Source organism: Populus alba, chromosome 7, assembly GCF_005239225.2.
Source record: "Populus alba chromosome 7, ASM523922v2, whole genome shotgun sequence".
NCBI lineage: Eukaryota > Viridiplantae > Streptophyta > Magnoliopsida > Malpighiales > Salicaceae > Populus > Populus alba.
The window spans coordinates 1,835,748-1,948,885 of record NC_133290.1 but is presented as its reverse complement, the minus strand read 5'-3'; the positions used below and the strand labels follow the sequence as shown (position 1 = coordinate 1,948,885).

Genomic DNA, 113,138 nt, shown 5'->3' with positions numbered 1-113,138 from the left:
AAAATATAAAGAAAAAATAAAAACAATTACAAAATAATAAAGATAAGAGCAAAAAAAAAAGGGTATAAATAAGCCAAGTGTAGAGTGATTAATATTTAAAGAGTAAAAAATAAAAAATAATATTTTTTCACAAAAAAAAAGTTTAAGAAAAAAAAACTAAAAAATTATTATAAAAAAATAAAGATAAGAAAAAAAAATGGCGATAAATAGGGAAGTGTAAAATAATAAAAATGCCAAGAGAAAGAAAAAAAAAACTTGTTTTTTTAAAATAAAAAAAACCTTGAAATTATAATTTTGCCACAGCTACAATATCATTATAGTAAAAATTTGGTAAAATTTACAACTGTGTCATTTCTACAAGAAAACACTATTTCCTTTTTAATACATGTACTAGTTATTTGACCCATATTTTGTCACATAGATTGAATAATTGTTTTTGGAAAAAAATAAATATATAAGCTTTTCAAATGTTTTTTTTCTTAAAAAAATTCTAATTATAAATCAAAAGACCTATATATGCATTTAATTAAATACATCAAGAACTATTTATGCTAATAAATGCAAAAAATAAAGTATTAACGTATCTATTTAACTCACCTCATTCCGGGTTGAATAAGTTTTTTTTCTAACATAAAAGAATTAATGTATAGGTGTTATCAATTCAATTTTTTTATTTCAAGTAAAAAATATAATTGTGAATCAAAAAGTTGATTCTTATATATAATAAAATATAATAAAGATCATATATCTTAATAAAAATATATAAAATCTCAAATTAATTTTTAATATAGCAAAAAATAAAACAATATTGCAATTTCTATTGTGAAATACCATTTGCTTAGTCTTTGTATAATATATATTTTTTTTCAAATAAAGGTGTAAAGGAAAAAATAAAACAATAAAGATAAGAAAAAAAAACCTATAAATGAGTGATAAATATTCAATGTATAAAAAATAAAAAAAATATTAAAAAAATAAAGATAATAAAAAATAGTGATAAATATCTCAAATTTAAAATAATAAAAATACCAAATATAATATATATATATATAAAAAAAAACTTATTTTCTAAAAAAAAAAACTTTATAATTTATAATTTTGTCACCCGGTGTTGTTACCGTAGTTAAAATTTATAATTATATCATTTTTAAATATTTTTTTTATGTATAATAATAATTCAAGAAAAAAAAAATCAACGAAAAAGCTAGACACAAAAATATATATGAACACTCACTCGTGCCTGCCTGTCTCCCTGAAATAACCGCAACAAGTGACAGAGGAAGAGAAAATGGAGAATAGAGAAGATTTGAAGTCGATGCTACCGTTTCTGCCTTTATTACTTCGCTCATCAAATCTGTTTTGGCCATCACAAGTTGTTGAATCACTCAAAACACTCTCCAAAGGACCTTTTTACAGCAAAGTTGAATCTGGTGAGCTGCTTTTCAATGCTATTTCCAATATCAGAGATTCTCTTGCTCTCCCTTCTATGCATCGTCTCTCTCCTTTTTCCCATGAAGGTTATGCTCTCTTCTTTGATGAGGTAGCCTCTCGAACTCAACTGGGTTTTCTCTTTTGTTTTCTGGGTTCTCCCATTTTTATTGCATCTTTCAAAGCTCGGTGGTTAAAGATGTTCAAACTTTTCTACAAGGAGAGTGATTTGAAAAAGATCCATCATGTATTTTGCTCCTATATATGATTCATTGATTACAAAGTTCTAAACTTTGACAGAAAAGTTGTCATATTGGTGAACTACGAAGGAAATGTTGCCAGTTTCAGGCTAGGAGTGTAATTTGAGGAAAACCCATTATTTCTCACTTCTTCTTAGTTGGTCTTATATAGCGTGATGCTTTTTTAATAAAGTTTTGAGCTTTCAGTACATGTTTTTAGTAACTTCATATGCATGAACTGATGTCTATTAGATTGTTTTAGCTTGGTTGAGATTATGTTATAGCAATAAAGAGGATGTTTTATATATTGTACTGATGAGGAGTTTAATGCAGCTGATTTCCCGGGAAGAGGCTGCAAAATGGTTTGCTGACGTTGTCCCAACATTGGCTAAATTGCTCTTGAGATTGCCATCTCTTTTGGAGTCTCACTATCAAAATGCTGATAACTTGCTTAATGGTGTCAAAACTGGTTTTCGCCTGTTGGGTCCGCAAGAAGCTGGCGTGGTGTTCCTCGGTCAGGTATCCCCGAGTGTTTAGTTGTTCTTTTCTCAAGTACCATTTTTTTTTATTGGATTCGAATTCTGCTTCAAATGCGTTATGGGAGAAGTGAATTACAGTTTAATAATGTACTTAGAAAAAACATTTCTTCAATTTTTAATATTATACACTGATAATTTTACTCAAATGCTACTTTTCAGGAATTGATTGGTGCTCTCCTTGTATGCGCTTTCTTTTGTTTGTTTCCAGTCTCTGATAGAGATGAAAAACGTCTTCCAACAATCAATTTTGATCATTTGTTCGAGTATGTGACCTTCAGCTTTCTTTTGTGAAGATCTTGAACTTATGCATATGTAGTAACTACGAGCTGTGGGTATTAGACCTGAAAATTTCACTACCTCGGCTAGCTATTATCCCACTGGTATTTTCATATGGCTCCATTCATCCTTTGTTTTCTCATGGGGACAATTTTTTGCATGAACATCAAATAACCAATATTGTGTTCAAAAGGAAACTAATTCAGACATATAATTACTTCATGCTAGAGGTTTAGGTGTATCTTTGTAGGCTACTGTGTCACATATAAAATGCTTATTTGTTCTGGAACTGGAACTGGAACCATATTATATAAGAAAAACTTTTAGTTGAACAGTTCCAAGATACAGGAATTATTGTTAACATCTTCTCATGTCTTCTTCTCAATATTTTATTACATCAGAGATTGCTGAACGCAGTTGTTTTAGGATCTCCAAAATCCATATTCTTAAGAAAAAGACCTGGCAGCTCACTAACAGTATAGTGTGACATAAACAGTCTCTGCTGGATATTTTTATGCCACATTTCATTGTTGAGTTAAATGAAAGTTTTAGTGATATATGCTATTTACTAATTTGTTTTGCCTCTTCCATTTGGTTTACCTTGTTTCTGTTTTATTGAACTCTTTTTAAACTGTTTTTCTTGACCTGGAAAATAGATCCATCTGACACGTCATCACATCTCAGGGATATATATTCGAGTTACAGTGAAAAGCAGGAGAACAAAATAAAGTGTATCATACATTATTTTGAAAGGATATGTTTATCTATGCCTGAGGGCTCTGTCTCCTTTGAGAGGAAGGTTCTTCCTTTAGAACAACTTCCTCTGTGTGTTTTTTATCCCAAGGCAGATTTTTGGATCAAATCTGTTGTTTCTCTCTGCACTTTGGAGGTAAGGTGATAAATGGATTGGTGCATAGCTAGTGAAAGTTCAAATTTTAACAATGTGTAAAATTATCAACCTAATTCAGTAATTTGTTTAATTTCATTTCTTGAGTTGTAGACAATTAATTCTTAGCTGGTCATTACATCTTGCTAGGTCCATAGTTCAGGCTTCATCGAAGACCAATCCAGTGGAGCTCTTGAAGTTGATTTTGCTAACAAGTATCTTGGAGGTGGTGCTCTTCATAGGGGCTGCGTGCAGGTATAGACTTTTTTATGGACAGTTAATGTCATTGTTTATGGTTCATACTCAAATTAGTCCATTTATTCATTCAACCCTTCTTTTCTTTTATTGTTTCTTGCATATTTTTCCTCATTGTCATGTTACAATTGCTGTTAACTTCTTGCAATATTACTTAAATGATACCCTCAACATTGTTGCGTTATTATCTTTTCTAGGAAGAAATCCGGTTCATGATCAATCCTGAATTAATTGCTGGAATGCTTTTCTTACCTTGCATGGAAGACAACGAGGCTATTGAAATTGTTGGTGCTGAAAGATTCTCAAATTACACAGGGTGAGCATAACTTGGTGGGTGAAATCCGAAACTTGATTTTGGATATATCATTAAGCAATATATCTGTTTTGTGTTCCTTGAATCACATGAATTTCAATGGTATGCATGTGATAATTGATGAATTAGTTTCTCAGGTTATATGAATTGGTGTGTTATAAACTGGTGTCTAGGTATAGTGCACAGATCAGAGTATATACAATTGGAAATTAATCATGCCTTTGATGAGATTCCAGCTGGTGGGCTAACAGCCTTGTTACTCTCAATGTGTAGATCTATCCAATGTCACGATAATAGACCAAACTGTATGTGTTTCTATGGTGTGCTGTTTTTTATGTGTCTTGGCACGCACCAAAACACTTTTTTGGAACTGAAATTATATTTTCTAAAATGGACAATCCATTCCATTTCTGATGGCTTTTTAATGAGAAATTAGATAGCAAGCACACACTTTCTTTACGTTGTGGAAATTCTACGTGTTGATGCATGCCATAAACCAGAAATGTGAAGAAATGAAAATGACTTGGTTCCATATGCATTATGACGTACTTGTGCAATATGTCATCTTCTGTAGGTGCCGAAGTCATACTCTCCAAAATGTCAATCTACAGTTTTTTGATGATTTATTATGAGTATTATTAATGAATTAATGGCTTTTGCGGAAGATTTATCTTTCAATCTGTTTTTTCCTCCTATTGGTTCAAATATAACTACTTTACTTAATTGAAAAGACTTCTCATCCATGATTGACTTGTTTACATCTAGCCTGCCTTTGTTTGCTGTCCTTCCTTTATTAATGTTGAAATATATAAATTTTATTATATCTGCCAAATTTAAAATAACAAGCATTCCCATATAAGCGGAATACTGATTTAAGTTAACTAATGTTGCAGTCAATTTCTTATCATAGTCTGCTCTTACACTGGTGCAGGTATGCCTCTTCATTTCGTTTTTCAGGTGACCATGTGGACAAAAGGGATGTTGATAGTTTCAGAAGACGTAGAACCAGGATTGTTGCCATAGATGCATTGTGCAATGCAGGGATGGAACAATATAAACTTGAATACCTCCTTCGGTATGTTAAATTTGGTTTTCGAGTGTCACACCCTTGCATATGAATTGGAAGGGAGATTTTTCTATGAGAGAATTTATAGAAGAGTGTAAAAAGTTCCATTTGTGAGTTGCCGATATGAAAAATTGTATTCAAGGAAGAATCACCTCTGTGTAAATAAAGAAAGAGAAATGTCCCCAAAAACAATGCCGCATTGTTTCAAAGATGTGACAAGCGGTCTATGCTCAAGAACAATATGACTTTCTCCATCTTTCTCAAAAGGAACGGTCTCCCTTTTAGTTTCATCAGCTCCATTTAGGCTCTTCCATGCAGACCAAAAGGTTGTGCATGTTGAGTGGACCTTCATGAAAAATTGATGCCATTTTCTTTTGAGGAAAAAAAGAAACAGAACTTTCAAGTTAGAACATGCCCTGGTAGTGTTTATTTAATATGACTCTTTTAATTGAGAACTAAGGAAGCTCTAAAATCTGAAGGCTGAGTCTGGTTGGGTCAGAAAATAGTATGTTCTTGTTTCCCCTTCCTCCTCCTTCCAGTGTAGGGTTTTTGACAATGTTTTGTGAAAACACTTACTAGATTGGCTTGATTTGGGATAGATGAGTTTGCCCTTTGTGACAGTGGTTGAAATTCGTTATTCATACTCATAACCAATAATTTAGCATGACGGTCTGAATAGCATTTTGGAGTTTGCTATGTGAAGCTGTTAAATTATGTAGAACAATGAAGAGAACCACACTGTTGGTTTATCTTTCGACATGGCTTTATTGCCTATATATGTAGACTGTTAAACTGTTGGTTCACTAAATTTTTTTAACCAGCCTCGAGGGAAATTTTGTTCATTGCTCTGAATCCTGCTTGTTTGGTTTTCACAGGGAGACCAACAAGGCATTCTGTGGCTTTTTGGATCAATCTAAATGTGACCATAAAAGACTGTTTCGAGATGGTGGTTTGAAAGGTTCTCAGTGTATTCAAGCTGGTAAAGATGATGATGTTATGGTGAAGGACTTCCCGGTGCGAGCTCTCCCATGTTTTTCCGGGTGTTTTGGTTTTTATTTCCTTTTTATTTGTTATACTCAGAATGATATGAACCTGCTTTGAAATAGATGGATGAAGCCCCCTCGACTTCCATTGAAGTTGCATTGAATGGAGAAGAATCTGTAAAGCAAGTGATCAGATATTCTAACAAGAAGGGTAGTTGGTGTGAAGACCCTGAAGCTAAAATTGGTATTGCCACGGGGAATTGGGGATGCGGAGCTTTTGGTGGAGATCCTGAACTGAAGTCCATAATTCAGTGGCTTGCAGCTTCTCAGGTAATCTTTTGTTGAGCTTGACTTGCAATAGCTATCAAAAGATATGTAGGGGAGTTGAAGTGTTTAAGAGTTTTTAGTAGCAGCTTTTACATCTTGGCCTTCTGTGGGAGGTATTGTTTACCAATCAACTGCAGGATTACCATCACAAACATGTAGAGTACATAATTTATGTATCTCATAAACCATTGTGAAATAATTTTTGAAATTAGTAGTAGTGTGGTGCCTCATCTAGTAGTGAAACTTTTATTCAACTAGCTTGCCTTTTTTCTGCTTGATACCAACATTTCCTTTAACCAATGTGCATTTCTTTCAGGCATTAAGACCTTCCGTTTCATACTACACATTTGGCTTAAAATCATTGCAGAATCTGAATCAGGTACTTGTAGTAATCTCGGCACTAGTGAACACTTCTTTATGGAAGTGTGGAAATGATCTACTCCAAGAAATTAATTAAGCTGATCAGAATAAACTACAATCTTTGTCGTTTTCATATTCTATGTTCTAAGCCATGCTAATATATGCTCCATGGCTACATTGTTCTGCAGTTAAGTCGATGGATTCTGTTGCATGGATGGACGGTCGGAGACCTTTGGAATATGTTGGTGGAGTACTCTTCTCAGAGATTCAACAAGGAAACCAACTTGGGATTCTTTGCATGGCTGCTCCCTTCGCTATTTGCCCACGAGGCCCCTTAACTTTTTTGTTGTTTATTTATTTTTTTAACAATGTAATTAACTTTGTAGCTTCACTTTTATAATCTATCATATTCCAATAGTTCTCTCCATATAAGAAATGCAACTTTGCTCTAGTTGTTGAGTATCTTAAAATGCTTGCCCGACCTTGTAAATTCAAACTAAGACATTGATATTCTTCATAACAAATCCATGATAGGCATTAAAAAATGTTATGATCCGCTCTTTATTATAAAGTTAATCATCAGTTTTTGTTAGCGGGATTCTTAAAGATTATTATTTGATCAGGATGTATTTTTATTTTTATTTTTATTTTTTCTGTAATGTTGGTGCAAGATAAATGTTATTTAGGCATGGAAGAATCTCGGCAACAAGAATGCAAGTTGCCATTTTCGTTATTGGTGTTTCATTTCCAATAACCAAACTATGGATTAAGTATATGCATGGGAGGGATCTGTGTGTTGTAATTGTGTAGACAGCGACATTATTGACATTGAGAAATTCATCTGAAGTGGACAATTCATCAATGCAAGAAACTATTCTCTTCAACATGCCTTTTCTTTTAAGTTTGTTTGAAAAATTAACAAAGTGAAAAGGGCCAGAGGCCCACCTGGCCTGATAATAAAACCTTGACAAGATAAAACAGCAGTGAGGCTTATCCTTCCCTTCTCCATGAGTCTCTCGCTCTCTCTCAACTGGAAGTCTGGAAGTAAGAAAGAGCCTCTGCTGCTCCTGCTCTAACTCTCGAGGTTTTACCTTATCTATAAGAACAAGAAGGAGGAGGAGGAGGATAAAAAGGCACATCAAGAAGAATAACCAGTGAATAAGGTAAGCACCAACCCGCTACCAAGTTTTGCAATAAATGGCAGTATGCTAAGCCTTTTGAGCTTCCATATACATCAATCATGGTGACGCCTTAATCTCAATATTAGTCGAGTGTTCTTTTTTTCTCTTATGAATTATTTTCTTGATATTCTCAAAACCCATTATATAAAAACATAAAAACATTCAATTTGTGCAATCATTTGAACTGGATATGGTTCTTTGAACTGGAATTTTAGATTTTCCTTTCTTATTTTTTGTTGAAATAATGTGCAGGAATGGCAGTACAGCTCCACCATTTGCTTTCACCCATTAGATATAATAAATTCAAAGACTTTCCTTCATTTCCTTTTATCACTGCTCATTCCGAATCCAAACCAACCACCTACACTGAGGTTTCTTCCACTTGTTCTTGTCTCTCATCCAAGTTTTTAAAGTACCCTTCTCAGGTATGTTGCTTCTCATTTGACAATTTATGCTACTCATGTTCAAAGTTCTCAAATTTTCTTGTCAAAACTTTTGTTTCTTATAGAGATACTGAACGCTTTTGTTTAATAGCTACATGGTGGTGGTTTTCAAAGTAGTATTAGTAGAGCTTCCCGAAGAGATGAAAGAGTCTTGTCTGATGATGGGAAGAAAAAACGACGAGAAGAATTTAGTGACAGCGATGATGATGATGATTACTCGTCGAGAAAAGGTAAGGTGAATGACCCCTATCTTATGGATGCTGAAGAGAGACGGGAGTGGAGAATGAAAATTAGAGAAGTGATGAAAAAGTATCCTGATGTGGATGAGGATGAGGAGCTTGATTCTGAAGAAAAGAGGATGAGAATGGAAAAGCTTTTGGCTGATTACCCCCTTATTGTGGATGAGGATGATCCTGATTGGCCTGAAGATGCTGATGGGCGGGGCTTCGGTTTGGATCAATTCTTCAACAAGATTACTATCAAGAATAAGAAGAAGGATGATGATGATGAGAATTATGATAGTGATAAAGAGATTGTGTGGCAAGATGATGATTACATCCGTCCAATAAAAGACATTACCACTGCAGGATGGGAGGAGGCTGTATTCAAAGACATCAGTCCTTTGATTGTCTTAGTACATAATCGCTATAAAAGGTTGGCTTTGGTTTTATTCAAGTTGTTTGATGCTTTACTAAAGCTATTTTGCCTTATTCAAGTTGAAATTCTTAGATTGTTTTTCAGTTTTCTATGAAGGTACACCATTTTCATGATTGTTTTGTGCATCATGACTTCATTTATTAAAAACAAAGGGCTTGTTTTTCATTAATCTATGAAGGTGCACCATTCTCATGATTGGTTTCTGCATCATGGCTTCATTTATTTAAAAAAAGGTCCCTTTTTATTCACTTATTTCCTTGCCTTGTTTAGGAGTGATGCTTTAGATTTCCCTGTGGTCAGGTAGTGTCATTACAATTAAGTATTGTAGGAGTCATTTACTGCTAGTTTTTTCAGTATGACTTCATATATCTCTGGTCTCTTTTGGTAAACACTGAATTTTTCAGGTGCTTTCTTTGAAATTCCACATGATTTCTTGGCCTCTAAAATCCACAAAATGGTATTATATCAAAGCACAGTAAATTTCCAGGTTTGGGGAATGCCTTAGTGTCAAGATTTTATTGTTGGCTTTGCTGGGAAGGAAATGCTAGAAATGATAATGGCTTGAACTATTTGTATACTATAGATATTTTTTCCTAGTCCTGTGAAATCCTTCATGATACTAGAGTTTGCACTTTCAATCTGCACATTAATGGCTGGATCTATGACACATATAAAATAAATTGCTGTTAATTTCACTTAAATTTATGTTTTCCCCAGACCAAAGGAAAATGAAAAAATTCGAGATGCACTGGAGAAGGCTGTGCACATCATTTGGAATTGCAGACTACCTTCACCAAGAGTAAGTAGAGCCTTTAATTATGCACCCTTTACCTTTCCTCTCTCCCTAGAGATCCTTATTTCAAAATTTTAATCTTATATTTGCATATGACAGTGTGTTGCGATTGATGCTGTTGTTGAGACTGATTTGGTCTCTGCTCTAAAAGTTTCTGTCTTCCCAGAAATTATTTTTACTAAAGCAGGAAAGATCTTGTACCGTGAGAAAGGTAATTCCTTAATCCCAAGAAATTGTCAGTTCAATTTCTTATCTCATTTTCAATATATGACTTGAGAACTTTAATATTCTTCTTCTTGTTCTTTAATTGGTGGTGCAGCCATTCGAACTGCAGATGAATTTTCAAAAATAATGGCGTACTTCTATTATGGAGCTGGCAAGCCACCTTGTTTGAATGACATTGGAGATAGCCAGGAATTGATCCCATCTGTTCATGTAAGCAGCCAATCATTCTAAAATTGTAGCTGTACTGTAAATATTGTAGAGGTGAAAGTTTTCAATAGTTAGTGATGGTAAGATAGGGTCTCTGAGTTTTCTTTTTCACAAGAACTGTAAGGGATGTGTGAGCAGATGGTGGTAAAACTAGTGCTTTGTTTGTAAGTAAAGTGTAGGTGGGTGGAGTGCAAAGTTAATTAAGCCAACTGAAAAACAGTCCTTGAGCACTACCTCAAAGCTCTTGTCCTTTATTCCACACATGCAAATGAAGGTACATCACGATCATGAAAGCAAGATAAATTTTAAGTGAGATTTAACGCATACATGCATAATGCTGCATGTAGTCTAGAAGTGCTATTGTGACTGCTATTAGTCTTCTGGACATCGCTCGTTGTGAACACCACAAGAGCAGAAGGCTTTGTGATAGTGGAAGCGAAAGGCAAAGAGCTGGTAAGTATTGGAGCCATCTAACTTGCACTCAGATACACCCACAGTTCTCTTATCTGTCTTCTCTTCAAAAACTGTAAGGCATTTTCCTGTACTACGATTCACCCAAAATCTGAATTCTCGTTGGTTTAGTCTCTTTGGTGGATTGATGGATTTCCAATCAGCCTCTCCTAAGCTTTGCAGTGCCTTCAATGAACGAAGGCTCACCTTGCCCTTCTTGTCTACAGTTAGATAGCTTTGTCCACCTGAGCATCTGTCCATGTAGTTTCTAAACCTGTGTTCCATTGTCACATTGAAGAGTCTTGTATTAGGCTATAGGCACTATGTTTTCTAGCAAAAGCTATATGCTTGGGTAGTTTCCAATCTAGCAAGTTTCTAACATTTTGAGGCAGCAATTGAGCAATGGCTTTGTTTTAAGAAAAGTTTGAACATTTACAGTTACCTATGAAAGCCAGAACCTGAACCAGAAGTAGATTCCCAGCCAAATAAGCATTGTATTTTGAAGAAGTTCCACCATTAATGTCTGGTACTGAGTAAACACCTCTGTCATTTGCATCCACATAATCAGACTGCAAGGCTCCTGCGATAAGGGTGTCATCAAATGCTGTCATACGGGGGTAGGCTTCACTTGCCGGACATTTATTTGTGTCTCTCTTTGAACACTGACGGCAAAGGTTATCACTCTTCAATCCATCTACATTAGAACGAGTCAAAGCCAGGACAAGCAGGAAGACAGATAAGCAGCATCTATCCATGCATACAATCTTCGCAATTGCCTAGTATTTCCCTCGCTTTAAATTTCCCTAGCTTGTTGGCGATTCCATTTATGAATTACATGGTGACTTGTATAATCCCCCAGGTTCTTGGTTTAATCAACTTCCCTCTGTTTTACCATTTGGCTTGTCTATCTTGTGTGGCTGACAACCAGAATACATGACGTAATACGTAGTTGGTTTATTTCCTTGTGAATAATTTATTAATGTGCGCTTTGATGATAACAACATGGAGTTCCGTTAATTTTGGTCTTGTTAGAACGTTTGCTGTTATTCATTTTATTATTGGAGATTCATGCTGTTTTGTCTTGAAGGTGAGCCAACCCTTTGGCCAATTGGGATTATTCTAGCATATTTCTAGCAGAGAATTTAGGTTAAAGGGTCAACTAGGTGAATCAACTGCATGTAACCAACAAAGATTTCAGAATTTCAGAGTATTATGAGATTCACGACAGATAAATCCTTCTGGTAGATGAGCTGTTAAGTGGTGTCCTTCGAGAATGGAAAGTATTCAGATAAAGCCTGCAAGTAACCTTTCTGTGTCTTCAACAGATAAATCTGTTGACATGGTTGGGTTACGAGAAGCTAAGTTTAGGCTGGATGTTTTGTCTACTAAACTTGGTTTGGGCATTTGACGTAGTGAGTTTTGTTGGAGATGGGAAATAACGTCTTAGCTGATCATGACGTTATTAGGCCTGCAAACTAAACAAAGATTTGGATCTCCAATTCCCCGTTGTCGGACCGACCATACAACACACTTGTACATTTTGTTAAAGTGAAGACAAACACATGAGAATGAATTAAGGCTCTCGCACGTGCGATGTCGTGATTATCATTCTCTTGGATCGAGAAAGGTTGTAGGTGAAAAGAACTAGGAATGTATTTTATCACTGAAAAAAAAATAAGACTTCCATCTAATATTTTGATCATTAAAAGTCTAATTTCAGAAATAGAACATTAAAATTAGTTGCGTAAAAAAAAGTATTAACACTTTTAATATGCTTTATCTAAGATAAATCATATTGTTTAATTGTCTAATATAAACTAAAATATTGTCATATTTTCTAATTATTGGTCTGTTTAAAGTTTACAAAAAATCTCCTTAGTAAAGAGATCCTTATGTTATCAGGTTAAAAAAAAACCTAACTGCTCTAATGTCAAAATAAAAGGAAATGTATTTTTATTTAATATCAGGAGTACATCTTATAAGTTCATAATCCTAAATACTAAAAAAAAAAACAAAATAATTTTTTTGTATTTTTGAAATATAAGTCTAATTCTCGTAGCTTTAATAAATTGATTATTATAACCAAAAGTTCATGCAAATATATATATATATATATATAGATTATATAGTGACTGTTTCTTCAATCAGCCTTTCCCAATCTCATATTTATATATATTTCACATTTAAGATATTTATACTATATATGATTTAAGAATATGAAATTATGTAATAAATTATTAGTAATTAATATGGTTTGTATATAAAAATCATTCATTAATTAATGTTATTTAATTTTCCATACATTATATATTTTTAAAACATAAAAAACCGACGAAATTACAAGATAGAAAGAGAGTCATGCAAGTTTCTCTGTTTTTTCCCACCATAAACAGTACTATAAATGAAGTAGATGAGGTTGCCTAACTTGACTTTTTAATCGCATGCATTGCCTTTTTTCACCCAAAAATCTGTGTGCTATACACTTTGTAATTTGCAATGCTATTTTATATATATTGTCCACAGTCACCAATTAAAGCAAATGATCCTCACAACTCATCGTTCGCCCCCAAGAATTTTACTCAATGCTTGCTGTCATATGTGCTGATACGTGCTCTCTCTCTCTCTCTAACATAATTTGTGCCAAAGCAACTAGTTAGGGTTGGCAGCATGAAATTCAACAAAAATCTATTCTTAAAAAGGATAATTGCCTTAAAAACCGCAACGAAAATTGAAGAGAGGAAACGGGAAAAATATTGTACTAGTAGTGAGATGTATATTTACTACCACCTTCTTTCCAATGGAAGAAAGACCAAATCCTTACCGGCAAGCATGCAGCATGCCCTCAAGAACCCTTACAAATCATTGAGCTAGTGCACAACCTTATTTTTATACAGTTGACCTCATCAAATTTGGACGAGAAACATCACTAGAAAAAAAAAAAAAAAATGAAGGGGGCAATTTTCAGACAACAGTTATTGAGCAAGACTACATCGATCAAAGATTAATTATAGGAAAAAAAAAAAAAAAAGGGATCAAGATCTTTTGACATTTGATACCAGAAGAAGTTTCATTTCTAGGAATCTGTTATATACCCAATAAGGCTACACTCTTTGGCTCCGGAACCTCACAAGTCTCTTTGTTTGAGGAGAAGCAGCAGCTGTTGAGCGATCTGCCAGCGACGAAAATCCACCTGAGAAATCTCCATGAACAGAAAAATATCTCTGATGACCTTTTTTCTGATAAGTTTTCTTCTCCATGGATGGTTCCAAATGCAGCTCACTTTTAGGTGCTTCATGAATGTAGAAATCCGAGATGTTGTAACCTCGTGCAGCACCGGATGAAAGGCACTCATACTGGCTGCGAGTTTTTTTCTTCATGAAAGCTTTGTAAATCCAAGGAATTAGGCCCTCCATCAAACCACACCTTCAACTTCCAGTTCTGTGTTTGGTTCTTCCCTTTCCCTATGAATGCAACTACAAATCAATTGTTTGAATAAGGTTTGGAGTTATAGACTTTAGAGCTTGGTGGGTTTAGTGGTGGCCCTGGTGGGGGCGTGAGAGTGATATACACGTCTAATTGTATCTGATGTGGAGATTAAAAGTCCAACACGTCTATTTGTATCTCAAGACTTTCACAAAGAAACTAAACAAAACTTCCCGTATTCTATAATCTTTCCATGACATCATCATTATCATTACAACAAAATAGAGCCAAATCATGTATAGAGACTGAATTATATCATATTATAAAAATAAAAATAAAAATCCAAGTTCAAAATCAAACGATGGTGATATGGCATGGTATTGAACAAGCAAAACGAAGAAATCTGTCTATTAGAATGCATCAACTTGAGTGAGTCCACGCATAAACCATCCAGTGAGGTTTGAATTGCCAAACTCATCTCCCATGACAAAATACAAGTTAAAAACAAACACTCAGGCAGAAGAAAGCAGGGACATTTTACTGTAATAAAGAATTTGAGCACGCCTATTACAACCACCCGATGAGTAAAAATATCTCACCATTTAAGGTTTATTTGAAATTATAGTTATGATTGAAAGTATTTTTTATTTAAAATATATTAAAATAATATTTTTATTTTTAATTTTTTTTTAAATTAATATATTAAAACTAAAAAACAAAATATAATTATATATATTATTATTTTTGTTTTAACCCAATTACTAGATAAAATATTATATGTGGCTGCTAAAACTATGTTTCGTCAATTACTTTTAGTTATTACAATAAATGATTAGATTGTGCTATGATAATCCAAGTTGATTTGGTTGATGTCACATCAAAAAAGCTGTCATCTATTGACCATTGGCGGCACAAATGAAGCTTTTACTATCCATTGATTCTGTTAAGCAGAGTGGCCTTAGGTCCTTGATGCATAACTTTCTTCACCACAATCCGTAGATGATCATAGCCGGCATTGATGGGTGGAATAACAAAACAAAATGTTTTATATGCCTTGGTTCTTGTTTACCTAATCATCATAGGAGATTTGGTGATGGTGACTTAGAATAATAGGAGCATATATGAGAGTACTCTGGGTTTTTGTTTTTGTTCTTTTTTTTTTTATTTTTATCTTAAAAACAACATAAATGATTACTAAATACTCCGTTTGGATTTTGTCAAATTAAGAGGCATGTATGACCTGCACAAGTGTGATATCTAGAAACCAACCAAATCAGGGACTGTTTCTTGGAAGATTTAACCTGTGATGTCTACCTGACATGGCAACTAACTCTGGATAAGTTTAATCAAATTACTTGCGTCGACAAGCGATGCATATGCACACTTGTATGCCTATCTATATGATCTTTCTTGTAGGATCAACGTCTTGAATCTTAGATCAAGACGCGATCTGATTATCCCAGGGGCCAAAGAAAAGGGTAATAATGATAAAGAGCCTCCAAGAGATCATTTTGAGTTTACTCGGATTCAGTCTACTAGAATGTCAAAGTCCATGTTCTTTATTTAGTTCAAGAAACAAAATTTAGGTGCTCTTTAGACATTATCAAGGGTTTCTTCAGGTACAAATTTCCACAGATATCCTTTTTCATAGAAGTGATAAATAATTGGTTGTAAGATGCTTACTTCAAGATTATTGAAACAAATCCCAGATGCATCGTGACATTGTCATTAACTCAACAAGCCTACCCTGCCTATGACATCTCCAGCAATTTGACTGAACAAAGCTGATTACAAAGGATAACATTCACGTTTTCATCTCCTGTGAAGCCGAAAATCCTTTTCCCCCCCTAATTGTCATGACCTTTCTTGTCCATACTGTCCCTCTACTTCAGCAAGTCATACTCCTAAACCTGCAAGATTATTTCCGCTACAATACCCAAAGATGAATAAATTCCCACAATCCATGAGATACAGCTCTAGAATGCAACATGTCACGAGAGACTTTCTTTGCTGAGTCACTTTCTTGTTTTGGAACTAGCTTGTTCAATTAGGCAATGGAATTTATATCTAAAAGCTTGCTTCTACTTGTATCCACACTTTGAAAATTTAATATGAGAGCCGTGAAATGGTTACCTCAAATACAAGACTGCCAGAGAGGGTTAATCCAATATTAGTAGATACGCATCTGGTATCATCAACTTTATCGTGGAGTTGTGACTTCGTACCAGGACCACAGCCCGGCAAATCAATGTACTCGGTCACTGCAAGACAAAGCTTATCATTGCCAACCTATTTGTACAATTGGCCAAGAAAAAAAAAAAAGATGAGAGATGACAATGAAGGGTTTTTAATCTCAGACCTGCTCAAATGACAATGGCTTGCAGAAAAAGCTCCTCTGTTTGCTATTCCTTGAAAATGCCACTACATGCTCTTTTCTTCTAATACAATTGCTCCTATTTACTACCGCATCATTACTCCACAGCACATCCAGAGATCATAAATTGGTTGTGTTTTAAACCTCATTGTCAGACACCTTCTAACAATTACTCTTCTCCTTTGATTAGGATCGACCTCCAGGCCCAGGCAACTCGCTCTGTAATTTGAACTTTAGAAATATTTTTCTGTCCAATTGCTATATTTAGTAATAGCTATATCCAGCATATGTAGGATTCGTTTTTATAGACCTTTTGCCTATTTTGAGAGGGCACATCCTGGTATTTTCAAACTGAAAGGGCTGGGCATCATGGACCGTTCATTCATCTTTCTGGCCAGCCAGTAACACTGCACAATCATCGTCAGTTAAAACAGATCTCTCAACCTATGTTTACCACCCTTTTTTTTCCCTTTGCTATGCTGCTATGTCCCCTAACACCTTCTTTTACCCGTCTTTTAAACTCAGTAGGAAAATAAAAGCTATGAACAAGCAGAAAAACATATATTTCTGAGGTCCCCAAGACATCAAATGAGATGTAAACAATTTAGCAATGGAATAAAGAGTGTTAATGGATTTCATATAACAATGAATATCAATATTTAAACCAAGTAAAATCAAGAGAAATACAACTGAAATACAAATTGTGTAACTAGTACAATCTCCATCCTTAAGAACCACCTTTGAGCTAAAGCTTGCCAGAGTTTCTCTGATTGAATTAAAAAACAAAGGAGAGGAATTATACTTGAAACAAATGGTTCTTGTAGCATAGGGTCCAATCTGAATCATCTGAACAAGCAAGACCACCACCATCAGTGCTTATGGACTCTGCACATGAACTTGGTGGCTGAGAAGGGAGGCTATCCTTGGCTTTGTCACCTGTTCCCTGATCCTCCATTACATATTCAGTAGATCCAAAACCGTTAATTGAAATGCGATCAGTTGCTGCATCAACATTGAGCTCAGGACTCTTATGAGATTTTGAGCAATCAATTTTGCAGGCACTGCCATCGTGCTCTTCATCAGACAAGTATCTACAACAATCAAATTCATCCATCTCAAAAATACGACTTACCAATCCTTCCCTCCAAGATATTCTCATCTGAGATTGTGATACATTCTCGATTGTAGAATTAGAAAACCAAGAAGCCCGATCGTCCAAAATTTTGTGAAACTTAGAAAGATCGACTGAATTGGAAGGCATGGTCAGAGAATCAAATCGAAAACTTGAATTGGTTGGATCCCATAATGATGCATGGCTCTTGGGAGATAAACTAGTCATCTGAAGATGCTCAGCCACTGAATTGAGTTCAGAATCAAAGCTACATTTCTTTCTATTACCATCTACTTGTAACCAAGATGCGCCTACTCGTCTATCTGAGCTAGAATCAGATTGGGGAGTCTGGATTACATTCCCACTACCCAACGAGCCTATGGAGAATGGAGAGTTCTCTCCATCTAGGCCACGGAGATTATTCGTCTCTTCTTCTAAAGGTGAAACAGCGAAGTCGTCACATAAAGCAGTTGCCAGAAATCCTTGAAACTCGGGAAGAGGGAGCTCAATGGGAGAAAGCAAAGAAGCACTCCTCCTCCTCCCAGCACTAACAGTAGAGATACTTCTGTCAGCACTTGTACTGCACAAATTCGGTGAAAAGCCACCATAGCCAGATGGAATTGAAGCAGGAGAATTGTGCATGGCACGCACCTCCAATCTCTGAAAACCGCATAACCTGTTTCGAGGATTCTCCTTCTGGTCCTCATCCTCCTCATCGCAGGGTGATAAAAGCCAATGCATTGAAGCTTCAATAGGCAAAGGCAACACAGAAACAGCAGAATTCTCAACAAGCGCTATATCATTCTCATGTTCAATATCCTCATCACTATCAAAACTACCAAGTGCTTTAGCTTCTCCACAAGCGAGTATCCCTCTAGGCCTACACTTCCTCTTGTCAGTGACCCCAGACACAACATGACCAGCACCATAACAAGTAGCAGGCGTAATCGGTTTCCCTGTCATTAGCTTCATAGATGATCCACATTGTATCTCTGGTGATACTGAGGGCTGAACTGGAGGTGTCTTGGTATTGCTACTTGTTGATTTTGAGTCAGTATTACAATTTGATGATTTCTCATAAAAATCATCATTCATAACCTTACCATCAACTCCAAGATTCAAACCAGATCCACTGGCCACTTTACACAAAGGAGTCAAATTTGCTTCACTACCCTCATATACTCCATCAATTATCACCTTTCTCAACTCTCCAAACCCAGATTTCAGCTTATTATTCACAAGACTGCCACTTGATTCCGAAAAGGACGAAACTTTAGCATTAGCAATCTCATTTCTAGAACAAGTGCGTTTCTTACCAGATTGCCATTGGTACAGACATGGAGGATGGTTTCTCTTCACCTTCTCCACCTTTTTTGAAAGGGGTCTCTCAAAAAGGTTCTGCCGTGAGGAGTTCTCCTTTGCGGGTCTCATCATATCAGGAGCTGACATGGGGGTTTTTGAGGAGAAGGGCTTTACTTTTGTCAGTCTCTGAATATTACTACTATTATTGAAAGGAGTTTTTGCAGTCCTGGAAGAAGAAGAGTGAGAGAGGAAGAACCTGAGACAGCCCTTAGGAGCTTCAATGGAGGATAAAGAAGAAGCATTGCTGGTGTTATCAATGCTGGTGCTATCAATGCCACCATTATTGAGATCTTGAAGTGGGTTTCTTCTAAAGCTTGGCTGATGCTGAGGCTGAGGCTGTTTCTTTCTCCTTTGGGTCTTGGTGGGTTGTTCTGGTAATCCAGTTTGGCGTTTTTGCTTGTGGGTTTTTGATGATTGGTTCATTTGGCGAGAGAATTGAACAGAGAGAGTTGCAGTTTGAGATCTAACCCTAAAAAAAAAGTGAATGGATGAGTTTTTTTTGGCAGGGAGTTGACTGATTTGATTTGAATTTGAGAGGTGGGGGGGAGTTTTGCCTTTTTCTGAGTTTAGCCCCTTCTTTTGTTGTTTTCTACTGAAATACCGTTGGACTACTGGCAGGTTAATTGGACCCTGCTTTGTTTAATTTTTAATTACAATTACGTTGGCTTAATCTCAGGTCAGGGGGCCGTTTGTTTTGCCCGATAAATTATTTGACTTTGCAGGCTAAGGTTCCGTTTGATTATGTGGTACAGTTTATATTTTGTTATGATCATAAATTTAAAAATTTAATACTCAACTGGAGTTTCCAGCACCGACAGTACGATAAAAACAGGAGATGATATGCTCTATCCATAGGTCCTGGCTCTAAGAATTTGTGGATCCATGGCATTGCTTGCGGCCCTGGACATGCATGAATTGGGTCCGTTCTCACGACTTCTTTCTCCTACTAGTTTCTTATAATTAAACACAGTTAATTCAAAATGATCAAAACATAGGTATTGCGAAACAAAATGCTTGTTTCTTGATCTCTTGCAGCATCGGTTAAAGGTGTTGTCTTCAAGATGGGGTTGGAAAAAAATCAAGGGGCAGACATTGTTTTCAAAATATGATGATGAAATGAGCCTTTGATCCTATCACCATCGATCACAGCCACTGCCCCAGATTGACATACAGCAACACAATTAGCAATGAATTTTATTTTTAGCTCGATTCAGTGCGTGTAAGAGACTCAGATTGGAATGAAGGCACAAGGTTAACATATTACCACAGATCAGCTGCAGCAACATCGTCTTGAAAGAATGCAGGTGGGAGCAACAAAGGATTAGTCATTCCGAGAGAGGTAATGAAGAAGAAGAAGACAAGAGTGGGCTGGGTTTTTCGGGCCGTGTAGATTTGTCTTCGAGGGCCCCTTCTAGTTTTTCAAGCACTGTTCATTCTCAGCCTGTCTCTATTACTTGGCTTCGGCCCAAGTTCATGAAATTGGAATTGAAAAACAACAATCCTGAATGTAGTCGATGCATGTCCTGCTCAAACTGTTTCGTGGACATGGTTGCTTGAAAGGGTTGCTTTTCGTGGTCATTAAATAAATGCTATCAAATCATTGTCAATAGGTCTTGAGTTAATGGGCTCTACAATAATGATCTGATAAATACACATACTCTTTTATTATTATTATTATTATTATTATTAACATGAATAATAAGATCACCTTACGTGACCGTTTGGCACTGTGGTTCAATCTGTTTTTTGAAATATTTTATTTTATTTTTGCTAAACTTAAATGCAGTTTGTACTTTCTGGATCGTTTTGATGTGCTGATATCAAAAATAATTTTTTAAAAAATAAAAAAACATTATTGGCATGCTTTTCGACATGAAAAGCTATTTGAAAAGTAACAGCTACCACACTCTCAAACACCTTCCACGTACATCTTTACTAATTTCACATGCTTTAAAATTAATGATCATATAAATATTTAATAATTATTATATTAATAATCACATGACTTAAACGTAAAATTATAAAAAAAAACAAAATTTTTAATCCTAAATTTTTACTACCGAAACACCTACAAGCTACAAGGTTATAAATATACACACTTAATTGTATTTCAAGGCATTTAATTATCTGGTACGTCCGTACGTACACGGGAATGGATGCTAGCTGGGTGCGTGCGTACCACACCTCCTACCATCTTATCTCTCTAAAAAGCTCCAACTTGAAGCCTTACTTAAGCAACTCCCCCATGTTAATTATATTGTTAATTACTCAACTATAACTACTATCCTTTCAACTGCCCTCCATCGACGTTCTCCTAGATTAAAAAAAACCCTCACGAGGTGCGGCACGGCTGTACGCCTCTAATTTAAAATTGTTTTCGTAATAACGACCATGCTTTAGTTGTTGATTACTAAACCAATAAGGAAAAAAAGACACCTATTTCTAAGCAATTTGGTCCTCGAACAAGAAAAAATCAACCGCCCCCCCGCCCCATCTAGTGGATATATATTGATGTTATCTAATTAAGCCTTAAATATTCAACATTCTTTTCCTTTAAAACCACCCACACACACGTATTGATTAATTAGTAGTGGAAAAGAGAGTACTAGTCAAGAAAAAAACAAAAAAAACCCATCAAAAGGAAGGAAAGAGAATATGACTACTTGACTAGTACTCGTCCAAAATTGAAAGCAAATTATAATGGATCGAGGACTTAATTTCCTTTTTTTTTTAACAATAACGTGATTTTAAGTTGAAATCACATACAAACAAATCCTTATTCTCAGGCTATCACCAATGTAATTCCATCCTCTTTTAAATTAATGATTGGTAGCTATATAGGATATTGAGCTTCAAGATCGGCAACATTCACGGCAGCAGGTCCGTACTCCCTCCGGGTCAATTTCCTCCCCTCCACGCATCACAAAGAAAAAGAGACGGCGGCTATTCCCGTACGACTCTTACACGCAAGGCAACATTATTAACTTATTAAATGTCTCGTCATGTCCTGCCACCACCGTAAGTACCAATCTTGGATCAGAACTTGGAGAGGAAGAACATGGATCTACGCTAATATTAACCAAGCATGGCCGCTCATGCCACAACTAGTTGCCTGTAGAACATCATAATTTACAGTGTGCGCTCAACAAGTTATCACATGGCCAATGTTCATACTTCTTCCCAAGGTGAAGAGTCGTCATAACTTGTAAAAATGCATGTGCCCGTACATATCATCACTACAAGTACATCCGGGGACGTGCGTCTAATGAAAGTTAACGTTTCGTTATTTGATCAAGAGCTGGCGGATGTAAAGCAACCTCAAACGCCTCCCTAGCTATAAATATGTGATCTACCTGCCATTTGTGTATCAACCAACAGGACTGCCTAGCTAGCTAGCTAGATCATAATTAATTCTCCCCTTGAATATTCTTAATAGCGCGCTATACAGCAGAAATCCCTTCGTGATGGCCAAGATTGTTGTTTATTATGTACTACTCTCCTTCTTCTACTCCTTTCAACTGTCAAACGCAGCTTCTACAACCCATAATGTGATCAAGTTTGGTGCAAAACCAGATGGCAAGACTGACGCCACCCAACCCTTTCTGAAGGCATGGTCAGCTGCATGCAGATCCGCTACTCCGTCCACAATTTACGTGCCTAAAGGAAGGTACTTGCTAAAGGCAATAGTGTTTGGGGGTCCGTGCAAGAATAAAATTACGGTTCTGATAGGTGGAACCCTTGTAGCTCCTCCAGATTATCGTGCCCTAGGCAACTCAGGGTACTGGATTTTGTTCATCAAGGTTAATCGAGTGTCTGTCTTTGGAGGCACCCTTGATGCTAAAGGTGCTGGCTTCTGGGCTTGCAGGAAATCTCGACAGAATTGTCCTGTTGGAGCTAGGGTAAGTAAATCTACAAATTAATACAATACTATCTATATATATACACATCCTTCATGCCCAACACAGTGCTTTCATGTGACCAGTCCACCCTTAATATTACGGCCCTTCGTCCATCAATTTTTTCCTGTCTTTCAGCTTAACAAACCTTAACTAAATCAACTATATGCATAAACGTTTTTGTGAAAAATAAAAAGAAAACCAATCCCATAATTCAGTGGTTTATCTCTTAGCATCAAATGACTCTCTTTGCAATGCAGTCGATAACATTCAACTGGGCAAATGACATCCTGATTAGCGGCTTGACGTCTATCAACAGTCAATCAGCTCACCTTGTTATCAACAGCTGCAAGAAAGTTGTGGTCCGAAATGTAAGGACAATTGCACCAGACCAAAGCCCCAACACTGATGGCATTCACGTGCAAGGATCGAACGGAGTTTCAATCACAGGCAGCACACTTCAGACGGGAGATGACTGCATATCAATTGGTCCGGGCACTAGGAACATGCTGATGAGCGGCATTAAGTGTGGCCCTGGACATGGTATCAGGTATATATTATTAATTAACCTCCATGTGTATTGTCTATATACATTATTGATCATCATGGATTGATTGTAGTTTAATTATAATTGCAAGGAGTCCTAGGACGTAAGTAACTGAAGTGGTTCTGATAGATTTGCTGTACCTCTTACAGCATTGGAAGTCTAGGCAAGGAATTCAACGAGGATGGAGTGGAAAACATAATGGTAACAAATTCAGTCTTCAGTGGCTCAGACAATGGTGTAAGGATAAAATCATGGGCCAGACCCAGCAAAGGGTTTGTGAGGAAGGTTGTCTATCAAAACCTGATTATGAAGAATGTTCAGAACCCAATCATCGTCGACCAAAATTATTGCCCTGACAACAAAGGTTGTCCTCGTCAGGTGATTAGTTGCTACAGCATTTTGAATAAGCTAATTAATTATTATCTGATCTTTAGTAAAACCGTGCACGACGAAATCTAATTATTACCGCGTTCCATGTTTAATCTGTAATAGACTTCTGGGGTGAAGATTAGTCAGGTGACATACAAAAACATACAAGGAACATCAGCAACAGCAGAGGCAGTAACATTTGACTGCAGCCCTAGTAATCCATGCAGACGAATCAGATTACAAGACATAAGACTTGCTTACAATAATAAAGCAGCCACATCATCATGCAAGAACGTACGTGGAACAAGCGCTGGAGTGCTCATGCCTGAGAGTTGTGTGTAACAGTTAATAATTGGAATATATAATTAAGATTGATGACCAGTCGGTCCGTATATGCTCAATAAAGCTGATTGTTTCATTTTTAGAAAAAGGAAAATAAAAAGGGTGGTGTTGGTTTAATAACTTGGATTAATTAATTAATGGGTGAAACACACACCATGTGTAAGCTGCTATTAAAGCTAACATGATTGAGTGTGGCAATCATGTTAAAAAAGCAAACCTAATTAAGCCACCTCCTAGGGTTCGAACTCCAATTAATCCATGTATGGTAATTAATCAACTAGGAGCTTTTCGTGAATGAGGTCACTATATATTATATAATATATATTCTGTAAAATCAATGAGAGGGTGCCTAATTAATTAGGAGTGACGTCATCAGGCAGATAGATAGTCTTGGTCAAATGGAAAGTTCTTTCAATCCCTATCCCCTCCAAGTTAGACAGACAGACAGCAGATCGGGGCGGGGGGCGATAGAAGTTTCCTTGGACCATCTTTCTCTTCTAGAAACAGTTTTATGAGCAGACTGAAAACGAAAAAAAAAAAGAAAAGAAAAGCAAAGCAGTCAATGGATCTTGATGTTTCTCTTCTATAATTAATTAGTTGTTTGATACATACATGGCCATGCAAGGGAGACAGACGGCTACAATTAATTTATCTTCATCTCCCAGAATACTAGCTTGCTAGCTAGCTACTGACAATTTCTTCTTGGTCAAATCTTGAATATCTTTGCGATTAATTTGCTCTCAGTACCTTTGATCAAGTTAGTTTTGCTAAGGCAGTATATATGTGTATTATATATATCATCAGATGCTCTAATCCAGGAAGGACCATATGATGCTATAAGTTCTTCTGTTTTCACTAGTTAATTAGATAACAAGCAAGCAGCAGTAAATGTTGACATTAATATATATATGAGAGCTGGTTTTGTGCATCTGGTATATATATATATTGTCTACATCTAGCTAACAGTTGATTTCAGAGGTGAAATGGCTTACCCATCGGTCAAATTGTGTGTGTGTGTGTGTGTGTATGTGCGCTCTACAACTAAATCCTAATTACTGATAAGGTCTTTTTTACAAGTCACCGTCTCTGAACAAACTTTAAAAATGGGTATTTGTGATATAAACGAGTTTTCTGTAAACTGTGTTGTTCAGGCATGCAAATTCTATCTTTTTTGGACGCGGTCAACAAAGAAAGAAACAAGATAAGATCTGCTCATCGTTTGATCTTTCTATAAATAACACGAGCCAAATCGGTCGGTGAAGGGGCTAGATCGGGCCATCAACGTACAGAAGAATCACGCGTGTTTTTGTTTTTCGGTCAACGCTAGTGTGGCTAGTGGGTGCCGCCCACCCCTGCCGTCCAAAAAATTTCTACAAGTTTATTTCATAGTATAGTTATTTTTTAAATAATATTTTATATTAAAATATATATTAATAATATTTTTTTATTTTTAAAAAATATTTTTAATATTAACACATCAAAATAATTTAAAAACATTAAAAAAAATTAATAAAAAAATAAAAAAAAAATTAATTTTTTTTAAATATTTTTAAAATAGAGAAAAAAACAATCCAAGTGTTTTTGTATGTTTATGGTGTTGAAAATTAGGGCGTCCTAATAATTGTTTGAATGCCCGCCCCCCTTGTTTTGGTTCCCCACGCAAGATATTTAACGGCCATGAAAATCTTTTATGGCTGGAAAAACAAATATTTTACATGTAAATATCTTACGATAAAAAATATATTTTAAAAAATAAATATAAAAAAACTTGAAAAATATTTTTCTATAAAATATCTTCACACACTCCTGCAAACGAGAAGATTTACTGGGTAGATGCAGCAGAGCCATAGAATTGCTTTCCCTTCCTAAGGTGGTAAAAAAATGGAACTCAATCTTATTTTTTTTTTTTAAACCATGAGGGTAAATATCACCAAAATATTAAGTTTATAGATGAAAGATCATTAAGTGCCTCTGACTAGGAGAATCTTAGACTTGAATTTGTAACATTATTTAAAATTGTAAAAAAAAATACACATCATTTCAAATAATATATCTATATGGTTATTAATAATTAATGATATCTTGTAAAAATCATCAAGAGGTATTATAGTGTAAAATATTTTTTACTTTATAAATATATTAAAAAAATTCTTTTTAGATTTTTTTATTTTTAATATCTACATATTAAAATTATATAAAAAAAAAACTAAGAAAAGATATCTTTTTAAAATAAAATTATTTTTAAAATGCATCTAAACCCATATAAAAATGTAATACCAATTAAAAATTAATGTAGTGTTTAATAGTCTGGTAATAATTATTTTTTAAAATATTTTTAAATTAAAAATATATTAAAATATTTTTTTTATTTTTAAAAATTTATTTTTAATATCTACATATCAAAATAATTTAAAATATAATTAAATTATAAAAACAAATCCTATCTCATCCCCAAATAAAATAAAATAATTAATTCATTCAAGTTTAGTACAAGAAAAATACTTTTCTCTCTCTGTATTGAATACAGTTTGAGCTTTTAGGCTTTCTTTCATTATCGCAAGTATAAATAAAGCAGCCACTAGTAAATCAACAAAAAGATTCCATTTTTCAGCTGTTCACTTAAAATAAAAGCATCCTTGGAGAGAGAACATGAAAAAAGCAGCTGGTTGCTGATGATATTTTGTCCCTTCCAGCTTCTAGTTGTCAAAACAAGTTAGATTTTGTCGAGCTTCTTGGAAATCACTTGCTGGGGTTTTGATATTTTATATTGTGGTGGAAGTTGAAAGTTTCAGTTTTTGGGATTTCATTTCTCACGTCAGGTATTGAATTTTAACTCTCTGGGTTTTCTGTATTTGATTGATTGATTGATTATCATCTTGACAAGTAAGAAAGAAAGTGTTGAAAATGTACAGTGGATGGATGCTGTTCAGTTTGGCTTATCAAAGTTCGAGACTTTATCACCCCCAAGAAGTTGGTGACCGTTTCTTGTAAGTTTGGGGACTGGGTTTTCAAGTATATACAGTAACTGTTATTATTCTCAAGGATAAGATAAGACTGAGATTTGTGTGAAATTCATGCTTGATCGTGGTGAAATGGAATTGAGTTCTTGGCTTTAGAATCATAGAATCGAGATTTAGAGTATGCTAAAGGAAGTGTTTTTTGTTTGAGAGTTGCTTATTACTGGGGATTTTTGTGCATGACCATTTTGAAAGGAAAGTAATTTCTGGGTTTCAAAATTAAAGAATCAAGGTTTCAGTTAGAAGCAAGGGATTAAAAATTTTGAAGTTGATTGATAAGTCTGTGAGATACCGTGTGTGATCACCATGAAGAAACAAAGCAGCTTCAATGGAAGAATTATGGAAAGGCAGCGGAGTTTCAGCGGAGTAACTGACAAAAAGAAAGTGTTTGAAAAGCAAGTGAGTTTTCAAGGAATACCAGATAAACAGAAAGTGATGGAAAAACACCCCAGTTTTCTAGGTGTAGCAGAAAATGGGTCAGCTTCTCATAGAGTGATGGAAAAACACCCCAGTTTTCTAGGTGTAGCAGAAAATGGGGCAGCTTCTCTTAGAGTGATGGAAAAACACCCCAGTTTTCGTGGAGTGGAGAAGGGTTTTCGTGGATTTCTGGATAAACAGAAGAGTTTTCGTGTAGTGATGGAGAGACAACTTAGTTTTATTGGTGGTGGTGAGAGGAAAAAGACTAAAGATTCACCTGGAAAGCGAGGTGACTCACAGATTCATTTGGCAGCACGTACTGGGAATTTGAGTAGAGTTAGAGAGATCCTTCAGAATTCTGATGGTAATGATTTGAAGGTTCTGTTGGCAATGCAGAATCATGAAGGAGAAACTCCTCTTTATGCAGCTGCAGAGAATGGGCATGCTGAGGTTGTTGCTGAAATGCTCGAATCCATGGACCTGGAGACTGCATCTATTGCAGCTAGGAATGGGTATGATCCATTCCATGTGGCTGCAAAGCAGGGTCATCTTGGTAAGAAATCATTAACATCTTGATGGTATGTTTTTTATTAACAGTTGTTAACTCACTTGAACTGACGAAACGGCTCCATTCTTTCCATGTATCATTTTTCCTATGATTTAATCTCATTCTTTGCATGTTATCAAATACTTTCATGTATTGACAAGAGAAAAAGTCCTCAATTAAGTACTATGCATATCATGTCCAGAAGATACTAGAATCCCCCAATTTCATGAGATATGTCAAGTGTTTTTCATGAGCTGCATAGATTTTGGTTCGGGGGGTGTTTGAAAGTATAGTAGCAGTTGCTTTTCAAAGTGTTTTTCATTTACAAATGCATTAAAATAATGTTTTTTTTTAAATTTTTTTTGACATTGGCAAATCAAAATGATCAGAAAACATAAAAAAAAAAAATTTAAGAAAAAATTGAATTTTGGCCATCCTCCATTTGGGCCACAATCCAAAATGGGGGCTTAGTATGTCACAGGGTTAATTTCTCATTGAAACTTTTCAGCTTCTATGCAGCAGCCTAGTCCTCTACTAGACTCAGCCTTTTCTCTTTCTATAAACTCATATTTGTCTAGCAACTACGTGTTTCCACTCTCCTAGAGGTTTCCCCACACTCTCTCCTGTTATGAGGCAAGCGTAACACATTAGTAGAAAGGATGCAATGTATACAAAGCACACAAATTATTATAGGAAACAATTACAACCTTTATTAATCTCAACAACAAGGGAAATACACAAATCTATATGTGTGTGCGCGATGCACAAAACTTGCATGCTATACTCCCAAGTTAGCATCCCACACTTCTCTTTTTTCTTAGGAATCTTTCTAACATTGTTTCTTTTCCATCAGAAACTTAACTTGAGCATTAGGGTCAAACTCATTGGGGACAGTAACATGAATCCTTTTCCTCCATGCTGCAGATCTCAGCTGATTTGTTTTTTGTATGATGTTGCTAGAGTTTTGCATTGACTATGAACCTACTGCATATCTTTTTTTTATCTGATATTGAGACCAGAGGCTGTGTTGAGATGTAAAACAAGACAAACAAATTTTTTGCATTGGCTATCTGCAATGCAAGATAAAATGTTCTGCTTAAAAAAATTTTGGTTGTCACTTCTAATTTTCTTGAACTTTGCAGATGTCTTGAGGAAGCTTTTGGGTGTATTCCCCAACTTGGCCATGACAACTGATTCATCATGTACAACTGCTCTACACACTGCTGCAACTCAAGGGCACATTGATGTGGTCAATCTTCTTTTAGAAACAGATGCAAATCTTGTTAAGATTGCACGGAATAATGGTAAGACTGTCCTCCATTCAGCTGCAAGGATGGGGCACTTGGAAGTTGTGAGGTCTCTCCTAATCAAGGATTCAAGCACTGCTTTTAGGATCGATAAAAAAGGACAAACTGCATTGCACATGGCTGTGAAAGGGCAAAATGAGGAAATTGTGCTGGAATTGCTAAAACCTGACCCCTCTGTTATGCATGTGGAAGACAATAAGGGAAACACAGCATTGCATGTTGCAATAAAGAAAGGGCGTGCTCAGGTACTTCCTCATTTCTTTATCTCTCACCCTTTCTTATTGAGTTAGTTACATGTCTCAGAGACTATAGCGATGCAGGATGTGTTCCTTGATGAAGTCTGTTTCATCATAAGCATCCTGTAGTGAGACATATATTGTTGATGCATGAACTCTGGTGATCATTACAACTTAGGGTCTCTATAGACAACACAAAAACTTTTGGTGGATTCGTTATGATTATGGCTCTAGTTGCACAGTAACTGTTGACCATCATATCCTTGATAAGGTTTATCCTCTCATTTTATGTTAAATCCAAACAACTTTCAGAAACGATGAAATGCATTATATGTGACTTTTATTTTTTTATGTTCAACACTCCATTTCTCAAACAGTGTTGGAAATGATTTGCATAAATGATGTCAAAAATTGATCGTTTGGAAAAATGTTATGGAGTTGGCTATTAATTGCATTTTCTGTTTTTGAAATATGGATTTTCAATGAAAACCTCAGGTATTTATTGTATGATGCACAGAACGGATTTTAAGGAGAAACCTTGTAATATCTTATATCCCTGTTGAAAGAAGTGATTTCTTCTGCTTGAGACATTTTGGAAAGTTGACTGATTGAGGAATGAAAACAATGTCAAAGGAGACTCTTACTGTAAATAACTTCAACAGATAATTGTGGGTGGAGTATCTTGGGGCTATGATTTGACAAAAATTAAACTATTTATAATGGCATTATTGGATCTTATGTTGTAACCAGATAACATCATGTTTTCTTCACTTGCCTCTTAGTTCTTGTTTTTTCTTTTTCATCTAGTCTAAAGAATTTATATTTGTTTGGCAACATTCATTGAGATTCATCATTTAATTGCAGAATGTACGTTGTCTGTTATCAGTCGAGGGTGTTAACATCAATGCTATTAACAAAGCTGGAGAGACCCCACTAGACATTGCCGAAAAACTTGGGGTTCAAGACCTTGTATACATTTTGAAGGAAGCAGGGGCTAACAATTCCAAAGACTGTGGAAAGCCACCGAGTTCAGCAAAGCAACTAAAGCAGACTGTCAGTGCCATAAAACATGATGTCCAGTCCCAGCTCCAACAGACCCGTCAAACTGGCTTCAAGGTGCAGAAAATTGCCAAGAAGCTGAAGAAGCTACACATTAGTGGCCTCAACAATGCTATAAATAATGCAACAATTGTTGCGGTTCTCATTGCTACAGTTGCTTTTGCAGCCATTTTCACTGTGCCTGGCCAGTATGTTGAGGAGAAAACTGATGGGGCAGCAATTGGGCAAGCCAATGTAGCAAGAAATCCTGCTTTCTTAGTCTTCATCATATTTGACAGCCTGGCATTATTCATCTCACTGGCTGTCGTCGTGGTCCAAACATCTGTTGTTGTGATTGAACAAAAGGGAAAGAAGCAGCTTGTGTTTATTATTAACAAACTCATGTGGCTCGCTTGCCTCTTCATTTCAGCAGCCTTTATTTCTCTTACTTATGTGGTGGTGGGTAAGAAATTCAGGTGGCTTGCTATCTATGCAACAGTCCTTGGTGGCATAATCATGCTCGCTACAATTGGCTCCATGTGCTATTTTGTCATTTTACATAGGATGGAGGAGTCATCTTTAAGGAATATAAGGAGAGAAAGTCGGTCCCGTTCTTATTCTTTGTCCGCGGCATCAGATCAAGAGATTTTGAACAGTGAATGTAAGAGGATGTATGCACTCTAAAGACATTAGAATATGGAGAGCTGAAACCAGGACTCTATGACTATTATCTCACTCTATATATGAAATTGCTACGCTCACTCTCTGGTGGTTATAGAATTTGATGTCAGAAGTGGAGCTAAGGTGGTGTTGATTTACTAAATAATGCTTTGAGATGAACATAACACTCAGCAATCGAGAGGAAGCCACTCTTCTTCTCATTCTGGCTGTACATGGACCTCTGAGAAAGCTTCCTCAACACGATTTTGGTTTCCTTCTGCAGGTTTCTTTGTGGTTCCCTATTGGATGAGCTCAGATCTGGTGTGAATCTGAGTTTGATGGTTTCTTACAGATTCGATTGAAGCTCAAAGCAGGTATGAAGATGCCAATGACTGATGCTGTACAAGGGTCTGCTTGAATTTTATGCGTAGTATGTAGAAAATGTAGTAATAACAGGATCCATCTAATTAATGGAGAAAAGCTTTACATCCCTGTTTTGATTGTATTCAGTTTAGATGGAAAATTTCTTTTGCGTAAATTTAGTCTACCAAGTAAACTGAAAAGGTTGTTCTACAATGGAAGGATTTACAAACTCCAGCTATTAAATGCTAGAGCATTCATGCTCATTTAGCTCCTAGCTCTTAATCTGCTACTACAGGTGAAAACAAAACTCCAAATAGTTCCAAGCTTACAAAACGAGAACTGGCATTTGGAAAATTGCAACATTGTTACTGCAATCTTCAGAAAAACTATTGAGTACAATATGCTTTGATTTGATTACAGTGCTCGAGTTTTTTCTTTTCTTAGGAAAAGAATGAGATAAAGGATTCTCACCAGAGATCAACATATGCAAGCCATCATAAACAAAAGGAACCTGTTCTCAACATGATGAAATGGAAACCATTCTCCATGAGTGTATACATTGAAGACTTAATGACTTGGTATCGGATCAAGCATCCTCAATGCTGCTTCCAGGTGATGTCAACAAGTCCTGCCCGTTTCTACAAGACCTCACTATAGCTTCAAAAGTTTCGGAAATCATCAACCATATCAGAGGAACCGCTTAGTTGCCTAAGGTCAGACCGGTGAACTGAGCCTCCTTTTCCTCTCCAAGAATTGTTTGATTTGGAGTCGATGCGCACTGTCTTGGCTGAGTAGCAGTGTCGAACAACGATTTGGTGACTTTGTGTCTCCGTTCTATTACTGCCTTGGATATTCACAGACAATGTAGCTTCCTTGTCTCGTGTGTCTTCGGACCACCAGTTTTGTGGGATTCCATCAACTAACTCTTCTAAGGAACGGAAATCTTCATGATGTACTGCGATCTCCACGAAGTGGTCTTGTTTAATTATGCCTGCTGCTGGTGTTACCTGAAACCAGACACAGGAAAGAAGCTACTTCAGAATGAAACGAAAAGTTTCATTTGAATCAGATAGTATGAAGGTAAACTCTTCAAGATTAATAGTTACAGTAGATCATTCTGGATGAAATGTCCTTGTTACGTTGCCATCCAGCTTGCTGGCCGTGCATGGAGTGAATACTGCTGTGTGGCTTGGGTTCAGGGCAGTTAATTTTACAACCTGATTCTATCAACTTGTATCAAGTTTAAAAAATAGTAAATTACCTCGAGCCATCTTGGAAAGCCAAACAAACCCCGTGAATGGTAAGTGTTTTCCTCTCTGTCGTCGCTGACAGTGCACACACCTTCGCAGGTAATTCTGAATATGGCTTTTTCCTTAACATCCTTGTTGGTGATTCGAAAGACGACTGTGTCCTGGCTTTGAAGGCGAATGTTGTTGGTGCTTATAGCGGTTTCTGGCACATGAGGTAATTGTTCGAGGATAGACCTTACTTTCTCATTAGACCTGATCACTTCTCCAAATTCTTGTCTCCTCACTGATCTATCAACATGGGCAACTTGAACATGGAACTTGCAGCGGACAGGTTTGTGATCACTCTCTATGACATCCATGCAAGCTTCATACCTTTTGAACATGAAGATCAAATATCAGAGCTATGCAGAATTGCTTGTAAGGGGGAAGGGAAGCATCAAAATTATCCTACTGTGAAACCTACTGTATAATTGATGAGACTACAGGGCAGTCTAAACTGCAATCAGACACTGGAGCTGATCGATTGTCACGGTATATTATCCTGTCACACCAAGCTGGAATGCGTTTTTTCTCCCCGGAATCGTATCCTGTGGATAATACACATGATAAAAGTTGAATGATATATCAGAATATTTTGCTTGATAAAAAGGAATAGAATTCAGAGGCAAACTCAATCAAGGTAATCTGTTTAAGATTTTCAAACAAGCCTAAGCTCATTTCCAGTACTGTGAACCGTCTTAACTAAGGGAAGCCAAAACTTCTACCATTTCTTCGAAATTATACCTGCTAAACCTGGTTGGTGTCTCGCAAACTTGTAAGTAGGAGGGAATGCAATGATTGCCTCACGCATTCCTTGAAAAACTTTCCCTGCCTGCATCTCTGCTCTGAGCTGATCCTTTTCTCTAAGCCAATCAAAGCTTCTTTGTGAAACAAAATCTCTTGCTTCATCATATGATATACCAAAAAGCCGATAATTAAAATCACCAAGAAACACCACCATATCTGCTTCAGCTAAATCAAGCCTTGATTCTTCATGGGTTGTACTTGCAGCCTGTGAAGCCCCAACACCTTGTAACTCATAGGTCATACCCAATAAAGATTATCCTAGAAACTATAAAAGGGTCATTAGAACGTACATGAGTACCCTTAACCGTGTGACTGGCAGTTGAGACACCAGCTGCAATAGATAGGACCAGTGGGAAGCCAGAAACATAAAGCATCCAAAATAAAAATGTGGAGAAGGCAAGAACGCAACACAAAAACAGGAATCGCACCATACCAGCTGCCGTAACATTTGATGACCGACCAAAGGCCATGTTTCGAAAAATATGATCAAAATCAGCATTGCGCCTATTGACTGCTTCCAAATGTGCAGCCAAGTGACAGTTAACAAAGCACATTATCCTGTCAAGAACTCTAATTCTCAAACCTACACCTCCCTGCGAGGACAGATTAGTCAGCAATGCCAAAAAAATGGCGCACAGCAAATGAAATGGTTTTATATTGGCGATAAAGCACTAAGAAGATAGACATGCGAACCTTATTACCAATTGCACGTCCAAAGCCACAAGGAACTGCTGCAGCATCAACATCACCAACATGTTTTCTGAGATTCTTTCTTACCCTAATTGAGAACTCAAAATATCAGATGTAATAAACTATAAAAGTGATGATCCCTTAGGGCACGAAGACAGGATTAAGATGACACTTCAAAGGAAGGAAAGACTAACTGGGAGCTTTCTCGTGAAAATAAGAGGTTAAATATGAAACACAAATTAAAGTTAAATTTCTTACCAAAGAGATATGAGCAAGCCTGCAAGCTGCCTGGAACCCATACGTTCAAAAGTCTTTCCTTCATCTAAGGCTTTTCCTATATTGTCCAGCCACCAGTGCCCAATGGCACTCCCTTCAAGTCCTACCTACAAACAAGCAGCAAACAAAATAATGTGCAGAACAACATAGACAAAATCCAGAGTGTTGATTTTTCTGAACTCTAGGATGTTTATCTGGAATCAATATTTGTGATTAAACAACTAAGAATTCACTCAAGCATCTCTCTCTGCGTGTATTCATTGTACACTAACTTTTCATGATCCATTCCAATGAAAGTAAACCAACTTGATCTTACAGTTTCTTTTGCTGCAGACATGGCAAGAAAACCCGCACCCATCTCTACTTCTTGTAATCCAACAACAATAATGCCGACGTCTGATGCAGCAGAACCTAACCATGCTTTAAGGGCGTCCTGGGATGCTCTTCCTTGACCGACATTCCATGTACCGACTAAAATTCTGAAACTGTTCCGTCTTGTATACTCTAGTTCTCTCGATGCCACTTCTGATCGTATTATGCTGTCAATAGGTCCTGGGGATGCAATACTCCATCCACGTATGCCACCATGATTTGCCAGGCTAAAAACATATCCATTTCCGACTGCCATTTTTAGCACAGGATTACTGTGAGCAACCCATGCAGAAATCATTTTCCCCTCCAGGTCCAATACTTGGATCATACCGCTCACATAGCCAACATATATCAGTGTTCCGAAAGTGCAAAAACATTGCACAGCAGAAGAATGATGACTGAATTCTTGTAAACGATTTCCATTCTCATCCCACTGCACAAGAAGGCCATCGGAACATCCAGTCCAGATCATTCCATCAATAGTCAGCACAAGTGCTTCTGTTCTCTTGGTATCGTCTACAAATGCTCCTGCTCCCCTGGTTGCAACTCGGCGAACAGCGTCTGCTGCTCCCATTATAGCATTACGTGAACGTTGCAGAAAGCCCCCGGATTTCTCCTTTTTTGATGGGTGTACAAATTTTACCTTCATCTCATTTTCTACTGGCTGATCTTGCTGTTGCACTGACGGCAGTTCAGCTCGATTCTCAATTTGGCCCTCGGTATTGAATACCTTCACGAGCTCCTTTGTACGAGCATCCCTGCAGAAATGTAATGCTTATAAAGCTTCACGAGTAAAATTTAAGAAACTTGTGGCCGAGGCATAGCCTAATGGCATCCTCAATCCCCCAAAACTGAACAGTTATCGAAATTTTTTAAAGAACGCATGACATTCTAGGAAGTTCAGAGAGAAAACAATACCAAATAGAGAAGGAAAGAGGCTGAGCACACCAAATTTTAGCTCTAACATTGTCAGCTAACAAGCACTTTACATCTGAAGAAGATATGCTACAGGCACCATTTACAGTGACTTGGCTCCTGAGGTCAATGCAAGCCCTCTCCACCAACAAAGCAGCCATGTGCTTTTCCTCTGATGAAAGAGAGAGAGATTTCTCAATGACATCCCATTGCCAAATCCTAATAACACCATTCTCAGAACCTGACCACAGATCACCTACATGTGTCAAAGCACAACAAATTTGAAGTTAGAGCCATGAAAAGCAAAAACATGCCAAATTTATCAAAAGTTTTGGCAAGTATAACGGATAAGAAATGAGTACCAAGATACTGTAAGTACTCAACAACATTAATTGACGACAGTGATTAATCAAAGATCATGAAATGAGATTAATTGACAATAACTCGTGTCTTTCCCTAGAATTTTTTAATCATATTTCAGATGCCATGTCTTAGCCCTACATAACCCCCAAGAACATAATTTAATATTAGACTGAAATCTAATTACCATTTTCCAAAAGCAATATAATAAAATTAAGAAAGCTGGCTTACCATAAGAACTCATAACTATAGAAAGAACAGGACCCTTATGAGCCTGCCATGATAATCCTTCCTTAAAATGAGAATTAGCATCGTCCAAATGTTGATCCATTTTCCAAGATCTAATCTTCCCATCTTTATGCCCACTCCAAACCAATCTATTAGCACTGTCAGCCATTAAACACAATGTAGGAGAGGTATTCGCCGACTCATAAAATGGTGCAGCATCTTCATCACCTCGTCTCACTCTCCCACCTAAACCCCAACCAGCCTCGTATGCATTCTCAAAACTCCAAAACCTTACCCCACACTCCTGACCAGCCCATAACTGTTTGTCGGTACAAGCAATGTTTCTCAAAAACTTCCCCACTTGAGTTTCTCTTAAAGGATGTGGCCTAAGTTCTAGACAAGGTGGCCGTCCACCGTGCATGGCTGAACGTGCGGGATACTTAAAGATTCCGGTCCCACTTCCATTTCCAATGAACTCAGGCAATGGTTGGAATTGCTTGAGTTGATCATCGTGAGCACCAACAAAGAAATCTTCACCGCTGGCACCGCGAGAACGAGTGGTGTTAGAAGGAGAAGAGGAATGAGGGAAGAATTCATCGTCAGAGGAAGAGACGTCAAAGAAACTTTCAGAAACCACAGGCATAGGGATGTCATCAAGGCTGTGTTTTCTACCTTTGTGGTGTCTTTTAGCAGTAGGTCCTGAAGAGGTGGCACGGAGCTGCTGGCTATAAGAATGGATATTTCGCGGGGGTGGAGGGACAGGAGATAGGCCTTGTAAAGCTTTTTTATCTTCATCTTCAAAAATGTCATTGTTTCTATCATGATCCATTGATGACCATGAAGATGGTGGTGTACATATATATATATATATATATATATATATATATATATATATATATATATATATATATATTTTGATGAGATCAGATATAAGTAAATATTCAAAAGAAAAGTTGAAAAGGTTGAAAGGAGAAGGAGGAGGAGGAGGGAGGAGGAAGGAGGAGGAGGAGGAGGAGAAGGAAGAAGAAGAAGAAGAATGAGTCTAAAGGAAAGGATCCGAAGGAGAAGGAAAGAGGAGAGCACGTTGGGGTGTTGTTCAAGAGGAAGAGGCAGGTAGACAGAAAATAGAGAGAGCGAAGAGTTAGGCATATTATGCTGGTCAGCGTAACGACAGGAATGCTGGCATTGCTTTCCAGGGCCTCTTACAGATATACAATTAGATGTGAAATTAAATTAAGGTTGTTTAATTATTTGTTTATTTCTTACACTGACTTATCCTCTCTCCCAACTTGGTGATCATAAGAATGATCGCACAGGAGGGTGTGATTAAAAAACAAATTATAAATTTAGCATTACATTACATCACATCAAAATATTTGTTTTGCAGGTCAGCACTAGATAATTTGGAAGATGGTAATGAATTTTATGGCATGGCATTTGTATTAAGAAGGAGCAAAACCATTAGCCATTGGGGATGATAAGGATGTAGAATTTGTTCTATCAGCAAGAGCATCATATATTTTAAGCTAGATAATTCTTTTGGAACCATAATAAGCATAACCAGGATAATCCATATCCTATCCAACGATGTAAGAACCCTTAGGATTTCCCAATTTATTCTCAAGAACATGTGATTTTGAAATTTAGTGTGTATTTGGGATTGAGATGGCTGTATGATTGAAACTATATTTTACCTCAATCATATTTTTTAAAATATTTGATCAATTAACATATTGTATGGATTATATTGAAGATTCTCTTGAAATCTTGGTTATAAAAAAACTTAAATTTATAGTTTTTTTAAAAAATTTATTTTCTCAAGTCGTAAAAGCTACTGCAATGCAGAACACAATAATAGGTAGAGAATTTGAAGGGCATAGTCGTGGTAGTCATGCTAAATTTGTTTATCTCATCTCCTAGTTATGATTTACCATATCGTTGGGACAGGACAGAAGAGGTAGAGATTGTTATCATTAATAAATGAACTGTAACAGGACAATCATTCACACATAAATACATTCCCAGAGGTAGGAGGTTTGAACTATGGCAATAATCTTGCATCAAGAGAGGCTTGACCGTGTTAGTCTTCTGAAGCCAAACAGTTGTATTGCAGCTCTGTTAGCAAAGCCTTGAATTGAAGTGGTCGTGACTTACTGAAACTCACCTGTAACTACACTACATATGGATCTTATGAGAAACAATAGTTAAGTTGCTCACCTACAAACGGCAATTTCTTCTGTATTTGTAAGTTGGCATCCAATTTTTATAGTTCATTGACCCAATTATTGGTCATAGAAAACTTAATAGAGTTGAAAAGTTGTCTCAAGGATTTGAATTTCTCATGTAAGAGGACATCTTTCATGTCCGAAAATTCTAGACAATTGACATTTGCTTCACTTGGTATATATGAATCTAGGATGAGAATAGTGGAGAATTTTGCATTTTCACTTATTTTCAGGTGATTAGTAATTCCATAACCAAGGTAGCTGCCACCACATTTGAGGGGCTTGGCTGTGGTTGTGGTGAGGGTTTACTTTCAAGTTGCAAACTTTCTAAATTGTAAATTTCGAGCAGTTAGCGTTCAGGTCTGCTAACCAGTTGGATGCTCCCAATTCAGATCCGAAGACACGAGGATCTGTTCAATTGAAATGCTTTCAGTAACACATTCTAGGCTCGGATCAATTTGAGACAATTGATCAACTCAACTTTGGCCTGTTCACGTCTAGACAAATCAAGTTAATTAGCTTCGGCCGTTTAAATGGAGACCAATTCGGACAGACGCTTATGTAAAGAGAGTAGCTTGTCTCCACAAGAACCTTCTCTTCTGCACTAGCAGTTTTCCTGCCATTTATAGCCGGTTTGATTTAGCAGCAACTACCATAGTTCATTTTATTTTTATTCAACAATTTGTTAGATCTACTAAAATTTGGCAAAGGGATCATCGAATAACAGATTTTCCTGCATTATAATAATGCCAACTTCAACAACACGCCATGGGAAAAATCTCAGCAGGAGCTTCCTTTCACTAGATATCCACTTTAAGCTCCCACACTAAGAGAGAAGAGATTTCTTGCAAGGAGAAACTATTAACCAACTGACGTTCTTATGTAGCAATATCACAGATGGGCAAGACCCGAACTACTCAAGTGGAACCCGCATTTAACAGAAAGGCAGTCCCATCAACAGACAGTACTGTTATATGTCCCATCTCTTTTTAACACGGAACATTAGTGCTGAAGTTTTGATGTCATCTTGTGGCACTTGCAGCATAAATTGGACCTTCATCTTCATCGGGGCGGTCTTTGCATTGCCACCTTCATCTCCAACCTACAGCATTGAGATTGTGCATTACAAGGTCATATATTAACGCCTCTTGAATTCCGTTACCAAATAAGAAACGTGACTACTTTACATATACTAAGCTGCGAAAAGGGTTATGATCCTCAGTTATTGAATTTCTATTTCCTTCTTCCAAGTATATCATGGCATCCTAATTCCTAAAAAGTAACTGACTTTTGAGATGCAATCTTACCATACTTGGCAATGCGACGGTAACATATTATGCTAGTTGTTCATATTCATACTTCAATGTAATTAGTCTTTTTTGGGGGCTAAAGAGCCCAAACTATTGAAAAATGGACTAAATCTGTAGATCATAAAGGCAAAACTTCAAAAATGCTATGTCAAAACATCAAAGGCACTACCCTCTCTGCTTTAGCACGTATAACAAGGAGTGGTTATGTAACTACAAATCTTTATAACATCGGGGAAAAATGACAAAACAGTTTTATCACGAATCAGTACAAGCTTGCAATGAGTTTAAATTATCATTAAGAGATAGAAGACCCATCATAAACATTGACTCTGTCACTGTACGAGTGCAAAAATTGTGACCCTTGCCCAATAGGTTGAGATATAATTACAATTGAAGACAAATAATGATGATACCCATTATTAAATTTCATCATTTGAAAAGCAACAGTTGAAAATCTTAGTAAATAGGAATACTTACCCAAAGCGATGCCCAGCCAAGACGCACCTCTGAATCATAACCAGCTTTAAACTTGAAATCCTTCCCATAGGTGTGCTTGTACACAGTACTCCAGTTGTTAGTATCAAAATTGTACCAGTAGCTGCATCACACATTAATACATAACAACCCACTTAAGAATCTACATTAACATAGATGAATGTCCAAATAAAATGATAATATTAAAATCTGATAAGGAACTTGCACCCTCTCTTCAATTCCCTGAAAAACAGTCAATCAAGCTACATCGCAAGTCTACAGATTGGGATAAGTTACTAGGGTGTGTTCTCCCCTTCTCCACTAACTGGAAAGACAGACATTTATCCCTCTTAAAAACAAGAAACTATTGAGGATGACTAAGGTTATGCATTCATTTATAGAAGCGATACAAATCTTGGACATGCATCATCCAAGTTAACACATTTGTCCAAAGGACATATATGGATACAAATTGATAATTCTAATTTCCATTCCCAACCATACCTAAGAAATCAAAAGTACACATCACGAGACCTGAAACAAGGAGTTCAGAGTATGGAGAGAGTGAGAGAAAGAGAGGATACTCCTCCCCTGGATTTGGATAAAAAGTGTAGAGATTGTACCTCAACTTATTTGAAGGAGTGAACCGACGCTTGAATGCAAATGATAAAGCATTTGAAGGCAGTGAAATGCTAGGGATAATGGAAAGCGCCTCATCCTGCAATGAATTCAAAACTCTTCAGCATATCCTATATAAAGGCACTATAAAGACACCGAAACACCACATAAAGCATGTAATCAATCCAGAAGGAGCCATGAGACCACCTGGGCAAAAATTACTCATTTGCATAATCCAAAATCCATTCAAAAATTATATTCATTGTACAAGTATAGATATCAAGGACCAGTACGAGAGGACGCCCGGGCAATTAATCGGACAACACATGCAAAAACGATCTTAGTGAAATATTAAGCCTTACCTTGTAGCAGTATCTCAGTTTCAAATCTTCATCACTAAATTGAGCAGTGCAGAGGCCATTCATTAACTGACTTTTGACAACACCACTAACTGACAATGTTCTCCTTAATTCCTCTTCTTCTTTCTCCTCCAATGAAACTTCACCAAGCGGGAATTTTAGGGTTGCCCTCGGCTGCAACAATAGGAAGACCATATATGTGAACAAAAGGAGGGGGGGAAATACAAAAAGAGACCATCTTTTATTTTCTCCTCCAACCCCAATCAATATCCCAAAGCCACAAGCCAAAATTCCCCAGTGAGTCGCCAGAAAACAAGTAAGAACAAAACTTTTGAATCCCCTAAAAGTTCCCAACTTTGAAAATGTTACACTGTTTAACAATAACATGAACGAAAAAAGGTGGAGCTTAGTGCTTACCACTCCAACAGTTGGAACAGGAGAGGAAATTTCAAGTGCATAACCAGGATCACCCAAGTCAGCAACCATAGCCACCTCTCCTTGCTGTGCCTACAAACAACAACAACCCATGTCAAAAAATAAAAAGAGAGGAACCGCCATGGAAGAAACAAAGTTGAAGTGAAAATTGGACCTTGACATCATGGGCAGCCTTAAAATGCAAATTAGGACCAAGATCAAAAGAACCCTTAACAAGGGCATTATGTTCTTCAAGGTCATAATGAATGGAGAGTAGTTTGGAAGTGAAAGCAAACTGGGGTTGAGAGAGTTCACCCTTGTTGTTGTTTTGAAAAGAAAGTTTGAACTTTGCAAAGCTATCAAGGAGCTTACAGGAAACTTTGTGGAAGAACAAAGAAGTGTCACTGTCAAACTCAGAGGTCACTCTAAGTTTTGGTCTTTTTGAAAGTAAACAAGTTTTACATGATCGTGGAGGAGGAGGTGGAGGTGGAGGTGGGTCTGTATGTGGTATCGGTGGGACCATGTGGTTAGGGCTTGGTGGAAGAGGAGGGGGAGGAGAAGATTCAGCCATTGTGGTGGTGGTGGTTGTTAGGGTGATTGATATTTGATTCTCTCCCACTTTTAATTTTTTTATTTTAGAGAGAGAGAGAGAGAGAGAGAGAGAGAGAGAACAGGAAATCCCTGTGCGAATTTTTGGATTTTTAAGGCGGAAATTTAGATGGGGGAGCTTGTGGATTTTGATTTGATTTTGGGAGATCAATAAAAAATTGAAATTTACTATGCTTTTAAAATGAAAGTCAAAATATCATGTCTGCCAATGCATTATTATTATTATTATTGCTTCAAATGGTATATAATCATTTTATTATATATAAATTTGCCACAGTGAAATCACTACCCAATGGCTCTTACTTTCTTTTAATTGATTAATGTTATTAGTCCTAAACTCTTTGAAAACTTAAACAATGGTGTTGGAAAAATTAAAAACGTAAGAGCCGAAGAAGTAGAAGATTTCTGAAACTATTAAGGGATAAAAATAAAATGTAGTTTAGATTACCCAAAAAGCTATCGATAAAATTTAACTTGATGGCCCATGCAGGTTTCGAACCTGCGACCTTCGCGTTATTAGCACGACGCTCTAACCAACTGAGCTAATAGGCCGTCACAGTACCTTTCGGTAACAAAATAATTTGTATTATAAAAGCAAAGCTAACTGCCATCTTTCATGCTTTTCTTGAAGCAAATGCAATGGTCATTTTGTTGGGTGTTCATGAAGAAGTGGGTATTCTTGCTGTCTTCAACTACTGTGTCATCTACTCTTTATCAGATTCCTGCAATCACGCACGTGATTGCTTTGGATTTTCGAAGCTTACCCTCGACATGCTTTAGTTTTGGTTTCGGAGTTCGGTTCTGACAGCCTTTCCGGTCTCCTTCCTCGCAAGGAAAACAGCAGGGTAAAATACTGCCCCACTAATAAGCCTCCTCCAGGCTAGCTCGTGCAAAACACAGTTCAGTTCCTGGTTCCAATAATTTGCCTAGAATCACAGAAAAGAGATGGAAGGAAGAGGGAGAAGAGGTATTGATAGCACAATTTTTTTTGAAATTTTGAGTTTATCTACAAGAATTAGTTACTCCCCCCAACAAGGGTTTTGTTCCTTTTCACTTCGACATCATGCAAAGCTAAAATTTAACGAAAGGAGAAAAAGAAAAAGTGTTTTTCGAGCATCCATGCCCATATGCAAGATACCAACATGAAAGAAATACCCTTGATCCTGAACAAGCTACTACTACAGATGGACAGCCCTTTCTAAAACCCCTGCCATCTACACCATATATAGAAGACCACTCACTTCCCCCCACCCCCAACATAAACTTACAAGCACATCTCACATCTATTAGAACCAAAACTGAACCCTGTAGAAATACCAAGTCATGCAATATTAACAGCAGCCGGCTTCCCTCGACCCATTGCAAATCCTCTAGTGCCGTCTGGCATCCGTGGCCCTGGAGGTTGCTTGGCCATTGCTGGATGCTCACCAATAACCGGATTATTTGAAGGGGAAGTTCCCAGATGATTTCCACGGTTATTGTGATGGCTGTTATGATGGTATTGACCTCGCCCACGTCCCTTGCCCCTCCCCCGGTTACGCCCTTTTCTCTGCGCACCTTCCTTCTCATTGGCATGATCCTCTCCCTGCTAAAGTACAAGGATGTCAGTTCACCAAGTGCTGAAAATGTCATTTTGTGAGACAATAAAATAAGGATGCTTTCAAAGACTTGAAAATGAAAGCAATTGTTTTTCATGTATTTTTTCGTCAGCAGAAAAATTACAAAATCTAGGATGCTGGCAGTTCTGTTGGATAATGCATGTATCATCATAACATAACATTCCTTTGTTATCCCAAAGACTGCTAGCTTTTTCCTGTCAAATCAGCCTTCTCCCCTCTTTTTGACCTCATGGGATGACACGAGAAAAACCAATTCAGCCCCACTAATTCTTTTCCTAATCATAAATTTTATTGCCACTATTAATCAAGCTTCCTACTCTATCTGGTACATATAGTGAAGCAGAAAACAAAATCAAACAAGTCCAGATTCTAATTGTCCAATAACACAAAGCCTATACCATGTCAGTCCCAACTGGCCAAGCAAAATGATATTTCTGTAGAAAATGATTTTCAAAATCATATCTGTTCACATTCAATGGAATTTTGCTAACACTCACAGAATGCTCATGTGAATGGGCATCATGCTGCTGGGACAGATCTTCTGTCTGTTTGTCATTCGGCATTTGCTCAGTTGCAGAAATCTCATCTTCCTCTGAATGCCCTTGACCATCATGCCCCTTCTTGCCTCGTGCCTGAGTGGATTTTGACTAATGATGGAAGAAACAAGCACAAATCAAGGGAATAAGCTAACTCCAAAAATATAATTAAAAACTTGCAAATCATTAACTGAAATTGGCAGAACTTTATCGTCGCATCCAAAAGTGCACATCATGACTCATGAAACCATTTCATCCTACAGTGTGTAGGCATTGGTTGACAGGGCTGGAGGAAACAAGAGTGAATTTAAAACCTTTACCACACAGGATATTTGAACTGCCAATACCATTAAATGGAGACTCAAGGGTTTTAACACCCACCAAGGTAGCGTACAGAGTATTACATATATGACACCCATTCCTATTTTCACCGCACTCTTTTAGAATACTTAGCTATTCCAGTAATTATTCTCCCACTCTCAATCTATTTAATATGAATCATAAACCTTTCATCATACTTTCATTGACTTTAATGGTTCAGAACCAAATTTGCATAGGTTAGAATTCACAAGCATGCAATACTCCATTTAAGAACTATTTTATTAGCACTTGCTTCCTAACTGATTTAGTATTATCATATATGAAGATTTATCAAATCAAGGTGAGATGAAACTTATAAGTTGGTATCTCTGGCATTATTCTTTAGAAATACAGAGCAGGAAGAAAAAAAAGACATGAAAGGAAGAAAGATGAAGACAATGTTTTCGTATATACCCCACGCTTGAGCATTAACCGAACCCTAAGACCACTCCTCCAGTTTCCCTCATCGTTTAGCTCACCAACCTACATAATAGCATGTTCACTTGATTAGTGCAGTGAGAAATTGATGTTGGGAAAGCACTCCTAAACAAATCATGAAAAAAGCAAACTACTTACTGCTTTCTCAGCAATCTCAATGGTCTCATATTCCACAAATGCATGCAACTGCAACCGATACAAGGAGTTTAAATTTTATGATTTTCATGTTTAGATGACAAAAATAATCAAGAAAAGGTTAAGAGAATTGATGAATGGAAAACAAAAAAAGAAAGCATTAACAGTCAGAGCAAAGCATAAGTATCTTCCTTTGGCAGGTAGGCCATACTGTAATACATCTCTTGAGAAAACTACAAACTTATAGGTTAATTCTTAATAGTTATACTAACCATAACCTTGTGCTGGCAAAAACAGATAAGAGAACATGCAAGACCAGATACCAGGTGGCTATTCCTCAAGGTCTTATTTTTTTCTAGGTTATTTTAATAGCTTTTATTTATAATGTTTTGAAATCATGTTCCATTTCGCATCTTTTTTTAATGTAAATCTTTTTCTAACCTTTTCTGTTTATTGTCTTGCAACTCAAATAATAAATTGTTTATCTCACCAAGAGATAGAAACGCATTATGATGTTGATAAGGATTACAGGTATGCAAAACATAATTGATGCCTAGGCATGCATGCATATGTACCTTGTTACTGAAATGCATCCCATCAGCTTTTGCAGATCTAGATGCTGAAGAAGCACCACCACCAGAAGTTTGAGGTGGACAGGTACGAATTGTCTTCACACTGAAAAAGGAAAGGTTAACATTATGAAATGTCTAATATTAATATATTATATCTGGCATGCTTTAAGTAAAAGGCTAAACCATCCAATTAAATATCATTATGAACAGAAATGATCTCGGCACCTCCCAACAGCAGAAAATATCTTCATGAGGTTTTGGTGGCAATGATCCTCGGGTAAATTTTCAGCAACAACTATACGAGACTAGAGATCAAGGAAAATGTTAGAAACAAAACCACAACTTTTCTCTCTTTAAACTATGAATAAAGAACAAAATACAAACTTTCATGCATTCTGCCAAAGACAAAAGGAATTGCCAAAAAATGATGCTACCACCTAACAAAAGATAGTGGGTAAGAGAAAACACACTTGCAACTCCTCAACATCTGAATCAGTTAGGGGATGCTGGCGCCTTACTTTCTTTCCATCGTCACTAACTACCTGGAGGATGTACTTACAATGAGGTCAACAAAAACAACTGGAAGAAGTTGTACTAACAAATAGGATTAAGGATGATAAAGCAATCACGAGAATTGTCTATGGAAGAGCTTACAAGCTTTGTTGAGTTCCGCAGAATGTTAGCAAGTTGAGAATTACTGTTTATGGCAGCTTTAACCTTCTTAAAGGAAGCAACAACAGATATGGGCACTGTATTAAAGCAAACAAGGACTTAAAATGGATATGAGATAATTGATATAACAACAATTCAGACAAAAATTCTGAAATAACAGTTGGGTAAACAATGTAGCTTCTAATAGTATAAGACCCTTGCTTAATTTTATGTTTCTATGAGTTACTTAGAAAAAAGAGGGAAAAAAACTACTTTGGAGATGCATGGACAAACTGCATTGATACAATTCACAAAGAACTTCAACAAAACCACAATTTCATTATTTCTTGATTCAAACTTCAATAAATAGCTACATTTACAACTTATCATAGCTGGTTATCAAAGGGTTGTTTCCAATAGTCATCACAGCTACATTTTCAAAAACAGGACGTGCTCTCCAAATCATTATAAAGAGATCAAAATCAAAAGAAAGTAGTATAAGGCGCAGCTTTAAAAAATAATTGAGTGAGAAGTAGATAATGATAACATTGCACTGAAACTATACCATATAGAAGCACTAAACAACAGAACTTAAAAAAACCTTACCATATCCTTCAGGATCTTTGGTAATAAACCTCATAAGATGATCAGTAGTGGCCAGGTTCAAATCACTGAAATAGTACTCCACCTGCAAATAGTTATGAGTGAATGCCAAACCAAAAAGAAAGACAATTATTTACAGTACTCAACATGAAACCATAGGTTTCTTAAATCATGTTTCTAACACTTCAATTCATCCTATTGTCTGCCCACTACCTCTCTCATTATTCCTTCCTGGTACAACAATTTACCCCATGTATCTATAAGTGACTATCAAACAAACCCAATCATCAACAATCTAACTAGATTATTTGGCAGCACTTAGTGTGTGTTTGGTAATGTGGGTCAGGTGCTTTTGCAAGAATGTATCAATCTGATGCTTTTTTGGGTGCTTTTCACATATCAAAACCATCCAAAAGCATTCAATTTGAAGCTTTTACAACCCAAATGAACTTCGAAAAACACCATCAAAAGCAGCCCAAATGCAATACCGAATAGAGCTTTACTTCAGTACATTGTAAACTAGGTTCGTGATGATTCTGTTTTTCACGTTCACAATAAGCACAATATTCAAGACTTCTACCATATCCAGTAGCATTGTAATTACATCTTAAGTCCCCATTATTTGCAAAAATCAATAAGAATAACTTTAAATTTCTTTTCATATAATCTAAGCTCAACTTAATTAAATCAGCGAACTTAAGTACTAACCCTAAATTTGAAGAAAGAAAAACAAATTCGACACCTTGAAAACTACCTGATTTAAGAGTTTATTCATAGCTTCATCACTTTTACTGTCACTCTTTGAGGCATGATCCGAAGAAGCAGCTGCATCCTTATTCCCAATAACCTCGACCTCCTCGTCAGAGTGCTGCTGCACCTTTTTAGAATTATGCTGGTTATGATTCCGAACAGGAACATACTGTTGGTGCTGATTATGATGCTGCTGGTGGTTGTGAAGGTGGTTATGGTGGTGGTGGTGGTTTTGGACGGGGATGACGTGAGGCAAATGTACAGGGCTATGAATCGGAACATGAAACGGGGAAGGTGGTGGATACATATGCATCATAGCAGCGGGAGGAGGCGGAGGAGGAGGGATCACGGTCATTCGTGGTGGAGGTTGAGGCTGAGATTGGGGGCGCGTGGGGACAAAGGCTGGAGCTTGCGCGTTGAGTTTACTGAAGGACACGTTACGCGAAAGCGAAGGACCAGAAGAAGAAGAGGATTGATCTAGGGATTCAGGTACAGATTCTACTATCGCTACTAATTCTTCTTCTTCTTCTTGATTTTGTTTTGCCATTTCTATTTGATTTGGGGTTTTTTTCAATTTTTTATTTTAGGGATTGGATGGATCTAGTGCTTTTAATTTTATATTTTTCAGGGGAGGTGGGGCCCTGGGGAGTGGGGAGGGGGGGCGGAGGAGGTAGCACCGGGGAGGGAAGACAATGGAGAGGTTTTCTCGGCTTCATTGCTTCATCTCCTTCCCTTTTTATACAGCCCGCTCACTCACTTTTTTTATGCCGAAACTTTACTTTAGTCCCTATATTATTATATTATTTAATTTAAGCCTTAAATCTATTTTATTATTATTCTTATCTATTTTGACGAAAATGTAATATACATTGGACAATGTCACCCCGTTATCTGTCCAGTGTTAATAGTAATAAAAACATTCTCAAGTTGTCTAGATTAAGTTTAGGGCAAAATTGATAAAATCAATAGGGTCAGGACTTAATTGACAATAAAGTAACACATAAGGATTAAAGTTTTGAGGTTTTATATAAAATATCCATCAAATGGGCCCCTATTTGTGTTATTTATTTTTTCTTTCATATTATATTATATTTTATTTGTTAATATTTTCAAGTTAGCTTATTATATTTTAAATTGTATTTTAAAAATATATTTATCTTGAAGAAGCATTAAATTAATAATTTTTAATTTTTTTTAAGTATTAAAAATAAATAAAGATTTGAAAAAAAATTATTTTAATTTATTTTTAAATAAAAAAAAATACTTGGTTATGCACCATAACATCAAACACACGATTATTACTTTTAATAATAATAATAGAATTAAACCCATTTGAAATCATCTTTTCTCTCACGTTAATTAATCTATTCATAAGCCAAAAAATGTGGGAATCAAACACTTATCCCCTGAGTCAAGCCAAGGTTGCTCCATGTCCATGAAGTGGCCATTGTCCTTTTGTTTTCATCTTGTGTGGGAAGGTCCCTAAAATGGATGAAGGGTGGGTGTCTGAACTTTGTATTTAGCCTAATCTTTATAAAATGATAATCATGACCATGATCATCATTATTCCTTTCTTGATAATGATAATTAGTGGTGGGCTGGTCCATCCATGTCTTGTGGGGTCCATGCATGCGTGGTATGGATGGCTATCAGGGTTCTGAACTTGAGTACTGCACGGTTTTAAAAAGCCAGTGACCAAGACGACTTTACATGGATTTAGATGTTTTTCTCCATCAACTACAAGTTCAAAAATATACTAAACTCGACTCAGCTGCAAAGATGATGGAGCAGTTGAAGTTGCTGCTAAATTACACAGATGTATATACAAGTTATATATCGCACTGAAAGGGTCGGGGTCGCGGTCTGTAATAGATTGATTGTAACTTACATTCCAGAATGCAGTTGGCTTCTCATGATGCAGCCCGGAAAAAGATGTAACCGAAGAAAATAGACTCGAGAGACCAACCAACAGGAACATCAAGAACAAGGACACCTAGCAAAATTGGATCCATTAGGAATGGTGGATGCCAATCCACTACAAGAACAGAGAAGCATTTCTCAGTGATACTTTCTCATTAAGCATCTTGGGTTTCTACCATGAGAAACCACTCATCAAATGAACAAGATGGATCATCAAAAGATTAATCAGGCCTTTGACCGGTAAAAGATGGAGACTGCAAAAGATATGTAGACAAGAAAACATTACTTGCAACCGCATCGAAGCCAAAGATGGTAAGATCAAGTTTTCTTGCAAGCCAATTCACAGCATCAGTGACCAGCTCAAGATCAAAAGAATGAATATTGGTCTTGAAGGAATTTGCATCTGTATAGTGCTCAGTACCGATGGGTAGAGATTTTAAGCTGCAGAGGTTAAGCGCAACATTATCAAAATTGAAAAACATATGATATTATCATAATGCAAGTAAGCAGAAAGCAAATAAAGAAACTAACTGCTACCTGTCAAAGAATAAAGGTCCGAGTTCATTTCTTTCAGATGATTTGGTCAAGACATTAACATCTGGTATAGATTTTTTTACCGCACAGAAAAGTAGCTCACCCAAGACATAATTCTTGAATATATTAGATGAATGGTCCACGTACTCCTGCAATGCAAAAAAAAAAAAAAAAAAAACTGTTCACAGTCAGGAATACAAACACTAATCATTGTTCAGCTGATTCCAGTTTAGCATACACAATCAGTGACCGTTCATTGATTCATATATCTGTAGTGCCAGAATACCCAAAAAATCAAACCAAACTTGGCACAGTACTTTTGTGCTCACCTGAACAATTGCTGGAAGAGGAATATTTAAATCCTTAAAATCTTCAACTCTAAAGATGATTGCCTGTAATGAGAGAATTATATTTTTTTAAGAAAGGCACTAAAAATCACTATAGTCCCCTAGTAAAGAACCACAAACAACGTCCAAAATGTCAGAAATATAATAATGTGCCCAGGTAAACCCGAATGATGGAGCTAGGCAGTTCGGTCAGTTCCAAATCTCAGACTGATCAGTAACCTAGGATGCTTATCCAGACAGCTGGTGCAGACCACGATACTTACTCAATATTCAAAATTGATAGCAGCTCTAAGCATCTAACTTTACAATGATGAACAAATCTTACCTGATAGGTATAGTTCCTAAAATTGGAAAAAATACATGAAAAGTTGAGATATAATAATTAAGGAGCTAGCTTAGCGACCACAGAAACAACCAAGTTTACATGGTCCCTGTTGCATTAAAGAGATGAAATCCTGATTAACATTTTAGATCATATGCAATCAATCAAATTCTTACCATCCTGTAAGCATCAGCTACTCCACAGGAAACTTAAGGTTTCAGTATACTCGGAAGAGATAGTTTAACTCCAAACTGACTTTGTGCCAAATCAGGGTCGTTAAAACCATTTACCTACATATTTGAACTCTGGCTGTAACTAAATTTAAGGATCAAACAGTGAAATGTTCAAGAGAATATGCGTGAATGGAGTCTTAATGTGCATCATGAAAATGGGTTCCTACATGAAAAACATCCAAGCAACATCTGCTTAAACAACGAACAACACCAAAAATCATCTTATTAATTTTGCAGTGACAAGAAAGCTAATCATTTCAGGTTGTGTCCATTGATTTGTGAGTTCAGTTTACTATTTAAAATAAATACCATTCTGATCGAAAGACCATTAGGAAATGGGGTCCTATTACTGCCCGGCGACCTTCTTTGTTGAGATCATCCAGCCCAAGAAGAATTTTTTTGGACTTTTAGCCGATCCAATACAGGATATATTTTATCGAGTGGATCAATTGCAAAGGATTCAGAATGATTTTCCATATATCTGTAAGAGAAAGGGACCCAAATATATTTTGCAACATGTTGATTTATCCTCACCATAACACTGTACAAACAAGAATTTGAAATTACGTTTGCAATTCCAGCATGCCTGGAGAGAAAGTAATTCTGTTTGTGGATTCTGAAGAACCGCTCAAGTCAACTGAGATAACCAGAACTAAGTCAACGAGTTGTAATTGAGCTGGTAGGGGAAGCTCAAATGTGAGGGGTAGAAACATCAAACCATTTGGAGCAGGGTTCATGGGGAATGCACCCCTCTGCAACAAGGACAAAGAATAAGCTTGCAATTATAGACATATGTCGCAACTCCAATTTAGACATGGGTAAAGATAGAGACATGCCACATGGAGTATGTACAATAAACAAGACAACCTAACAATTTCCCTGAATTTTTAAAACAAAATCAATGGAGAGCTAAGTCAGATTGAAATCTAGATCTAGAAAATAGAATGAATCAATTCTCAATAGCAATTCAGGAGTTTAATCAGGATACCGCGGCTTCACATTGACTTCTTTGCGTATCTGGAAAACATCTGTGATCCAAGACGCAAATCTTTCTCTAATATCAGTAATACTTCCAATTTCTCTGTTAAGAGCTCACCTTGGAAAAATCTTCTTCACGAGAAGGCTTCATGATATATCCAACAGTCACAGCTTTGTCGCCAATTGCCTGATTGCAATTTGCAGAAAAGTTAGAGAACATTATAATAAAGAAATAAAATTGTCATTGTAAATAATTGTAGAAATGGATTTGCTCCTTGAATAAAAATCATTCATTTCATACTAACCTTTTTCTATTTAAGCCGCAGATTACCAAAGGAAACTCTTCCAGTTTACTGATACAAACCACACCTGAATTCTCACATGCACCAGCACCTTCAACATCTAAAAGAAAGGAGAAAAAGAACAAGAACCCAGCTTCAAAAAATTAAACTTGAAACCTTAAAAGACAAGATACAAAACAGAATCCACAGACATCAGCTACTAAACCAAAGTTAGCAATAACTAGAAATAACAAAACGGTACCAACAAAACTCACCGAAAACAACAATGATCCAACCCAAATTGCTTAATTGACCAATAGCATCCTTCTTGCTGTTAGAAATAAGATACAAAATTTCCCCTCCAATGTCACCCCAGGAGAGTGTAATCTCATTAACACCGTCAATAGATGATTCATCATTCAAGGGAAAACAATCAGAGGAGTGTTGCATTGCGCCATTTTTTTAAAGTACCCCCACCAATAGCAAAATGCAGATAAGAAATAGTTCTTTGAAACAACCATCTCATCGAAAACAAACTAGAATTATAAAAGGATCACCGGGAAAACCTTATTGTCAAGGAGATAAGGTGAGCAATAGATTCCAATGTGGAGGTTGGAATGGCGGAGCTTGCGGAGGAGAGAGTGAGCTGGAGGGTGGAAAGAGGTGGTGGCATGATCTTGAATTAGAAGTGACTCATGGATTATCACTCCTTTCACCAATGAACCCATTTTGGGTTTTCTTTGTCACTCTCCAGGTTAGCGAGTGAAGAAATGTAAAGAGAAAAGGTAAAGGAAAGAATAAGTGGTGCTCTGGTTTAGTAGTAGAGAAGCGAAGAGTAAGAGATGCCTTGAAAAGGGAGGGTCTTTTGAATTGAAGTGCGTGTATATATATAAGGTTTTTGATTCAGAGTTCAGAGTCCGTTACGGTCCCAAATGGGCTGGATATCAACAGATAGGACAAGACATTCACTTATGCAAATATTGTCCTGTCCAGTTCAGTCTCTCATAAGTCTAGCGCACCATGAGTTCACACACTGAGAGTCCGTTTGTTTGCGTGGTTGCTTATGCGTTTGAAGCAACCGCAGCAAACAATACGTTTGGTAATGTAAAAAACACAATTAATTTTCGGTGGGCCCCATGAAAATTCGCGTTTTACACGCGAATTTTGAGAAGCAGCTCCTGGCTGCTTCTCAAAATTAATTGACGCGCACAGTGCAATTCATTTGCACTGTTCATGAGAACAGTGCAAATGAATTGCACTGTTCACGTGAACCTTTTTTTTTTTTTTTTTTAAGTGTGTTTTGTTTTTTATATATATTTTAAAAAAAAAATTAGTTTAGAGTGAATTAAATTCACTTGCACTGTAATATCAAATCAATTTTATTCCTGATAATATTTTATCTAATTTTATATAAAATATTATTTATTTTATGAAGTAATAGCAATAATTAAATCCATAAAATTTAAATTAAAAATCATCAGTATTAATATATATTTTTAAAATTATTTTATAACCTCAATTTCAAAAGCACTCTTAACCAAACATATTAAACTACTTTTTATTCAACTTCAATTTCAACCACAGTTTTAACCAAACACCTATTTTTTCAAACCAACCTCAACTAAAAGTACTTTTTATAAAACAACTTTTTTTAAACCACAACCACAACAGCTACCACAATACCAAACACACTTTGAGTAAATGAGTTCAACTGATGGGTTCACCTATTAGATCCACACGTCTCCTGGCTTGTTGAGCTTCAAAATCCAAGTCCGGGTTCATAAATTTTTAAAAATTTGTTCATGAGATACACAGCCTTGTGCCCCCCACCGCCCCCACCGCCCCCCCCCCCCCCAAAAAAAAAAAAAAAAAAAACAGAGAGAGAGAGAGAGAGAGAGAGAGGAAGAAGAAAGAAATGCAGTGCTTAATTTGGAATCAATAGCGGAGTACAAAATGATACAGTGATGAAAACTACAACAGCAATAAACCATTAGTTTAGCTCGTTGCCGTGACTCCAAATGTTATTTTGAAATTTCGGAATTTGAAGAACCATACAATCACATAATCAATATATGTCCACATGATAGCCTCCTTAATCATCAGAGACCTCTTGCCAGCAAAGTTTATGATTCCATAAGCCTTTCCATCAACAACTTGACAACAGTGGGAGCATCAACCGTCACGGCCACCTTAACTGTGGGTTTATCAGTCCATTCGGTCACTTCTCCAAAACTGGTTTATAGTAAGAAAAAGAAAACAAGAATCATTAGAAAGACATTTAGTTCGACGAAGTTAATGATTTCAAGTATTCATGCAGTCTTACCTTTTCTGTTTGTTATATAATAATGTTAGTCCCCTTGTGATGCCAGTTCTCTGGACTCTAACAGCACCTTCTGTGTAAGTGAGAAGTGAAGGATTCACGGCTGCAAGGAGTGCTGTTGGATCATGAAGATACACTCCTACATCAATAACAGAACTAAGGATTAGTATTTTTTGAGGATTCCAATTCTGCTTAATCACTGGATATATCAATGAAGGCATTTTAGTAAACAAACCTCTCATGCTGTATGCTTCATGATGATAAGAGAAGTACACCTCTAAAATTTTGCAAAGGTACTGAGCAAATTTTCCATTTGACTGTATCAATTTGTCTCGCTCAGCATCTGCAAATAAAACAGGGAACAAAGTCAATGAAACTAGAAATCATCAATGAGGGTGTTTTTAAAGGACACAAATTGAGTCACACTGGCAGAGAATTGTGTAAAAGAAACCATTGCCTCTTGCATAACAAGTAACACAAATAAACGTGTTTAAGAAATGGTATTAGTGTTTTTAGTGTCTTGATCGCCAAGATTATTTATGCATAAAAAAAGACAAGAAAAGAAGAAAAAAAGAATATCAGCTAAGGTAACACAATAATTGCCGAAGTAACACCTGTGAGAACAACTTGATGGGTAACATTTATCCCCACCGCCAAAATATCTGCTCCACAGGTGAAAACAATATCAGCAGCATCAGGATCGCCAAATATCTGGTCATCCAGTCAGGAGTAAGAAAGTTAGATAAAGAGATGGGGGAGTCGGGGAGCAGTCTAGGATATGTGCACACAAAATCATTAGTAGGAGTGATACAGCTAACCAACAAACTATGCTTCCAAACTTTCTAATGACACTCTCTCAAGTCTCAGACCAAGACGTAAGGATCTTTCAAGAAAAGAGCAGATGAAATGTAAGTTCACTACAGATAACAAATCCCATAAAGAAAATTAAAATAAAAGAAGAAACAGCAAAGCTCGGATGTGCATATGGCCACTAAAACAGCAATATCTAGAAAGCAAAGACCACTTCAACAGCGGATTGACTGCATGGATTTGTCAACTCACATTTGCCTCAGCTGCTGGATTTACATTCCCGTTTACTGAAAATGCTCCACCAAGAAGAACAATCTGCCCGATGTTTTTGCAAAACTCAGGATCTAATTCAATAGCCTGCACAATATAGATGATCTGTTAGGTAATTTACTAAATGAAATCTGCTAAAAAAATCCAAAGGACCAAGAATCTGACCAGAGCAATATTTGTAAGGGGACCCAATGCCACCACAGTGACTTTTCCTGGGTGAAGTTTTGCTTGCTCAACCAGAAAAGCAGCCGCTGACTGTTCAAGTGGCTTTCCTTTAGGTGGGTCAAAATTCTGGTTGCCAAGTCCATCAGCACCATGGACAAAATCTGCAATGCGAAGTTTTGTACCTTTCTTTACAGGAAACAGAGACGCCATGAATAAAAAGAATTCTCGAAACTCAGCCACATATTAGTATGTATCTTTACATCATCATTTGATCAGAGAAAATTGTGATATTGTGTGTGAAATTCAGAGTTAGAACCAAAAGAGCAGAAGTTGAAAATAAATAGTAAAAGACTTGTCGCAATATTAGAAAACTAGCGGCAACATGAGTAGACACTAAATCCATTAACACAAGGTTGTCCTTAGAAAACAACAACCATAAAGAGTCAAACCACACTTCTTTCCTCACCAAAGCAGACACAATGCTTATATGAAACTAACAGAAGATAAGGATTAAAAAAATTCTGAAAGGAAGCTAATATTGCACATGATCTATTCAACAATGAAGAAAGAGTACATACAGTTAATGTGACATGAGATCCCTCGGCAACTGGAATATCAGTCCTCCCTGCAACCTCCAACTAATCCACAAACAGCACACAGAGAAATACTGTAATTTGCAAATGGCTCAATATCATTTATATCATAAACCTTGGAAGTTCAAATCAGTTAATCAAATTTCAAATCTAGAAAGAGAAAGAATTACCAAATGCAAGGCATTCCTGGTGGCTAAAGTGGTATAAACATTCCCATATATAGTAGTAAGCCCAATCACCTCAACTTCAGGCGATCTCAAAGCAAGTAAGATTGCCATGGCGTCATCTGCATCGCATCAAAAGTTCAAATCTTTACAATAAGAAGACAAATTTGAGCCAGAACCAATTGAAATAACAACTCTTTTAGCAAAAGATATAAATTTTCTCAAATCCCGGATCATGAAAAAGTCTAAAGATTCAGAATTTCAATTGATCCACTTTCTTAACAACCAAAAACATAACCCCACGACAACAAAAGGAGAGATTGATATAAAAAAAAAGTGTTGTTAAACTTGATAATTTAACTCATTAATGGTTTCTAAACTCAAGGGAAATCCATCAATATTTAAAGGTCTAGATGTTAAGAAATTAAACAATAATAATAATAAAAAAAAAAAAGAGTTGAGAATTAGAGGAGTTAAAAAGAAAGAAGGAAAGGAAGAAAGGGATACATATAATAATTACAGACCAATTCCAGGGTCAGTGTCTATGATGATCTTCTTTGGTTCTGCTGCCATGGAGGTACCAGGTACAGGTGAGGTGAGCGCTCCGATGATTTACTTGACTTGTTGAGAGGATTTTCACGGTGACAGCTCAATTCCTTTTCCTTTTCTTTTTTATGCTTCAAAGGTAGTTTTTGGTATTTTCGTCTCCTATATTAAAATAATATATTTTTTATATTATTACATCAAAATAATTAAAAAATATAAAAAACTTAATTTTTCTTAGAAACACCACGACATGGCCGTGTAAGCAAAAAGGATAAAAGCATAATAATGAAACCAACCCGGGCAGTAGGAGAAGTTTTCAATTAAGCCCACAAAGAAAGGCCTTTCCTCAATTGTATCCTTAAAGTACTAAGATATCTCAATCAAACCCTTTTGTCTTTGTCGTAAATGCCCATTAATGGAGGTTGAAGGAATTTTGTCAAGCTAGGCCTCTAATTGCAATCACGAGCTGTGAGCAGGATTAGCAATTAGGATTGATCTATACATGCCATAAACATATATAGGTGAATTATTTAAATCTAGTTTATTTTATCCCACAAATATATTATACACACACACACACACCCACCCACCCACTACATGATTTGAATTTATTGGTTAATGTAAATGAATCTAAAGAAAATAAATCATCATTCTGTTCACAAACAAATGAATATCTATTGTAATATGTAGGCTTTATCTTCCAATTTGAGTCCCTTGAATGGATTAATTGAGCTGCAAACAAAATTCATTGCTATTTGTATGGCCGACGTTCCCTTTATGTTCTTATTTGTCACTCCGTTAGTCTACGCTTCACACAATCTCCGGTACTAGGGCAGTGGTTTTGATCATAGATGATAGGTTTATATAGCGTATTTCATGATAATATTTTGAAAAACAATGTTTCTAGCTTATGATTCAAGATGTTATCACTCATTTTTTGTATATATTTTTTAAAAATACTAGATTGAGAAAAACACGCCAATATAACTTTCTCGAACTCTTTAGTGTGTTGAGCTAGGATATAGTAGTTCCAAGCACACTCCACTACAAATACAGTTGGGCATAGTATTGCGCTAGGCCCATGCACATCATGGGCCTTGCTAATGCCTGCCAAGCCTAGGCGCAACTTGGGTTTGGCCCTACTAGGCTCAATTAACAACATGACATGGCGCGCTATTAGATCAACACGATGGGTCTGACACATATTTTTCAAGAGTGTTGAGCCTAAGGACTTTTTTCATCGCATCCTGAGTTTGGTTAAATTCGTTACATTTATGGACTCAAATATAATACCTGGATCTAATGCCATTAATTCCATACATTTTTTACATAAATCAGGACTTATTTCTTAATAAATATGCTTAATTAAATAAGTTTACATTCCACTAACACCTTAGGTGTATTAAAATCTCTTATGATCAACTGTGTCTCCACCTCTTAGCTAGATAAAATGAATGAAATATAGCTTACAATACAAAATTAACATACCGCAAAGGTGAAATTAAACTTCATCCTCTCTTTCTTCATAAAATGATAAGACTCATTAACTATGAATATGTCACGAATCTTTTAAAATAAAAATTCACAATCTTCATTATTTACTATATATATATATATATTCAGAGTATCTCTCTTTAGAATATTATTATATTTTATCTCTCTTCTCTTTATGAAGATGCTTACTTAAGTATCAAAGAGTCCTCACATCAATTAGATGGGGTCTTTTGCAGGTACTAGCCATAAGCTATCTTGACCTACCAAATACAAAGTATAAGCTATAAATTAGGAGTGAGTAAAAAAATCAAAAAATCGATTAAATCGAGAAAACTGAAAAAAAATAACCAAAAAAACCGAACCGTAAAAAAAAAATCTATTAAACCGATTAAAATTTTAAAAAAACTAACCAATTAGTTATATCAAACAAAAAGTGTGGTTATTGTTCTTCTATGGTATTGTTCGGTCTGTCTAAAATGTTCAAAATAATCTGGTTTTTAATGAGGTAATTCCTGATTGGGATGACATCTATCATTCCCGTTTCTATAAAGTTGCATATTGGGCAAAATATGGCTGTGAAAGTTTTTTCTACGCTAGAACAAATTAATTTGCTTCGGTCACTTGAAGAGCTTTTTATGTGACAAAAACAACTAGAATTCAAAGTAATTCGACTTGAATACCACCTTCAATACGGATGTTAAAGTGGAGTGTATATGGTTCTTCAAATGGCAAACCATGTCCCTCTCTAGTATTGGTGTAGTTTTAAGAGATCACGAAAGAAATTTTCTATGTATTTTCTCTTGTTCTATAGGTACAAAAGAATCAAATGTGGTGGAGGTTTTGACAATTAGATAAGCTTTTTAAGCAAGTATTAATTGTTCCTGTGGACATACTAGAAATTGAATTGTGGAGTCTGATTCATATAATAATGCTATTACATGAATCAAGAGCAGCAATATCATGAGACCATTTAATGATATTTCAAATTCTTGTAGTATCCTCTTTTCTGTTAATTTAATTCATATTCTTAGAGAGATGAATCATATCATAAAAAATGCTTTGGTAGAATCGATCTTGCCGTCTGGCTTAGCTCCAAGCCTTGCACTATTGTTATAGACCACATTTTGATGCTTGAGAGGATGCTGCAAAGAAGAGGAAAAGAAGACAATATATGTACCACTATCATCTTCACCATCCTCACTGTGTTTTCGAGAATTGATGGAATTGGACATTTGAGATTACATGATCAACACTATATATTAATTTATAACCAATAAAGGATTCCATGTTTAATTTCTTCTAATTATAACAAATTTTGTACTACAAACAACTTTGAGGCTTGACTGAACCAGAAGCGGTAATTCCATCAACATTTCTACACGATGCATAAGCTAGTCGATTTCTATAAGTGAGTTTTACATCTTCCAAGCGAATCCCAGTGCATGGATGCTTCTTGCTACAATCAAACTTCACAGCAACTTGCGTTGCCGATGTTCCATGGATATCCTTGTATGTCACATTGCTAATTTTAGTGCCAGAAGCCTGTTCTTCCAAATGATCAAAGCTCACGTATTCATTCGTTGAGGATTTATAAATTAAGAGGGATCGATATAATATATAGTATTACGTACCTGACCAGGGCAGTCTTTATTGTCAGGGCAGTAATTCTGATCGATGACAATTGGGTTTTGGACATTGGTCATCACAACATGTTGGAAAAGAATGTCCTTAGCAAAACCATTACTAGGTCTCCCCCAAGACTTTATTCTTAAACCATTCTGGCTGTCTGTAAGTGTAACGTTTTTAACCGTCACATTTTGCACACCAGGCTCTTCAAGATCCTTGCCTAGACTCCCAATGCTGCACTTTATCACAAAAATCCCTACTTTATTCACTTCAACAACATAATCAAGCATGCATAGTATTCAAAGAAACGTGTTACACGCCAGTGAGCTTGTAGCTCAACATGCGTTAATGTCCCTCTTTTCTCCTTCTTAGATTACATTTTGTTAGTGTCTCGACAGGTATAAAAAAGGATATAACATTTTTGAGAGGTTTTATTAATTACCTTATTCCATGGCCAGGTCCACACACTACATTTTCAATCCGTAAATCAGTTGTACCGGCACCGATTGATACACAATCATCACCTGTTTTTATTTTTGTGTTCAGTATAGTCACACCATCTGATAATTGCACATGAATACCGTCTGTGTTTGGGCTTCTGTAAGAGGCAGAAATTCTAAGTCCTTGCATTCTTACTTTTTGGCAGCCATTGATGACTATGTGAAACATCTGACTGTTCAGGGATGTCAATCCCATTATCACTATATTTTTCGATTTGGTAAATCCGAGTGACTACAAAATACACAAAGAAGTCCAATTATTTTCTTCTTTATACCATACTTTAGGCTAAATTTAGGAAAATATTTTGGTGATTATTGAACATACCGTAGCTCCAGTGGGGCAATTCCTGCTACTATTCTTACAAGTCCACAAGCCAATGCCTCGACCATCAAGAATCCCTCCAAAAATCGAAACCCCATTAACATTTTCAAAGAAAATCCATTGTTCACCAAGGACACGATAATCAGATGGAGCAACAAGTGTGCCATCGATGCGTATCGAAGTAGCATTATTCTTGCAAGGGCCACGAAAAGCTACTTTGGGGAGCAAGAATTTACTTGGTGGCACATATATGGTGGTAGGTTTTGTAGAGCGGCATGCTTGTTCCCATGTAGCCAGAAACGCCTTACTTGAGTCCGTTCTTCCATCAGGTTTGGCTCCATAATCCAACACGTTGTGTTTTCCTCCACTTGCTGTTAAAGAAGCCGATGAGGTAAGGAAAAAAAACGCAAACGCAAGAACAAAATAACTTGTAGAACTGTCCATTTCTTTGGTATAACAGCTTGTGGTAAAAAGACTGATCAATAGAAAAAGATAACTGGAGAGTTGAAGGAGAGGGAGGAGGTGGGGTTCGAAGGAATTAGATTTAGAGATATTTATTTATAGAAGTTCTTGAAATTGGATTTTGAACGAATCGAAAGCAAGAGCTGCATGCACCAAACGTTAAGGTTAAGGGGAGATTATGCTTTTTTATAACTTCCATTACCAGATTGCCCTTGCTTAAAACTTGGATGGCTTCCATTTATCATCTGCTTTTTCCATGTGATTAGTCATTAAGCAGAGTTAGAAAAAAAAACAGGGGAGAAAGGTTTTTTTTTTTTTTTTATATATATAACTAAAGTATTGCATTAAAAAGCCAAAAGATGGCGGGAAGGACAAGATACAAATTAATCTGCATAACACTCAAGCTTAGCCAATTTAACTAACTAAATTTGCTAAACTTGAGAAAGGTGTATTGGTAATTAACTTTTAGAAGCTTGAGAAAGCAGAAAGGAGCATGCAGGTGCACGGTTTTCTTTCAAATGAAGAATTAATATTAATTATTAAGATGGTCAGTTGATAAATTTAGCTAGAGAAGGGAAGGGCTTTACTGTCAACGTGACACGGCAGCGCCAAGTCGCTAACCCTTTCTTGTTTTATGCCCTTTTTCTCGGCAAAATCAGTGTTTTTATACCTTCTGTATAATCATAATGCTTAACAGAGGAATTATCATGATGATCTACTTCAAGTATACTTCCTTGCTTCCTTAATTTATGCTCAGAAGAGAGTCCTATCAAGACAACTGGACCACATTCGAGTCCGCCCTTGAAGTCTTCCTCATCAAATTAGTTAGTTTTTGTTGGGATTGATTGATCAAATAAATCTCAATTCTGAATACTATCTCTCATGCTAGAGATCCTTCTGTTCATGCCAAAATCAAGTGCCGCCATAAGGAACTTGAATATTTTTAGGAGCACTGCATGCTGAGATGGCCATGGAGTTCTACATCAACAGTTACCCTGTCCGTTTGTTTCTCTCTAATTTACTCTAATCTTTTCCTCTTCTAGCTACTTTATATATATATGGTTAGCTGGAAAGTTATTTTTTGGGGCCATTAATTACCATGCTCAATGGAAAGCTTTTCTAATTTTAGAGAAGTAGGGTTCTCTTGTTTGCCAATCTCCTAGATTTTTCTCTACCAATATATATATATATATATATATATATATATATATATATAATATATATATATCCTAACCACTCACCATTTAGTTTTAAAGTTTCACATCTTCTAGATAAAGAAGATGAAAGTTCCTGGGTGGAGTCAGGTGCTATACTTGTTGAAGTTTATTACAGAATTGCTGAAAAGAGTAGGATTTAATTTTATGATTAAGCAGGATTTTGTTTTAGGGTATGCGGATAACAGGATAAGGTAACTTGCTGGGGGAAAATGGTTTGCCTGTCGACATGAACATCATTTGACTCCAAAACTAGCTCCACCAACATTGCTTTTTTTTTTTTTTTGGCCGGAAGATCTCCTTTAGCATCAACAAGGACTGCAATATTATCGGAGAAAAGATAGCATCGACAGTGGCAAGGTTGGTAGAAGGAATGGGTTGAAGAATATAGTTAAAGTTCGATTCAGTCTTTATTTTTCAAGAATTTCAACAAAGCCCTTCATTAAACTTTGCTATATATTCAATTTAGTCCTTAAGGTTTTTAGCATTACATGTAAAAAGCTCAATTAAATCAAAACAGGTCTAGTTAGTTTTAAAAGGAAAAAAACCGGTCAGTTTAAACCTGATGATCGGTTCAATTTTAATATTGCATCCACAATCTAATCATGGTCAAGAGATGGTGAGAAAATTGTGAAAGGCGATTGGTATGGCTTAATAATTAAGGATTTTTTTTTAAATCTTAATTATCTTAAGGTTTGGATGTTCGGTGTGGTTTGAGTTTTCCAAACTGCTTGTTTATGGTGTCTGCGCCTCAACGATCTCTCATGCATATCTATCACTAGCCTTATGTTGCCTTCCTGTGGGAGACGCACGGAATTGATCACAAGCCTTTAAAAGTTTTGGGACCATAAGTCAAGTAAAGACTCTGTGTACTTTGATCATTTCTCATAATCGATCAACTGTCAATGCACGTAGTAATCCTAGACAGTACAAGAAGAAAACCCATGTGAAAAACTATATATGACCTAGGTTGGCCCCCCTCCATTGATTCATTGATCTGCGCATGCCCAAGTTAACCAGCTATTTATTCTCTTTTGGGCCCTAAGTTTTGCCATCTTGGATTTTAATGGAAATGGATAGGGGCCAAGAGCATCCAGAACCAAAGTGTTAGTCTTCATAGTAGGTCTATGGCACATGGATTAACCGACATTCAGCTAGAATAAGATCAATTTCAAGATGAAGTTCTGCCAATTAATGCCAACCAATCACTTTTGTGTTTTCTTTCATCATAACAGTGTTACTTTCGAATTTGATGTATCTGATAAGATGCCAAAAGAGCCCATCGTTATGTATACGAGGAGGGGCAAGGAGGTAGATAAGCTAGCTAGCCTAGATGCCAAACTAACTAGATATATTTAGATAAGATTCGTGGCTTTTCTGGTCCAAAGAAGTTATTACGTTTTATGAAACACACACCCCTCGAATGGGGTTGGATGCTTGAATTTTGGATGAGCTCTTAGCTAGCTAAATAATCTCAAGAACATCACATGCTTCCTCCGGCAAAGATTGCTTGAAACAAGGAATCCCTAAAACAAGACAATTGCAATTAAGCTATAGCTTTCATTCACGCATATGAAACATTGCTATACACATGATGTGTTTGTGTTGAAGAAATGGGCTCAAGACATGTAAGTCTTGGTCCTCAAACACATCACAAGGCCATTCCTTGTCTGTCTATTAATTAGTCAAGCTCAGCCAGGAAATTTGGTGTCTGAACACCACATCACATATACATACATGTGAGAACAACAACATTAACTAATCAAAAGTTGAAAAATATTATCCGAGGATCTGTTAATTTGTTGAGAAGGGAAGGATTGAGGAAATCTACTTGTTATTAAATATACAATTATTAGTCCATTCAGATCGATCGTGTAGAACACTGAGCGATCCCCGCCTTCACATGTGATTGGATACAGTACTTGAAGTTAGTTCTACGTGATGTAATTTGTTGGGGACGATGGGATTTAGATAGAAAAGAAAGGGGGGGGGGGGGGCTTGAAATCCCTGGTAAAGTGGATCTTTGCGGCCGTCTGCGGCTGGTGATTTCATTTCACATGGCTTACTCTTAATTATTTGAAATTAGGTCTCCCAACAATCTTGCCAGAAACTCGTGGAAATTGCCATGAAGCAATCAAACCCTTGGAGTCAAAGATTTGGGCGAGGGAGAGATGGTTAGTGACTTGAAAGCCATATCAAGTACTGTCTTGTTTGTTGTTTTGTTTTTAATTCCTTCCAACTAAATTCCAAACAATATATAGGCTTGCCTGCCATATCAACTGTCTTGTTTGTTAGTCTAACACTAAAAAACGTTGTAGTCAATCTTTATTTTAGTCGTTTATGTATGAAAACTTACAACTTAGTCTTTTGATTTTATGCTACTTTTTTTTTATATATATAAAACATTAATTCTGAAATATAGTGGAATTAACAAGGTTAATAAAAAATACCGTTAATTTGAATACTATTGTGGAGTAGAAAAGATGAACATAGTGAAGCATAAATTGTTTTTAGAAACATATCTTGAAAGTATAAAAATTAATTCTTTTATACTAGAGATAAATTTATTTATATATTGTTATTTTTATTTTTCTAACTAAATAGATTTTTATTCTCAATACCTTTGTTTTTTCTATTATAGAATAGTACTCAAATGCTAAGATATTAACTTTGAATATTATGTCTGCCATTTCATTGATAAATACCGACCTAATGTGTCTGTCGATATATACCAGCAGAAATAACGGACATAAAAAATTTTGTTGATAATTTTTTTACCTTAAATTACCGATAAAAATATTCCGTAAATAAAACTATTAGTATTAAGCGAATTTCTAATAGTATAGGCTCTCGAAAATGTGTTTGTTTTAACCGATGGAGGTTGAGTTTTAGGTGTGTAACCAAACAAAAAAACTAAAAAGAAAAAATTTGTTTTTATAATTGAGTTTTGTACATAATTAGATTATACCTAACTATAATCTCAACCACTATAAATAATTAAATTTTTGTGTATAATTAGATCGTACCTGATCACAATCTCAACAAAAAAAAAAAATTAAAACAAACACCCGATTATCACTCTCAAAACCCAATTACTAAAGATAAATTAGTCAAAAACTTAGCGTGAATGTTGGAAATAAGAATCGTAGAGTTGAATTTTATAGCTGTCAGAAGAAAGTCCAATAAAAAACAGGTGAAGTGACAATTAAACAAGAATTACATTATTTATTATAATATGGGACGGCCAAATAGTCAAAGAATAGAATAAAATACGTAAATTCAAGGAAGACACCATGATTTAAGGTAGAAAGAACTTGAAGGAAGGCAGCCGATTTTATCTCCGTACTTTGCTCCACCTGTCACGTACAACTCTGCCTTCAATATATATAATGACATATCTGTGTGATTATATTAAATAGTGGTAATTAAGTACATAATTGAGACCTTCAATATATATAATGACATACTAATTTAATTTGAAATACACAAACCATTTACCCATACACAAGGGTTAATGGTTTAATAACTCGCAATCGAGGCTATACCTTTAATTCCATTTATAATTGGCTTGGGAAAATATATAATTAAAGCATATATTATGAGAAATATTAAAAGGGTACGTAGCTAGCTAGCTATAGGATTAAAGTGTGAACAGACTTGGAGCTTGTGGTTGAAGCAAAGAGACATATCCTTTAACTGTACATATATTGTGGTGAAGCGAAGGGACATATCCTTTAACTGTGTGTGTGTGTATATATATATATATATATATATTGTGGTGAAGCGAAGAGACATATCCTTCAACTGTACACACAAACACACACACACATACAAAGCGGCAATAAAGGGTAATTTGGTGAATAAACACACAAGCATGGAGGACGAAATTCTTCTAAAAATACGGCGTTGATTGTCTGTAATCTATGACTATGCAATCTCCAAATTCTTCCTATAAATACCAACTCCACCTGCCTCAACGTCCCATCACTCTCCAAGCAAAATTAACTCCCTTTCCTTCCACTACTGATCACTTGCATTAACTGTTATCGGTCAGAAAAGAAAAAAGAAAAGCATGGCAGCCCTTCCACTTCTTATTACTCTTCTCTCCATCATTTTCTTTGCCTCCTCCCTTTAGCCAAAGCAGCACAATACAGTGTGCTAAGTTATGGAGCCATGCCTGACGGAAAAACTGACTCAACCAAGGCCTTTGCGGCTGCTTGGTCACAGGCATGCGCCTCCACACAGCCAGCCACTATCTCTGTTCCTAAAGGGAGTTTCGCTTTAGGTCAAGTGAGGTTTCAGGGTCCTTGCAAGAATAATGCTATTTTGGTACGTATAGATGGTACCCTAGTCGCTCCATCAGACTACGGGGTCCTTGGCAAGGCTCAAAATTGGCTAATCTTTGAGCATGTTAATGGGGTTACTATATCCGGAGGGACTCTAGATGGACAAGGGGCAGGGCTGTGGTCATGCAAGAATTCCGGCAAGGATTGCCCCAGCGGCGCGACGGTATGCTAAACATGCATGACATAATGAAATATCTTAGTACAGTTTTGGGCTGTAGACGAAAACCACGCCATCTATTTTCAATTTCTTAATTTTCTTGTTAATCTATTTATGGTGCAGTCACTTGAATTCTCCAATTCAAACAACATTGCAATTACCGGATTGGCATCATTGAATAGCCAAATGTTCCACATTGTCATCAATGCCTGCCAAGACGTCAAAGTGCAAGGAGTGAGAGTCTCTGCTGCCGGAGATAGCCCTAACACCGATGGAATTCACGTGCAATCATCGACCGGAGTCACCATCTTGAATTCTAGGATTGGAACTGGTGACGATTGTGTATCCATTGGCCCTGGTACCTCTAATCTTTGGATTGAAAATGTGGCATGTGGACCTGGCCATGGAATCAGGTAACGAAGAAAATAATAGTGAAATGATAATCAACTACACAATAATATCAATTATGATCATGTGCACCTAATTATATTTAATAAGTTGCTAATCATGGGAACTGAAAGATAATAACGGGTACATGACTGATCGATGTAGCATTGGGAGTTTGGGCAAGGATTCTCAAGAGGCTGGTGTGCAAAACGTAACAGTGAAGACCACTACATTCACAGGCACAGAAAATGGAGTGAGAATTAAGACATGGGGAAGGCCTAGCAATGGTTTCGCCAGAAATATTCTTTTCCAACATGCAGTCATGACTAATGTCCAAAATCCCATTGTAATCGACCAGAACTATTGCCCCGGCGAGAAGGGCTGCCCCGGCCAGGTACGTTAAATTTACCGTCTATACTAGTTTTCATTAGATTCTGAATGGTAACCCATAAATTACACTAAAATCTTTCTCCATTTTCTTGTACATTAAACAGGTTTCCGGTGTGAAAATTAGTGATGTGACCTACCAAGACATCCATGGATCCTCAGCAACAGAACTTGCGGTGAAATTTGATTGTAGCAAAACAAATCCATGCTCGGGCATCACATTGGAAGATGTAAAACTCACTTACAACAATCAACCAGCAGAAGCGTCATGTAGCAATGCTGGGGGAGTTGCTTCAGGCGTGGTCCAGCCTACTAGCTGTTTATAAGATCAACCTGAAATAGTACGTTCTACCTCCACATATATAAGAGAGAGAAAAAATGTCATGAGCGAAGTATAGCTCATTGAGTCAGTTTATTGCTTGAGCCCGAGGCGCCTTCCTGCCCGACCTTTGCAATTATAGTTATAGTTGATGTAAGAATTATATTCTCTACTTAATAAACTTCGATTTCTTTTCTAAAGCTTGAATCAGAATTATGCTGTTGGTTGAGAAGTAAGATAGTACGTGATGCTGTGTTTGTTGCTAAACCATAGCTTAATTCCCTAACTAAATTATCATAAAATATACAAATATTTATTTACTTTCCATCATTCACTGTTTCGAACTTTCTGACGAGGATTAATTCTTAATTTATGTGAACAAGGCAAGTCTCTTCTGCACAAGCATCTACGTCTATATATAGCTACAATAAGTTTTTCTGCTAGAGACAAGGGTTGCCTCGTTACAATTTATGCAGAAAACTTCCTTCCATATTGATAGGAAGTGATCGACCTTCATCTCAAGCTAAATGTTATGAAACACCTGTACTTTTGCAGTAACAATGGCATACTTCATCTCACATTTAAAATTGTTGAAAAAATTGAAGTAAAAGATGGCTGGAGACTTCTTGAAAGGGGTAGCTATTTTTTCAATAAAAACAGAGAACCCAATTAGAAGACCCTATCCACTGCAAGAAGTTAGCCTATCATTTAAAAAAGACTGATTCGAAAGACAAGGTCCAATGAAGGTGCTCTGAAAACAGATTGTTTTTTTACCCATGGAAGGTGTCCTTGAGCCTTGAGCCCCATGTCTGTTACTAAACAAAAGAGATATCCTTGAAATTCACTCCAAAACTATATTTATTTTATATCTCTATTTCTGACCCTGCAACTAAATATATTTATGTCATCTCTACATTCGTCTCTTCTGTTATGTAACACTAACCGAATTCAATCCACGAGTCTATTATCACTAGAATTTCAACATTCAACTCCGATATATTCAAAGATGAAACCATCAATTTTGTTGCTGAAATCCCAGATGGAGTCCTGAGAAAGAATAATATTGGATCATGCTGCCCTTCAATTTAGGTATAAAATTCCATATTGCAGAGGGAACTACCTTCAATCGAAATTAAAAATGAAGCAATATCTGTCACTATCTGTTGTAATAGTAGAGTGACACACCAGTGCTAACAGTGGCATTTGGCAGAAATCATGTTAAATACAAAATGCTATATCTGAAACAATATGAACATGGAAAGACAAGGGATTGAACCTCTTTAAATTTAGTCAGAGAGAAACAAACACAGCTATTGTAACCACGTACTGAGATTTGTTAATGTATCCTGAAGACTTGTTAATGTTTGTCCTGTTTTCATTGGGTCTCTGCTATTCAATCTCAACAGATTTGCCTTTTGAACTAGCTGGGGAAACTTCATGATGCATCTCTAAATCATTAATCTAGCCACATCTCTCCCTTCTTGCTTTTTGTGTTTTTGTACCCTTGAAGTATTGTTGGTCTTCGATCTGGAATGGTATCATCACTGTTGCTTGCAACTTTTAGCAACTAAAAGATGTCAGCATTAAATCCTTGCCCATTCAAGATTTGTCGATGGGGTCATAAAAATTATATCTGCTCAGAAAATGACTAATCCTTGGAGAGTTTTTTAATCAAGATTTAAGCAATAAATAAACCTCTCAGTCGAACTATACTTGCACTAAATATACACAGCAAGAGAGCCAGCTCTGTATGTGTTAGAAATATTTGAAACAGAGAAAAGTAAAAATGGAAGCACGGTGAAGAACATATCTCATTCCTATTATATTATTTTTTTAAAAGAGAAAGTACAATACTTTGAACATATATTTTTAGGATAATTCAAGAGATTTAAAAGAAAAACACATTTTTAATAGTTACATGAATATACCTAGGAGACACATAAGATAATTCTAAAAGACATTTTGGATGAAAACTTTAGAATTAATTTCAACAGTATGAACTCCTACGTTAAAAGTCCTTTCTTGGAGAGTTCGTAGCTAGTTAGCGCCGCTCTTAGATAAGCATAGTTGAAAAGAAATCCAAGAGAAAGATCTTCTGCAAAATCTATCATACCTTGGTTTTCTAAGGAGCATGCGGAGGGGCGAAAGAGGGTGAACAAGAATAAGAGCAAGCATAGGTCGTTGTCTGTTAGTAGTTCGGGATACAGCTCATCTCTTAGAAGGAAGAAGAGGAAGCAGGAGAAGAGGGAAAGTCATAGGAGCTATAGCTCGTCCTCTGATGAGTCTTCAGAGTTCAGACTCGGGAATGGAATCTGATTCTAATGACAAGAGCAGAAGGAGGAGGTTTAGGAAGAATAGCTTGTCCTCTAATGAGTGAGACTCCAGTTTGGAATATGATTGTTGATGGTTGCCTCATTTGCTGCTGAAGAAGTGTTCTGATTCAGACTCTAGTTCCGAATCTGATTCTGATGACAAGAGAAGCAGGAGTAGACTTAGGAAGTATAGCTCGCCCTCTGATCATGAGTCTTCAAACTAGGTATTGGAATCTGATTCTGATGACAAGAGCAGTAGGAGGAGGCGTAGGATGTATAGCTCGTTCTCTAATGAGTCTTCTGATTCAGACTCGAGTTCTGAATCTGATTCTGATGACAGTTTGTTCCTCTGAGAGATTTATCCTGTTGACAACGCAGAAATTTATCCTGAGGAAGATGAAGCATATCACGAGGAGATGATGTGAGGCAATCAAAGAACCTAAAACAAAATGGTGTTTCATTTTTTTTTTTTTGATAACTAGTGAAATGCAGTAAAACGCCAAAAGCTGGCGGGAAGGAGGAGTTACAAATCTGCAAAAACACACAGATTTAGCAAAAGAACCAAACGAAGAAGAAGAGGCCAAAAAAAATTACAAGAACAGAGCAACAGCCCTAGTATGCAGCTTTGCCTCCACACAAAACAGAGCTGCCAAGCTAAACTACTAAGCTAAACAACCAACTATAACTGACTATTCCAAAACAATAGAGGTCTTTAGACCAAGCAATTGCTATAACCAGCCATTACCAGCTCTTTAGAATGCAAAACAATCAAAACCTGAAAAAAAAAAAAAAAAAAAAACCATCTTCACCAAGAGCCGCAAACAGAACTTTTTGTTTTTTTCCTGTTTTGAACAGATGTATAATGAATATGAAATATGGAAATAGTATTTTTTCTGCACAAAATCTTCTGTGAAAATAAGAAAAGAAAGTTTTCTAATCTTGAAAAGAACAGAAAATTTAATCATGCACACAGCTGAGAGAGAGGGACAGAGATAGTATCTCCACAGTAAGAAAACTGCATGATTTGATGGTCTTGTGTTCTCTTATACTTCCTCCTTGCCATCAACGCAATCATTTCTGATATCTTGATTTTCTTTTTCCTCTTCCCCGAGTATGTCCAGGGCAGGGTACAAAGTAGGATGTAAAAAACAACCACAGCTGAAGTTGCACACACGACATTACCAAACACAAAACTAATTTTTATTGAATAATCAAACTTCCTTCGATGATCACTTGAACATCTATACAAAGGCTTTCCACTTATTCTTTTGTTATTTTCAAATCTGTCTTCTGAAACAATGGCACTTACAAAGCTCGGCACTGGTCCTGATAATAGATTGTTAGCTACATTAAGGGTCTTGATACGATCGATCGAGCTGGGAACTTTGTGGTGGGATATGACCTATTAGCTTGTTGTGGTCCGGTTTTAGATCATTTAGATAATAACAATCAGCAATAATTGCTGGGATTTCACCAAAGAAGTTGTTGAACGATAGATCAAGGGGATTTTTATCTACAATTTTAGCTACTTTCACCATAACTATAGGTACTGAAACTGACATTTATTGCTTGAAATCTATTAAAAATTCTGTGATAGAGACCCTTATAATTACTTAAGCGCTGCGTCAGACTCTCAGACCTTTTATCAGAGTACTGCAAAGTATAGCAAGAAAGATAAAAACTTTGGAAGTAAGAATAAATGAGAGATATGAAACAATACTATTTTAAAGGAAAAAGGAATTGAAATCTCATACAGCATTTTTAAGGGTCATTTCTACACAACAAATCTCTCTCTCTGTTTTTTTTTTTTTTTTTTTTTTTGCAATGATCGGGCAGAAATGTGCCACAGACTCAAGAAATAAACTCACTCAAAGAGCTATTTCACTCATTGCATTCTTTTTTATTTTTGTAGCTATATATATATAGTATATGGTAATAAATAAATCTCTCTTTCTGAGTTTGATCAACCAGTCCGTCTTTAATTAGGCTCTCATAAACAACTAGTGGGCTGAACAAGGCCTGAAGCAACTCCACCAGCATTGCTGCATGCAGCTTCAGCTTGCTGATTCTTGTATGTGAGCTTTACATCTTCCAATTTGATACCCGCGCATGGATATTTTTTGCTACAATCAAATTTCACTGCAATCTCCGTAGCCGATGATCCATGGATGTCTTGGTAGGTCACATCACTAATTTTCACACCGGAAAACTGTTTAATGTACAAGAAAATGGAGAAAGATTTTAGTGTATTTTACGTGTTACCATTCAAAATCTAATGAAAACTAGTATAGACGGTAAGTTTAACGTACCTGGCCTGGGCAATTCTCCTCGCCGGGGCAATAGTTCTGGTCGATTACAATGGGATTTTGGACATTAGTCATGACTGCATGTTGAAACAGAATATTTCTAGCAAAACCATTGCTAGGCCTTCCCCATGTCTTAATTCTCACCCCATTTTCGGTACCAGTAAATGTAGTGGTTTTGACTGTTACGTTTTGCACACCAGCCTCTTGAGAGTCCTTGCCCAAACTTCCAATGCTACATCAACAATTAATGTATGCGTTATTTTAATTCCCTTGATGAGCAACACAATGAATTATAGGAGCAAATGATATTAATTATGCATGGCTTGATTATCATTAGAATACAATTTCCTTGATTACCTGATTCCATGGCCAGGTCCACATGCCACATTTTCAATCCAAAGATTAGAGGTACCAGGGCCTATTGATACACAATCGTCACCGGTTCCAATCCTAGAATTCAAGATGGTGACTCCGGTCGATGATTGAACGTGAATTCCATCGGTGTTAGGGCTATCTCCGGCAGCAGAGACTCTCACTCCTTGCACTTTGACGTCTTGGCAGGCATTGATGACAATGTGGAACATTTGGCTATTCAATGATGCCAATCCGGTAATTGCAATGTTGTTTGAATTGGAGAATTCAAGTGACTGCACCATAAATAGATTAACAAGAAAATTAAGAAATTGAAAATAGATGGCGTGGTTTTCGTCTACAGCCCAAAACTGTAAGAGATATTTCATTATGTCAGGCATGTTTAGCATACCGTCGCGCCGCTGGGGCAATCCTTGCCGGAATTCTTGCATGACCACAGCCCTGCCCCTTGTCCATCTAGAGTCCCTCCGGATATAGTAACCCCATTAACATGCTCAAAGATTAGCCAATTTTGAGCCCTACCAAGGACCCCATAGTCTGATGGAGCGACTAGGGTACCATCTATACGTATCGAAATAGCATTATTCTTGCAAGGACCCTGAAACCTCACTTGACCTAAAGCGAAACTCCCTTTAGGAACAGAGATAGTGGCTGGCTGTGTGGAGGCGCATGCCTGTGACCAAGCAGCCGCAAAGGCCTTGGTTGAGTCAGTTTTTCCACCAGGGTTGGCCCCATAACTTAGCACACTGTATTGTGCTGCCTTCGCTAAAGGTGAGAAGGCAAAGGAAATGGAGAGAAGGGTGATAAGAAGAGGGATCACTGGAAGTGGAAGGACTGCCATAGCTTGTTCGTTTTGGTTTTGATATAAGAATCGATCGATGTAAGTGATCAGTGGTTGAAAGGGAGAGAAAGAGAGACTTTGTTGTGCTTGGAGAGTGATGGGATATTGCCGATGTAGTCAGAATTGAAGTGGTATTTATAGGAAAGTTGCATATGGAATTTTTTGGGTATTTGAAATAATTAGGCGAAATTCACACCCAAAATTCATGAAATGGGAAAGTATAACCGCTGTATCCTTTCAGCATTAATTAAGGATTTAATTACTGCTAATTAACTGTGGCTAATGTTGTAATAATTAAATAATTTTAATTTCAAAATTTTAATCTAATCACCATCTATATATTAGCTATTTATACCAAATATTGGATCTGTGATGTAATTAGATAACATTGCCACATCATGAATTAATTACTCTAATACTTGTGAAGATTACTCTTTTAATTGTTTTGAGTGTCATGAATTATACCTATTTTTTCTTATATATATATATATATATATATATATATATATATATAAACATGAGTGGTTTAACTCATATTAATCATTGTAAAAGAAAATCATGGGAGAATTAGAATAACATGAGTGGTTTAACTCAAAGAACATAAGACTATTGTAATCATGGGAGGAATTAGAATTCTCCATATATATTTCCCTTTATTGTCATGTTAAAAAGTCATATATCATGCATTTGAAAGGATGGAGAGAAGGACAATTGCATGGATATGGTTGCTTGAGATGACAAATTTAGGAAGGTTTTCTTATTAAATATTATCCATACCGATCAATGTTAAGCAAAATAGTTTCGATAACACGACACAGAAAACATGCACCCCCGCCTTGCCTACCGCCTCTTTTTTCCCGCTGTATTGTACTACCGTATCTCTCCTTGCTTCCACCACAAGCTCAAAGCCCTGAAATCTCTCTCTCTCTCTCTCTCTCTCTCTCTCTCTCTCTCTCTCTCTCTCTCTCTAGTTGACTAGCTAGGTACATGGAGTGTACCTCCTCTTTTTGGTACACATAACTAAAACAAGAAATCAGGCATGGTTATTAGAATAGCTTTTGGGTTTCCTCTTGTACAAGGCTGCTTTGTTGAGTGAATTCCAAATAATTTTATTTATTTTTGTTTTAAATTATTAAATTAATAATTAAATCTTACTTGATTTGAGAAGATGAATCAAGTTAACTGAATTTAACCAAATTAACCATCAAAACAATCTTAGATGACATTTTATTTAAGATAGGTTTTGAATGAACAAAATATCTTTTAACTTGTGGGCTTGAAAGAAGTTTAATAAACTATATGATGGAATATGGGTAGGAGTTCTTGTTCTCTCTCAGTTTTTGTGGTTTTGATTGGATACTGTTCACCTGCCTAAATTAATAGCTTTCTTGAGTTTAATTGTGGCAAGATTTTGAGGACATGTACCATCTTAATCAAATCACAGGCACCAAGCTCCACCTCATACCAGAGAGGAAATGGGGCGAAAAGATATGCTATCAATTTAAAAAGTAGGAGATGATCATATTCTATCTTCATATTATCTTTTTAAATGATATGCTAAAATAAATTAAAACGATGAGACTAATAAGAATTAGTTTCTCATTGTTCGTATAATGTAGTCTTCGTTTCATCTCAATTACAGATTTAAAAATATTTGATTAATTAATACATCCTATAATTTTGTAGGAATCCCATGTGATTTTTCTTAAACTTACTTTTTTTTTTTCAAAAACTAGGTGCATACCAGCTACATATATAGATTTGAATCCGATTCACAAGTTAAATCCCATGTGGAGAAGGGAATTGATTATTCCCCCGATTGACCTTGAGTTGTCATCAGAATTTATTTACTGTCTATTATATAACAAGTAGGGTACGTTAATTCTACCATCTCTCGGGATCTTGGATTGCTAAGATAATTAATATAGAGGCCTCTACTTCCATTATTGTAATTAATCTCAATGATTGCTCGCTCGAAACGCTATGGAGATCGATGAGATCTTGGGTGCAGAAGGGATAATAATATTTTTCAAACTCTTGAACAGTACAGGTTGTAGTGCTCACATGTATTGTTCAAAAACCAAAATTCCTGGCTGAGCTTGATCGACAGACAACAGGGAATGGGCTTTTGGTTGTGTTTGAAAACAAAAACTTGTATGTCTTCTATAGCTTCGTTGCAACGGCCTTGTTTCAGGCATTTAATATTGTTTATAGAGCGAGGTAGCATGTGGTGTGTTTGACCATATCACTTTCATACACATAGTAATTTGAGGTTAATATGCACGTGCATGGCATCCCAAATTCAACATCTAACTCCATTCACATGGTGTATATTATAGTCCATATAATAATAATAATACCATAGATATACGGTTAACAACCACAAGAAGACACGTTAGCTTCTCTCTTAAATCGTAGATTAAGCCACAAAACTTCCATAAATATACATCCTTTAATATGTTTGGCAATCTCTAGCTAGCGAGCTACCTAGCTCGATCACAAGAAGACACGTTAGCTTCTCTCTTAAATCGTAGATTAAGCCACAAAACTTACATAAATATATTTCCTTTAATTATGTTTTGGTTAATATTGGCCTTCATGAGCCCTTCGCCCCTAGCTAGCTCCTCGTTTATAAACAGACTCTTCTGCTAGCTAGCTGCCATGAAGTAAATTAAATTAAAAAAGTAAAACCAGTTTGCAATTGCATTGATGAGATTAAGAAGGAAATAATTGAGGAGAACATTCAGGAATCATATTTTAGGATTCTTTTTTTCTTGAAAGCGTGTTTAGTAAAGGGGTGGATGGTGTTTTTTAAACTGTTTCGCCATTAATGATCACCACAGATAAAGTCATAATTCCATATACAGCAGATGGCCTCCAAAGTCCCAAGGTTGGTTGCTGATCAAGTAAATAGCTCATGTTGTTCATGAATAAATGCATATATAGCACATTTGTGTGTATGGAAGACTATAGGCACATGCATGGGTATGATTTTCAACGAGACAGTCGAAGAAGAAAGCCCCATGCATGTGGTAAACTTGAGAAATAACTATACAAGTCAAGTAGTACCCTCTCCATGATCAGATAAAAGGAATAAAAGCCTTAGCGTTCAATTTCCTTGGCTTAACCCACAAGTTACGTACAGTCTCTGTATTGTGGTACATAATCTCAGCCTGAACTTGGACCTACACATATAGAATTGTCATCATATGCGCTCTACGGAAACCATATATACTGCTGTGGGGTATATGTATGCTTGACCTTATGATTTATAATAATATATAATATATATAATATAGTGATCGTGAAATTGCAAGACAACACGAACAAATAGAATATGCATGGAATTTCAGGATCATCAGGAGAGAAGAAAGTTGAATTTGGAGCAGATATCATGTGCCTCACAGTTAATATAAGCCAACATCATGTGATAAGTTGGTTTGATACTCCAAAAGCACAAGCCGCCTAAAACAAGGAATCCCATAAACAAGGGAGTTGCATTTACGACCACATAATTGTGTATCTTTTCAGTTTTCATCCCCCAACAAACATCGAATTGCAACTTGTGTGTTTGTGTTTGTGTTAGAGAGTTTTTTTTTTTTTTTTTTAATGGACTTGCTTATTATCGATCTGATCTCCAGGACATTAATTGATAAAGGGCAGCATTTGTTTTTTTATGTTCATCTTAGGTAAAGCTAGCTATAGGTCAATGGCGGCTAAATTAAGAAATCCTTGGATAAACTCATTATATTATAAGTTAATTTGTCCAAGATTATATATCCTAAAATTATCCACAACTTGTGGGGGACGTGTTTGGTATCGCGGCAATTATTCTTTTAAATTAGAATTATCTAGAAATCATGTGGATAGAAATTTTTATCCTTTATTAATAAAAAAAAGGGGTAATAAGAGTCATTATCTAATATTTTGATCACTAGTTATAAATTTTAGTTAATCTTATAGTTTGAGTAAGGGGATTGATTACATAAAAAAATGTATTTACACCTTTAAAATATCTTACTTAAGATAAGTTGTATTGTTTATTTATCTGATATAAATATTATTTTAATGTGTGGGACTGTTGATGAGATTTGAACCCTATAATTTAGTTAGGTTTGGAACGTAGATATATGAATGTAAAGTGTGGGACTGTAGATGAGATTTGAAAGATCCCAAGACGAAACAAAGGCAAGCAGTTAAAGAAAGATGTGTGGAAGAATGAATTGCCTACTTATTTGCAGCTGTCTGTCATCACATTCTATTCGGTGCCGTTTTCGTGGACACTACACTTGCACATAGATAGCCGTTCCAATTAGGCACGTAATAGTATCTGCATGCTATATTGGAAGTAAATTCCAAAAAACCTTTTCTTCTTCTTTTTTATTGAGGATAAGGGTTACTAATTTCCTGAATAAATCTCAACTTTACACCCATCATCATATATATATATGGGATCGAAGAGACATAAATCTAAAAGGAATAATAAAACTAAGAAAAAGAAAAACACAGAAAAAACAAAAAGCAGCCTTGTTCTTGTGCCTAAAGCAAGGAGGGAAGGGATGATGCATGTTGGCCTTAGCAACCTAGTGTCTATTTTGTTTCTCACGTTTACGGTGAACCCATTATTTATTTATTTATTTATTATTATTATTATTATTATTATTATTATTATTATAATTTCTTTGCTTTATGTTAAATTTAAGTGTAATTAATTGAAGCTCCCATCCCAAGCAACCTTTTGTACGTACATTAATCCACCCTAAAGAAACATATATTATTACTCTTTTTTTTTATTATTATATAAAAGAGGTTAGAATTAAAGAAAAAGGAAACATTAATGTCGACTTAATTATTAGCACACATATTATTATTATTATTATTATTATCAACAATAATTAAACAATCTTATTGTAATTAAATATTTTCATACCCTTAATTTGTATACAGTGAATGTACATGCAAACGTAATTTAGAGTCTTGAAGAGGACCTTTTCCTTCATAATTCTGACGTTTTTTTTTTTTTTTTTTTTTTTTTTTTTTTCTAAATATACTTTTTTAGATGCTGAAATAATTACTACTTCCTTACGTAGCAACTGCTAAGGTCCCAGACTTGCATAGATACGTACTTTCACCATTTATTTGTCGAAGACAGAAGGAAACTACCAGAAAATCAATAAATACAAACGGAAATATCGAGGGAATATTTTCGTCGGTAAGAGGGATTTTACCGACGAAAATATTTCCGAGGGATTTCCGATGGAAAGATTGCCTCGGTATATACCGAGGGAAATTACCGTGGGAAAAAAAAATAGAGCAAAGCAAAAAAAAAAAAGATGACGTGTTATTTTTTACCGACGGAATTACCGACGGAATTTTTCCGTCGGTAAAGCCGTCGGCAAATCCGTTGATAAACTGAGAACACTGTTCATCATGTCAATTACAAAGGGAATTACCGACGGAATTTTTCCGTCGGTATTTTACAGAGAGCTCTAGAACTGTTTATCTTCCAATTGCACTGTTAATTGTTTTACTTTACGGACAAAATCACCGACGGATTGAAAATTTGTCGGCGTGTGTTTGGCGGTTTTCTGAAAAAATTCAATTTATTTAAAATTTTCATTTAAATATTACAGACGGAATCACCGACGGATTGAAAAATCATCGGTAATTTTTGGCGGTTCTGAAAACTTTTTACGAAATTGAAAATTTAAATTAAATATTACTTACCGACGGAATAATTAAAAAATATTAATATTCAATTATCCGTCGGTAAATCCGTCGGTAACGCGCCCCAATAAAAACCTGAATCGGCTTATTTCACAAGAGACAGACTCATTTCTTCTTCTTCTTCTTCTTCTTCTTCTACTACTACTACTACTACTACTACTTCTATTTCTTCTTCTTCTTCTTCTACTACTACTACTTCTTCTCCTTCTTCTTCTTCTTCTTCTTCTTCACTATATGTAAAAACATCAATATCTATTTCTTTCTCTTCTTTTCTCTCCTAATCTCTTTCTCTTTTCCTCCATGCTCGGGTATGTCTTCTTCTTCCTTCTTCTTCTTTCTTCTTTTATCCTCTTAGTTTTCTTTAATTAATATGCTTCATGAATTTTTTTTTCCTTAACTTCACTTGCAAGTATATTAAGGTAAGATCTTTCTTTTTTCTTATTTTTTCATGATTTTTCACTATATTTGTTTTTTATTTAATTTTAATTGATTTTGTTCTTAATAATTGTATAAATGTTGTTGTGAGTTTTTTTTTTTTCATATAAGATCAATTTTTAGTTGATTTATTTATAGGATTTTTTAAATTTTTAGCAATTGCAACTTCATTTTTTTCATATGAATTTTTTAGTTAAATTAATTTTTTTGTTTTATTTATTTGTTACAAATTTTTTTGAGTTGATTTTCTTATTCTTTTTTCCAAGCATTTTGAGTATATATTATACAATGTTGATTTATGTTAATTTAATTATTTTATAATTTTATAAAATGAATTTTTTTAAAATGTTTTTAAATAATTACCGACGGATTTACCGACGGAAATTTCCGTCGGTAAATCCATCGGTAATAAAAAAAAATTTACCGACGCGTCTGTTCCGCCAGTAAATACGTCGGTAATATTATTACCGACGGAATTACCGACGGACAAAAAATTACCGACGAGAGATTCACCGACGAAAATTAATTTAGTCGGTAAAGTAATTACCGATGGAATATGTGTCTTACGCCGACGGAAAAAATTCCGTCGGTAAAACTGTTAAATCTTGTAGTGAATAACATTCATGTGTAGACTCCATGGGATCATGGCCTGAATTTAATGTCTAATATTGATATATATGCATGAAATCATTATCCATCCTCACATGGAGGAAGTTAGTTTCTGCTTGCACGTAGTAGATGAATCGCGTAGTGTAAATGCAAGCCATCTACCTAATTGCTGCAAGTACGCAAAGGAATTTCAGTAAAGAAAAATTAAAATTAATTAAAACTGAAGAATCCATTAATATATACGAAGCTCAACTCCCTTCTCTTGAATTACGGCGCCGCAGCTTTATTTATTTTGCTTTTAATTATTTCTGCAATTAAAACTCCATTAATTAATTCCTCTCTTGACCCTATAAATACCTCCTTGAACGTTAAGCCTCTCACCTCCACCCCTCACAACTCTTCAACTCTCTCTCTATTTCCTCTCATCTCTCAACTTGAACAGGGACTGATCCTTTAGTATCCTTCAAGCCAAAAAATGGCAAACGCAAGAAGCACTTGTTTCCTCCTTGCATCGCTAGTCATTGTCTTTACCCCATGTTTAGCAGGTGCAGCACAATACAATGTCCTAAACTATGGGGCAAAACCAGATGGGAGAACTGACTCAACCAAAGCCTTTCTTGCTGCTTGGACACAGGCTTGTGGCTCTAGTAGCCGTTCTACCCTCTATGTCCCACCAGGCAGGTACTTTCTACTGAACGTGCAATTCAATGGTCCCTGCAAGAATAATGCAATCGTCGTCAGAATAGATGGCTCTCTTCTGGCTCCCACCGATTATCGGGTTATCGGTAATGCTGCAAGCTGGATTTCCTTTAAGAATGTTGATGGAGTTACAGTTTCTGGTGGGATACTTGATGGACATGGTTCTGGTTTGTGGGATTGCAAGCAATCTGGCAATAATTGCCCAAGTGGTGCCACGGTACGTTCAATATTTTGTGACCACCTTTTTTCTTTTCTTCCCTTCTTTTCTATTCTCTATAAGATGCAAGGAGTAATCAAGGCTCGAACCTTGAAATGCAATCATCTCCTGCCTATCGTCAACAAAAGCATGGTTGATGGAGTCTAAGAGTACTTAATTTCATCAGTCATAGACATTACCATTCAACTTAATGCCTTCTTGGGACTAGTATGGTCCATGTTCATCACTTAAGCCCTAATTATTGCAATATGAATTCATAAAGAATATCAAAGGTCAACTACTAATTAAGTCCTAATTATAGCTTTCTGTTTAGGAGGTCCAGCTAAAGCCTCAATTACGTTTCAAGTACAATATTTAAATGCGTTAATCAATGATCATTTTAATTGTAGTTTGTGTGCATGTGCAGACACTAAGCGTTTCCAATTCACAAAACATAGTGATCAGTGGGCTGCATTCACTGAATAGCCAAATGTTCCACATCGTTGTCAATGGCTGCCACAATGTGAGAATTCAAGGGGTTAAGATCACTGCATCCGGGAACAGTCCAAACACGGATGGCATTCATGTACAGCTATCGAGCGGCGTCATAATCTTGAACTCGAAGATCGGAACCGGTGATGATTGTGTCTCGGTCGGTGCCGGAACCACTAACTTGTGGATCGAAAATGTTGTATGTGGCCCTGGCCATGGAATCAGGTACCGCTGAACTAATCAAATAATTAAGCACACCTCCATATATATATATAATACATGACTTTAAGTAAGTTATCTTCGCATAAGATAAGATGATGATGTTATATATATACTATATCTATACATGCGGCTATAAATATGGGACTCAAACGTGGGTGTGTTTGTGTGCGGTTTCTTGCAGCATTGGTAGTCTGGGGAAGGACCTTGTGGAGCCAGGGGTGCAAAATGTGACAGTTAAAACCGTTACATTTATCGGTACTCAAAATGGGTTGAGAATCAAAACTTGGGGGAGACCAAGCAATGGTTTTGTAAGGAATGTTCTTTTCCAGCATGCCGTCATGACCAACGTTCAAAATCCAATCGTCATCGACCAAAACTACTGTCCTGACAACAAAAATTGTCCTGGTCAATCTTCTGGGGTTAAAATCAGTGGTGTGACGTACCAAGATATCCATGGAACATCAGCAACACAAGTGGCAGTGGAATTTGATTGTAGTAAAAGGTCTCCATGCACTGGTATCAAAATGGAGAATGTGAGGCTAACTTACATGAATCAACCAGCTGGTGCCTCTTGCAACAATGCTGATGGAACAGCTTCCGGTTTCATTCAGCCTAGTAGCTGTCTCTAATATGTAAAATGCCAATCCTAGAAGAAAACTCTATCATGCATGCTAGCTATTAGATTAGCTAGGAAGTTTGTTGCTTGAGCCTGTGGCGCTTCCGGGTATTTGAGGTTGCTTTGGAGCCCGGCCTTGCAATTGTTTTTATGTTGAAAATAATCGTCTAAATTTCTCATTATATGAATGAATATTTGAAGAAATTATGTTTCAATTATATCCCTTCAAGTATCACATATGCATATGAATGATTTTGTGTCTATACCATGCTCATTCCCCTAAAGATGATGGTGGTGGTGGGTGAGCATCTTCATGATTTCGACATACAAGAACTCCAGGAAAACCATCAAATATGCGCATAGACTTGTGATTTTAGATGGGGGAAAAATTTCATAAGGGTCAGTGCTAGCTGTTTTTGGAACCATGAAAAGTAATAAGAGAGGCCGATACAGATTCTGATGAACATTCATTCCGAGAAAGATCAGGGCATGGTCTTTCTGGTTACAGTGTAATGCATCTGCTGAACATGGAGAGGGCTATGAGAATCCAAATAGACAAAAAGCTTACATCTCTGTCTCTCTCTGTTTTCTTTGCCCGGGCTTATGGCAGTACTCGAGAAACAGAACAAGAGCACAAGAGAAGCACGAAAATTATAAACTTTCTTAGGAGAAAAAGTGAGATGTCAACAAATAACCATCAGAAAAACACCAAGAAAAAAAAGGAAGCAGAAAGATGCCCAAATTAGAGATCAAAATCAGAACAGTCTTGAATCTTGGAAGATTGGTATTTGGTAGACCAATCTTATAATCATATCCAGCAGCTTCACATTAGGATTGTTTCTACATTAATTTCACTTGAAATAGTGAATGCCAAATGGATCTTAAAATATAAAAACTCTTTCTCAACTAAGTTCACTTCAAATGGTAGATCTGGAGTTATTCAATCCAATCTCCGGCAGCGCCTTGCGGTATTCTTCAGGGTAATCGATGGTCATCTTCTTCACGCCTTTTGCAACTTTGCGCATATTTTCCAAAAACTAAACCTTATGACCTTTTTCTCTCAGCTCTATTTCTATTGCATCCAGATGCTGACCGATTAAAATCCTTCATGATGTCTACAGACAACTTCAACTCCTAAAATTAACATGGGGTAAAGCAATATGTAGGCTTTCTGTGAGAGAGAGGAACGCAGCTTAAAACAACAAGAAAGAAATTAGGTCTCACGAAATAAAATTGCAGACCTTAACTATAGAGAGAAAACTCTGGGGTGATAAATTCTGAATATTAATAATTCTTTAACATTTTAATCTGTTCCGAAAAAATAACAACTGAATTGTTTAAATAATAGATAAAACCTACATAGTTAATGAAACATGAACCAAATAAAATTTAAAATTTAATTAAGAAAAAAATTCGAAAATAACATGGAAAATAAATAAAATTTTGAAATAACATATATTGTTCTTAATTTGGGTTAAGTCTCTGACAGGGAAAGGATTTGATGCAGAAATCTTTCAGTTGCTGAAAGATGCATGCAGTTGTGTTGATACCATTCCAGATCACAGATCAACAATGCTACAAGTTTACTTCCTGTTGTACCCCTTGGTTTTTTTTTAGGAATGGCTTATACTCCCAGAGTAAAGTCCAAGATTGTTATTAAACATTCACATCCTTTTAATGGATGGATTGCTGACGCTGACGATTTTAGCCAAATGAAAAAAACACATTTACTTTTCAGAAATTGATGTGAAATACCATCACAATGACAAGACAGAGCAGCTCAGACTTGCAGAACAGGAGCCCATGACAGGTCCTTGCAGATTCAAATGGATATAATGGTTAAAGGAAAATTCCAGCGGGTTGCTGAAGATCAGACTCCCTAATATGGGGCTCAAGGGCTAGTTTCCTGTTGGATTTGAAAGCTGTACATCTTTAACAGGCTTGGACCTTTCAGGCAATGAGCTTCACGGACAGATTCCATCTGGCATCACGGAAAGGCTGCCGTATACACATTTGTGGAGAGCTATTAACAAGTTGCTCATTAATGACGAAAAGAGTGCCAACAGGAAGTTTAAAGATTCATTCAAAAGCGGGTTTATGATTGGTTATGTCTTTTGGATGACTTCAACTATTGTTGTTTTCACTTCCTATTGCGTACCCTGGATGTATGTAGGGAAGAGAAATAACAAAATCACAGTAGCAGAAATGATATCTTCGATGATTCCAAAGAAGCAGAGGAGAGCTGAAGAACGTCAAGAATGCAGGCTTTTCGATAGGCTGCATTCAGTGGAAGCCCAGAAGAAGATTCTGGAATGGCCTTTGAGGGTGAAAATAGCAGTTGGTGTAGCAAGAGGCCTGGCATGGCTACAATGCCCGCGTGGTGCATCTCAACATAAATTCAAGGAGTATTTTACTCGATAGGAATTTTGAACCCAAGTTATCAAATTTCGGAGAAGCGATGCTCAGGATTTCGACTAAGAGTTCACGAGTGATTAGTGATTTTTGGGAGATGGCCTTTGTGAAGGAAGATGTGCATGGATATGGAGTTAGGGAAAGCGAGTAGTGAAAGTTGTGCGTGACTGACCAGCCTGCTGTTGAATATCTTCCAGCAACATTTTCAGGTCATGTTTTCAGGCCTCTGTGGATCCACAAGTTCTGAAATCTGAACTCAAAGTGTATTATGTGGCATGGCTGTAAATTGCATGTTGTTTTCAAGTCCATGGGCTGATATTGCTATGAACAGGCCATTTGTTTTCGCCCACACTGGCCATGTATGTACCCAAAAAGCAAAAGGCCAATGCCTGTTTAACTTACAGCCCACTGGCCATTTGCTGATCTTTCCTCCTTCATTTGTGTTTATGCATCAAGAATCTTAATTATGATTATGTAATAAGTGAATGCTTTGGTGATGTAATTAATTAGTCTTTTGAAATTTAGCCTCACAATTCACATGCAAGTGGATACGCTCCCTTTGTCGATGCGATTTCAATTCCGATGTAAGCATTATTGTGGATTTAGTTAACCCAGAAGGATTTTAATAAAAATTAGTTCGAAAATATTAATTATTACGTTATTAAAGTTTATTTTTCATACTCAGAGGTACTACCCAGCCCAACCGTCCAGCAAGAATTGAAAGATACAGTAGTCGAGTCCTGTAAATAATTGGCTTGGCCTTGTTGGAAACTTGCAAGAGAGCAACAGGGAAAGCATATTAATCAGCCAAAAAGAGTATAAAAGCATACTACAGTTGTGGAATTCCTGCAAGTCCTCGTTGCAAATTTCTCATTATTTCTCATAACATTGATTCAAGGGTGGGAATTACATGCTGACTTGGTTGCAAATTTCTCATTATTTTATGAAAAAAATTTATTTTAACAAAAGAAATTCATAAAATTGATTCATACCCTTCAATCAATGTTGTGTATGGTCTTTACTCTTTACCCTAACATAAAAGAAGAGCACCAGGCGCTGGGTCCCAACGCTAGCTTGATTATTGGGGAGCCCCACCTCGCAAGCTCCACAAGATTTTAGGATGACAGTGTTGAAATGTGGTTTATGCATCCAGCAATATACACGTGGCTTAAGTTTGGAGTCAATTTCTGGCCTCCATGTCAAAGCTTTTATGTACCCTTTCATACGCAACATGCATGGATTCTTCTCGCTCATCATTTTAAGTCTTTATTTCTACTATTTTCTATCTAAAGTCTAAACCATAGACTGACAAGAAGAAGAAGATACGCACTAAAATCTTATCTCTTCATTATTCCCATTTTAATTTAAGCTCACTAATTATTTATTTTTATGTGGAAGTATTGGGAAAAGAAATTCTTTTAAATAATCGATTAGTTTAGTTCTACAGTACTTTCATATAATAAACTGAATTGTCTATCTTATTTAATTAAGAATCAATATGTTATTTGGTTAAGTTATAATTATTCAGTGTGTGTATATATATCATGTAAAGAATTTATGGTAAAACGACAAAGATAAAAAAAAAAATATCTTTGATGGTGGTGGTCCATTCCTCTACTGGTTTTTTTTTTTTTGGTTCCTTGAACAATTTCCCTTTCCTTCAATCCCTCATAAATAAAGGGTTTTGCCTTTTGAAGTCTCAAACATCAACAATCTACCATTTTGTTTTGGTTTTAGTAGCAGAAGAGGAAAAGATAAGGGAGAATTATGGCAAGTAGTGGCGAAGAAGTGAGCAACAAGCAGGTCATATTGAAGGGCTATGTCACTGGATTTCCAAAAGAATCAGACATGTACGTGAGAACAAGTCCCATAAAACTCAAACTACCAGAAGATGAAAGTAGCAATAATGCTGTGTTGGTTAAGAATCTCTACTTGTCTTGTGACCCTTACATGCGTGGTCGCATGGCAAATCGTCCAGTTGATGACCCCGACTTCTCTCCCTTCACTCTTGATTCTGTATGTTCCCTCTCTCTCTCTCTCTCTCTATATTTGAACTGCAAGAAACACCAATATATATGCTGTTTGGTTTTGTTTATTATTACACAGCAATCCATTTGAGTGTTTTTTATATGTGGGACAAGGAAAGTGTAAGATTTTAGTCGGATGTTGATTGTAATTATGAGATTTGTTTAACAAAGAAATGATTGAGAAAGCAATTAAAAAAGCAATCATGCTTTTTAAATATGTTTTGTACTTCAAGACAAATGGGATGTCTATTAGTTAATTAAAAAAGAGGGTTTCTTTTGCTATTAATTTATCTATGTTTTGGAATTCAAGACCAAATTAGGGCTGGTCATGTTAGTGTATGAAGATGTGGGATAGTTCCAAAATTGTTTTCTGATTTCTCTCTTTTTTTAATTGAACAGCCAATAGTTGGACATGGGGTGTCTGAAATTGTTGATTCTAGGCACCCTGGCTTCAAGAAAGGTGACTTGGTTTGGGGGAGGAAAATGGGGTGGGAAGAGTACAGTTTAATAAAAGAACCTGAGAAACTCTTCAGGATTCACAATACTGATGTACCCCTTTCCTACTATACTGGAATTCTTGGTAAGTTGTTTGCCTTATTTATGTAAGTTCTGTTCATTATGAGAGGAACAATTGTTTGGTCAATTGGATTGCACAATTGACAGCAAGCCAGTTGCAATGCCTTCGAGTTCTGCAGCAACAAGGCCAATCTTGTTAGTCTTAAAAGAATGCATTCGGGTGTTTCGATTTTTGTCTGCTTTTCTTGTGTTAATGTTGTTTTGCTTGTTTTAATTATTGAGCCAAATCCTGTATATGAATTTTCCTTTACAGGCATGCCTGGTATGACTGCTTATTTTGGTTTCTATCAAGTTTGTTCTCCAAAGAAAGGGGAGCGCGTCTACATTTCAGCAGCATCTGGTGCTGTTGGTCAGCTTGTTGGCCAGTTTGCAAAGTTGATGGGTTGCTATGTTGTTGGAAGTGCTGGAAGTAAAGAAAAGGTGAGGCAGCTTAGAACCTTATTCTACTTGGTGGCTTCTTTCTACTCTATTTTACTTGTACTCGTCCAAGAATGTTGTTTATTAAAATTCATAAAAATCATAGAGCACGATCATCCTTTTCTGGGTAGTAACTTATCAGCTTTACAATTTTGATGTCACCCTTTTCTTGTCTTTCTTCTTCAATTGGAGGGAGTTGATTGAATGATTTCATCTTGAACATGTTAGCTGATTAGATTTTAATCTGCTTTTATGGTATACAAGGTTGAACTACTGAAAAGCAAGTTTGGTTTTGATGATGCTTTCAATTATAAAGAGGAGCATGACTTGGTTGCGGCTTTGAAAAGGTCAGTCTTTGTAATTGCATTGGAGAATTTTACAGCAAGCTTCAATTAATGTTAAGGTCAGTTTTTGGACATTTAACTGTGCATGGGAGTCAAAGTTGGCGGCCAGTAGTGGTTTCAAGGGTTTCTGTTCACACAGCACATTAAATGTTGTAATTAAATTTAGAATGTCTTGTCTCTTGAGTCAAGGTTTGCAGCCGTTGATTTTGCTTGATATGCAGTCTCATAATATTTTTTTTTTTTTTGACACTTCATTCCATGGAAAACCCTTTTGATAAATTTTGCATCCCCTATTGGTTTAGATACCACTTGATCCGTGGTTACTCTTTATAGATTAGCAAGCGTTGAAACTTTAGGTGTACTTCACAGAAGGCATTTTTTCATGCTTAACCACCATTCAACCAATGATTTCACTACGCTTTAATATTCACAGAGTAATTTGCATCACTTGCCAGATATAAGATTTAGCAGAAACTGAAAATTGTCACCCAGTAAGCAATCCTATAGCTAGTGGGAGATTCAAAATTCCCCTTATGGTTTGAGTTTTGTTTGTGTCATCAGGTACTTCCCTGAAGGCATCGACATTTACTTTGAGAATGTTGGGGGTAAAATGCTTGACGCAGTCCTTCTTAACATGAGATTCCATGGTCGCATTGCTGCTTGTGGAATGATCTCTCAATACAATCTTCAGCAACCTGAAGGCGTTCAAAACCTAACGACTGTTGTTTTTAAGCGAATCCGTTTGGAAGGGTTTATAGTATTCGATTACTTTGACCAGTATCCCAAGTTCCTGGATTTTGTGCTGCCTTATATCAGGGAAGGGAAGATTGTTTATGTGGAAGACATAACTGAAGGTCTCGAGCATGGTCCTTCTGCTTTGGTTGGCCTTTTCAGTGGCCGAAACGTTGGAAAGCAAGTAGTGAAGGTTACAAATGAGTGATCAGCCTGCTTTAGTATATTCTGTCAATCTGAATAGAATAATCAGAGATATCTGAATAAGGCTATGGATTTTTGTCATCCATGATGCTGCAGTTATGTGGTTGTAAACTTATTTTGTCATCTCTAATAAAATTCAACCAGTGGGATGCTGTCTATTCCAGTCTGTACAGTTCTCTTACATTCATATAGTCTCCACCATGCCTTAAATTTCTTGGGAGCTCAGCTCTCAACCGAGCAAAAACCATAAAACGGGTGCTGTTGTGACTAGTTCACAATCCTATTTTTATTTGACACGTTACATGGCTTGCATATTCCATTTTAAGTGCTAGCAAAAAATCTATACCAAGAGAAGTACTGATACAAAGGCCGACATCTGTCTTTCTTGGACTACTCATGCACTAGCTACCAGATCAATAGTCAAGCAAAACAAAAGCACATGTGTTGATTCTGAACTTCAAATCTCACCAAGAAGCTATATGTGGCTTAAACTCACTAGGAATCAAGAAAAAATGGAAACCATAGTGCCATGAAAGTGTGGTTACCGCCCAAATCTGACCAGAAATAAATTGCTAATGCTATAAATAGGACTTGCAATCGGCACTTACATCATCAGTAAACTCTGATAGTATATAACTAGGTCTTGGGGCATCTTGCAAGTTGGAAGCTAAAACATCAGCAATATGGCAAGTGATATCAGAGGTGAAGTGAGCAATAAGCAAGTGGTTCTCAAGAACTATGCCTGTGGTTTTCCAAAAGAATCAGATTTCGAAGTGACAACCACAACAATAAAACTCAAAGTACCAGAAGATAGTAAAAATGCTGTTTTGCTAAAGACCCTATACCTTTCTTGTGATCCTTACCTCCGTGGTCGCATGAGATACACGCCGGTTACCGATCCTGACTTCTGTTCCTACACCCTTGGCTCAGTATGCGAACTCACTCTTTTTTTTTTTTTTCCTTCTCCAATAAAAGCATCACAATGAATCAAATTGTGGACTGGCTCGATTCTATTGATTATGCGTGCTTTTCTAATTTTTTCTGTTTTGTTGAAATTGAACAGCCAATATCTGGATTTGCAGTAGCTACAGTGGTTGATTCGGGGCACCCTGACTTCAAGAAAGGTGATCTTGTTTGGGGTAGGAGAGTAGGCTGGGAAGAGTATAGTCTAGTTACCACACCTGAATGCCTCACCAAAATCCTCCATATTGATGTACCCCTTTCCTACTATACTGGAATTCTTGGTAAGTTCTCTTACTTTTTGTTGTAAATCTTAACTATGCAGCTGTCTTGCTATGAATTTCAATCTACAACTCGTGTGTGCATGTACTTTAACAGGCATGCCTGGAATCACTGCTTATTTTGGGTTCTTTGAAATTTGTTCTCCCAAGAAAGGGGAACGCGTCTTCGTTTCAGCGGCATCTGGTGCAGTTGGTCAGCTTGTGGGGCAGATTGCTAAGTTGATGGGTTGCTATGTTGTTGGAAGTGCTGGTAGTAAACAAAAGGTGGGAAAACCTTGCTCTTTTCATTATTTCACTTGACATGCTTTTATCCTATGGCTTCTTACTTCACTAGCTACAATTTGCGTGAGGACGTTGTTAATCAGATTAGTCCATCCTAGACATGTGAATTTGATCGCATTTTGTTTTGCTTTCATGGCATTATAGGTTGAACTGTTGAAGAGCAAATTTGGGTTTGATGGTGCTTTCAACTATAAAGAGGAACATGACTTGGATGCTGCCTTAAAAAGGTCAGTCCATATAAAGAGAGAATCACAAATCACTTTCATGAATCCAGAATCCATGGAAGTCATCCAGATTTACGGTTTTGTATATGAAACTTGAGATTGAGAAAACATCCCTTATATATGATTTGAGGTTTCTTTCCATTACTAGGTACTTCCCCGAAGGCATCGACATTTACTTTGAGAATGTTGGGGGGAAAAATGCTTGATGCTGTGCTTCTAAACATGAGATTGCGCGGCCGCATTGCTGCTTGTGGAATGATCTCGCAGTACAATCTTCATCAACCTGAAACCATTCAAAACTTGACGAATATTGTTTATAAGCGGATTCGAATACAAGGGTTTGTGGTTATGGATTACTTTGACCAGTACTCCAAGTTCTTGGATTTTATTCTGCCTTGTATCAGAGAAGGGAAGATTGTTTATGTGGAAGACATAGCTGAAGGACTCGAGAGTGGCCCTGCTGCTTTGATCGGCCTTTTTAGCGGCCGCAACATCGGAAAGCAAGTAGTGAAGGTTACTGATGAGTGATCAGTATTCTTCAGCATACCTTAGCATTATTTTTGAGTGATATTAAAGCGGTTTAATATTATAGCCCTATTTTTAGCAGCCTACCTTCATCTTCATCGGAATGTTTAGACATATTATAGAGATGTAAAATGCAGATGGGAACTAAATTTATAGGACAATAATTAATTTTAAGAAAATATAGATAAACTAATAAGGGGTAAACAATGATGTTATGGTTACTGTTTAGGTTTTTGAATTTATTATGTAAACCGCAATTTAGGTACGACAATAAGAGAGATGGCTACATATCTTGTTAACCTCTCTTTCATGCATGATCAAAGACACTATCAGTTGAAGATTTTCGATTATAATGCCATGAACAACAACCTTTTTCTCTTATGCTTGAAAACGATGACGATTAACATAGCATTGTTTGCAAATTTACCAAAATATTGTTGAAGATTACACTATGAGTAGTTTGTGGTTAATGACTATTATCATGATTCCTTGGATCATGTATTGTCTTACATAAGTAGGAGGGAGGACATTGATGAAGGACGGTAGAGTGGCCCTGCAGCACTGGTAGGGATGCCTTTTCTGTGGTCTTTAACAGTGTAAGGACATGTGATGGGACCCATTAACATGTATAATCTTAAGTTCTCAAAAATAAATATAAAGGTGATGGGAGTCTAAAAATGGAAATTGAACCACACAATATTTTTTTAAAAAACTTTTCTAAGCAAAATTATTCCAAAAATGCAAAAATTAACTTCATTAATTTCGAAGTAGTGCTTTTTACGAATATTCTGTATAATTGGTTTAATTTGCGTATCACTGCTCCTACATGGCCCACCAACCCATCCGCCTTTCCTACTTTACCGAGAAAGATAAGCCGACAGTGTAACTTGAAGCTTCCAGAGAGTTTGAAGAGCGTGCCTGATCTCAACAATGGCAGTTAGTGGTGAAACAGTGAGCAACAAGCATGTGTTATTCAAGAACTATGTGTCTGGTTTCCCAAAAGAATCAGACATGTATGTTGCCACTACTACCACTGAACTCAAAGTACCAGATGGTTGTAATAATGGGGTTCTTGTTAAGAATCTCTATCTTTCTTGTGACCCGTATATGATAGTTTTGATGAGGAAGTCCATAGACCCAAGAACTTTCACTTCGTATACCCCAGGCTCTGTAAGCCCGTTTCTTATCTCTCGTTTTTGTTTCGTTTTTTGCTTTTGTTTTCTGTTGGGTGCTGAGAATTGGAAAGAAAATGTGGTTAGGAAAGTAAAGTTTTTGGCTTTATGGGTTAGGACAAGTGGGAATTGTGGAGGGTTTTGTTTAATGTTCCTTTCGAGTGATAAGAGGATGAAATTGGTGCCATTGTTGTGATTTTCGTTGAAAGCTTATAGCCTTTATTGAAAGACTATTGATTCCTGTTGACAATTTAGGACTTAAAACAGTTGATCAATGGAGTTAAACTTAACAATCTATCAAGCCCGTGGACTATAGTCAATATGTTGTGGATTTCTAAGGAAGAATGTCTATTGAAAATTGTCTCTTAATTTATCAATCTTGCTCTCATTGCCTACTTCTTATAACTGGAAAAGAAAGACGGGGACTAGTTGCATGGGAATATTTCTGTTGCAAAGCATTGGAGAGACATATACCTAAATGAAAATGAACTGTTTGATATTTTATTTCTAAGAATTTTGAAAATTAGACAGAGATGATTGGAAATAAATCTCCTGTAAATTTAGCTCAGCTTACATTTTTGAAATTGCTGGTTCGTATATGGTTAGTGTACTAAATTTGCATTTTGTAACTTGTGTGGTGCAAACTTGCCAGCCATTACGTGGGTATGGAGTGGGGAAAGTGCTGGATTCTAGGCATCCGGGCTTTAAAGAAGGCGACTTTGTTTGGGGGACAGTAGGCTGGGAAGAGTACAGTCTTATCACTTCATTCCAACCCTTCTTTAAAATTCAGGATACTGATGTACCCCTTTCATACTATACAGGAATTCTTGGTAAGTCATAGAAGGTTCTGGTATGTGTAAACTATCATCGATTAGATGTATATACAGAACTTTTGGCCTTTACAAACATAAAATCTCCCATACCATATGAAAGATGTAATTTTTATCTGTCATTCCCTGTTATCATTAGCATGTCACTTATTCACCCTGTAATTTTTTTATTTTTTTTTGCCCATAGCATCATAACTAGGCAATTAAACTTGAATGTTGTATATTTACCAATTCCTAGAAGTTTGCTATTATGTTGCTATAGTTCCTACAACTGAATTGTCTTAGGAGTTAAACAAAATGAATTGAATGTGGTTCTTGGGATCCAAAACTGACTCCAATGCAAGACATTTTTTATTATATTAATTTCTTGTTATTAGGATAACCTCACTTTCATGTATGGTGTTCCCAGTGTGTTTGTGGTCAATCTTGCAGTGAGATAATTATAACTCTGTGCCACAAAGAGAAGGAAAAATTGCATCTAATAAAATTTGTGCATTGTTGCATAAAATCTGCTTTTGTTTCCAAGAATTTCATGTTGCTCTGTTTCTTAGTTTTTCTGTCCTTTCAATTTTTTATTAGGTATGACTGGAATGACTGCTTATGCTGGTTTCTATGAGGTTTGTTCTCCAAAAAAAGGAAATTATGTTTTCATTTCAACTCATTGTATGTGCATTTGCTTTTACAGGCATGCCTGGTATGACTGCTTATTTTGGTTTCTATCAAGTTTGTTCTCCAAAGAAAGGGGAGCGCGTCTACATTTCAGCAGCATCTGGTGCTGTTGGTCAGCTTGTTGGCCAGTTTGCAAAGTTGATGGGTTGCTATGTTGTTGGAAGTGCCGGAAGTAAAGAAAAGGTGAGCCAGCTTTCACTGTTAATACTTTCGGTTTTAGGCCATCCCTTGTAATCATTGAATCTGGGAAATAATTTTTACTTACAAAAAACTTAATCTTGTACTTCCCAATTTTCCATCTATTAATGGGCCTACAGCTCATGTTCTGTAACTCTTGAGCACCATACAGTGCATGATTGTTTCCTATGAGGGAGCACAAACACAAGGCATAGTGTCTTCATGAAATTTCGTCCATTGACATCACATTGAAGAGTTTGACAACAACATTGGATCTTGCTTTTCCTTTCATGCATATTAGTTGTGACCCTCTCCATTGGTTGGGTGAATGACCCTGAGATATATAGTATCTTTGTCTCTTCTCATGATTAAACAGGTTGATTTATTGAAGAACAAATTTGGGTTTGATGAGGCTTTTAATTACAAAGAGGAGCCTGACTTAAATGCTGCTCTGGGAAGGTCAGTATATGTAAATGTTATTGCATTAAAGCCAACTCACTGATATACTTAATTTTTTTCAAGTCATCTGTTGCCATCCCATGGAGATTATATTTCTCCCAAATTTCACCAGCATGAAGTGGACATCTAAAACCATTGATCACAAAAATGTTGTAGAGAACATATTATTTGGAGAGGGGAGGGGAGGGGGAAGGAATGGGGTGATAAACATCACATTAGCTGTAGCAATATTATTTCAAGCATTGATGGTAACTGGCCTCCAACTGTTACAGATACTTCCCTGAAGGCATTGACATATATTTTGAAAATGTTGGGGGCAAGATGCTTGATGCCGTGCTTCCAAACATGAGATCTCGTGGCCGCATTGCGGTATGTGGAATGATCTCCCAATACAATCTTGACAAACCTGAAGGTGTATTTAATTTAATGACTGTCGTATACAAGCGGGTACGCATAGAAGGATTTGTGGTTACAGATTATTATGATCAATATCCCAAGTTCCTAGACTTTGTATTGCCTTGCATAAGAGAGGGAAAGATAAAGTACATGGAAGACGTTTCTGAAGGACTCGAGAATGGCCCTGCAGCACTGGTAGGCCTTTTCAGTGGACAAAATGTTGGGAAAAAGCTGGTTGTAGTTGCTCGTGAGTGATTGTTGCCCATTGTATCTTTTTCTTTGTTTCTAGCTTGGGACAATGGCTGTTATCATTTTAAAAGTCGAAGGTGGTTGTGCGCGCATATTTTCTGTGTAATGGCTGTGTTAATAATTCAAGCCTGGACAAATTTGGTTTAATGATTTATCCTTCTCTGAGTGTGGTTCCGACTGCTATACTTATAATATTCATTTTCTCCTGCTTCAAAGCCATAGATTTTTCATGTAGAAAGATTTATTTTCATGTTGAAGAAACAATGAAAAACCTTCTCCCTGCAGTAAATACTGTCACATGTATGGTGCTGAAAAAGGAAAAAAAAAACCTCTGAACCCTCCTTTTTGTGGGGCCTGTGCTTTAATCTCTTTCTGTAAGATGGCATCTTGGGGTCTTTACAATGTGGGTCGTTATTGTTGAACCTTTTTTGGTTGTTTTTGTTGCTAGAAAGCCTTATTGCTTTTAATTTTTGAATATTTAATGTGCCTGGGATTTTATTTTTAAACATTGAAAAAAAATTATGATCTAGACAATGCATACTAGAGAGGAGAATCTAGCAAGTTATGAAATTGCTCAGCTCATACATCGTTTTTATACTTCTTGGGGCATGTTTTTTGTACTTTTGTATAAATTTTTCCCTTCTATACAATTACTATTTTAAAAAAAAAAAGAAAAAAGTAATATATGTGGAAGGTCCAAAAAATAATAACATAATAAAGAAGCTAATCTTTCTGTTAAAGGATGCCGCGTCTGAATCCTCTGGTTTGTCTGCAGGTGTTTCCCTCAACGTATTGGCATAAACTTTGAGAATGTTGGGAGCAAAATGCTTGGTGCAGTTCTTCCTAATATGAGAGTTCATGCATGGTCGCATTGCTGTATGCGGAATGATCTCCCAGTACGAACTTGATCGACCTGATAGCATAAACAATTTGACAGAAATTCTTTTAAACTGCTCCATAAGCAAGGATTTATGGTTTTTGATTATCCAGGCACGTATACTAAGTTCCTAGACTTTGTGTTGCCTTATGTAAGAGATGAAAAGATGGGTTTGAAAGGAGCCCTCCCTGCAGCACTAGAAAGCCTTTTTACCGGTCTTAGCATTGGAAAAGGAGTAGTAGTAGTTGCTCGCGACTGATCAATTTTATCAAGCCCTACTGCACTTAGCATTTGTAACATCCTATAGTTAACATGTTTCTTGTCACCAAAGAATGAAGTTTAAGATCTATGTGCTATGAGATATTGTTCCAAATTCTTTCAGTCGGTGATTTCTGTTTACAAATGACAGAGCTGTAGATGTATTTCATTAGCTATATATCTTAGCATCGCTGGAATAGCAAATTCTAGTAGGGTCATCAGATTCATTATCGCCATCGATCAAGCCTAAGAAAAGAATCATTAAAATTAGTAACTCAGAAGTTAAACCAGGATCAAGGTGAGGTATGCTAAGTTAGCTGTGTGCTTTTTCATTCAACTAATTATGCAGCTGCAGATGCAAATAATTGATCAACGTTTTTGGAGTAAGAGAACACTGGTAAGGACATCAAGAGCAGCTGCCTTGTTCTTCATCAAGCCAACAAAAACTAGTACCTCTCAGGTTTCAGGTTTCTTTAATCCCTAACTGCTCAATTAAAAGCTTGAAAAAGTCGAACTATACACGGAATTTTTTTGTTTTTTTGATTAGAAAGTCCATTTTATTTTATATAAGAAAGGAAATAAACAGGTAGTCTGTATACAGAAAGTATGCAGAACCTAGAAAGAAAACCAGGGAAAATCTGCAGCAGCTAGGAGCAACAAAATGGCCATTTTGCAGCATCACAGCAGAAGCAGCTACCAAACTCATAGCTTCAACTCAGGAAGAAAGAACCAAAACATGAAAGAAACAGCAAGATTGAATTATCAAATTAAATATTTTTGAAACTAGAACCAAAGAAACCTTCTTGAGCTCGCTGTTCTTGGCTAGTGAATTAATATTTGATCTCCAGCATTTGTTGAAAATGAAGCATGGTATTTTCCTTCAAACGAACCCATGCCTCAATGCCATCGCCATCGTTAGAGTCCAATAGCAAAATCACCTCCATTGGTGCATACACGCTACTCACCCATTCTGGCCTTTCCCAACCAAAATCTGCTTCATAAATTGGAAACCGACTCCAGGAATTAAACAAATAGACATCTATTTCAGTTGTTTCAAATATTTCTTTCATCTTAAGCATCTTGTTTGTCACTATTGAAATTATGTCATCACCATTCGAAGCTTTAGCACATTCTGAGAAAGTGCTACTCATTTCTTCATGGATTCGATTTACCACATCATGAAGCTGCACTGTGCTGTCATCACCTGGAATGAATTGTGCAATTGACATGGTTCCAAAATTTCCACACATATTCCCTGGAATCGGTAGCGCTGTCCTCCTTCTCATGTCAACTATGTGTGTTAGATAAGAAGGACATAAGCATCCATGTCTGGCTTGAGAGGCCTTGATGAGAGCCCTCCATATGAAAGCTGTCACCACTTGCACTCGTGATGGTTCGTATTTCAGCGATCCTGAATTATTAACGTTGACATGAGCAGCTGCTTTCAGACTTGATAGAGCTGCGCCATTAAACACAATCCTTTTCTCGACAATCGTGTTATCTCTTTTGCTCCTCGGAGAAAAAGTCTTGATGGAAGACATATCTTTTGGTGGGCAGAAGGAAGACAATTGGAAACTTGGGGAGTGAACTTTGTCGATTCCTATTCTGCACGCGGTAGCCCAAGCATCAACAAATGTAAACAAAGTGAATCCATCAACTATCTTGTGTGTCACAGATATACCAATGGCAAGTCCACCACATTCAAACATGTTGAACTGAACTATAAGCAAAGGGCTTTCTTCTGGTTGAAATAATGGTGGAGCTAAATGATTCCTCAGCTCGGTTACAAGCTCTCCTTCCTTGAGAAATTCAGAGAGGCAACCACTTGCTTTGGCTTCCAAATATTCTGCCCCATTGTCGTTACAATCAATGAAGACACTTCCTTTCACGTATCTTCCTCCAAGTGGGTAATAAAGGGTCAAGATTTCTGATAAGGATTTTTGCAACTGCTTGCTTTTTTCTGCAGTATTAACACAATCTTCTTCACCACTGGCTGGGTAGTAGAAAATGCACGATGTGTAATAATTTGAAGGAAAATTCTGATCTAAACAAGATATTTTCAATTTCTGAAGGTTGAGTGGAGTTGGAGATGATGGAGTTATCAACTTTCTAGCTAAGATCTGAACCTTCATATTCGAATTCTTTCGCTTTCGCTTTGCAAGAGATGATGTATAGATTTTTGTGAAGAAATTTCACACAAGCTAGAGGTTGGATTGCTTGAAAAACTTCTGTATAAACAATATAAAATGTCTGCAGTGATTATTTAAACTGATTCTGGTGCTTTGTTCCCAGCAAAAGCCAAACTGCTAAAAGATTTTATATTATACCTCGGGAAAAGGTGGGGTGGGGAGTAGTTAAGCTGTCAAATACTCTTCTGTTGGCATTGCCCTAACTTGTGAATCCTGAGACGTTGAATTTTATTAGTTAATTAACTTAAGCTAATCATGACATTGACAAATTAAAATTAAAAATAAAAAATGAAATAAATATTTTATACAGCATCCGTCTTTTGGGTCCCTGGCTAGCACTGGAAACCAGAGAAGACAGCCTCTTCAAAAGTTGATGAACCTGTACATGAAAATGTCCTGTCACCCCTTGGTCTTACAAGGGTTGATTTGTTGACTGGCTGGTATTATTAGGTACATTCCTGACGACGTAATGATTTTCTTTGAGAATCAAGATGCTTGATGCAGTAATGCTCTGTAATTGTTGAGACAGAGAAACTGGCGCTCCAGACTAATGCTCTATCTGTATTTCCCCATTCTACAGTTCCTCTGCAATTGTTGAGACAAAGAAATTGTTGGGACTAATGGATCGGGATTCTAGAATCTCAATCCATTAGTCTCCTTGAAAATGGCAGATCTTAATTTTTCTAACCTAAACCTCAAAAACCCATAACAATTCAATTAACCCATCATACTATAATCAATTCATCTATTAAACTCCAAAAACACAAAACTCCAAAACCCTAAATCTCATCAAGTCTAAAACCAAAGCTAATTACAACAATTATACTTATCAAAACATAAATCTTACCTTAATAACTCATTTCTTCAAACTTATCTTCTCCTTCCTTTATCTTTCACTCTCTTTCTTCTTCTCCTTTCCACTACCGGTTCTCTCTCTCTCTCTAATTTCAGATTCTCTCTTTTCTTTCCTTTTGTTTTTCTCTTCTTTTTATATTTATTAATTCTTTGTGCAATTATCTAAATTTCCCTCATTCATTTATACGTAATATCCACTCCTCTAAAGGGCATTGTTTCATTTTCCTACTCGAACCCCTCTTTTCATTTGCCAAGATGCTAGCTAATAGCCAGCAGGTAACATTCAAACATATACTTCTAATATCATGCTTTGAGAATGGAGATCGCCCTTGGCATCTGGATATCTCATATATATGCAAACATTTCCAGACTGATATTGCTCTTTCTATATTTTCCCGTTCTGAGTTTCCTCTGTGGAAAGATATTAAAAGACCTGATTGTGCCACATGTCAAGAGATTAGAGAATCAAGCAGTTAAAATTCTGTTAAGCAGTTAAAGTTCTGTTAATAATGTTAGACAGTTAAGAAAGTTTGTTAGTGTTGAGGTGAGAAGCTTGTTCACATCTATAGCTTGATATAAAAAGATCTGTAACAGTGTAAAACAGAGTAATGAATTACAGTGAACACATTCTTCTTCTTCCATCACCTATCAGACATTCTCTCTGCTTAGTTTTCTAGTGTATTCCTGTGAAAATCTGCATCTTAACACTTTGTAATTGTTGAGACAAAGAAATGGGCGCATAATGGCACTGCATGGTGATGAAGAAGTAGCTAACAAGCAGGTGATATTAAAAGACTATGTCATGTCTGGTTGTCCTAAGAATTCAGACATGAATGTGATCACCAGTTCTATCAAACTTGAAGGTGTTTACGTGTTTGAGTATTATGTAAGAAAAGAAAGTAGAAGAGAATTTTAAAACAGCAATGTTATTGATGCTGCAGTATTATTAAGAAAGGATTGAATACAGAATTGCTTAATGTTTCACAGCAATCTTAATCATTTGATAAAATTGCTGTTTGATAAAATTAGAGATGTTTCATGCTATTAGGATAAGGATGATGGACTCTGTAAATGTTTTGAATCAAGGCAAACAATCACCAGTACAATATGTTTCAAATTTGTTGAGTTACTTCTCTTGGGTATTCTTTTGCTACCTGCAGTGAGTATTCTTCGGAATCATCTTCAGATAACGATGAACACATTGAACAATAACAGTACTTTTGGGATTTTAAATGATGGTTCTGAAATTACCTTTATGTCAAGGGGATACAATTCTTCTTCCATCTGACAGTAGTGGAGAAAAACTAGCCAAACTAGCCAGCAAGTTTTTGAAACAGAAGTAGCACCATTAAAACACAGAAAGCTAGAGCTGAACCTATTTTCAATGTAAAAAACAAAAAAAGCAGTTTAATTTGTATCTAATGGTAAATTCAATAACAGAAAAGATGTAGATGGAGCAGCAAATGACACAAGAAGTTATCGAAATTCCAAACCATACCTCAGTGTGTTAATATATTGTCGTTCTATACACAATGAACAACATTGATGTTTCCTTATGCTTACTCTTTGTGTTTGCTCACTAATACATGACAAGTAATTGGATCCATGAATTCTTTTTTAAATTAATAGTACAATTACGAAGAAAACATACTCTTCTTTAACCCTTCATAACAAATAAAAATTTATCTATTATAAGACTAAATTTTAAAATATTTTATTCCATAAAGATATTAAATAAATTCTTTAATCAATAGTAATAAATAATATTCTAAAATTTGATCCATAATGTGTTTATGTCTAAATATCATAGTCTTTTAAATAAATTCACAACATTATAATTTATCTATAAAAAACTTCATAACTTGTCTAAAATATTATCTATCTAACAAGAAACAAGACTTCAAAATTAAAAATAAGTCAACCTTTGATTTGGTTGATTTTACAAAACAAGCTGATAATATCATAGCTAAGTGGCATAAAATGGGGAGTTTTCTTAAACCAATCCTTCGACTAACTGAGATCATTAGGTGAAAATTTTTGCATGATCCAGATTTTCCATAGGCTGAACCCCCGAATCAAAAAAGCTTTCCACTGCTGCCTTGTAGAAAATCTCATTGAACCATGACGGGGATGATGAAGCAGATGATATGGTGGCGAAGGTATCGTTCTATCGCTTTCAACTTCGGACTTTTGGTTGTCAATCTTATGATCCGACGATCTTGACCCTTCAAATGAAGTCTCGTAGTAGTCAATGTCATGATCCCCCTCTGAACCTTCAAATGAAGTCTCGTAGTTGTCAAGGTCATGATTCATCCGTAGCATTGCACCGTCAAAGCTCCATCCAGATGGTGTCTCTATCACATGGATCCCACATCGTACTACTTCACTGTTTTCGGATCGCAATATCAAATGTAGTTCCAATCCATCATCTCCACAGTATTTTTCCATTGCCATCTCAGGTTTACTTATGATCATTACCCACCTACGACGGAAATAGGGTCTTGCATGTGTAGCTTCGAACAATGGAATACCGTTTCTTTTATTTTTTATAATAGCCTTGTATTCTTGATACCCACCACCACCTGAACAAACAACCCAAATGAGCAAGCCTTCGAAATCTGGAGGTATATGAAATGATAATGAACACCCTTCTCCATGGAACCAATCTTGAAAGTCATAATAATCATAGGGAACCATAAGAGCCTTGAAGGGAGTATCATACTCGTCACAATGATAAACGAAGATTTTCTGCATAAGTATCAAATTCAAGGAATGCTGAGATTTTAGACACTGATTAATATATATATATATATATATGCAAGAGGGACAGGACTAGCTAGTACCTCAAGAAGCCGATCCTTGGCACGTTTTGATAAATTACTCAGACCTTGCTTGCCGTCAATCTCAATGAAATTGTAAAGCGTATATTGAGACAGATATGGTGGTGCAGGTATTACTACTCTATCTCTTCCAACTTCAGACTCATGATCCCACTCTGACCCTTCAAATGAATCTGTCTTTTCAACTATCACATGGATCCCACATTCAAACACTTCAGCGTCTTCTCCCATATAAAGTCCCACGCACAGTTCCAATTCCTCATCTTCACAATATTCTTCCATTGCCATCTCACTTTTACTTGTGTATGTCATCAAATTGCTAGCGGCCGTTCCAATCCCATCGCCCAGAAGTTCCACGCACAGTTCCAATTCCTCATCTCCAGAATATTCTTTCATTGCCATCTCACTTATACTTATGTATCTCAACCAACTTCTACATCTTCTGGCGTATACCGTTGCTTCAAACAATTGAATACCGTTGCTTTTATTTTTTATACATAATTTGGCGGTACAAATAAGACCTATCAAGCGTTGACAGACAACCCCAATGACCAAGCCTTGGAAAACTGGAGGTACATGAAATGATAATGAAGTTCCTTTTCCACGGTAGCTGAACCAATTTGGAATCATAGTGAACTTATCTCTGTGGCTGAACGTATAACAGCGATTGAAGACAATTTGATACCCGTAACCACCGTAGCACAGTGCCTGTGTGTATATATATATATATATATTGATATTGATTTCAAGGAATGCTGAATATTAGACATCAAATATGCCAATTGTGTGCTTATTTGTGTACAAGAGAGACAAAAATAGTACCTCAACAAGACTTTTCTTATAATTATTTGATGACTTGTACCAGGGAACAGAGCGCATAATCCACCCATGATTACTTAGACCTTCCATGCCTTGAAGCTCCATTAAATCCGGACATCTAAACAGATCCAGATTTAGATATTTTTTTGCTTGGATTGGTAGTCTTACCCATTGCATTGATTTGCAACGAACTGTATTCAAACGTTCTAAATTTGAGGGAAGCTCTGGGATTGATACAAGATTTCTGCAATCATCAACTATCAAAAGCCGCAGCTTAGAAAGGATGCCGATGCCAGAAGGCAAACTGAAGAAATTGTTTCCTGATAGATCTAACTCTTCAAGAGAGGACAAACCTCCAAAATCAACAGAATTAGTTGCGCATTCAGACAAACCATAACCAACAAGTTTTAGCTTTTTCAATACTCTCCAAACAGTGAAAGTTGGAGTTAGCAAAGTTGAAATCCAAGAAGAATTTGGTGAAGGCTGATATGGTAAGTTCCAGTTGCAGTAACCGCGCAATGACAACTTCCTCACACACTTTAAATGTCCAACTGAAGAGAGAAATTGCTCGTTGTTAATTCCATCTGCTAGAAGCTTAGTGAAGGACTCGATATCACCTATGCACTCCGGCAGCTCCTTAAGTTGTGAGCACCCTGAAATATTCAAACACACAAGAGACTTTGAATGTCCAATAGATTCATCTACCTCAACTAAACTTGAGCAACCTTCAAGCAGTAGTTTCTCTAGTCTTGAACTGTGCAAATTTGATGTTTTTACAAGGTTCTTTGAATAACTGACATCAAGGATCTTTAATTTATTGAGAATCTGTCAGAGCAGTGAGGAAAATAATTAACAAGTACTCATCAAAAGTTGTAAATATAAATTACATAACAAACATCTTTTTGGGCATTTTGGTATGTTTCACACCTTTTTTTCCTTCCATAATTCTCTGATGTTACTGTACTTCATATCAATAACAAAGACGTAATCCAGTGCAAAATCGGATGGCAAAAATCTCAAAGTACATTCAAGCCAACAAATCCACGTCAACACTTTAGAAAGCCGTTCGAAAGATCCGGTGAGATCTACTCCGTTGATTTGCAGTAATTTTAAATCTTCCATATTTGTAAATGATCTTGTGCTTAGTGATTTGTCTTCTGATCTTGTCACATCTAGTGTAAGGCCTTTTACAAAATCTGTTCCCTAAAAAAAAGCAAAAAAAGAAAAAAAATTAAAAATCAATAGAATTTTCATATGATTGTTTGTAATAAGTTTGACAATAGAGATACACATGAATGTACTTTTCTGTACGTATGCATTGAATTCTTACCATCTGCATCTTGAGTACTTTCCACGCATCCTCTTGACTCCAAATTCTGCTCCTTTGTGCAGGATTTTCAGGTGACTCATCCTTAACGATCCCCCTTCCCATCTCTTGTAATAGATCATGCATGCTTATCGTTCCAGAATCATCAACTTTAATTAGAGACCTTTCAATGAGAGTTCCGAAATCATCTTCTGGATTGCAACCATAACGTCCTTCTAGCACTTCTGCTACGTATTCTTTCTTTCTACCAATAAAGAAGCATGAAATATCAAGAAATGTATTCTTTAGATTAGGGGCTTTTAGTGAGTCAAAACTTATTCTAAGCCTTTCTTGAATAGCATGCTCTGGAATTCTTCTCAATCTGTCAATTACAGATTCCCATCTAGCTTGGTTTTTCCCAATCAAACAAGAACCTAAGACCTCAAGAGCTAAGGGAAGTCCTCCACAGTATTCAACTACATCATTAGAAAGCTCAACATAATCTTTTGCTGGCTTGGTGTCCCTAAACGCATGCTGACAAAATAGTTGAAGGGAGTCACCCCGGTGTAATTCTTGAACCTGGTATCTTTGATCAGCTTCAAGAAGTAAGCGCTCATCTCTAGTTGTAATTATCACCCTGCTTCCGGGACCAAACCAGCTTCGCTCTCCCATCAAAGCATTTAATTGGTCCAGATGATCCACATCATCAACAACAACAAGAACTCTTTTGCGGCAGAGGCGTTCTTTAATCAGAACCTTTCCTCTATCAACATTATTGATCTTCTCAGTATTTTGTCTTAAAATATCATGAAGTAGTTGTTGTTGTAAAAGAACCAAATCATTAGGTTCTGATTTTTCTTTGACATTCAAAAGAAAAGAGATTCCCTCGAATCCATATCCAAAGCCATAGCAGAGTTGATTAAATACAACTTTTGCTATAGTCGTCTTTCCTATTCCTGGCATCCCATGTAAGCCCACAATGCTTACATCATCTGCTGCAGTGCTTAGGAAGTGAAAAATATTGTGAGCAAGCGGATCAATACCTACTAGGTGCTTAGGAACATGTAAGTACTTGGGGTCCAATTTAGTCAGCACATCCTTGATAATGTCTTGGATAAATTTTGCTTCACGCCTGTTCATGGACAAAAGCAAGTCATTAGTCATTAATAGCGAGACAATTAAGTATGTTCAAAAAGTATTTTATTGTTTCACATTGTAAAATAGGTAATGTATAATGACTCCATATATAAATGTGTGTAAGTGAATCTTATAGAGAAAAGGCATACCCATTTTCCGTATCTTTGAGATTCCAACCAGATAGATTTCCTGCCTCTTCAAGAGCTTCTCTCCACTCCTTCACCTTCTCTTCAGAACGTTGTTCATGCTTAACAAATGCTTCTGCAAAACTGCCGGTCTGTTTTCTCACATCTGAAGGATCGATGTCATAGAATATAGGAAGAGCAATTTGACCAGTTTTCCTATATTTACACTTTAGAATCTCCACAAGTTCATCAAGACACCATCTAGAAGAAGCATATCCTTTTGAGAAGACCACTATAGATATCTTTGATTCTTGAATTGCCTCGAGAAGATGTTGGGAGATTTCTTTTCCTCTAGGAAGTTCATCATCATCTCGAAAAGTGTGGATTCCTGCTTGGACTAAGGCAGTATATAGATGATCTGTAAATGTCTTGCGAGTATCTTCTCCTCTAAAACTCAAAAAGACATCATAGGCCCCTTGTGGTCTAGATCGAGAAGAATCTGGCTCTGTCATGGCATCTGCAGAAATTAAGGCACGATTAATTAATTAGCAATGAAGCGATTGCAGGAGGTATCTGCTATCTTGCAATTATAACTAGTAAGGGATACATGTGAAGTGATCATCAAAGACAACACATATATATGAATGTGCTGAGTAGGAATTTCAACGCAATTACTATTAGAGAGTAAGCTAAGAAAATCATTCATTCATTGAGTTTCACCTAATACTTCAAGTTTAAGAACCAGAGAGCATAAAACAATAGCATTTAAAAAGCTTACTGAGGTCAGCTTTTCTTCTCTTTCGCGAGGATGAACCATTTTCTTCATCTTTGGATTGTTTGCGTTTTTCTTTCGGCATTCTAAAATAGAATGATCTTGTTCTAGAAGACATGTAAGGAATTCTTTGTGTTCATATTTTATTGAATTCTAAACTCATCAATGATGTCTATCTGAACATAAAGCTTTCAAATTATTGTTATGAGTGAAGACATGAAATTAAAACAAGAAAGAAGCAAAGAAGAGGCATAAGCTATAACAAAGGGTTGGTTGGATTCCACAAGCTATGAAATTGCAGCAATCGGGAACGGTAATTTATTTCAACTACCCAAACATATTTTTCAATTTGTTTTTCAATTTACATGTAGTTTCAAAGAAGCAAAGAAGGGTTATATACTAGCAAAAACATGACAGCATAAAATCCCATGTAGCAATTATCTTGTTTCACAATCTTATGTAAGACTAAATGCATTCATGCAATCAGAAGCAACAATCGCAAAGGTTACCTCAATATGGTGTTTGAGTTATTCGGATTCCACCGACCTGGCGACTTTAAAGATCAAATTGCAGCTCTCAGAAAGGACTGAAGGATAGTTGAGGCAATATTGTGTCGGAGAAAGAATGTAAATGCTTTCTTGCAAATTATTAGCAATATATGCAATAATTATCAAAGATGAAGCGTAACATATATAGGAAATTTCTTTAGCAGCGTGTTATCAAAGGTAATTAATTTCCTGGTTGTTGCTGATTGATTATAGGTGTTGGAATAATGTTGCTGAGGAATAATTGTACTGGAAAAAGAGGAAGGAAATTTCTCTAGCCGCGTATTTCATTGTTCTTTTTTTCAAAAGTAGCCGCGTATCTCGTTCTTCTTTTTTTCAAATGAAGAGATGACAGAATTACATTGTGTCTATCACCATTGATTACAAAAGCAAGTATCTCTCAGCCCTACTATTTGGTTTGTGGGTCCAATCTGATACTTGTTAATGTAAATATTTTATAATCATTATATTAATTTTATTCATTCAAATATATTTATTATTAAAAAAACATCTTTTTATCTTTAACATTTATTGATGTTTGATTAACGAGTCTATAGTAAAAATAAAATTTTTGAGATAAAAATATTTTTTAATGAAAATTATAAAGTAATTATAATTATAACATTTTATTTATATAAAAACGGTATTCCTAAATGTTATTAGTTAATGCTCTATTAATAAAGGACATTAATTAGAGTTGTTAAGACTATTTTAAATTATATATGTTCTTTCTTTTGTGAAAAAGAAACATTTGTTCTCACAAGTTAATGTATAGAGAAAATCTAGATCTAATTATATGTAGATGCGTGTCAGATAACATATTCATTAAATTACATTGCATAAGAATTTCATATAGATAAATATCAGTGTTTATGGAAAGGCTCGTACAGTAGCTGTGTAAGTATTGATAATTAAACTTAAGATCACTAGGTTATTTTATATATGAAATGTTATGTTTTGATTCTGGTTGTACGTTGTTTTAATCAATAGTAATAAATATGTAAATATTGGCTATAACATGAACTATATATGAATTATTATTATATCCAATTATTGTTATGAGTTTCACATGTTCTCAAATAATATTTAATATGAAATCTTTGCGTAAGGTGGAATAAGATTTGAAAAAAGTTTTAAATCTTATTTAAAGAATCAATTTCTATGTTGTTGAGACCATACATGATTTGACAGGGCACACACATTTCATACTCAAATGTCTAAATCGTAGCATTATAGGTAAATGGATAATAATTACACTAAGAATCTGATCACTAAAAATTTAAATTAAACCATGTGTGATTTTCCTTATATTTGAGAGATTATGATACATTACTAGATAGTACTGCACTTGATCTTTAAAGATAAATCAATTAATTATTGATGAATTGATAATAAATTAAATTATATAATTTATTTAATTGAATTTTATTTAGAATTATAATTTATATTTGAATTAATATATTAAAAACTTAACAAGTCATACACATTAATAATCAATGGTTGATTAAATCTTGATTTCCCGATATTTTGAATCAAATTACAATGTTAGGCTAAACTTAATAACTATATTGTATAATTGATATGATAAACTTTTTATATATATATAAAGACATGTCATGCTTTCTGTCATTTCAATCAAATATAAAATCGTAAAACATTGTAAAACTTCACAAAACTTAACTATCAAGTTATCTAGTATTTTAATGAAAGTTGAAGGACAACATTTTAATTTAGTCAGCACATTTTGTGTGTTATTAAAGACTTCTTCCAGTCAGTCAATGCGGGTATGAACACTAACTCTTTTTTTTTTTTTTTTTCCACACACAATTGTTTTGTTTGGAATTTATGGGTTTTTGTTCTTTTAAAATAACAGTGTTTCTCACACGGCGCTTGTATTCAAGTTCTTTATCGGTGTTTTCTGTCTTGCATCATCGTGTTTTTTAAGAATTTTAAATTTTTTTTTGTTAAAAATAATTTTTTTATATTTTCAAATTATTTTGATTTATTAATATTAAAATTAATTTTTTAAAAAAATATATATATATATATATATATATATTATTTTAATATATTTTTAAACCAAAAATATTTTAAACTATAATAACTAATATAATTCCAAACAGATATTAAACACAACCGCTAGTCATGATGGGCAGTTTACATGGGAACAGACGAAGGAGTAAAGACTTAGACTTTGGTGGATCGATGGACGATGGGAATAGCTAATATTATCATCTACTAACTATGAACCTTCTTGACTCTTTAGTATATTATTTTTATATTTTAAAAATAATATTTAAAAAATTTAAATTTTATTTTATTTTTTTATTAACTTTAAATTAATATGTTTTTATTTTTTAAAATTATTTTAATATATTGATGTTAAAAATAATTTTTAAAAAATAAAAAAATATTATTAATATATATTTTAATATAAACAATTATTTAAAAAACAATCATTTTAAATCTTTCTCCCCCGTCTGCAGCATTGATTACAAAACCGCGTTGTTGGGTATGTCATTGGCAGCATGATAGCATCACAATCAAATGGCATAATTTTCCACTCGGGAAACTCAGAAGACCCTCGCCCTCACGCTCCCGTCTCCATTTATTTGGCTGCTGAATTCCATCTATCAGCCCTGCTTTTTTTTTCTTTCTTTTTTTTCCTGGGTCTAGTCTGATACTTTTATTAATTTTATTCATATAAAATATATTTTTATTTAAGAAAATATATTTTTATTTTTAACATTATTTAAAAGTTGTTATTAATTTTATTCATATAAAATATATTTATTATTTTAAAAAAATAAAATTATTATTTCTACCGTGTTTTTGAGAAACCCGACAATAACATCATAATCAAAAAGTAAAAATTTCCACGGACAACTTGCATATTTGTTTCTTGTTTGTTGATTTGCTAATTTGTGTTAAAGGGAGGGAAAGGGACTGGATCTATATAATCCACCTTTCAATTCTTTGTGTTCATATTTATGTTGATTCATTCTTAGCGTTTTAAGGGATTTTCGGCTGGTGACTAGTCTAGTACATTCTATTTGGTAATGTGATCCGGAGGCTTTCTTTTTCTTTTCTTTTTCTTTTTGTTAAAAACATCTTGACCATTTTGAATTTTAACAAGGCAGTGCAAGGGCTTCCAAAAGTGTAGGAAAAATAAAAAGTATTATTAAAAATTTCTAATTCAATTTAATTTAGTGATTTCCAAAACAAGCAATAGTTTTTGAAATTGGTGCTTTTCTTCAACTATTCTCCTGGATTTTGTTTAATCAATAACATGACATGATTGTTTTGGCAATTGTTTTTGCTAAAAACATGATTGTCATAGCCATTTTGCACCCTATTTTTCTAGCAATGCAAAAGAGAAAAACAACATGGAGAAAAAGCTAGCAGAAACAGTTGTATATTGGAATTCTTGGTTTGTTTTCTTTTTCTTTTTCTTTTTCTTTTGTATTTGATTTTTATTTTTATCAAGATTAGGTTGCCGTGGTGCCATGGACGGCAAGTGTGAACTGAACTTGTTGGAGGAAAGATGTTGGATGCTGTGCTGCTCAACATGAGGTTGCGTGGACGCATTGCTCTGAGCCCGAGCATAGATAAATCTACCAAACTCAACATTAATCTTTGAATTAGACATATCTTTCTTTGATAAAATTAGAGATGTTTCATGCTATCAGTATATTCTATTTGGTAATGTGATCCGGAGGCTTTCTTCTTCTTCTTTTTTCCTTTTTGTTAAAAAAATCTTGACCCTTTTGAATTTTAACAAGGCAGTGCAGGGGCTCTCAAAAGTGTAGGAAAAGTAAAGGGTATTAAAATCAAGAGTGAACTTGTATAATTTTACAAGTAAATATATATTTATTATTTAAAATTATAAAACAAAATGATAAAACTGGTCTAAAATCATGATTTTACTATTGATTTTAAAATATTTTTAAATTTTCAATTCTTATCTTCTTCCATGCATACTCTTATGTTTACTTACTCATATATGAGTCCACTAGCAAATTTGGATTATTTGCTAACAACTCATAATTTCTTAGAGTTGTTCTGTATAATATGTGTTTAGTTATATATCTTAATTTTAAGTTGGACCTATAATAATGATTTTTTTTAAGATGATTTCTTAACTGCTTGTGTGGAATTAATTTTCCACTGTAATTTAATTTGAATTTAATTTATAAATAAATTAAATTTAATAAATAGAATTCAATTCATTTTAGTTTTTATATTACCTTCATCACCTTCATCTCATTTCTTCAAAGTTATGTAAAAAAAAAAAGATAGGTATTTTAAAAAAATAATTTTAACATTAAATTTTTTCTATTTGGAATTATAAATCAGAGGGATTAATATCTAATTTATTTTGATATAATTTTTAGAGATTGAATTCTATGTAAAATATGTTAAATAACACTAAAAATATTTTAAATATGAAATATTATTAAAAAGTTTTAATTTAATTTAGTGATTTCAAAACAAGCATGAGTTTTTGAAATTGGTGCTTTTCAACCGGATAGGTTGGGAGAGGGAAAAAAAAAACTTCTGCCGTGAAGAAAGCCCAATTTCATTCGAATCATTTTTGCTCTTCGTTTCTTTCTTTTACAACATGAAAGTGATTTCTCTTTTTGGTGTATTTTTAGTACTTAAAAGAACATGTTAATTGGACCAAAAAGTTCACCTTTTAAAAAAAAAA

The 113,138-nt window shown here is 35.9% G+C and overlaps 19 protein-coding genes, 1 non-coding gene and 1 pseudogene across 31 annotated transcripts; 9 read left to right on the top strand and 12 right to left on the bottom strand.

Annotated features, from left to right (window-relative positions):
• The first annotated feature begins 1,236 nt into the window (after positions 1-1,236).
• LOC118029101 (poly(ADP-ribose) glycohydrolase 1) lies at positions 1,237-7,089 on the top strand. The gene is made up of 11 exons (XM_035032909.2): positions 1,237-1,540; positions 2,001-2,186; positions 2,366-2,469; positions 3,167-3,371; positions 3,519-3,623; positions 3,821-3,939; positions 4,868-5,011; positions 5,878-6,016; positions 6,109-6,315; positions 6,629-6,691; positions 6,861-7,089. The coding sequence occupies exons 1-11, from the start codon at positions 1,289-1,291 to the stop codon at positions 7,008-7,010; spliced, it is 1,674 nt and encodes a 557-aa protein (XP_034888800.1). The 5' UTR covers positions 1,237-1,288; the 3' UTR covers positions 7,011-7,089.
• A 550-nt stretch (positions 7,090-7,639) lies between these two features.
• Positions 7,640-11,697, top strand: LOC118029095 (thioredoxin-like fold domain-containing protein MRL7L, chloroplastic). Of its 2 annotated transcripts, none has more exons than XM_035032899.2 (7): positions 7,640-7,835; positions 8,106-8,278; positions 8,388-8,950; positions 9,671-9,752; positions 9,846-9,957; positions 10,066-10,181; positions 11,197-11,697. In XM_035032899.2, exons 2-7 carry the CDS (start codon positions 8,108-8,110, stop codon positions 11,215-11,217), a joined length of 1,065 nt encoding a protein of 354 aa, XP_034888790.1. In that variant the 5' UTR covers positions 7,640-7,835; positions 8,106-8,107; the 3' UTR covers positions 11,218-11,697. The 2 variants fall into 2 exon arrangements, with proteins under 2 accessions (XP_034888790.1, XP_034888789.1); XM_035032898.2 differs by having other exon boundaries at positions 11,067-11,697.
• Positions 11,698-15,349: 3,652 nt separating this feature from the next.
• LOC118029100 (uncharacterized) lies at positions 15,350-19,624 on the bottom strand. Of its 2 annotated transcripts, XM_073410352.1 has the most exons (3): positions 19,095-19,319; positions 16,411-18,978; positions 15,350-16,312 (listed from the first exon to the last, which is right to left on the bottom strand). In XM_073410352.1, the coding sequence occupies exons 1-2, from the start codon at positions 19,177-19,179 to the stop codon at positions 17,222-17,224; spliced, it is 1,842 nt and encodes a 613-aa protein (XP_073266453.1). In that variant the 5' UTR covers positions 19,180-19,319; the 3' UTR covers positions 15,350-16,312; positions 16,411-17,221. The 2 variants fall into 2 exon arrangements, with proteins under 2 accessions (XP_073266453.1, XP_034888799.1); XM_035032908.2 differs by having other exon boundaries at positions 15,354-16,312; positions 16,411-19,624.
• Positions 19,625-21,629: 2,005 nt separating this feature from the next.
• On the top strand, positions 21,630-24,134 carry LOC118029099 (polygalacturonase). The gene is made up of 4 exons (XM_035032907.2): positions 21,630-22,797; positions 23,055-23,344; positions 23,491-23,719; positions 23,834-24,134. The coding sequence occupies exons 1-4, from the start codon at positions 22,363-22,365 to the stop codon at positions 24,050-24,052; spliced, it is 1,173 nt and encodes a 390-aa protein (XP_034888798.1). The 5' UTR covers positions 21,630-22,362; the 3' UTR covers positions 24,053-24,134.
• Positions 24,135-26,548: 2,414 nt separating this feature from the next.
• On the top strand, positions 26,549-31,911 carry LOC118029112 (ankyrin repeat-containing protein At5g02620). 5 transcript variants are annotated; one of them, XM_073410369.1, is made up of 4 exons: positions 26,549-27,529; positions 27,590-28,039; positions 29,176-29,585; positions 30,441-31,911. In XM_073410369.1, the coding sequence occupies exons 1-4, from the start codon at positions 27,376-27,378 to the stop codon at positions 31,296-31,298; spliced, it is 1,872 nt and encodes a 623-aa protein (XP_073266470.1). In that variant the 5' UTR covers positions 26,549-27,375; the 3' UTR covers positions 31,299-31,911. The 5 variants fall into 5 exon arrangements, with proteins under 5 accessions (XP_073266470.1, XP_034888814.1, XP_034888816.1 ...); XM_035032923.2 differs by having other exon boundaries at positions 26,550-26,871; positions 26,965-28,039; XM_035032925.2 differs by having other exon boundaries at positions 26,550-26,871; positions 26,949-28,039.
• Positions 31,906-37,403, bottom strand: LOC118029113 (type I inositol polyphosphate 5-phosphatase 12-like). Its single transcript, XM_035032928.1, is given in 11 exon segments — positions 31,906-32,548; positions 32,551-32,644; positions 32,899-33,259; positions 33,351-33,474; positions 33,671-33,938; positions 34,024-34,326; positions 34,427-34,511; positions 34,682-34,806; positions 35,016-35,829; positions 35,990-36,242; positions 36,578-37,403. Coding segments are annotated over 11 exon segments (3,327 nt in total). The 3' UTR covers positions 31,906-32,474.
• A 2,112-nt stretch (positions 37,404-39,515) lies between these two features.
• LOC118029114 (outer envelope pore protein 37, chloroplastic) lies at positions 39,516-42,650 on the bottom strand. The gene is made up of 6 exons (XM_035032929.2): positions 42,150-42,650; positions 41,978-42,067; positions 41,564-41,734; positions 41,207-41,301; positions 40,587-40,707; positions 39,516-39,901 (listed from the first exon to the last, which is right to left on the bottom strand). Exons 1-6 carry the CDS (start codon positions 42,543-42,545, stop codon positions 39,770-39,772), a joined length of 1,005 nt encoding a protein of 334 aa, XP_034888820.1. The 5' UTR covers positions 42,546-42,650; the 3' UTR covers positions 39,516-39,769.
• Positions 42,651-43,061: 411 nt separating this feature from the next.
• Positions 43,062-43,135, bottom strand: TRNAI-AAU (transfer RNA isoleucine (anticodon AAU)). Its single transcript has one exon. It is a non-coding gene; the product is annotated as a tRNA-Ile (tRNA).
• Positions 43,136-43,644: 509 nt separating this feature from the next.
• LOC118029115 (la-related protein 6B) lies at positions 43,645-48,923 on the bottom strand. 2 transcript variants are annotated; one of them, XM_035032931.2, is made up of 10 exons: positions 48,252-48,923; positions 47,501-47,582; positions 46,898-46,992; positions 46,714-46,785; positions 46,469-46,548; positions 46,247-46,346; positions 45,675-45,722; positions 45,513-45,581; positions 44,700-44,849; positions 43,645-44,168 (listed from the first exon to the last, which is right to left on the bottom strand). In XM_035032931.2, exons 1-10 carry the CDS (start codon positions 48,792-48,794, stop codon positions 43,905-43,907), a joined length of 1,503 nt encoding a protein of 500 aa, XP_034888822.1. In that variant the 5' UTR covers positions 48,795-48,923; the 3' UTR covers positions 43,645-43,904. The 2 variants fall into 2 exon arrangements, with proteins under 2 accessions (XP_034888822.1, XP_034888821.1); XM_035032930.2 differs by having other exon boundaries at positions 43,645-44,171; positions 48,252-48,922.
• A 1,107-nt stretch (positions 48,924-50,030) lies between these two features.
• Positions 50,031-53,894, bottom strand: LOC118029116 (inositol 1,3,4-trisphosphate 5/6-kinase 4). Of its 3 annotated transcripts, XM_073410412.1 has the most exons (9): positions 53,138-53,894; positions 52,887-52,983; positions 52,700-52,768; positions 52,322-52,355; positions 51,547-52,240; positions 51,031-51,093; positions 50,705-50,850; positions 50,454-50,608; positions 50,031-50,240 (listed from the first exon to the last, which is right to left on the bottom strand). In XM_073410412.1, exons 5-9 carry the CDS (start codon positions 51,547-51,549, stop codon positions 50,158-50,160), a joined length of 450 nt encoding a protein of 149 aa, XP_073266513.1. In that variant the 5' UTR covers positions 51,550-52,240; positions 52,322-52,355; positions 52,700-52,768; positions 52,887-52,983; positions 53,138-53,894; the 3' UTR covers positions 50,031-50,157. The 3 variants fall into 3 exon arrangements, with proteins under 3 accessions (XP_073266513.1, XP_073266511.1, XP_073266512.1); XM_073410410.1 differs by having other exon boundaries at positions 51,547-52,355; XM_073410411.1 differs by having other exon boundaries at positions 51,913-52,355.
• Positions 52,167-53,312, bottom strand: LOC140954214 (inositol-tetrakisphosphate 1-kinase 6-like). Its single transcript, XM_073410517.1, has 4 exons — positions 53,138-53,312; positions 52,913-52,983; positions 52,700-52,768; positions 52,167-52,355 (listed from the first exon to the last, which is right to left on the bottom strand). The coding sequence occupies exons 1-4, from the start codon at positions 53,310-53,312 to the stop codon at positions 52,167-52,169; spliced, it is 504 nt and encodes a 167-aa protein (XP_073266618.1).
• Positions 53,895-54,769: 875 nt separating the features above from the next.
• On the bottom strand, positions 54,770-57,880 carry LOC118029118 (probable uridine nucleosidase 2). Of its 2 annotated transcripts, none has more exons than XM_035032933.2 (9): positions 57,709-57,880; positions 57,191-57,306; positions 57,006-57,065; positions 56,428-56,613; positions 56,245-56,349; positions 55,797-55,893; positions 55,418-55,525; positions 55,186-55,321; positions 54,770-55,094 (listed from the first exon to the last, which is right to left on the bottom strand). In XM_035032933.2, exons 1-9 carry the CDS (start codon positions 57,755-57,757, stop codon positions 54,986-54,988), a joined length of 966 nt encoding a protein of 321 aa, XP_034888824.1. In that variant the 5' UTR covers positions 57,758-57,880; the 3' UTR covers positions 54,770-54,985. The 2 variants fall into 2 exon arrangements, with proteins under 2 accessions (XP_034888824.1, XP_034888825.1); XM_035032934.2 differs by having other exon boundaries at positions 57,692-57,841.
• Positions 57,881-60,482: 2,602 nt separating this feature from the next.
• LOC118029090 (polygalacturonase) lies at positions 60,483-62,186 on the bottom strand. 2 transcript variants are annotated; one of them, XM_035032894.2, is made up of 4 exons: positions 61,676-62,186; positions 61,293-61,582; positions 60,856-61,084; positions 60,483-60,766 (listed from the first exon to the last, which is right to left on the bottom strand). In XM_035032894.2, the coding sequence occupies exons 1-4, from the start codon at positions 62,114-62,116 to the stop codon at positions 60,545-60,547; spliced, it is 1,182 nt and encodes a 393-aa protein (XP_034888785.1). In that variant the 5' UTR covers positions 62,117-62,186; the 3' UTR covers positions 60,483-60,544. The 2 variants fall into 2 exon arrangements, with proteins under 2 accessions (XP_034888785.1, XP_073266390.1); XM_073410289.1 differs by having other exon boundaries at positions 60,483-60,771; positions 60,861-61,084.
• Positions 62,187-67,202: 5,016 nt separating this feature from the next.
• LOC118029119 (polygalacturonase-like) lies at positions 67,203-69,144 on the top strand. Its single transcript, XM_035032935.2, is given in 5 exon segments — positions 67,203-67,469; positions 67,472-67,857; positions 67,975-68,264; positions 68,404-68,632; positions 68,733-69,144. Coding segments are annotated over 5 exon segments (1,173 nt in total). The 5' UTR covers positions 67,203-67,420; the 3' UTR covers positions 68,952-69,144.
• A 3,921-nt stretch (positions 69,145-73,065) lies between these two features.
• On the bottom strand, positions 73,066-74,864 carry LOC118029120 (polygalacturonase-like). The gene is made up of 4 exons (XM_035032937.2): positions 74,326-74,864; positions 73,920-74,209; positions 73,566-73,794; positions 73,066-73,465 (listed from the first exon to the last, which is right to left on the bottom strand). Exons 1-4 carry the CDS (start codon positions 74,773-74,775, stop codon positions 73,247-73,249), a joined length of 1,188 nt encoding a protein of 395 aa, XP_034888828.1. The 5' UTR covers positions 74,776-74,864; the 3' UTR covers positions 73,066-73,246.
• A 7,077-nt stretch (positions 74,865-81,941) lies between these two features.
• LOC118029121 (polygalacturonase-like) lies at positions 81,942-83,943 on the top strand. Its single transcript, XM_035032938.2, has 3 exons — positions 81,942-82,462; positions 82,869-83,158; positions 83,337-83,943. Exons 1-3 carry the CDS (start codon positions 82,022-82,024, stop codon positions 83,782-83,784), a joined length of 1,179 nt encoding a protein of 392 aa, XP_034888829.1. The 5' UTR covers positions 81,942-82,021; the 3' UTR covers positions 83,785-83,943.
• Positions 83,944-87,815: 3,872 nt separating this feature from the next.
• On the top strand, positions 87,816-90,649 carry LOC118029122 (2-alkenal reductase (NADP(+)-dependent)). Its single transcript, XM_035032939.2, has 5 exons — positions 87,816-88,199; positions 88,610-88,790; positions 89,040-89,206; positions 89,468-89,550; positions 90,109-90,649. The coding sequence occupies exons 1-5, from the start codon at positions 87,951-87,953 to the stop codon at positions 90,485-90,487; spliced, it is 1,059 nt and encodes a 352-aa protein (XP_034888830.1). The 5' UTR covers positions 87,816-87,950; the 3' UTR covers positions 90,488-90,649.
• A 139-nt stretch (positions 90,650-90,788) lies between these two features.
• Positions 90,789-92,962, top strand: LOC118029123 (2-alkenal reductase (NADP(+)-dependent)-like; annotated as a pseudogene).
• Positions 92,963-93,452: 490 nt separating this feature from the next.
• Positions 93,453-96,872, top strand: LOC118029124 (2-alkenal reductase (NADP(+)-dependent)). The gene is made up of 5 exons (XM_035032940.2): positions 93,453-93,925; positions 94,580-94,757; positions 95,443-95,609; positions 95,980-96,062; positions 96,335-96,872. The coding sequence occupies exons 1-5, from the start codon at positions 93,686-93,688 to the stop codon at positions 96,711-96,713; spliced, it is 1,047 nt and encodes a 348-aa protein (XP_034888831.1). The 5' UTR covers positions 93,453-93,685; the 3' UTR covers positions 96,714-96,872.
• Positions 96,873-98,672: 1,800 nt separating this feature from the next.
• On the bottom strand, positions 98,673-99,974 carry LOC118029091 (acetyl-CoA-benzylalcohol acetyltransferase). Its single transcript, XM_035032895.2, has one exon. It carries the CDS (start codon positions 99,972-99,974, stop codon positions 98,673-98,675), a length of 1,302 nt encoding a protein of 433 aa, XP_034888786.1.
• A 2,714-nt stretch (positions 99,975-102,688) lies between these two features.
• LOC118029092 (TMV resistance protein N-like) lies at positions 102,689-108,011 on the bottom strand. The gene is made up of 7 exons (XM_073410458.1): positions 107,892-108,011; positions 107,138-107,630; positions 105,876-106,983; positions 105,473-105,748; positions 104,714-105,370; positions 103,730-104,434; positions 102,689-103,634 (listed from the first exon to the last, which is right to left on the bottom strand). Exons 1-7 carry the CDS (start codon positions 108,001-108,003, stop codon positions 102,897-102,899), a joined length of 4,089 nt encoding a protein of 1,362 aa, XP_073266559.1. The 5' UTR covers positions 108,004-108,011; the 3' UTR covers positions 102,689-102,896.
• Positions 108,012-113,138: the final 5,127 nt, after the last annotated feature.

Excerpts from the sequence above, each read along its gene's own strand:
- LOC118029115 (XM_035032930.2), bottom strand. The coding sequence starts at position 48,794 with ATGGCAAAACAAAATCAAGAAGAAGAAGAAGAATTAGTAGCGATAGTA. Across the intron at positions 47,583-48,251 it reads TGAATAAACTCTTAAATCAG|GTGGAGTACTATTTCAGTGA; the intron begins GTAGTTTTCAAG and ends AACTATTTGCAG. Across the intron at positions 46,993-47,500 it reads CAAAGATCCTGAAGGATATG|TGCCCATATCTGTTGTTGCT; the intron begins GTAAGGTTTTTT and ends GCTTTAATACAG.
- LOC118029090 (XM_035032894.2), bottom strand. The coding sequence starts at position 62,116 with ATGGACAGTTCTACAAGTTATTTTGTTCTTGCGTTTGCGTTTTTTTTC. Across the intron at positions 61,085-61,292 it reads GGACCTGGCCATGGAATAAG|CATTGGGAGTCTAGGCAAGG; the intron begins GTAATTAATAAA and ends GATAAAGTGCAG. Across the intron at positions 60,767-60,855 it reads ATAAAGACTGCCCTGGTCAG|GCTTCTGGCACTAAAATTAG; the intron begins GTACGTAATACT and ends TTGGAAGAACAG.
- LOC118029101 (XM_035032909.2), top strand. The coding sequence starts at position 1,289 with ATGGAGAATAGAGAAGATTTGAAGTCGATGCTACCGTTTCTGCCTTTA. Across the intron at positions 3,940-4,867 it reads AGATTCTCAAATTACACAGG|GTATGCCTCTTCATTTCGTT; the intron begins GTGAGCATAACT and ends ACACTGGTGCAG. Across the intron at positions 6,692-6,860 it reads CATTGCAGAATCTGAATCAG|TTAAGTCGATGGATTCTGTT; the intron begins GTACTTGTAGTA and ends ATTGTTCTGCAG.
- LOC118029116 (XM_073410410.1), bottom strand. Across the intron at positions 50,851-51,030 it reads CTCTTCCAGCAATTGTTCAG|GAGTACGTGGACCATTCATC; the intron begins GTGAGCACAAAA and ends TTTGCATTGCAG. Across the intron at positions 50,241-50,453 it reads TGGCTTCGATGCGGTTGCAA|GTGTCCTTGTTCTTGATGTT; the intron begins GTAATGTTTTCT and ends CAATTTTGCTAG.
- LOC118029092 (XM_073410458.1), bottom strand. The coding sequence starts at position 108,003 with ATGTCTTCTAGAACAAGATCATTCTATTTTAGAATGCCGAAAGAAAAA. Across the intron at positions 106,984-107,137 it reads CTCAAAGATACGGAAAATGG|GCGTGAAGCAAAATTTATCC; the intron begins GTATGCCTTTTC and ends GTCCATGAACAG. Across the intron at positions 105,749-105,875 it reads AAGTACTCAAGATGCAGATG|GGAACAGATTTTGTAAAAGG; the intron begins GTAAGAATTCAA and ends GCTTTTTTTTAG.
- LOC118029118 (XM_035032933.2), bottom strand. The coding sequence starts at position 57,757 with ATGGCAGCAGAACCAAAGAAGATCATCATAGACACTGACCCTGGAATT. Across the intron at positions 56,350-56,427 it reads CCCTTACAAATATTGCTCTG|GCTATTGAATTAGATCCTGA; the intron begins GTCAGATTCTTG and ends TATATTGTGCAG. Across the intron at positions 55,322-55,417 it reads TGAAGCATACAGCATGAGAG|GAGTGTATCTTCATGATCCA; the intron begins GTTTGTTTACTA and ends TTATTGATGTAG.
- LOC118029091 (XM_035032895.2), bottom strand. The coding sequence starts at position 99,974 with ATGAAGGTTCAGATCTTAGCTAGAAAGTTGATAACTCCATCATCTCCA.
- LOC118029124 (XM_035032940.2), top strand. The coding sequence starts at position 93,686 with ATGGCAGTTAGTGGTGAAACAGTGAGCAACAAGCATGTGTTATTCAAG. Across the intron at positions 95,610-95,979 it reads GTGCCGGAAGTAAAGAAAAG|GTTGATTTATTGAAGAACAA; the intron begins GTGAGCCAGCTT and ends ATGATTAAACAG. Across the intron at positions 96,063-96,334 it reads TTAAATGCTGCTCTGGGAAG|ATACTTCCCTGAAGGCATTG; the intron begins GTCAGTATATGT and ends CAACTGTTACAG.
- LOC140954214 (XM_073410517.1), bottom strand. The coding sequence starts at position 53,312 with ATGCAACACTCCTCTGATTGTTTTCCCTTGAATGATGAATCATCTATT. Across the intron at positions 52,769-52,912 it reads AACTGGAAGAGTTTCCTTTG|GCAATTGGCGACAAAGCTGT; the intron begins GTAATCTGCGGC and ends AATTGCAATCAG. Across the intron at positions 52,356-52,699 it reads GTGAAGAAGATTTTTCCAAG|AGGGGTGCATTCCCCATGAA; the intron begins GTGAGCTCTTAA and ends TCCTTGTTGCAG.
- LOC118029120 (XM_035032937.2), bottom strand. The coding sequence starts at position 74,775 with ATGGCAGTCCTTCCACTTCCAGTGATCCCTCTTCTTATCACCCTTCTC. Across the intron at positions 73,795-73,919 it reads GGACCTGGCCATGGAATCAG|CATTGGAAGTTTGGGCAAGG; the intron begins GTAATCAAGGAA and ends TTGTTGATGTAG. Across the intron at positions 73,466-73,565 it reads AGGAGAATTGCCCAGGCCAG|TTTTCCGGTGTGAAAATTAG; the intron begins GTACGTTAAACT and ends TACATTAAACAG.
- LOC118029112 (XM_035032923.2), top strand. The coding sequence starts at position 27,376 with ATGAAGAAACAAAGCAGCTTCAATGGAAGAATTATGGAAAGGCAGCGG. Across the intron at positions 28,040-29,175 it reads TGCAAAGCAGGGTCATCTTG|ATGTCTTGAGGAAGCTTTTG; the intron begins GTAAGAAATCAT and ends TGAACTTTGCAG. Across the intron at positions 29,586-30,440 it reads TAAAGAAAGGGCGTGCTCAG|AATGTACGTTGTCTGTTATC; the intron begins GTACTTCCTCAT and ends ATTTAATTGCAG.
- LOC118029100 (XM_035032908.2), bottom strand. The coding sequence starts at position 19,321 with ATGAACCAATCATCAAAAACCCACAAGCAAAAACGCCAAACTGGATTA.
- LOC118029099 (XM_035032907.2), top strand. The coding sequence starts at position 22,363 with ATGGCCAAGATTGTTGTTTATTATGTACTACTCTCCTTCTTCTACTCC. Across the intron at positions 22,798-23,054 it reads ATTGTCCTGTTGGAGCTAGG|TCGATAACATTCAACTGGGC; the intron begins GTAAGTAAATCT and ends TTTGCAATGCAG. Across the intron at positions 23,345-23,490 it reads GGCCCTGGACATGGTATCAG|CATTGGAAGTCTAGGCAAGG; the intron begins GTATATATTATT and ends TACCTCTTACAG.
- LOC118029121 (XM_035032938.2), top strand. The coding sequence starts at position 82,022 with ATGGCAAACGCAAGAAGCACTTGTTTCCTCCTTGCATCGCTAGTCATT. Across the intron at positions 82,463-82,868 it reads ATTGCCCAAGTGGTGCCACG|ACACTAAGCGTTTCCAATTC; the intron begins GTACGTTCAATA and ends GTGCATGTGCAG. Across the intron at positions 83,159-83,336 it reads GGCCCTGGCCATGGAATCAG|CATTGGTAGTCTGGGGAAGG; the intron begins GTACCGCTGAAC and ends GGTTTCTTGCAG.
- LOC118029114 (XM_035032929.2), bottom strand. The coding sequence starts at position 42,545 with ATGGCTGAATCTTCTCCTCCCCCTCCTCTTCCACCAAGCCCTAACCAC. Across the intron at positions 41,735-41,977 it reads CTGTTCCAACTGTTGGAGTG|CCGAGGGCAACCCTAAAATT; the intron begins GTAAGCACTAAG and ends CTATTGTTGCAG. Across the intron at positions 40,708-41,206 it reads ACTCCTTCAAATAAGTTGAG|CTACTGGTACAATTTTGATA; the intron begins GTACAATCTCTA and ends TGTGTGATGCAG.
- LOC118029122 (XM_035032939.2), top strand. The coding sequence starts at position 87,951 with ATGGCAAGTAGTGGCGAAGAAGTGAGCAACAAGCAGGTCATATTGAAG. Across the intron at positions 89,207-89,467 it reads GTGCTGGAAGTAAAGAAAAG|GTTGAACTACTGAAAAGCAA; the intron begins GTGAGGCAGCTT and ends ATGGTATACAAG. Across the intron at positions 89,551-90,108 it reads TTGGTTGCGGCTTTGAAAAG|GTACTTCCCTGAAGGCATCG; the intron begins GTCAGTCTTTGT and ends TTGTGTCATCAG.
- LOC118029095 (XM_035032898.2), top strand. The coding sequence starts at position 8,108 with ATGGCAGTACAGCTCCACCATTTGCTTTCACCCATTAGATATAATAAA. Across the intron at positions 9,958-10,065 it reads GATCTTGTACCGTGAGAAAG|CCATTCGAACTGCAGATGAA; the intron begins GTAATTCCTTAA and ends TTGGTGGTGCAG. Across the intron at positions 10,182-11,066 it reads AATTGATCCCATCTGTTCAT|TTACCTATGAAAGCCAGAAC; the intron begins GTAAGCAGCCAA and ends GAACATTTACAG.